General features: G+C 49.6%; 2 protein-coding genes and 6 long non-coding RNA genes across 18 annotated transcripts in view; 3 read left to right on the forward strand and 5 right to left on the reverse strand.

The window, feature by feature from the left end:
- Window positions 1–24,491: 24,491 nt before the first annotated feature.
- LOC105474244 (uncharacterized) lies at window positions 24,492–37,786 on the reverse strand. Its single transcript, XR_003016344.2, has 4 exons — window positions 37,322–37,786; window positions 36,767–36,893; window positions 28,836–29,928; window positions 24,492–25,832 (listed from the first exon to the last, which is right to left on the reverse strand). It is a non-coding gene; the product is annotated as an uncharacterized lncRNA (long non-coding RNA).
- A 1,703-nt stretch (window positions 37,787–39,489) lies between these two features.
- Window positions 39,490–46,466, reverse strand: LOC105474243 (uncharacterized). The gene is made up of 2 exons (XR_982720.2): window positions 45,977–46,466; window positions 39,490–40,403 (listed from the first exon to the last, which is right to left on the reverse strand). It is a non-coding gene; the product is annotated as an uncharacterized lncRNA (long non-coding RNA).
- A 121-nt stretch (window positions 46,467–46,587) lies between these two features.
- Window positions 46,588–55,288, forward strand: LOC105474242 (uncharacterized). The gene is made up of 5 exons (XR_011609127.1): window positions 46,588–46,828; window positions 51,142–51,296; window positions 52,267–52,387; window positions 54,621–54,688; window positions 54,846–55,288. It is a non-coding gene; the product is annotated as an uncharacterized lncRNA (long non-coding RNA).
- A 14,578-nt stretch (window positions 55,289–69,866) lies between these two features.
- On the reverse strand, window positions 69,867–77,758 carry LOC105474241 (uncharacterized). Its single transcript, XR_982714.2, has 2 exons — window positions 77,518–77,758; window positions 69,867–70,172 (listed from the first exon to the last, which is right to left on the reverse strand). It is a non-coding gene; the product is annotated as an uncharacterized lncRNA (long non-coding RNA).
- Window positions 77,759–90,784: 13,026 nt separating this feature from the next.
- Window positions 90,785–93,725, forward strand: LOC105474240 (uncharacterized). Of its 3 annotated transcripts, none has more exons than XR_011609124.1 (3): window positions 90,785–90,961; window positions 92,215–92,468; window positions 93,212–93,725. It is a non-coding gene; the product is annotated as an uncharacterized lncRNA (long non-coding RNA). The 3 variants fall into 3 exon arrangements; XR_011609125.1 differs by lacking the exon at window positions 90,785–90,961 and adding an exon at window positions 90,976–91,464; XR_982713.2 differs by lacking the exon at window positions 90,785–90,961 and having other exon boundaries at window positions 90,975–92,468.
- Window positions 93,726–96,604: 2,879 nt separating this feature from the next.
- Window positions 96,605–101,988, forward strand: LOC139356746 (uncharacterized). The gene is made up of 2 exons (XR_011609126.1): window positions 96,605–98,661; window positions 99,210–101,988. It is a non-coding gene; the product is annotated as an uncharacterized lncRNA (long non-coding RNA).
- Window positions 101,989–116,308: 14,320 nt separating this feature from the next.
- The window catches only part of LOC105474238 (homeobox C4), a 61,781-nt gene continuing 37,646 nt past the window's right edge, over window positions 116,309–140,443 (reverse strand). For 2 of the 9 annotated variants that reach the window (XM_071071638.1, XM_071071636.1), the window contains exons 2-4: window positions 119,060–119,176; window positions 117,979–118,914; window positions 116,309–117,484 (exon numbers count right to left, since the gene is read on the reverse strand). In XM_071071638.1, the coding sequence (XP_070927739.1) occupies window positions 117,129–117,484; window positions 117,979–118,417 (795 nt within the window). In that variant the 5' untranslated portion in view covers window positions 118,418–118,914; window positions 119,060–119,176 and the 3' untranslated portion in view covers window positions 116,309–117,128. Of the gene's footprint in view, window positions 117,485–117,812; window positions 117,862–117,978; window positions 118,945–119,059; window positions 119,177–119,598; window positions 119,647–119,676; window positions 120,042–140,443 lie in introns of those variants that run through there. The other 7 variants (XM_071071642.1, XM_011728742.2, XM_071071640.1 and 4 more) reach the window with 7 other exon arrangements.
- Window positions 136,267–140,443, reverse strand: part of LOC105474236 (homeobox C5) — a 5,598-nt gene continuing 1,421 nt past the window's right edge. The window contains exons 1-2 of the mRNA XM_011728741.3: window positions 139,401–140,443; window positions 136,267–138,688 (exon numbers count right to left, since the gene is read on the reverse strand). The exon at window positions 139,401–140,443 is cut by the window's right edge and continues 1,421 nt beyond it. Coding sequence (XP_011727043.1) covers window positions 138,474–138,688; window positions 139,401–139,854 — 669 coding nt within the window. The 5' untranslated portion in view covers window positions 139,855–140,443 and the 3' untranslated portion in view covers window positions 136,267–138,473. The remainder of the gene's footprint in view (window positions 138,689–139,400) is intronic.

The following is a 140,443-nucleotide window of genomic DNA, read 5'->3' on the forward strand; positions in this document are numbered from 1 at the left end:
GGGAGACCAGTCAGGAGCTGATTGCAGTATCAGGTAAGAGGGAATGAGGGCCAGGACCAGGGAGATGGCAGCAGAGGTGATGAGAAGTGGTCAAATTTTTGATACATTTTGCAGGGAAAGCCAAGGGATTAGACAGAGGGTATGAAAGAAAGAGGAGCAGAGGATAAGACCAAGATTTTTTGGCCTGAGTGACCAGGGCAATGGATTTGCTGTTAACTGATATGGGGTAATACCACAGGAGGAGCTGGTTTTGGGAGTAGTATCAGTTGTGGACGTTAGCTTTGAGATGCCTGTTAAGCATCCAATTAGAGGAGGCTAGCAGGTAAATAGATACACAAGTCTATAGTGTTTTTTTTTTTTTTTTTTTGAGACAGCGTCTAGCTCTGTTGCCAGGCTGGAGTGCAGTGGCACGATCTTGGTTCACTGCAACCTCCACTTCCCAGGTTCAAGCAATTCTGCCTTAGCCTCCCGAGTACCTGGGATTACAGGCATGTGCTGCCATGTCCAGCTAATTTTTGTATTTTTAGAGGAGACGGGGTTTCACCATGTTGGCCAGGATAGTCTCAATCTCCTGACCTCGTGATCTGCCCACCTTGGCCTCCCAAAGTGCTGGGATTACGGGTGTGAGCCACCATGCCCAACCACAAGTCTGTTGTTTGATGGTGAAGTCCAGGCTGGAGATAGAAATTTGGGAGTAATCAGTGACACTGGATGAGATCCCCTAAGGAGTGAATGCTGATAGAAAGTGAAGGTGGCCAGGCGTGGGGGCTCACACCTGTAATCCCAGCACTTTGGGAGGCTGAGGTGGGTTGATCACCTGAGGTCAGGAGTTCAAAACCATCCTGGCCAACATGCGAAACCCCATCTCTACTAAAAAATACAAAAATTAGCCAGATATGGTGGCAGGCGCCTGTGATCCCAGCTACTTGGGAGGTTGAGGCAGGAAGAAATATTTGAACCTGGGAGGCGAAGGTCGCAGCAGTGAGCCAAGATCACGACGCTGCACTCCAGCATGGGTGACAGAATGACACTTCGTCTCAAAAAAAAAAAAAAAAGGAAGTGAAGGGCATCTAGTGACAGAGTCTAGGCGCCACAATATTTAGAAGTAGTAGAGGTGCATTTATCTGTTATGGGATTAAGAAACAAAAGGGTCCAGGTACAGTGGCTCATACCTGTAATCCCAGCACTTTGGGAGGCTGAAGTGGGAGGATCACTTGAGCCCAGGACTTCGAGACCAGCCTGTGCAACATAGTGAGACCCCTGTCTCTACAAAAAATAAAAAGTTAGCCGAGTGTGGTGGCATGCACCTGTAGTCCCAGCTACTCAGGAGGCTGAGGTGGGAGGATTGCTTGTGCCTGGGAGGTTGAGGCTGCAGTGAACCATGATTGTGTCACTGCACACCAGCCTGAGTGACAGAATGAGACCCTGTCTCACAAAAAAAAAAAAAAAAGTTGTAGAGGTACAAAAAAAAAATGCTGAGACATCTCAGGGAGGAGGATTTAGGGAAGAGGTGTGGGGGCTCTTGGCTTGATGATTCTTTTTCATTCCCAGCTGCCCTTGTGGCCAGGCCCTCATTGGTCCATATCTAGATGGTCCCAGTCCACTCTCTGGGCCACTGCTTCATTCCCTTCCAAACACCACACAACAGCCACACTGACCACCTCATGCCACGCTTGCTCAAGAACCTACGGGGACTCCTGAAGCTCAGCATTATGGTCCTAGAGTCAGGGAAAGAGAGCTGGGGCTAGATGGGACCTGAAACTCTTAGTTCACCTTTACTGCTTTGCCACTAGGGAAACTGAGAAACAGTGAGCTTCTCTTTTTTTTTTGAGACAGAGTTTCGCTCTTGTTGCCCAGGCTGAAGTGCAATGGCGCGATATCGGCAGACCGCAACCTCCGCCTCCCGGGTTCAAGTGATTCTCTTGCCCCAGCCTCTCAAGTAGCTGGGATTACAGGCGTGCACCACCACGCCCGGCTAATTTTGTATTTTTAGTAGAGATGGGGTTTCTCCATGTTGGTCAGGCTGGTCTCGAACTCCGAACCTCAGGTTATCTTCCCACCTTCGCCTCCCAAAGTGCTGGGATTACAGACATGAGCCACTGCACCCAGCCCAACAGTGAGCTTCTCTAACGTCCCCCTGCCATTAGGTGGCTAGGGCTCCTAAACATAGCTGAGTGCTGTTTATACCAGCCCACCCTGCCTTTTGAATCACTTCTCAACAAGCCACAGATGTACTAGTACCTGATTTTACTCACTACATGCAGAATAGCAGTGGAGGACTCCAAGGTGCCCAGTGGAAACAGAAGATGCAACTTTTGCCCTCAAAAAAACTTGAACTAAGGATTCCTGAATGATTTTCTCATCATTTTCCTCTATCTCTGCTTTCCTTTCTTATGACTTCCCAACATGGACTCTCCTCTTTTCCATTCTCTGCCCTAGGTTTTTCCTTAACCTGACTCATTCTTCCACCACCCCTCCCCAGATCACTTTTTTTTAAAAGCCTGACTCACTGCTGACAGAGAGATCACCTTTTATTGCCCTAACCTACCAAGTAGCTCAGGCCCCAAACCCGAGAGTGAGTATGCTCTTTTCGTCTCTTCCCCATCCCCGATTCATATGCAAGTTCTGTAGGCCTTATCATCCAAATATATCTCCACTCTGACCACATCATCTCACAGTCTCCACTAGTACAGTCCTAGCCATGCACTGTTTATCTTGCCTCTGCTGCTGACCATGACAGCCCCCTAACTGGTCTCCCCTGCGTGTCCCCCTACAGTCCATTCTCCACACAGCAGTCATGTTCCCCTGAAGCCCTCAGCACCGTCTCTTGGGCTGTATGTTTTTTTGCTATTCCTGTGTCCTTCAAACCAATCTCCCTGCCTTTTGGTCATTTCCCCCCAGCTGTGACCTGTCTTCTCCCTTCTCAGACCCTGGGGTGGAGGGTGCTCCCCTCTCATGGGAGGCAATCTGACCGTTGTGCTAGCCTAGAGGAAGTCAGTGAGCTGAGCATGATTGAGTATGCTTCTGAAATGGTGGGGAGTATTTGCAGGGACTGTCTTAGACTCACTGTTTCTCATTTCCATCTTCCCTGGTTCCTTCTGTTCAGCATTCTTCCTTGCTCTCACTGTTCCTCCCCTTCTGTCTCTCACTGACTAATTCTCTGTCTTTTGGTTGGAGAGGGGAAAGGATCCCTCATCAGCTTCAGGGTCTTGAGAGATTCTTCAGTCAAATGTACCCCTGTTCCCAACTCAAGCCTCCCCCAACTCTGGGAGGTGGGCTGAAACAGGCCAGGGGGGGAACATTCATCTCATCTTCTGCAGTCTGTACACGTAATTTGAGTCATTCACCATTTTATCCCCAATGCCTAGCACAACTCTTTGCACCCAGTAGATGCTTATTAAGTATTTATTGAATGGGTAAATGAATGAATGAATGTCTTAGGCATTCAGTTTCCCTGTTGGACCCCTGGTCTGGCATTTCTGGTTCTTTAGACTATTGCTTTCAAACTTTAATGTGCATAAAAATCACCTTGGGACCTTGCTAAACTGGAGAGTTGGATTGAATAGGTCTGAGTTGAGGCCCAAGAATGCATTGGTAGCACGCTTCCAGGGATGCTGCTGCTGCTGGTTCTTAAGTCACATTTTGAGGAGCAAGACTCCAAGAGGAGGGGGCTCTCAGGCAGATGGTATTCTCAGCCTAAATCTGAAAAAGAGAATGATGAAGATTGAGGGAGACTGAGAAATAGGGAGAGAGGAACCAAAGAAAGAGGAGGTCCAAGGTCACTAGTTTAAAGGCCTTTAAAGCCCCTGAGAGATACCCAGGTCAGTGGTCTCCGGAAGCCTAGAAGCACCTGCAGCATCTCTCACAACAGCGTCTCTTTCAAAGACCTCACCCCTGACTTGGGGAGGTGGGGCTCTGGAGATGTCTGCCATCTCCATGTCCCTGATTGGTCTCCTTACTCCTGATGAACCCCATGGGTCACAGAAAAGAAAACTTGGCAGAGAACAGGTTTGGAGTTTTCATTCATTTCCGTGAACATTATCCAGACTATCTGTCAGCACACAGGTGAACAGGAGGCCTGTTTAGTGGAGGCAGACATCTTGCATGAATAAAAGAAGTTAGGATTTAAATCTGGCTTTGGAGGAGGATGGAGAGAGCTTTGATGAGCATGTGGGGGCCTTGGAAAGTGGTGGAGAGGTCATTCCAAGCAAAATGGGCTGGAAGCAGGATGGTTCAGGGATAATAAAGGGACCAGTAGCTGGGGTGAGGAGGAAGGATGTAGGAGGGAAAAACTGTCGGAGCTCAGTGTGGTTCTGCATTAAGGAGGGCTTTGCATGCCAATTTGAGGAATCAGTAGTTTGGTGTGAATGCAGTTTGTTCTGAATGCATTAGGGCGCCGTGGACGGGAGTTCCATGAGGAGAGACATGTATCTGGGAGAGGTGTTTCTGGGGAAGGCTTTGCCATCTACTGGTACCTGCTTATCGGGTGGGACCCCTCTTGTCAGTCTGTCTGTACTCCCTGGAGGCCTGGTCAGGCTTTGAAAGTGAAAGATGGCCCCTGGGTTGTGGGGGAGCTGGAGTGAGGTTTTTCTGTTTGCTTGTTTTTTGTTTTCCCTCTGGGAAAGAGCTAGAGTAATTTTGTTTAGTGGAAAATTTTATGAGCTTCTGCCCTAACTCCAGGGTTTTCTTTTGTTTTGTTTTAGCCTAGAAGCCCCTGATAACAAACTATGCCTCAGGCAAGGGAGAGGAAGGGGAAAATAAGGAGGTCATTTTTCATGGTTGGTGAGCTGGTAACATCATCACTGGTCCATGCTGGTGAACACTGGGACCCACCTGCCCAGCAATGCCCTTCAGTCTGATTTCTACCAACCACTCAATCCTCCACCCTCCAGCCAATTCAAGTGTCTCCTGACCTTGGAGTGGGGGCCCTAGGACATACTGCCAATGCCAGATGCTCAGAGGCTTTTCCTGCTTAGATATCTCCAGCGCTTGCCAGGCTGGGTGTCAGCCTTCCTAAGAACTAACTTAATACCTATGCATTTCACACGCAGGCATGTGAGGGTGGAGACTGTTTCTTTGCTGGCTGCTGGGAAGGGGCAGCATTTTGTGATTATTTGTGGGAGGAGCCTGGCTTGCAAGTCTGGGGTTTTCCCTGACAAGGATCCATCTCTTTCCTCCCTGTGTGTCCTGTCCCCCGTGCCTGAGGTCACTCTCTTGTACTCATTCCTCTAGCAGGCCAAAAATTGTGCCAACGGAGAAGGCAGATTTTGTTTCTGTGCGAGAGTGTGGGAGATTATTTTCATTTGATTTATTACAGTGCCTGATGATCCTCATGCTGATGTGCTAACGAGCAGGAGAAGCCAGTAGCAGCCCTCACAGCATCACATGGAGGGCTAGACCGACTGGCTGGCAGGGACTTAGTCCCAAATAGCAACTTAGGAGTGGGAAGAGGGCTTGGGGGCAGGGCTATCACTGACACCTCAGACTCCATTTCTCAATTCTGGGAGGGGAACTGGCATTGGGACAACTTTGTGTGGGCCGTTCTTCTTCCTGGGTCCTATGGCCTCTGACATTTATTTATTTATTTATGAGACAGTCTCACTCTGTTGCACAGGCTGGGGTGCAATGGTGCGATCTAGGCTCACTGCGACCTCTGCCTCCCAGGTTCAAGCAATTTTCCTGCCTTAGCCTCCTGAGTAGCTGGGATCACAGGCTCCCGCCACCACGTCCAGCTAATTTTTGTATTTTTAGTAGAGATGAGGTTTCACCATGTTGGCCAGGCTGGTCTCCTGACATCATGATCTGCCCACCTCAGCCTCCCAAAGGGCTGGGATTACAGGCGTGAGCCACTGCGCTCCGCCGGGCTCCAACTTTTATATTCCTCACTGCTCTTAAGCTCTTTTAGCCCAGAGTCCTTTCAAGTGTTCTGTGGCAAATGTGACCAGGACATTTCAGGCAAAATCTTCTCACACTTGTAGAGTGAATAGAAAATTCCAGGTCCTCAGTGTTGATCACATCTTTGATGTATGACACCTAGTAGGTGCTCAGTTTATTTCTGGTGTGGGTGAGGAGGCTTTTAAGTTACTACCTGGCTTCATCTAGGAAGTCGAGGGAGAAGTTTTGGGTTCCTCTGCAGTAACTGTCCATTCTTACGTTTCTTTTCCTGGGACATTTTAAAATCCTCACTTCTTTATCTGTTCTTGTTCTTTTACGGGTGTTTCAATGGTTCTGTTATATCTGTCTTTTAAATTTTATTTATTTATTTATTTACAGACAGTGTCTCACTCTGTTGCCCAGAGTGAGTAGTGGCATGATCATAACTCACTGCAGCCTCAAACTCCTGGGCTCAAGGGGTCTTCCCACTTTAGTTTCCCTGGTAGCTGTGACCACAGTCAAGCGCCAGCATGCCTGGCTAGTTTTTAAATTTTTTGTAATGATGGTGTCTCACTATATTCCCTAGGCTGGTCTGGAACTCCTGGACTGAAGCCATCCTCTTGCCTTGGCCTCCCAAAATGTTGGAATTACAGGCATGGGCCACTACACCTGGCGATCTGTGTCTTACATGGTAGGTCATCTCAGACTTTTTTGGAAGGAATGTGGGTAAAAGCAGCTCTGAAGACATTGTGGTATTTCACTTCAGCTGCGGTATGATTTTTTTGGGGGTTGCTACCTGACAACTGACCCCAAAACAAAGGGGCTGCTGATCATGTGCAGTCACACCAGGTCCTGCTGGTGGTTGGAGGGTTGCCTTGAGAGTGAACAGAAAGCCAACCTGAAGTTTAGTGAGGCAGCATGATTGGAAAGGGAATTAAGGGAGGACATGAGAAGATGAGAGAATAGAAAGAGCTTGACAAGGGAAGACAGGAGGAGAGATCAGAGGAGCAAAGAGGGAGGGGCGTAGGATGGAAGGTACTTACCATTCTAGGCCTCAGCTTGTCATCTGTAAAATGGGAATAATGGGGTTGTTGTCAGGAGTAAGACAGTTAATACATGTGACATTCTTAGCAGGTAGTAAGCATTATATAATTGTTTGATGATAATAAATAGGGTAATACTGCCTCTGTCACAAGGGTTGTTATGAGACTGGGGCATGTAAAGCACTTGGCAGGCTGCAAAATACTCATGTTTTCTCTGCTACTATTATTATTCCACTCTTGCGCTTCTTTCAGCCACTGTCCTGTCTTCATGCGGATGAAGAGGGAGCTGCCAGAAGGAGGTGTGGACCCCTGGGTTCTGTTCTGCTTTGGGGACTGTTTCCTTCCTCCCCTCCTCACCCCCTGGTGAACAGAGTCCAAGCCCCTCACCCTCCCCGCTGGCTTGTATGCCCTCAGGCTCAGTGGAGAGAAAGTAGAGGCTGGCAGGAGGGGCGCAGGAGGGAGGCCAGGGGAAGCCAAGCTGAAAATGAAAGCTGGGGAGGGGGCAGTGGAGCGCCTGGAATCATGTTTGCATAATGAGCTGCGCTGGCTCTGGCTTGCTGTTTTTCCAGACAGGGCTTTCCCTCCTTTGTCTCTCAGCCGGTGCTCCAGTCTCTTTCCTTCTTTTTTGTCTCCTGGCCACTGCCCCTCATTTCCTTTGCCCCTTAGTACTCCCTGCAGCCATCTGGACTCCAGTCTTCCCCTTCCATTTCCCTGACTTCTGCTCTGAGGCTCTGCTCATTTATACCCTTGTTTCCCTGATCCCCATCTCCCTCGTGTGCCCCCCTTCTCTGCCATCCATTTCTGCCCCAGTGAGTTCCTCTCTGTCTCTCTCCCTAGTTCTCCCTTCTCCATCTCTGTGCCATCCCCTTTACTCTCTTTCTGGCTGGAAGTCCCCCATCTTTTCTCTTCCTGCCTGCCTCTGTCTTGCTCTTGTATTCCTGGGTCTCCTTCTTCTTACTGACCCCCTCTGCCTCCCGGGTCAGGCTTCACCTCCTGCCTTCCTCCCCTTCTCTTGCCTTCCCTCTCTGGCAATAGCGGTTTCCTGTCAATTATACTGCTTGGATTCAGGGCACTTAGCACCTAGATTCAGGGCCCACTGTGAAGCCCTGCTTTGTTCACTTGATGAAATAATTGCAGTAACAAGACTAAAATTTAATGAGCACTTACTAAACGCCTTATCTGTGTGTGATCTCATGTAATTCTCTCAATAATGCTATGAGGTGAATATTACTATCCTCATTTTACAGATGAGGAAAGTCGAGAGATTAAATAACTTGCCGAAGGTCTCACAGTTAATCGGAATTGGGGCTTGAATGCAGGTCTACTTGCCTAAGGAGCCTGTGCTCTTAACCACAGGGGTTGATTCCAGCCCTGGAAGAAGCTGGTCTTACTTTCTCTCCCAGTGAGACTAACATAGCCCTCCTCCTTTCTTTAAACATCATCTTGGCGCCCCCAGCTTCCTCCAAAGGTCATTTGGTTCCTTCTCTTTTCTCTGCACAAGTCCAGATTCAACCTAGCCTCAAGACCTTATTTTATATGACAGTGCTACTAACCATACATTGCCTGGCACTGATCTAAGCACTTTATGCATATTATTTTATGTAATCATCTTAGTAACTATGGGAAGTAGCTACTATTCTCATCCTCATTTTACAGATGAAGAAACTGAGGCACAGGGAAGTCAAATAACTTGTCAGTGGTCACAGAGTTAATAAGTGGCAGAGCCAGGATTGAGCCCAGGCACTTTGGCTTCAGGGAACCTGGCCTAACAGCCACACCGCTTCACACAATTCCTGGGAAAACAGGTTTTGGTCCCTCACCTCTTGCTACTAGTCCAGGTGCTTTGAGCAGTTCTTGTGGTCCATCCTCAAGCCCATTTCTGTGGGCACTGCCTGCTGTGGTGTAAAGTCTGCCACCAGCACTGACAGCCCTCAAGATCTGGTCAGGCCACTTGCCCTAATCGGTGCCTGAGGGGATTTATTGGTGGCTGCCCCCAGGGAGCGGGGACAAGTGTTTTCCTCTCCAGCTCTGCTGTGCAGCCTCCTAGCCCGACAGCTCCCTCGTTCCGGCCCATCGCAGCAGCTGATTTACCTCTATGGCTGGGGATTTAGCTGCTAGCCTGGCTCCTACTATAAATCCCTGGGCAAATAACCAAGCTCTGCATCAAAGCTGCCAACAGGGGAGTGAGCAGGAGCAGATGGTCGCTTTGGCTGTGGGGTGTGGAGGGCAGGGGCAGTGGCTCCAGGGCTTTCTTGTCCACCCCGTCCACACAGAGCCAGGCTGCACCTTGTTCATGCCCATGGGGTTCCCCTAAACTTTCAGAGGATTTGATGGCCCCATCCTGGCATCTCCCTAAACTGAGCGCCGGCAGGTTCTGGTTGATGTTGAGTCTTATCCCTGCTACTCCATTTGAAGTCTCTTTGTCTGACATCACTAGAGAAGGAGAGAACTGACTACCATACTGGATTGTATCACCCTTCCAAGAGCTGAGCATCGGGTGGTTTTCTGGGAACCCATCCCACACATGTGGGATGTAGGTAGGTTCTGTCCTCCTGAGAGAGGCTCAGACTGAAGCAGGAATTAAGAACTTCTCAGTGGGAAGGAATGAAAGACCTAGAATGTAAGTGACCTAGAGTGGAGGCTGAGAGAAACCTCCAAAAAGTAGGCCAAAGTCAGGGTGGAAGAACCCGGAAGGATAAAGGTACTTCCTAAAAGTGAGACGTGTGGAAGCTGTGGTTGGAACCCTCAAACCTTCCATGTGTGGCCCTGGCTCAGGAACATGATATGACTGCAGGGGTCCACACTGGATCTGGGGGTACAGTGGGACTGGAGGGGTCATTGTTCTATCAGTGCTCCTTGCTTCTCTGACTTCCTCCCCTCTTTCTCTGACTCCTTCAGTGCCTTCTCCCCGCCACTCCCTGCCTGTCCCCTGCTCCCTTCTCTTTGCCATGTTCTCCCCTATGGTGCTCTCACTTGCTGGTAGCCAGAAAACTCTTCCTGCCCTCAACTGACCAGCCTGCCGTGGTGCGATTGGGCTGAATGAAGCTCAGGGCTCTGGTTCTGCTCCCCAGAACCTTGCTCAGTCTGGAGTCTATCCCCAGTGCCTGTGCCATTTTGTTCTTATGCTCATTTATCTTTCCTGTCCCCTCCCCCACCACTGCCGCCTCCGCCTGGGAGATTACAGTCACTGAATCAGCAGCCAGCTCCAGAGTTCTGCTGACAGGGGACTTTCTGCCTCCGAGGGCTCCTTGGTGGGATCAGGGTCCCTCCTGAGGCCCAGGGGTTTGGGGTAAGGGAAAAGAAGGGCTGGAAAGAAGAACAGGTGGATGCAGAGGGACAGATGAAGGCAAAAGGTAAAGGAGAGAGGCGGGAATACGGAGACAGAAAGGGAGAGATGAACAGAATTAGAAGAAAATATAGACAAAGATGGAAGAACAGTGGGAGAAGTGGAGAGAGAAGCAGAGGCTGGGGAGGTGGGAAAGAATACAAGAGGAGGGGTATGGGAACTAGGTGGGGCAAGCTCTGTTCGGCAGCCTGCCCAGGCCCAGGCAGTCCAGGCCCAGCCCTGCCCTCTCCCCTCCCCTGGTGCCTGGGGAAGGCCCCTTGGAGGCCCAAGTTCACTGGGACCCAGCTGAGGGGTGCAGGCTGGGGCCCGCTGGCCCTGGGTCTGGGGCTCTGCCTTGCACCTCCCTCTCTCCTCCTCACGTGGTGGTTTGTACTTCATCTTGTTTGCGGGGCGGCTGGGCCTGCTCTCGGGGTTTAATGATCTGTGCCATTATTTATAGCTTTGCGCGCCGAGAAACACACTGAATTTATCGCTTGCTTCTATAAATAACCCTGGCAAACGGGTGCCCAGGGAGGAGGGCGGGAGGGGGAGGGAGAAGCGAAGAAAGGAGAGGTTGGGGGTAGGGCAGGGGAGGACTCTGTGGACTCTGTCCCCAAAATGGGGTGATGATGTGCACAAGGACAGTGGAGGCCGGCCAGACTCTTTCAGCGTTGGTGTGTGTCTAAGGATGCATTAATATAACAGGACAGTGTGTGCCCTGTGAGGGGAGAGGGAGTGTCTGCATATTTCTGAGGGCATGCATGAGTTGACTATGTGTTACTGTTTGTGTTTGTCTCCGGTGCCACATTGGTGGCGGTGAGGTTGAAAAAGCACAAGGTAGCCTTCAGCAATGGCTGGTCTCGAAACGGATGTCCAGCAGGGCTGAGAGACAAGGGTTGGGGGTGGGGCTTGGCTAGAGTCGGGATTCTTTCTCTAAGGTTGGGATAACAGAAAAGGTCGCAGTGAGACTGCTTTTCTGGGTGTTCGATGGCAGAGGTGATAAAAGGAAGAAATGAGGCCTGAGGGGGCGGGGGCCAGCGCCACCTGCTCCAGGATCCAGAGAGACCTTCACTTTTGGGCTTCATGGAAGGAGAGGTGGTGGATGGAGAGAGGGGCGGGGTGTGTGGTTGGCCGCAGCCAGCACTCCTCCTAGGACCCTCCTGGCAAGTCCTGACCCAGAGTGGGAGTAGGGGCTCCGTGCAGGCCAGCCTGCCTAGGCAGAGCCAAGGGCCTGGTGCTGTGGCCAGCAGATTGCACCATGCCTGCCTATAGCAGGCCTTCCCCCTGGCCAGGGCTCTTCCCTACCCCTCCTCAGGACTGCCCAGGGTAGCCAAGTCTTGAGGAATGGAAACCCTGGCATGGTCCAGCCACAGGGCTGTGGTCCTGCCTCCGTTCTCTCCCTTAGCCCACCACACAGAACCCGCTGCAGCAGCAGCCATTAGCTCTGGGAAGTGCTGTGCATCTCTAATGAGGGCATTTGCATATATAACGAAGAACCTTCACAGGTGTTGGCAGAGCCACCACTCCTCTTTTCCCTTTCTTCTTTCCTGCCAGCTGCCATCTTTGACCTGTGGCTCTTGGGGTATGGGAGTCCCTGCCCATTCAGCTGGGAGATGTGCTGTGCTGAAGGACCCCAGGCACAGGTGAGTTTCAGGGACCCCCCTCTCTGGGTCAGACACAGTCAAGATGAAAGCCCGTTGTGTCATTGTGCGTGGACAGGCCCAGCAACCTGTGTACACGTGTGAACATGAGCCTGTGCACAAACAAAGAAGGCACAAGGTCAACACGCCCATCTGTGCCCAAGTGCACTGCAGCGTGGTAATGTACCCTGGTCAGTGCAAGTATGCAAAACACGTCCCAGGCTGCACCCTGGCTCATGCTCCGATGCGCAGTGCACACGGCTGCCAGCACATGCTCCTTCACACTCACATCCTGGCACTAGTGCAGACAATTAGAGAAAAATGCACCTGCACCGACGCTTCCTCCATCCACACGGGCCCCCTCCCTCCCTCCTTTCCTTTCTCCCTCATGGAGTCATCAGCTCTTATTCAGGCCAGAAAACTACCTCCCCATCCCACGTAGACCTATGAAGTACGCAAGAGACCATTTTCCTTTTTAAAAAAAGAATATGAGAGGCCCTTACACCTAGATAAATGACATTGAAGGGGAAGAGAAAATGCCAGGGCCAGGGTGGCAGGTAGGACCTCAGGTTGGGAACTGCGGGGAGGTGGAGAGATTTCTGGGGAGGAGCAGCGCCAGGGGTGCGGAAGTCCCCACAAGGTCATTCTCAGGTTATCCCCGACAGCCTGACTTTCCTGCTGCAGACCAGCCAATCCCCGGCCCGAGGCCTCCCCTGACTCTCCTGTTGGTCCTGCCGAACCACATGACCCTCCCGCTCTGTGGCATCTGTCTGGATGATGGATGCAGCTGCTCAGCTCTACCTGTTGGGGGACAGGGACTGCACAGCTCCTAATTACCTCCTTCTTCAGTGAGGGCTGAGGGCTGGGGGCTTGATGCTGGGCTGTATGAGACCCCTTCTCCTCCACTGGGGCTGGGGCTGACAACCTGAACTAGAGCCAGGCCTGGAGGCAGGCAGGCAGGCATTCCCTGAACTGCGCTAGGGTGAGGGGGTGTGGGAGCACTAACCTGGGGTGTGGAGTGTGGAGAGTGCTTCTGGAAGGTTGACAGAGGGGAGAAAGTGCATCATAAGTGACTTGGGAAGCTGGGATAGGATATTAAATGAATGACCTTTCTCCAAGGCCATCCCACCGAGGGCAAGATTCAGTTAAATATCAAGGCAAACTTCCTGGCAATCAGGGATAAATGTGCTTGAGCAAAAGACAGAAAGGTGGAGACAGAGGTTTGGAAAGATTTTTAGAAGACGAATCAGATCATCGTTTTCCTGTCTGATGGGTGGCTGGGTCAGAAATAGTCAAGGTGAAAGCCCATTGTGTCAGTGTGCATGGACAGGCCTAGCAACTTGTATACACGTGTGAGCATGTACAAATAGCTGCAGAAGTAGGCTGGAGTTAGAGTAGGAGGGCTGGAGGTAGAACTCGGAATGATTTGTTGGACCAGTGGGTTGGGTGACACTGAACTGGATGCTTGAGGAGGTTGCAACACATCAGTGTGGGAGGCTCTAGGTCTGGCCTGGCTTGGGGAGGGATGAGGAAGACCCCAGGATTGTAAAGATGGTGGAATTCCTCCAGACTTCTCCCCAGGGGCACCGAGGTCTTAGGGGGCAAAGGCATGTATTCAACAACACCCCAGTGCAATGGGATACCTGGTGGGTGTGAGTGCCCCTGGCTAGAGGCAGGCAAACAAGTGGTTTGGGAATGGGACCACTACAAGATTTCTTCTGATTCTGAGATCCTAGGAATCCCAAAATTACAATTCTTCAGGTTTCAAGAAGGGAAAGTGGGGAAGGGTTGGGCACAGAGCTGGTGAGTAGTACCAGGCATCTTGGCTGCCAGTCCCCTTCTCCTGGTGGCAGTGGCTATGATGATATGGCTATGATAATTGCTATCCTTAGTAAATGATACTGCAACTCACAGTAATGACAACTCCACCAGGATTCATCGCTCATAGTCCTCCCATTTTGGGGGATCTCTTGGCTGAGGAAGACGCGGAAGGGGACCTTGAGTCCCTTTGTACCCCTGGTCCCAAAAGGAGGACAAAATAAACCAGTTGTCCAGGTAAGCAGACCTTGAGGTCAGTGTGGATAGCAAGGAAGGGAGTTGGGGTGAAGGCGGCAGGTAGGCTCCTCATGTTCCAGTGAGTTCTCTTTTTTTTTTTTTTTTTTTTTTTGAGATGGACTCTTACTCTGTTGCCCAGGCTGGAGTGCGGTGACCTAATCTCGGCTCACTGCAACTTCTGCCTCCTGGGTTCAAGTGATTCTCCTGCCTCAGCTTCCTGAGTAGTTGAGATTACAGGTGCCTGCCACCATACCCGGCTAATTTTTGTATTTTTAGTAGAGACAGGATTTCACCATGTTGGGCAGGATGGTCTCAAAACCTGACCTCAGGTGATCCACTCACCTCGGCCTCCCAAAGTACTGGGATTACAGGCATGAACCACTGCACCCAGCCCCAGTGAGTCCTTTTCTGAGTGGTCCCCTGCCAATCTTTATTTGTCTCCCCAGGGCATTTTTCCCAATCAACCGCACCTCTGGGTTTACGTGGGTTGCAAATGTTTGGGCTGTCCTCAGCAGCGTGCCCCCCTCATTCCCCGCCACTTGACTCCTCACTGTCCTAAGCTCATCAGGCTGTGGGGTGGACCCTCCCTCGCCCTTGTCCTTTATGGTGCCTTGGGTGCCCTCCTCTATTGGCATGAGTCTTGAGGGAAAAGGTTAGGTAGGAGGTTGCTTACTGTGCTCCCCAGTGTGTGTGCGCATGTCTCTGCTTCTAGTACAGTTTCTTCATGTGTGTGCTGCGGTGCAGGGTACACAGAATGTCTGGAGAGGCGGCTCTGCTCTTGCCCATTCAGGGTGGTTATGAAAGGGAGACAGAAGGGGTGGGTATCTGGTGATCCATCATCTCCCCACCAGGGCAGACTGGAGCAGTTTTGTGAAACCAGGCTTTCCTGGTCTTAGCATGACACTTATGAGTGTGCGTGCACACACACACACTCACACCACAGTCACCCCAAGAGACAACACACAGACTCACCGACATGCTTGATGCCTCAGGTTTTTTCCCGGGAAGTCTGCCCTGTAAGCTGCTCTCTAATTTATTACCCTAATTTATTAGAGTAAAGTTCCTAATAAGTCCCTTTGCATGGATCCCCCATGGCACCCCAGACAGAAACCTTCCATAACTCCCCAGTGCCCATGGAGCGAAGCTCAGACCCTCTAGCCAGCACCCAGGTTCTTCTCTGGTCTATTCCCAACCTGCCTTTCCAGCTTTGTCTCCCATAATCCTCCAACAGGAGTGTCTTCCCCAAGAGGACTATTCCTGTGCACTTACATTTCCTCCCTCCTGGATCACCAGAGCGAGTGCCCTCCTCCCACTCACACTCTAATCATTTTTTAGGCCTCCCCACTCCAGGTGGCCGTTTTGACTTCCCCAGCTTAGAGCAACTTCTTTCTTAGCATGTATGTGGTCCTTGGCATTTGGAGGATGTCTTTCTACAGGTTGGGTCGGAGGAGCTCTGTCTCCTCACTTCTGAGCCTCTCAAAGCAGGGCCTGTACCCATTCATCATTATTTCCCTGGTGCTTAATGTGGTGTCTGGCATCTGTGTATGTAAATAGCTGAGAACCTGGCCCCAGGAAAGAGTGGCCTTCTGATCTGGATTAAGTCCCTGCCCTGGTTCTTCTGGGTCTGTGACCCTAAGCAAGCAGCTTCCCTTCTCTGGGCATCAGCTCCCTAATTGCACTGTGGGGAGGTGGGACCTCCTTACTCTAAGATTCTGTTTCTGTGGTGGTGAGAATGGAGACAAACAGCCAGATATAAATAGATGCATAGGTAGCCTGTTACAACACAGCAGGTGAGGAGGCTGGGGGGTAGTAACTAGATAAATGGCTAGGCAGATCCATGTGATCTGGGCTACTTCCTTTGCCTCTTGCACCCTCTATTTATTTATATGAAAAATGGGATTGACGTTACAGGATTCCTTTGGACTTTAGGTAGGCAGAAGCTTAGTTCACACACAGTACAATAGAAGGACTTATTTGGAGAATTGTATCTGGGGCCCCTCTCCCTTTTCATGTCTTCCCCTCATGGTCTCTGTTCTGTTTCTTTTCCTCTTGATAATTGCCTGGGAGAACCTGTACTCACCTCCCTTCACGTCAGCCCCAGTGGCTTGGTATCAGGCCTGAGTGCAGTCCCTGACTGGCAGCCCACGGTGGGGTCTGGGCTGAAGAATGCTTCAGTGAGTCTCCAGGCAGCTCCTCTGCTGGAGTCTCCTTTGCAAATGCTGTTGCTGCTGCAGGAACCACAGGATTTCCCACCACCCCAGATTCCCGTATTCCGACTCCTCTGCCTCCCACACATCCTGCCTTCTATCTGACCCTGACCTCGGGGGTCTCTCCCAGCCTGAGAAATGTCCCCCTTGCCTCGTTATCCTTCCCTGGGAATACTGAAGCTGGAGTTGTCTGTGGAGGCCAGGAAAGTTCCTCAGAAATTTGAGGAAGGGGGTGGGGTCTTGAGTGAGGGGAGACCCCTATTCTACATTATGACCTCTGGCTCACCCCCACTTCCCAAGTCACCCTTGGGATAGCATTGGATGGAGGCCCCAGAGTGCGGCCCCAAACCCATGTCCCTGTCTCCATAAGGCCTTAGAGGCGGGAAACTTTCTTTGCAGGGAGCCGAAGGGGAACTGGTGTGTGTTCAAGGTGCCCCGGGGGTCCCAGCTTCCCAGCCCTGCCCACTTTGTGATCTCCAAGGACCTTGGGTGCATCCAGCCTCAGGAAAGCCGCTCTGTTTACAGTGTGGGAGGTTTGTTCCCACTGATGCTGCTCAGTCTAGAGCTCTGGAGGGAAGAGGGGAAGGATTGTGGGAAAATCGAGGGGGGAAACCACGTGAACTTTGGAAGGAGGTGGAGTTGGTGACTTTTCCCCTCCTTGGAGCAGCTGGGAGGTCTAGCAAAATTTAGCCCTTTATCCTAGGGAAGAAGGACCCTAGAAAACAAGTGAAGAAACCAAGTGGGGGAAATTGAGGGCAGGGAAGGATCAGCAGTTTGCCGGGGGCTGTAGTTGGTGGGAGGGAAAAGCTGGAGAGATCCAAACCAGAGAGTACAAGTCAAGACTTATTGCATGTGATTTGGCTGCAAATACACAGCATTTGGGTCATTGCAAGGGTGAGGGCCCTAGAGGCTGGGGCTGAGTCACATGTTTCATTTTTACCATAGGGACTGGCCTTTGCTTGCAGGGGCCCAGAGAGGGAAAATATTTGGGCGAGGTCACACAGCACTTGCCTCAATCAGAGGCCAGCCTGGCTTTCTCTTGCTTTTATTTTCTCAGCCACTCTTGACCTAAAAAATACATGTATTCTCCAGTCTGTACAATCTCCCATGCTCCCTCTTCCCCCTAAATAGTTATGTGTGAACTTTGACCTGGGAATTCGCTTTGAGGGGAGCACTTTGGGAAAATATGATAAAGCCTCATAAAGAACTCCAACAGCTTGCAAATAGCCTGTGCTAAATTGCCTCTTCAAGTGAAAATTAAAGCAAATGTCTGTTTTATGGTCATGTTTTCTTGGGCGGCAACTATGGGGAGAGTGCAGGCAGTTCAGAAATGGGAAGCAGAGGGAAGGTGGAGGCATGTCAGGTGTGGGATCCCTGGACAGGTAGAACGAGCTGCTCCGCAGAGGCCCTCCAGACCGTTCTTCTGCATTCCTGCCTCTTCCACCCCTTTTCTATATAGAGAGGGTGTCAAGATAATCCTGTCCCCAGGAAGCCCTTCTTAAGGCCTCTCCTCTTCTCCCAGTGTGGCTTTGGAAAGTTCTTGGTCTTCTGGGGGCACCAACCTCCTAGAGTGCCAGTGGTGGAAGCCGTGACATCACCCCGGTCAAGGTCTTGACCTGGGGTCTGTGACCTCCCAGAGTTTCTCTGACAGGCCTCTGAGGTTGTTGCTGGGGTCGAGGGGCTCTAGACCACCCCACCCCCTGCTCTTGCAGTTTTCCCCAGATCTAGTCCACTTTTGCATAGCGGGATTCTAAGTGAGGATTGTTTGAAAAGAGGTTCTAAGGCAATAATAATAATACAATAACAATAATAATAGTAATAATAATGATGATGATGACAAAAGGAAACTCCTGATCTACTCTAATCCCTTCACTGCACAATTGAAGAAATTAAGGCCCAGAGAGGACCTCTTGGGGGAGGACCGTTGGTTGGATGAAAGGAAGTCTGGGAAAAGCAGCTCTGATTCTGACCCAAGTCGCTTCCCTTCTCTGGGCCTCAGTCTCCTCATGCGTAAAACAGATTTCCTGAACTTCAAAGGTCCTTTTCAGGTCTGTGAACCCTAAGTAAATAAGTGTGTAATAATGACAACAATAGCCCATGTTTTTTGACCCCAGGGATGTGCCACGTCCTAAGTGCTATGCATTTTCTTTTCTTTTTTTTTGAAATGGAGTCTTACTCTGTCGCCCAGACTGGAATGCAGTGGTGTGATCTCGCTCACTGCAACCTCCGCCTCCTGGATTCAAGTGATTCTCATGCCTCAGCCTCCCAAGTAGCAGGGATTACAGGCATGTCCCACCATGCCGGGCTAATTTTTATATTTTTAGTAGAGACAGGATTTCATCATGTTGACCAGACTGGTCTCGAACTCCTGGACTCAAGTGATCCACCCGCCTTGGCCTCCCAAAGTGTTGGGATTACAGGCATGAGCCACTGTGCCTGGCCGCTATGCATTTTCCATGGGCCATCCCATTTAAGACTCAATAACTTTATGAAATATCATTATTCCCATGAGGAAACTAAGGCACAGAGAGGTTAAATAACTTGGCTGAGGTCCTTAAATGGCAAAGGCAGAATTTGAACCCTGGCAGTCTCTCTCCAGGGCTTGGGCCCTCAGTCACTACTCATGTAAGGGGACTGGGACTCAGTCCTGCTGACCTTGGGCCAGTGCTCCTTCCACTGTACCAGGCCACCTGCCTAGCTAGGGTGGTGCTGGCCTCAGGCTCTCTGGAGGCTGCTGGGGTCTGCTGTACTCAGTGCTGGGAAGCGTAATGCTCAGTGCACACCTTGCAGAAGGGGCTTTGGGGAAGAACAGGATTTCTTTTTTTTTTTTTTTTTTTTTTTCAGTGAGTTTCCTGAGCTTCAAAGAACAGGGCTTCTTGAAGGAGGCCTCAAAGGCTGAGAAGAGCTTCTGTGGGACTCCAGGAAGCTGTGAAGGTTCTTGATCAGGGCAGCAATGATACAATAGTGTAAAAATTTCCCTCCCTGCCCCTCACCCAATGGCCTGCCCACCTAGGAAACCCTGCAACAGGCAGCCAGACTGGCCCAGTCTGCAAAACCTTTCAGTGACAACCCCCTCAAACACACACATACACACACACACACACACATGCACGCAGTGTCCCTTCTAACCTGGCTATCCCAGCCTTTTCTCTGAAGCTTCACTGCTAGAACTTGATGTTGGATCTGGCTTCCTCCTCAGAAGACAATTTATGGCAACATGTCGAAGACTCTGTTTTAATGAAGTTGCAAAAGTAGGTTAATGGGCTGTGGGTGTTTTTCATTCCCCTCCTCCTGCCCCATCTCCACCCCTGGGTGGATGAATGATGCCTCTCCCAGCAAGATGCAAAGTCAGGCTGAGGATCTCGGGCCTGGACTCAAGCTCGCATCCCTTCCTTGGCCCCCTGCTCAACTCCTCAGCACCACTCCTCTCAGCCATGGGAAGGTGCTCAGAATATCTAGCCCCAATCCCTCCTGCTGTAGCTGTGGTCCAGAAGGTGCTCCAGGTTCTGCCCAGAGGGGAGGAGCATGGCATATTTGAGTGGTGGGTCTGGGGTAAGGACTGAGGCAGGGGTGGGACTCTGAGGAATAAGTAAAATGCTGGGGAATGGATTCTTTTAGACTGGAGAGGCAGGGAGGTAGAAGCTCAGCTAGCATGGACCCAGAGAACTCTGAAGCTGGTGCTAGTATTCTGGAGGAGGACTGAGTTTCTGGGAGTCTCTCCAGTTGCTGTCCCTGCCTGTGTAATTCATCTCTGTGTTTCCTGGTACCATGCCGATGTAGAGCTGCTCTTGCGACTGTTTGCTAAGTGAATGATGGATACAAGAGTGAATGACTCTTCTTTCCCTATGCCAAGTCTCTGGGGCTAAACTACCCTCATCCTTGCTCACCTCTACACCTTCCCTCAGCTGTTACTACTTGGAACCCTCTCCCTTCTCAGACTGTGCCCAATGCTGGCTCTACACTTCTGTCTCTTGGGGAGTTTTTCATGATTAAACTGCAAGAAGGGTTCTCTATTCACTCGGGTCCAAGATTAGGGTCTGTCATCCCTGTAAGTTCAGGGTCCCTAGGGTCTATGTCATTTTCCTCCAGATTCTGCCCTGCCTCAGCAACACCCAGGGCAGGGCTCCAAGACTGAGGTGGGAGCTCTGGGCTCAGTTATTGCTGGGGACATACACCCAGGAGGACCATACTGCTGCCCAGGACCAGGCCTGGTCCTTCCTCCCTAGAGAAAGCCGGGAGCACGCACAGCATCTGGCCTGCCATCCCTCCCGGGGAGCAAGTAGCCTTCTTCATTCCCAGCCCCTCACTGCCAACAAAGGAGGCTGTTGGCCAGGGTTCGGGACTTGAATACCAAGATGGGGTAGAGCAGAGCCTTGCTGCCCTACAACTTCAAACTATCCCCTCCTCTAGGAAGCTGGGTCACCTCTGTCCTTCCCCCTCCAAACTCCCTAGCTTTCTTTTACAGCCTTAGCTCCCTCCCTTCCTCTGGGCCAGGTAGTAGCACAGGCCTGTGACCTTTTGGAGTCACCCTATAAAAACCCCCAAGCAAACCTAGTGTGAAGCCCAGAAAACCCCACCATAATCTCCAGGGCAACTCCACAGTTGTACTCCAAACTCTACAACAGCATCCACAATCTACAGTAACACCCCAAATCCCTATAGTAACATCCAGAACTACCCAGCCCAGGCAGTGCCACAGAGCCACCCCAAACATGGCACAGGAAGCTCAACACAGGCCCCTTCAGGAGCAGCTAAGCCTAAGCTGATCTAGCTGACCCGGACAGGGGGGTCCTCCTGTCCAAAGCCCCCATTGGACCTTGCTCCCCACTAAGCTTTGCTGTGGTAGAGGGACGGGTGCGTGCCCAGGGCATGGACGTGAAGGTTTCCGCTCACCTGAGGCACTGAGGGAAGAGGTCTTGGAGGACAAGCCAGATTGCCCCTGGAGGGCCAGGGAAACCCAGAAGCCATGGTAGTTTAATACCTGAAATGGGAATCCATGGGGTTTCTGTGGAAATTTCTGTGGATGAAGAGGAGACAGGACTCCCGGGTTCCCACGGTCACACGCACATGCTTTACAGATCTGTTTTGGGTCTGAGTCTCGGGGGCATGGGAGGTGGTGTGGAGACAGTGGGTATGGTGGGGGTTAGTAACTGGCAGTTCAGAGGGAGGAGACACAGGCCCATTCCCCTAGTCTGATGAGAGAGAAGAGAGTCACACTGGCACCTGATTTAGGAATTGCTGGAGGGGCTTGTTGAGTGCAGGGAGAAACCAAGAAAAGGGGAGCCAAGGGTTTCAAATCAGAAGGGCTTCAGGGAGGAGAAGAATGGGCAGGAGGTTGGAAAAGAAGGGGCTGGGTGTGGTGGCTCATGTCTGTAATCCCAGCACTTTGGGAGGCTGAGGTGGGTGGATACCCTGAGGTCGGGAGCTCGAGACCAGCCTGACCAACATGGAGAAACCCTAAAATACTTGGAAGGGAGGCTCCCACCCTCTCTGCCCCTGCCCCTGGCAGCCCTACCCCCAATTTCAGCAGGGCTAGGTCCCCAGAGCCTGGGGATGGGTTGGGAAGGTGGGTTACATCTACTAAAAATACAAAATTGGTGGGGCGTGGTGGTGCACACCTATTATCCCCGCTACTTGGGAGACTGAGGCAGGAGAATCGCTTGAACCCTGGAGGCAGAGGTTGCAGTTAGCCGACATCGTGCCATTGCACTCCAGCCTGGGCAACAAGAGTGCAACTCCATCTCAACAATAATAATACTATTAATAATAATTTAAAAAAAAGAAGAGAGGAACAGAGCTGGGAAGGTCCCTGGCGGGGAGGGGTCTCTGTAGCTTTCGAAGGGTTGAGAGCTGGTTCCAGGCCAGGCTGAGTTCAACCTGTGGAGTCACCAGACATTGGCATCTCTGGGTGTAAAACTCTGAGAAGGGAAGAAGATGAATATGGAGTCAGGAGGCCTAGGGACTGCAGGCTCCACCCTTGCCCCTTGACCTTGGGTAATTCCTGCACACTTCTAGTGTCATCTTTCTCCAGTCTGTAGAGAGGGAATAACAACATCCAGCATTCTTGATTATTTAGAAAGCTTCGCTAGCAGATGAGAAAGCTGTCTGGCCCACAATTTAGTAGATGTAAACGGTGCCAGCCCCTCTGTGGTGCATGAGATGTCAAGTTCTAAGTTCCCAGCTCTGCTACCAGACAGTCCTTTTTTCAGGCCTCAGTTTCCCCATCTGTAAGACAGGGGGAGTTGCACTTGTTCATTTCTTGGGGCCCCTCCCCCATCTGGTATCTGTTTAATAATTTTCAAGGTTCTTACAAAGGAGATAATAAATGCCAACAAGCTTTGTTCAAGTGTAAAGTGTGCTTTCGATGTGAGGGGCTGAAGGGCTCCCCGGGTGCAGAGAAAGGTGCTTTGAGCTGGGCCATGGCCCACAGTCTATCTTAGGCTTGGACCCCTGGAAGGAAAATGCAGGGAGCCCTGCTCAAGTTTATCCCACCTGCTTCCCAGAGCTGTGCCCACACCAGCAACATTCTGCTCCCCCTTCCCAGTCAACCCCCAGGCTCTGGGGACCAAGCCCTGCTCAAATTGGGGGTGGGGCTCCCAGGGGCAGGGGCAGAGAGGGTGGGAGCCTCCCTTCCAAGTGGCTCCGAGCTGGAGCACAGCAATTACGCGGGAGGATTTATGTCCCTTTGCCTTTAATCGGAAACTCCATGTCAAGAAGAAAAATCTGCACTGTCCTCCGGCCCGGCTTCCTGCTTTATCATTATTATTGGAGGAAGGTTGATTTGGAAACTTAAAGAAAAGTGGGGTTGGGGGTGGGAGCCACTGGGGAAGGGGAAGTGTGGGGCACAAGGATGGCCTTCCTACTGTTTGGTTTGTCACAAGAAGGGGACAAAGGGCAGGGCAGGGGCTGGGGTCCTGGAGGGCAGGTGAGAAGAGACCAGAGGAATGCTAGGGGGAGGTTGGGGGCTGCAGGGTCATGAAAGGAAGGGGCACCCAGGAGCTGGGGGATGCTCGGAGGGAGGGAAAGGGTGGGCAGGCAGAGGGGATAGCTGGGGGTTGAAGGGACCTGGGGAGAGAAGAGAACCAGCAGCCAAGGTGGAGGGATGGAGCAGCCAGGTGCTAGAGGGACTATGGGTGGGCAAAGGGGTCTGGAACAGCTAGAGAGGCAGCCAGGCTCTCAGGGGATACTGTTGGGGAGGGAGAATGTGGGGTAAGCAGAGGGGATGCAGGGTGGGGGAAGAAGAGGGTAGGGCCTCGTGGAGTGAAGAGGCATCGGGGCTGGCAGAGGGAGAGGGAGGGTAACCAGATGGGAGAGTCAGGGACTGGGGCTGGTGGGGGGTTGGACCAGGAACTCTGGGACTATCTCGGTCTATATGGCCTGCTCCCACAAAGGCCTCTCCTCACCTGGCCCACCTGTGTCTCCTGGTGTCCTGATTGCAGGGCTCTGGCCTCCCAGAAAGCCCAGGTTTTTGCCTTCCACCTTGGGAGCTGTTTCCTCCGGTGATCAGGTGTAGTGACTGGGAACAGGCTGAGGGGAACCACTTGACTGTCTTAGAGAGACAGGTCTGCACTCTAGGGAGGGGAGACCAGGGATAGAAGGCCTCCTTCAGCCATCTTCCTCCCCTGTTTGGAAGTCCCCCCAGTGTCTTACCTGTTATCCCTCCTGTTGCCAGGATTTCATTCGGATGCTTTGGAGTCAGGCCTGGGTTTGAATTCTGTCTCTGGCACTGGCTACTGGAGAACACCTCTCTGAACCTCAGGGTTTTTGTCTGCAACATGATGACAGTAATACCTACGTGGCAGGTGTTGTCAGGATTAGAGATAATTAAGTAAAGTATCCAGCACATAGTACGCCTTCAAGATGCACTGTGCCCATCTGGCGGTAGCACCTGATATATGCAACCTCTCTGCTTTACAAAGCATTGATGAATTATTTGTATGTTTTCTCATTTGATTGTCATGACAGCTTAATGAGGGAGCCTGGGTAGGTGTCATTATCCTCATGTTAGTGATGGAAACCATGGTACAGAGTGGCTGAGTGACTTGCCCAAGGCCACACAGTGCATGCCTGGAGCAGCCGGGTGACACAGGCCCATAATACCACATGAAAGGCTTGAAGATCTTCTTCTGGGTCTTCTTCCTCCACCCTTGCCAAGGCCCCACACCCAGCCACTGGTCCCTGGAATCTAGAGTTGAATTTGGGGTGCTCAGCGGAGTGGCTCAGCTTCCAATCCTCCTGCAGCCCGGGCCATGCCCACCTTCATGCGCCTCCTCCCCAGCTTGACTAAAAGATTTTATAGCCGTTTATGAGCAATTTATGTCCATATATCATCGGAGATATATAGCCAGGCAAATATTAGGGACCCAAACGGAGGATTTAAGAGTGAGTTTTATTGCTGCTGAAAGCAGGTGTGATAGGCAGCATGTGGAGACCCACCTTCCCTCTTGCTCGGCGGCCGGGTGGTGGCAGCAGGGACTGGGCTTCAGCTGAGAAAAGCCATCTGTGAAGCTTGTGTGTTATGCCAGCACCCAGGGGTGCGTTGGCGGAGGGTGGTGATGAAGGGTGGGGCTCTGTTCCTCAGAGAGCCATGCAAGTGGGTGTGGAGGGGTGAAAGGAGGCCAGAAGTCACAGGCTGGTGTGGACAGAACACCCTCTCCAAACCTGGGTGGGAAGACACTGAGTTCCAGTGGATTCAAAACCCAGAAGCATGGATTGAAGTGAGACAGACTTGGGAACCAGCTTCTCCCCAGGGGCCCCTGGGAGAGATTTTGGCATTGCCTTTTGCTGGAAGTCTTTAAAAACTGGATCTGAACAAGGAGACCCCTGCCCAGAGCTGGTAAGCTGGACAACGTGACCCCTACACTCTTGAGCCGTGGCCCCTGTTCTGCTGGAGAAAGCCCTGCAGAGGAGGTCATCCGTGGCCTCCTTTTGGGCTCTGTCCCAGGCCCCCGGCCCACGTGTCCTCTGCCCTCTGCGGGCTCCTGGGTATGGGTGAGTGGCAGAGGGGTAAGGAGAGCCTTCTTGGCTTGCGGCATATGGAGAGAAGACGTCCCAGGGAATCCTCGCTCCTGATTTAAGCAGCTCCGACAGCTTTATGGCGCCTCCTCGAGTGAGCCCCCAACGTTGGCTGTTTAACTTTTTAGCGTCGTTTAACGCTTAGACTCTGGCGGACAGGCAGGCCCCAAGGCCCCAGAGGCAGCGGCACTAAATCAGGACACTCTGAGGCCCCGATAAATAATTTTTACAGGGCACGCAGCCCATAGATCACCAGTGGGGGTAGGGGGAGAGTGGCTGTGATATTTCAACCAATTGTCATATGTGACTGCCCTGTGCTCCGACTCCAGGTCGCCCACATGGCAGCCAGCTTCATAACTGGGGCTTCATTCTGGGGCTTCATTCTGGGGCTCTTCACTTTGGGGCATGGGAGAGGAGTGGGAGACGGGGCCTTTGATAACCCCAGCCAGCAGATGACCCATTGCCTCCCCGGGAATGATGTTAAGGTCTGCTCAGCTCGCTGTTGTCCATAGAGCATGGGTGCTCAATCCAAGTCTCCTCTGGCACTGGGAGAAGGGACAGCTGAAGGCACAAGGGCAGGGTGGCAAAGAGGAACATAAATAACTTTCTGTAGCCAAAAAGTCACTTTTCTGACCAGCTTCCCTGTTATGTTGACCACTTCCAAACTTGAGGTCTGCGTGAGAGAACAGCACAGAGGGAGGGAGGCATTAGACCTGACCCCTGGAGAGGAGGGCAGAGCTAAGGCTGAAGTTCAGAGAAACTGGCAGCATCCCTGTACCATTTATACCTCTAGAGAAAGAGACGGAGAGATGTGGTGGGGGAGTGTGGAAGGAGAGAGACAGAAACACAGAGAAGACTAGAGAGTGAGAGGGACAGAAAAATGAAGATGAAAGACACATGAAGATGCAGAGAGAACAAGAGACAGAGGCAAGAGGAGACAGACCAAAACTGACTCAGAAAGGACACTCCAACAGATGGTTCGGTGTGGAGAAGGAGGCCTTTTCCTAAAGCTTGGTACCAAGCAAGAGGAACAGTGGTATCAACAGACCAAGGCAGGGGCTGCGTCTGTGCCAGGCTGACCTGCCCCATGCCCTCTGAGGGTACCCTTTCCCTGGCTCCAGGACCGTGTTTCTCTGCACCAGCTCCACGCTGCTTCCCCACTCTCTCCCCTCCCCTCAGTGCCCTTGCCCCGTCCCCTCATCTGTAAGATCCTGGGATTTGCGGGGACACTTAATCCATATGGAGCTGATTCATTCCCATCTAAATCATCTCCATGAGCTTCCCTAAGAGCCCTCTGATGTGCCAGCCACCATTCCTCTCGCGGGGGCGATGGCGGGCTGGGGGCTGCCAGTAAACAAACCTCAGCCGCCATCCATCTATCCTGGCCTCGCCCATCAGTCCAGCCAAGACCATTCATCTCTCCAGCACTGCTCCCTGCACTCCTCCATCCCTCCATCCATCTGTCCCTCCTCCTCATGCCCCTCTACTGGAACCTTTACCTCTGTGTCTTGTCCTGGGTAGCATCTTGACGGGTCATCTCAACCATCCCCCTGCCTTCAGACAGGAGCCTTACTTTACCCCTGGCCCAGCAAGACGGGGGCTCTCCCGGTTCATCACCTTCCAAGAATGAGGCCTTTGAGTCTGATGATTTTACTCTACAGCACTGACAACCTAGGGAAGTTCCTTCTTCTGTCTAGCTTGTGTGTTTGACATTCACATATGACCACACGTCTGAATGGGAGTGGGTATAAGATTATAGGATTATATTCAAGCATGAGAGTCTCCAGTATTTGTAATATGTACCTCTCTGGCTTACCATGGTATGGGGAGCATAAGACCAGTGAAATGAGCCTCCCCCCTAGTCTCCCCCAGCAGAGTCTGGCCCAGTGCCAAGCACACAGTGGGCACTCAGTGTTGATTGCTTCCTGGCCATCTTATTTGCCAGTGCCAATGAGCCCAGTGGTCTCACATACATCCTGGGGGGGTTTTGGTGGTATAACTCTGTGGATCTGATACAGGGCAGATTATGGCACCTCTAGCCTGGCAGGGTTTGCAGTAAACACTAAGGAAATGTCTCTTACATCTATTCTCCCACCCAGATTTCTTAATGCAGGCCTGGGGTAAAGCTTGCCTCAACAACTTGCTCTTGGTAATTGTGGGGCTGAAGAGAGGGAGGACAAACAGGAGGGGCAGCAGGTGTTGGTGGGGCCTTCTATGGCCCCGAAGCAGAACCCTCACATTTGGGAGAAACCCTTATATGTTTACCTGCACTGATGGGGAGAGGGCACGGAGGGTGCCGCTGTCCCCTGCCCCAGCCTTATCATTATGGCCCTTCCCTTCTCAGCTTCTTCAGCTCAGCCTGGGAGGGGTGACTCTGAGAAAGGGGCTTCTGCAAGCCCCTCAGGAGAGAAGACGGGAGCAGATCTTTGGGTCCCACCTCAGCATCTCAATGCGTAGCACCACTGGGAGTTGGGGAACAGGTCTGTCTGTCTCTGGAATAGAGAATTTGGGTCAGGCTCTAGTAACCCTGCAGAGGGATAAAGTGGGTATGGGGGGTGGAGGTGGAGTTACAGGGAAAGATGAGGGCAGTACCTGTGTCAGGTGTGTCCTTCTCGGGATCCACAGTCATGGAGAATGGGAGGGAGAGAAAACATGAACTTTCACATGCCCTGAGAGAGCTGGTGCCTCACCACTGCCAGTGGCTCCCCCAAGACCTGGGATGCCTTGTTGAGCATCTGCCCTGCTCCCAGACCAGACTAGACCAGGCAGGGAATCCCGTTGCAGGATTCTCCCCTGTCCCCACACTAATTCCCACTCCCTTTCCCCTCGTTGCTGGTCCCCTGCATGGAGTCACTGTGAGTGCACAGGATAGGTGAGGCTCTCTACAGCTGTTATTGAGTTGTGAGGATCCTTGACCTTGTCCCTCTCACTTCCCTACAGGGAGAGGAGGCTCTAATTGTAGTCAGAAAGATAAGAAGGGTGTCGTGTAGTGGAGAGGGACTGGAGGGGCCATGGGGAAACTAACCACTTGCCCCAGTCGTGTGAAGGTAAGTGTGGGAGGGGAGGGGCCTGCAGGTGGCAAGGCCCAACTTAAGAATGATGGAGTGCTTCTTAGTTTTCTGAGCTATAGACATGTGGGGTATGTAAGACCATGCAGAAGGATAAATTATTGCCTAAGAAGGAGAGGACATGGGGAAATAAGAAAAAATTCAAGCCAGGGAGACCCAATGCTACTACCCCCACCACCATTGTGACCTAACCCATCTGTGCTGGACTGGATTAAAGTCCACAGGGACGGGGAGGCCTGAGAACTGGCCCTGAGGTCTTCAGAGGAAAAGCTGATCCCACAACGTGCATTTGCTTGATGTTACACAGAGCAAGGGGGAGCTGGGAACAGCTGCTCAGATTCTTCAGGTGGGACAGCCACGGGGAGCTCCCCATCCTCCTTCCTTCCTTGCACCCACCTCTCTACAACCCCTCCTTCTACCTAGTCCACTGAGGAACAGTGCCCTCCTCTCCCACTGGCCCGCCTCTCGTGGTTGTCCCCAGCCTCTTGGGCTGGGCCCTCCTCACCCACTCAGTGGCTCCTAACCTCTCTTGTCTCCTCTGAAACTCCTCTTCCTGCAAGAAGCATCCCAGGCTGCTTCTCCCCTCCCCCTAAAAAAAGCCCACTTACCCAGACTTGCGGCTGATGAAAATCCTTTAGGATCCACTCGTGGGCTGCTGCCTTGGGTCCTGCAAGGTTTGGAGATTCCTTTGTTTGTCTGTCTTCTATTGCTCAACGTCCACATGTCCAATTTAGGCTGGGATTCCCACAATACAGGTGAGGAGCCAAGTCTTTTTTTTTTTTTTTTCTTTATTTGAGATGGAGTCTCGCTCTGTCGCCCAGGCTGGAGTGCAGTGGCACTATCTCTGCTCCCCGCAAGCTCCGCCTCCCAGGTTCACGCCATTCTCCTGCCTCAGCCTCCCAAGCAGCTGGGACTACAGGCGTCTGCCACCACGCCCGGTTAATTTTTTGTATTTTTATTAGAGACAGAGTTTCATCGTGTTAGCCAGGATGGTCTCAATCTCTTGCCCTTGTGATCCACCCGCCTCGGCCCTGCAAAGTGCTGGGATTACAGATGTGAGCCACCACGCCTGGCCGAGCCTGGGGTTTTTAAAATCTGTTTGACAGCCCTTCTTCTGACATCATGAGGCAGAAGTGTCTTGAGGAATGCCGGGGGGTCTTAGAGGACCAATGAGCGGGACTGGTACACTTTCCCCCAGGGAAGCCACCTATGCTACACAGCAAGTAGTGACTGAGGCTGGACAATGGGAAGAACTGGAATCTCTTAAAACTGAAGGAAAGATTTCCAGGGTTTCAGTGAAGACCTTGAGGAGGGATGACTTTAATCTTTTCAAGTTCTGAGGGAGCAGAGAGGCCTGGGAGTCTGGAAAAGTTTCTGTCCACTCTTGCAGAACTGACTCAAAAGAGGGATGGCCACTTTCTTTTTCAAGAGCCCTGACTCATCCGCTTTCAGTCCAGTTCCATTCACAATTTCTTAGATAATTGTTTCTTTCTTAGACAGAAATTTGGTTCCAGAATTCCCTCTCTTATTCTTCCCTTGACCTGGGTACCATCTTTGGGAACCAACTTCAGCTCGTGGTGCCAGAAGAACAGAGATGTAGAGACATTTTTGGACAGTCACATAGCAAACCATCAAGGAGCTGGGAATGCCCCCTTATGGGTCCTCTTCTCTTCTCTGGATGTGAAGGGAAATGATGTGATCCTAGGGGGAAGGGTGGGGTTAGTGAGAGCTGGAAGAGCCCCCCCGCCCAGCAGGCCCAGATCCAAATGTGCACATGATGGAAATGTGTTCACAGCCAAGGGCCCCTCCCTCCCAAAGAGAAAATCCCACAATTGGGGAACATCTGGATCAAACCATAGCCATGAAAGCGCAACATCAAACGAGGGTTTCTGAGCGACCCTCCCCACAGGCCCCCGTCCAAGAGAAATTGCAGACCTTCCTACTTGAAGCTTTTAAGTGTCACAGAACCCCTCAAATTTGGGATTGCCCCCTATTTGCTGGAGACAGATGTCCCCGAGTGTGGTTGGGCCTGATTGCCCCCAGCGGGAGAGAGTGTGTATGACCTGATCTTACCCCCAGCTGATCCAGGCAGGAAAGCTGTGATGATGGGCTCCAGCCTTTCAGGCTGGGGGCTGGGGAGAGAGGGGACAGGTGGGCCTTCTGAAACGTGCCTACATCAAAGGTTTGAGTACCCTCCCTTCCCAGCTTTGGCGCCTCCGGGGGGGAGGAAAGCGGTGATTTCACCACATAACTGCACGTAGGGCGGATCTCAGTCTGAGAACTTCTGGGGAATGTGGAGAGGGGAGGGACGGTGCTTCCCAGAGGGGAGGAAAGGGCAAGGGGGGTTCTTGCTTCCAAAATAGGCTACCCAGGCCAAGGAAAATGGGGCCATATGCAACCTCCCTCCTGCTCTGGCCTCTGTGGAGGGAAAGCTGAGGGGAGGGTGCATTCTTCCAAGGGGAGAGAAGGAGAAGCTGTAGCAGCAGGAGGGCAGGAGTCGGATCACAGATGGAGAACGGTGGGGAACAGGGGCATCTTACACACACGAGGGCGTGAAATAGGAAGGCTGTAGGGTATGTGAATTCCAGGAGACAGTAGGCGCTCCCCTCCCTGTTCCCCAGGCTCTGTCCTGTCTCAGGAATCAGAGAGTGTCTGGTCATGATGCTGGCAGGGTGGGATCGACTGTGGGGCACATGGGTTAGGGAGGTATCCCATATCTGGCTGGAATCCCAGTTCAGATTTGGATCATTTGAGGATGAGTGAGAGTTGGTTGGGGTGTTGACACCCCTTAAACCTTAGTTGAAGAAGCTAAGGATTTATTTTTGGGGTGGAAGGTCACCTTCAGTTGGGAAGAGTGTGGGGAGAAAAAAGGGGCACCATTTGCATATAATTTTGCTTCTCGCTTCCATCCTCCTCCCCTTCAGGGAGACTTTCATGACCCTTTCCTTTCCCTTCCCAGGGAGGTTTAGGTGTGTGCATGGTGCTCCCCTGGTGCCCTGGGCGTACCTATAGTCTTAGTTCTTTTCACCTTGCTTTGTAAAGATCCCTGGTTTCTTTCCCCATCTGGACTGTCAGTGCCTTGATGGCATGGACCTCCTTGCTCTTCTCTGTGTTCCTAGTGGCCAGCACAGTGCCTGGCAGAGAGCAGGTGCTCAGTGATGCTACCCTGCTGCTGCTGGAGCCCATTCCTCCCATGACCAGTGTTCTGGGGGAAACAAAGGACAACCCACAGGATGGTTCTTTAGCAGCCTGGAGGCCTCTGATGGGCTCTCAGTCTTTCTAAACCTGCAAGGATAGCTCCTATCTGACTGCCTCTGGGAGTCTCCTGGGAGGACCCTCAGTGACAGCACTTTCTTCTACCCCTGAAACTTATTGTCCATAAGGCTCACCTTCATGGTCAGATACTTATTTATTAGAGACAGGGTCTTGCTCTGTCACTCAGGCTGGAGTGCAGTGGTACAATCACAGCTCACTGCAGCCTCTAGTGGGCTCAAGTGATCCTCCTGCCTCAGCCTCCCATAGCTAGAACTACAGGCACTCACCATCACACCCAGCTAATTTTTTTTTTTTTCTTTTTGTTGAGACTGACTCTTGCTCTTCGTCCAGGCTGGGGTGCAGTGGCATGGTCTCGGCTCACTGCAACCTCTGCCTCCCGGATTCAAGCGATTCTCCTGCCTCAGTCTCCTGAGTAGCTGGGACTAGGATTACAGGTGCCCACCACCATGCCCAGCTAATTTTTGTATTTTTAGTAGAGATGGAGTTTCACCATGTTGGTCAGGCTGGTCTCAAATTCCTGACCTCAAGTGATCCACCCACCTCGCCCTCCCAAAATGCTGGGATTACAGGCGTGAGCTACCACACCTCACTAATTTTTAAAACTTATTTTGTAGAAACAGGGTCTCACTGTGTTGCCAAGGTTAGTCTCAAACTTCTGGCCTCAAGAGATCCTCCTACTTTGGCCTCGCAGCGTACTGGGATTGCAGGTATGAGCCACCAGGCATGGCCCCTATTCTTATTTTTAAATCTGGGATGGACGTGTCTCTTTTTTGTCACATGAGACCAAATACTCTTTGGGGCCAGACTACCCCTACTGTTTCTATGGCCCACAATGCCTAGCATGAAGGAAGACTTCAGTCAAGATAGGTTGGCTGTGGACCAGCTGACCCTCTCTGTGAGTGCTAGTGCCTCAGTCTTCCATGTGGCAGCTTTGTCTGGGGCTCTGAGGGCTGAGCTTCCATGAGCTGTTGAGTCAGGGATGTTCTGACATAAGGGGGCGAATAGGACACATTAGAAGCTCCTGTCCTGGTGACACAGGGCCTGAAGGACTCTGTCAGCTGAGAGAATCTGTGCTCAAGGGGAATGTTGTGGAGATTACAGCGGTCAGAGGGTTTTATTCAGAGTCTGTGGGAGAGGAAAATAGGAAAGGAGCTGAGAGAAGGGGAAGGAAGGGTTAGGCAGAGGATGAAGGAGGATGTCCATATGGGATGAACTTGACAGAGGGTGAGCAGGCAAAACATCTTTGCTTGCTAGGGAAGACCCAAGTGTGAGCCTGGCAGGCCTTATGTCTAGGAGGGGTCTGGGCGATTGTAAACAATATACTGTGCTCTGAAGATTGTACCCACCCCTCCTGTCCCCACTCCCATCCCTTCCCAAGATGGGGATTTCTAGGCCTAGCCTGAACTATGCTGGGGTGACACCACCCAACACCAAGGTCAGGTCAAACCAGCTTTGCTTCATACCCTTGGGGCCTCCTTGAGGCTGGAGGGGACTTTGAAGTTGATGGAGAGAAGACTGGTGAGCTGTGTGCTAAGCAGGGATCTCTCAGCCGTCAATGAGGTGGAGAGGATCTCCACTCCCTTTTTTGAGGGGCTGAGATATTGATACCTTAGTTGTCAAAACCTAGGTTTTTCATCCTTGAATGCTGCGTGAGGCCGACTTGATCACCAGGCGTCTCTGGGTAGTAGGGTGTGGCAGCATTGCTGAGCTCCAGAGAGCACCATTCACTGTATTCCTGGAGCACAACTCTAGGTGGTGCCCTTCACATAGAATTCAATGTGTAAGACGCCCCCTTCTCCCCCGGGAAGTTGTGCAACTGTGGGTCACCATGATGCCCTTTTTGGGTCAGAGTTCTGTTTAGAAGCCCAAGCTGGTCAACATGAGAACTAGCAATATTCAAGTAAGACTTTGCCCAGAGACAGAGAAAGATGGACAGAATGATTTCCGAAGTTTTTTTTTTGTTTGTTTGGTTTTTTTTGTTTTTTTTTGAGACGGAGTCTCGCTCTGTCGCCCAGACTGGAGTGCAGTGGCCGGATCTCAGCTCACTGCAAGCTCCGCCTCCCTGGTCTACGCCATTCTCCTGCCTCAGCCTCCCGAGCAGCTGGGACTACAGGCGCCGCCACCACGCCTGGCTAGTTTTTTGTATTTTTTTAGTTGAGAGGGGGTTTCACCGTGTTAGCCAGGATGGTCTCAATCTCCTGACCTCGTGATCTGCCCGTCTCAGCCTCCCAAAGTGCTGGGATTACAGGCTTGAGCCACTGCGCCCGGCCGATTTCCGAAGTTAAGTCCTCATGAAAGTGGCACAGGAATCGGAGCTGTCTCCCGGAACAACAGGACCGTGGAGCAGTGTGTGGTCTTGGGCTAGATTAGAAATGACAAAAGTCCATCATCAGGGAAGGAAAACAGTCTCAAAATCCCTGAATTGGAAAGGATAACCCATATGGAAGCACCTAGTGGGGCTGGGCATTTAATAGGTAGGCAGTTAATACGAGGTGAGGCAGTAACTCATGCCTGTAGTCCCAATACTTTGGGAGGCTGAGGTGGGAGGATTGCTTGAGGCCAGGAGTTTGAGACCAGCCTGGACAACATAGGGAGACTTCATCTCTACAAAAAATAAAAAATAAATTAGCCAGGCATGGTGGTGTGTGCCCGTAGTCCCAGCTACTTGGGAGGCTGAGGTGGAGGATTACTTGAAACCAGGAGGTCAAGTCTGAAGTGAACCATGATCATGCCACTGCACTCCAGCCTGGGTGGCAGAGCAAGACCCTGCCTCAAAGAAAACTCCCCCAAACAAACAAACAAACAAACAACGATAACAACAATGAGGGGAATCAGAACCAGAGTCTACATTCCAGTCTCTAGGTTTGCGGATCTTAGAGGCCGAATGGCCTAGCCACGATGGCTACAGTTGTGCGTGGGAACTCACTGAAATCAGAAATGGGAACCTGACCTAGATAGAGGTCAGGAATTTGTTTTCTTCTTTTTTCTCCTTCTTAGGGAAAGCTTAGTCCATTGTTTAGGATGAAAAATAACAACCAGATGAACGAAAGAAGGATCATCAGGAGTGATGAGTAATGCGCTCCAGATGTGGCTATGGAGAACTGGTTCTGATGGGCACCGCTGCCTGCGAGTAGTCACCTTGTGGGGAGACCCCCTTATTTCAACAAGGTTGCAGTGACACAATTTTTTGCAGCCTTCTTTTGGAATTGTCTTCAGGGCATGTGGCTCAGTTTTTTGATCGTCCTCATTGGTGGTAAATCTTTATGCTTTGCTTTTTTGGAATCAGTCAGCCCCCGCCACCCCCCGCCCCCAGCTAAAAAAAAAATCAGTTAATAATGGTTGCCTTGAATTCTTTGTAAACTGGCTCTGAAGTCAGTTTTGAAAGGAGACTGCACATATGTTTTAATCAATAGAGGCACATAAGGAATGAGTGTATGCTCTCTGCAGGTGACTGTTTTGAAGGGCAACCCTTGTTTGTTCTGCCATGTTTGTTTAAAGAAGCTAATCACAGATGTAGAGTTCGTATTGTATTCTGTATAATAAAATAATGTAATATGATGTTGAAGGCAGTATGCTAACTACCTCTTCCTGCTGCTATTATGAATTAATACCTCTGATGATGTATAATGCATTTGCTTTTGCCAAGAAAGGGAGGGAATAGAGGCATGGAGGCTGTGTCTACACAGGCAGACCCAAGTGAAGAAATGGTTCAGTGATTCAGGGAGAAGGTTCGGGCATCCCTCTGCCCGTGAGAGTTGCCTAACTATGCACTCCTTTCTGGACTAGCTCTGTGTTCATTCTTCCAGAGGATTTGGTCAACTGGGCAGGGTGCACAGCCCTCTTTTAGAGGGGAGATTAATTTCTTAGCTTGGTTCTCTGTCATTCACCTGCAAAAATCAGCACTAAGATCTAAGAGAGGGAATCATAAATCAGTTCATAAATTATACTTTTCACAAAAGTGGAAGAGGTGAGGTCAAAATGAACCTACACAGCAAACTTGTTCACACAGTTATTAGTTAACCTAAATGAAGAACTCTTTGGTTGAGGAAGTTTCCAGAACTTTCCTTTCCTGAGGAAAGACCAGGAAGGAATGGGTAAGCATCGAATCAGGAAGACTGAGGGTCCCCCCCTTTCTCTCCTTTTGGGGAAACCCAAAAGGATTTACCCACTATGGGCTTATGTGGGATTTTGGGTGTGATGGCCGGGTTGGGCAGAGAGAGGGTAGAATGACCTCCAGGAGGCCTAGCCAGTAGAACACTCAGTGCTCCTTTGCTGATAGAACAAGCTGCAAATCAGGAATTTATTAGGAGCTGAGACTCATTTTCCCACCCTTTATAGCCCTGACGACTCAGAGCCAAACTCTGGCAAGGGGCTTCCTCATGGTTTTAATTAGACAATTAATTTTTTATCGCATCGTTTGATTTCCAGAGCCGGTTCCACTCTCCCTCTTGTCCCCCACCTGCCTCCCAGCTGTGAACAGGAAAGGAGAGACAGGGGGATTCAGGGAGGGCGCAGAGAAAAAAACCCTGTCTGCCTTTGAGCTGATTTAGGAGTGGCGGGGAGGGGGCGGGAATCCTCTGCCACCCCAGCTTGTCTAGCACCAGAGACACTGTCCAGAGCCCAGACCTGGGCTTTCAGAGCCTGCACAAAGGCATTCTGAGCTGCTCCTCCCAAGCTTCTCCCTGCTGCTGGGCTAATTAGTAACACAGGGTGGGGGTAGGGGCAGGGAGCAGTGCCCCGAAATACATTAGCGGCATTTCTGTGGTTAATCCTGGCCATGCTTAGAGGCTGTTTACCCTCTACCCAGGGATTAGGAACCTGTTTGAGTTAGAAGGGCAGGGAGAGGCCAGTGCTTGGCTCTGTCCTCCACCTGCTTTCAGGCGCTGGGGTGGGGGCGCTGAGCCAGCGAGGGGTGGGGAAGTAGTGAGAGAAACCTGTCTCCAATCTGTCTCCCCTTATTGATCTGCCTTCCAGCAGCTTGGCCTCCTTTTGAATCTTGATCCTTCCCCCCACCACCCGCCCCAAGTTTCACCCCTCACCACTGCCCTTGTCAAATATCACCCTGGCTTGGAAAGGTGGGGAGCAAGGGAAGAGGGAGGGGATGCAGTGTTTAAGCAGTGGGCATGAGCCTGGCTGTGGAAGGGCCCCCTATATGTCACGTGTGTTCTCTTGGAGGAGTAGGGAGCCCCCCTCAAAATTTCTGACTGTGCTCATATTCCGCCCTGAAAGAAGAGGAGACGGCTAGACTCTAGGAAGAACTTACTTTCAGTAGCAGAAACAGGTAGCTCCTTCTTTAAAGTTTTATGATATGCCAAGTCCAATATTTCACTGAGAGCAACATTGCTCAGAGGCCTTAAAATGGAATCGAGAGGGCTGTTTCCTCAGGTGTCCTGTTGGTGGGGACATTGTCAGTCATTGTTTCAGCACAAGGGCTTTTTCTGGAAGTGTATGTTCATGCACACATACACACACACCCACATACACATCAGGGGCACTGGCATGCGTGTGCAGGCATGCACATCACCAGGCACGACCCGTCAGCATGCCAGGACTCCAGGTTATCCGCAGAAAGGTGTGCACGTGCTCACACACACACACCCCGACAAAGCCAGACTCAATCCCAGAACCAAGCTGACAAGCATCTGCAGACACAGAAGTAGCTCTGAGGAGCCTCCAGGGCGCTTGCAGGTAAAGCAAGCCATCCAAAAGAATAGGCCGGGATGCCATTCAAGCAGAGGGGCTCTGGCAACCTCCTTGCTCCTCACATTCCCCTCTGGGGTCAAAGCAATATCAGCATTGGTGAATATGTGCCTCCCACCTGCCATTGTGAGTCTGGAAGGGCATACATTTCTCATGGGGTCCAGGACTGCAAGAGAAAGTAGGATGTATTTATACTGGACTGTGAGAGACACAAAGATAAAAGGACCAAAACATCAAAGGGCCCCCCAGAAGCTCAGTATGCAGACCTCTGGATCTAGGACTTGTTCTGTCAACAGGGTTTCTTCTCCTTCTGGGAAAGCTCAGTCCCTCTGCTGGGGCTTCAGGTGGTTCCATGCTGGGAGTGAGGGATGGGCCTTCTTGAGACGAAGCCCTGCCTCAGTGGTTGGGGCACATCTCTGACAGCCTGGCCACTGCCTCCCAAGTTGTGCATAATGGTATTTAGAAATCCACGGAAGAAAGGGACAGAAAGGCCAGGTGCAGTGGCTCACGCTTGTAATCCCAGCACTTTGGGAGGCGGAGGTGGGCAGATCACCTGAGGTCAGGAGTTTGAGACCAGCCTGACCAACATGGAGAAACCCCATCTCTACTAAAAATACAAAAATTAGCCAGGGATGGTGGCACATGCCTGTAATCCCAGCTACTCAGGAGGCTGAGGCAGGAGAATTGCTTGAACCTGGGAGGCGGAGGTTGTGGTGAGCTGAGATCGTGCCATTGCACTCCAGCCTGGGCAGCAAGAGCAAAAATCTGTCTCAAAAAAAAAAAAAAAAAAAAAAAAAAAAAAAAAAAAGAAAGGGACAGAAAGGTTGTGTGCATGGGGTGTGGGGGCAGGCCCAGTATTATCGACTGACATGTGTGTTTCCATATGGCCCCACAGTGGACAGACGTGAATTCAGGCCTCCTAGCACTCGGAGCGCTGGGCTAAGTGTGGGGTGTGTATGCATGGGGATCCTGAGCTGGCACCTCTGGGACAGTGAGGACAAAGGGGCCAAGAGAGCAGGCAAAACTCCACCAGAAAGGCCATGTGTGGGGCTCAGTGTCCATCTGTGGGCAGAGGAGAGATGAAGAGAAATGGTGAAAAGAATAGGAGAAAGAGAAGAAATAAAAATGAGGGCACTGAAACAGAAAGAGCTAACAGCCACACAAAGAGAGGCCGGGAAACACCGGCTGAGCTTGAGGAGCGGGTGGTGGGCAGCGGGAGGCAGGCGAGGGACAGCCTCGGGAGCCCAGCAACCAAAACAATTGGCCAGGCTTGTGGCTGGAAAGGTGGGCAGGATGGCAGGGAGGGGAAGGGGCTGCAGAGAAAAACCCTGCTCTCTGGACAGGGGAGAGGCGGTAACTGAACCTGCTTCTTCCAGCTCACAAGCTCACAGCATTTCCCCCGCTCTTCTCTGTGAGCCCAGGGCTGAGATTGACGGGCCTGCAGCTTCTCTGGGTCCTGGGTGGATTTGAATAATTAAGTCATCTGGATTCTTATGATTTACCATTTTCAGTGATAAATAGACAGCGCCCAAGCCAGCCAGTTGGCAAAACTCTGGCTGCTAGTTATAATTTGTCAAGCTGCCAGCAGATTCATGTTTTATGCTAATGGAGGGGGACTCATTGACTAGGGGGAGGCAGTGACCGGGTCAACTCTTTCCTCAGGCACCCCAGAGGTCGAGAGGTCAGGGGAGAAAGGCCGAGGCTGGTATGGATTTTCTGTAAGGGTCGGTGTAATTTTATAATAATTCAGCGGGTACACACACTCTGACATACACTGAGGGTCATGTATGGAGAGATATGTTCAGATCTGCAGGCACCTCTATCCCCCTTCACACACACACACACACACACACCGGCAACTGTGCAGGCGTCTGGGCCTGGCACAGGCACACTTATCTGCCCCCCTTCAGCTCGCTCACACATGCACACCCTTGTTATCACCTTGAGGCACGTGATTACACCAAGGCAAACTCACAGACCTGCTCTGCAACCTGGAGAAACATATCATATCACCCCTAACCTTCTCACCTCTGACGAAGCAATGTTTTGGAGGGCCCCACTGCCGCCCATCCCAAACCCTTTATTTTGGGACTTTCGTGGTGGCTGATCCCAGCCCAGGCCTCTTGCTCCCATTCTAACATTTTTCCAGTGGGGAAAACAAATGGGCCCCAGGGAAGTCCTGCTTGTCAACCAGCTGGGGCTGGGTAGCTGAAGCTGGGAAGTCAGGAGCTCTGAGACCCAGCACATGGGAAGCTGCAATGAGAATCAGCTGACTCCGAACCACACTTTCTTTTCCATTGTTTTATTTGTATATTGGTCCACAACACACTGAAGTCTCACCGTTGCAAAAATTTTTTTTTCATATTTGTGGCAAACTGAGGTAGAGGCAATGCTTGGCACAGAGTAGGTACTAGATAAATATTAGTGGAATGAACAGCCAAAGCGACTGACTTCTAAATGGAGCAGATTGTTCATTTCACTTCTGTTCCTCCACCTCAACAAACCTTTACATCCTCACTGGTTTGTGAGGGCAGAGAACAGGTGTGGCCTTTGGTGTGATAAGAAATGCTAATTTTATACAAACCGAAGCAATCTGGTTTCAATTTTGACCCCCAAATGCCCTCAAAATGGATCAACGAGCCACGGAGGCTTGAGGAAGGAGGGAGCCTCTGCCCTTCCTCCTGGCCAGAAGAGAATTTGAATTTGCTTTGAGTAGCTTATGGGCAGAGCTGGAAGCTGCAGTTCATGACTGTCAGCAGCTCTGAGGCTGATGGAGGCATGGGGAAGGATTAAGGGCCTGGGAGAAAACATTTTATTTCCCTGTACCCCACCACCCCAACATGGGGGAGAAAAACACAACAGCAAACTGAACAGAGCAGAGGCCAAGGCAGCAAGAACCCAGAGACAGAAGCTGCTTCTAGCATCAGGCTCCAGGATGCAACTGCGGCTCTCAGCTCCGCGCACTGAGATTCCAGATCCTGCAAAGCAAGTCAGGTTCCTTCCTTCCCTGCCAGGCTGGAGTCAGGAGGCTGTTCTAGGCAGGCAGTCTGCAGCCGCTCACCAAGGTCTGGAACAAGCTACCTTCCTTCTTTGCCAAGCAGATGTGGATGGCGGTGGGCCTGGCTAATCAGGGGTGTTCTGTGGAAAGATAGCCACCAGCCAGAATCGCCAGCCTCTCCATTCCAAGGGATAGATGATCCCTAAATGCATCAGGAATAGGGAAATATGCTTTGCTTATTTAAGAGTTTGAGGCTCTGACCTGGCGTCATTGACCTCACTCTCACTCACCCTGGGAGAGTAACAGCCTTGGGGGCATCAGCAATTCCATTTTCGGGAGCAGGGACAGGCTGACTGTGGCTTGCAGATGGCTGGGAGTGGGGAAGAATTGTCTAGGGGTGAGCCAAGGGGATGTGAAGGTCATAATCATGATTAATACATAAAACTAATTTATTCATCCCACATCTGGTTAGCAAAGCTTACTCCCCATTTCCCGCCTCATCTTTTGTTTTTTTTTCTTTTTTTGAAACAGGGTTTTGTTCTGTCACCCAGGCTGGAGTGCAGTGGCATGATCTCAGCTCATTACAGCCTACATCTCCTGGGCTCAAGCCATCCTCCCGCCTCAGCCTCCTGAGTAGCTGGTACTACAGGTGCACACCACCATGCCTGGCTAATTTTTGTATTTTTCATAGAGACAGTTTTGCCATGTTGCCCAGGCTGGTCTTGAACTCCTGGGCTCAAGCATTCCTTCTGCCCTGGCCTCCCAAAGTGCTGGGATTACAGGAGTGAGCCACCGAGCCCAGCTGATCCCTCCCCATCTTCTAATCCTGCTATTTGCATCCACATAATGAACTCTTGAGGGCAGGGTGCATATTAACCAGCCTAAAGGGCTTAGAGCAGAGCGATCTGGCGTATAAAGATAGTACAAGATCCCCAACTTGGACTGGATGAAAAGGGAGACAGAGAAATCAGAAAGGTTGGAAGGAAGAGAGAGAGAAAGAGAAATAAAGGAAGGGAGAAGCTAGAGAAAAGAGGGGAGGAAAAGCTTAAAGAGCAATGCTGGCCGGGCGCGGTGGCTCAAGCCTGTAATCCCAGCACTTTGGGAGGCCGAGACGGGCGGATCACGAGGTCAGGAGATCGAGACCATCCTGGCTGACACGGTGAAACCCTGTCTCTACTAAAAAATACAAAAAACTAGCCGGGCGAGGTGGCGGGCGCCTGTAGTCCCAGCTACTCAGGAGGCTGAGGCAGGAGAATGGCGTGAACCCGGGAGGCAGAGCTTGCAGTGAGCCGAGATCTGGCCACTGCACTCCAGCCTGGGCGGCAGAGCGAGACTCCGTCTCAAAAAAAAAAAAAAAAAAAAAAAGAGCAATGCTAGACAGTGCTGGTCAGAGGCCTCCCTGAGAGCACGGCAAGGTTGACTGTGAACATGCCTTTCTAGCCAGTGGTTTGGGGGTGCCCCAGCCCATCCTCAAGGCATACACTGCCCTTGGAGAAACTGGATAACCTCAGTGACCTGCCCCATCCCACTTTTGGGAGACAAAGGAAATGGCTCTAAGAAACCTTGTGAATCAGCCAGAGCACATGAGCAGGGCATGGGGAGTGCAGGCCCAACAGGCTGAAGATACCCAGAAATCTCAAGTTGATCCTCTCCATAGCTGAATCTAAAGTCACCTTACCAATTAATCTCTTTGTGTGTGTGAATTCAGTGAAATCTACTGCAGACCTAAGGTCCACTTGCCCTGGTAGGGAATGTCTTCCTTCCCTTTCATGTATGAGATCCTTTCTCTGACTCTTCCAGGATTTGCAAACCTCCTCCCAAGCTCTTTGCAGATGAATCCAACCCCTCCTGGCATGGAGAAACTCCTTGACCTGAAAGGTGGTTTTCTGGGGCAGGGGTGGAGATAAGGATAGCAAAGGAGGAAGACTTTTCTTCTCACCAATGGAAGAAAATGAAGATCTCACTCCCAGCCCCCCATCCTCCCACCTCCTACACCCCCACACCCCCCTTCCACCCTCGAAAACTGAACTAGGTCTTATCTTCATCCCTGTCTCATTTGCACATACTCAGGCAGGCTAACCAAAACTACAGAAAAACCCTCCAGTGCAAAGGGCTCATTTAACAAATGATCACTGGGCACAGTGGCTTAACCTGTAATCCCAGCACTTTGGGAGGCTGAGGTGGGCGGATCACTTGAGGTCAGGGGTTCGAGACCAGCCTGGCCAATATGGTGAAACCCCATCTCTGCTTAAAATACAAAAATTAGCTGGGCGTGGTGGCGCATGCCTGTAATCCCAGCTACTCAGGAGGCTGAGGCAGGAGAATCACTTGAACCGCGAGGTGAAGGTTGCAGTGAGCTGAGATTGTGCCACTGCATTCCAGCCTGGGCGACAGAGCAAGACTCCGTCTAAAAAAACAAAAACAACAACAAATGATCAAACAGGCCCAAGGTCACAGAACCAGAGCACCTCCAAGCCCAGAACAAAGCTGCCCAGTCTTCAGACAGCCTCTTGCAGCAGGGTGGGAATGGAGGCGCTTGGGGCTGCGGGTGAGAGGATTGAGCCCAGGAGAAGGCGCCGCCAGGGTGGGAATCCACGACCAGTCCCTGCCTCACTGGCCTCTTCTACTTCATGTGCGGCTTTTGGAACCAGATCTGGACCTGCATGTCATACAGCCTCAAGGCCACACATCCAGCTTGGCAGGCTGTGCCGGGGGCAGGTAGGGCTGCAGGAAGAACTCCAGCTCGCTCAGCTTCTTCGAGAAGCCGGTATGCAGGCAGCTGGCCCCTGCCTCTACCTCCCCTGGTTCATAGGGCTGGGTCCTGGAGAGGCGGCGTGGTGGTGGTCAGGGCCTCCGCAGCCCAAGGTGAAGCAGGGAGGGGCCCCAACTGGGCTTTCTGCTCACCCTCCATCTCCTCTTCCCTCCCTGTGCTCCTCAGGAACCGGGATCCCCTTTCTGTTAACCGTTAACCCTAGTTGAGTTCATGTTTCTCTCTCTCTCTCTACCCTCCTTCCCCTCACTCCCCTTCTTCCTTCTTTATCTCACTGTATCTTCATTTCTCATTTTTTCCTTCCTTCTTTTACTTCATTTCTGCCCTACCTTCACTTTCTCTCTTTCTTCCATTCCTTCCCCTGTCCTCGCTTCTTTCCCTTGTCCCTGTCTTTCCTCCTTTTATACCTTTATGTCTCCCTTCCCTTTCTTTTTTCTCACTTTTACCTCCCTTTCTTTCCCTTCCTTTTTCTTATACTCTCTAGCTCTCTCCTTTCATTTGCTTTCTGTTTCTTTCCCTATTTTTCTCTTTTCTCTTCCTTTCTGCCTTTATCTCTAATCTTTTTAATTCTTTTTTCTATTTTAACAGGCCCCAGACTATCTCTAATCTTAAAAACCCAAACAAACCTAGTCTTGCTTCTTCCTTCTGCCTTTTATCAATATTCCTTTCATGTTATCTCTATCCCGGCCACCCTTCCAGAATACCTTTCTGTCTCCAGCATTAGGGCTTTTTCATATCTTTTCCTCTCTCCCAGTCTTTTCTCTTTGTTGTTCTGAATTTTTCCAGTCCTTTATGCTGTTTCTCTAGGCTGCCCTCTTATCTTCCTTTGTTTCTAAATTCCCTCTCATTCGCAGTAGGCACAGGCATAAAACTGGCCCCTCCCTAGTCGAGGTTTTTGTCCTGTGTCAGCCCAGCCATCCTTCATGCATTTCTTTCTCAACTCCTCTCAACTTGAGACTCAATCTCAAGGGCCCAGGAATAGAGCTATTTCCCCCAACCTGAGAAGTCAGGGTTGGGTCCACAGCTCCCCATTACAGGCTTAGGGGAGCCTTGCCAAACTGCTGTCACTCCATCAATCCTAAGAAGAAAAGGGAAGAGGAGCAAGGAAAGACAAAAAGAGAGTCCCATAGATCTGTGGGATTGGGTTGGGGGGTGGGGCCGGGGGGTAGTAGTGGAGAGGCAGGAGCAAAAAGGACCACATTCATCAAAGGGGGAGTGGGGTAGGCAGAGGACCAGACACCTTCTCTCAGAGCACACAAAGCCCCAGCAGCCTACAAGAAGACGCCCAAGCCATCTCCGATGTTTGCTTTGGGACTGGGGATGGATGAGGCCTTCCATCCAAATCCTCTGGACTGCAGAGGTGTGAAGGGCCCCGGTATATAAGGAAAGAAAAGGGTTTACATTCATTTTGAATATCAGTGGGTTTTGTGTCTGTCCCTGGACACGTCCCTCTCAAAGGCCCCTTTCTTAGGGGACCAAGCCACACTCCCTGTAGGCAGTGCCAGTGGAAGCCCTCCTAAACCTCTCAGCTAGGCCAGTCCAACTCTGTCCAGGGCTTGCCAATGAGCAGATGCCCAGCAGGTGCCAGGGCAGCTGCTGGGCCACAGCAGAAAAACTTCAGGAATAGCGAAAACAAAGGCCTGGGCAGATTTGCTGCTTCTGACCCAGCAGGGCCAAGTGGCCTCTGGAGGTGTCTACCCAGGAAGGGCCAAAACACCACGTGTTGCACGTGGGAATTTTCTCTCCTGGGATCCACATCCCTTCTTGGCCCTTTCCAAGGAGTCCGAAAGTGGCCTCTGCCACCTGCCTGGCTCCTCCAGCCCAGGGCTCCCCAGGAGGGACCCAACCTAAAAATTAAAGGCACAACATAGACCCTTGCCGCCTGGCCAGACCTCCCCGCCCCGGAACACCCCGGGCTCCAGGGTATCCCCCAACACCTGCAGCGGCCTCTGCCCTAGTCCACTTCCCCAGGCCACCCGGGCAGCTTCTACACCCGCCTGGGCCTGCTCTTCCCCCTTGTCCTGGGCCCCGAGTTCAGCTGTGCCCTCTGAACCCACTCTCTGCCCTAAACTGCCCTTGGAAGAGCCTCCCCATCCGTTCCTCCTGGGGCATCTCTTGGGTAGGGGAGGAAATCTCAGCCCTGGGAGGGGAGTAGGGGCCTTTTCCTTGCCCTCCTTTGGGAACTGGAGGAGCGGGAGGTTGTGCTGGAGGCGGGAGGGGGCACGCGCTTGGCTCCATCTTAGGGAGATGGGTCTCTGACTCAAACTGGCTTCAGAAAAAAAAAAAAAAAAAAAGATTCTGGGGAGTTGTTCCTTCTCTCGGATCACTCCTAACTTAGAATCAACGTAAGGTCCCAGGACAGCAGGGACCTGGGCAGTTTTGGACTAAGGCTCTGGGCGGATCTCCCGCCCTGTCCCGGCAGAGTCGGAAACTCGGGCTGGCGCTTCCTTCCCTTTCCGCGGGGCGTGTCTGGGGATCTCCAAGCGTCTCTAAGGGCCTGCTGGGGTGAGCGGGTTTGGGACGCGGCTGGGTTTTTCTAGGCTGGTAATGGATCCCGACTGGGGAACAAGCACGCACATCCTTCCTTCAGTACGGGAAGCGGAGCACCCTCTCTCCCACTTCAGCCCTGGAAATCCCAACTCCGCTCCCTTCTCCATCTCCCCTCAAAAAACTTTTCCGAAGTTCCCCCAAGTTGCATTTGAGGAAAGAAGTCGTCTCCCTCAGACTGTGGGTTTCTCGGCCCCTAACCCTCCCCTCAATCCCCAGTTTCGGAAGCAACCCTCCCCCTCCTCTGCCAGCTACCACCTTAGTCCCTAAGCTCGGGGAGGAAAGCTGGTCTGATCCCATGCATCTGACAGAAGCCCAACCCCAGCCAGAATTTCTCCGGGGGAAGGCAGATTAGTGTCAGCCTGCCGGGGAAACAGGGGTAAGGGGAGGGAGAGACCGGGACGGGGAGAGACAGATTGTTCTCGGGCTGAATCGCACCCGTCCCGGGCCCAGCTTACCTACTGCAGACCGGCTCCTCTAGATTTCCATCCTCTCAAAAGTTTGTCCTTCTCTCAAACGATTCCGGGAGGAGCGCAAACTTGGCCCTTGGGGAGGGCAGGCGGGCCGGGTACCCTTGAAGGCGCAGGCGCCTGATCCAGAGCAGGCCCCGGGGAAGCGGGACTCGGGGGCACGGTCGCCAAAGTGGGGACCCGAGCAGTGATCCGGAGGGAGAGCGTTCAGGCGCCCGGGCTGGGGGCTACACTGCTGGCGCGGGACAGCCCGGGACAGAGTGGGCGCTATAGCGGGAGTGGCGAGCAGGGCCGGGCGGGCCCGGGGAACTGGAGGGAGAGGTCCCTGGGTCCCTGGCGACGTCTCGCTTCCTCCAGTTTCTGCCCTGCCGGTGTGCCCCAGCCCACAACATTCCCTCGACCTCTTCTGGGGCGGTGCTCAGGGCCCCCACATGGCGAAAAGGGAGAGTGAAGTGATGAGGAGCCCCTCCCGCCTTAGCCCCTCCTCAGCCCCCACGCCACAGCCCCCCCTTTCTCCCCAGAGCCGAGGGACAGACAGAGAATTGCGACTAGAAATTCGATCGATTGGTACGAGGGACCACGTGGCCAGGGGCTGGCCAATGACCAGGCCGCCCGGGATGAGCTAATAATGGAAGCAATTTGTAACTTTCAGTAGCTCTCTAGGCCTGAGTACCGGAGGGAGGGAGGCGGGCAGAGGAGGGGAGATGGGCACCCCCAGTCTTTCCATCCTCCTCATTCTTCTAGGGGCACCCGAATTCCCCATTCCTTATTTCCCCTATCACGCAGGCACTGGCAGGGTTCTTTGCCCACTCCTGTTGGCCGCTGCGGCTCCAAAACAAGGTAAGCTTGTCCTCTACCCCTCAAACTCTTCACTACCCGCATCCCGTTTACTGGCACCTGCAAACCACAGCCTCCCTTCCTGTCCCGTTAGTCAACTTAAATCGGATTTTATTTTTCCTCTTAGTTGAAAGAAAAATATTTTTGTATTCTTTTGTGTAACTTATCTCGGATTTGGAGAAAATTTTAATTCAAACTAATACACTTTTATGGGGGGGGTGAGTAGTACTTTCCTCTTTTTCAATAAATTTGTATACTTGCTACTTTATGGAGAGTTTACTTTTCTCTGGGGATGAGTTATACCTTATGTTTTCACATGTGTTATTTCTTTAATGATAAGTTCAACTCCTTTCTCCATTCCAACCTCCAATTTTGCTATTTATAAATATCATCTAATAGATTTAGAGTTTATTCATTTTTCTCCTCCCTCACTAGTTTTTCAGCTGTTACAGAATCACCACAATTTATTTTTCTCTATGTGTGGATGAGGTTTTGTGTTGATTCCTCTTTTTGTTTTGTAAATGAATTTATTGTTTGGGAAACTCTGGGTGTGTGTGTGTGTGTGTAAAAAAGTCTTTTGATTAATTCCAACCTCTCCTCTTCTGAAGAACAATTTGCTTGAAACGTTTTGTGTATTTTCCTCCTTTTTATTGTGTTTAAATCTGAGGTATTTTCCCTTCTTTAAAACCTGACCTCTTTTTAAAAATTAGTATTTTGCATGTTAAACCATTTTTAAGGTTTTTATGTTATAAACTTCAATGGTTAGTAGATTTACTTGCCTTTCCCTGACCTCCTTCACACGCCTGCCTCCTCCATCTCAGAACTTCCATCCCCAGCTTCCACAATTCTCAGCTTCCAACGGCCTCATCCCCCGCTCTCCTCCCAGCCAAGGAGGGATGCCTGGGAAGTAGACAGTGTCCTTCTTGGGTCAGAGCCTATGCTCTGGTTCTAGTTCAGGACACCTCCAGTCTGACCTCCAAGCCGGCAAAACCAGTGAGAGCAGAATTTCTGTTCAACTTTTTCATTTGGGACTAAGTTCTTTCCACTCGGCTGTGTTCTGGAGAACTCTCTGATACATGAAATCGAATTTTTAACTTCTCATTTTTCCCCTAAATTCTAAGAAAAATGCAAGCAGATTGTTTTTCTTCCTTAAAGGTAAGCTGTTAGCTTAGGGGTCAGCCCTTTGGGTCTTTTACCTCCTGGGGGAGACTTCTCAGAGAGACCACACAGTGTTGATTCTTCCTGTTAGTTTTGGTTAAGGTAGAAGGGGCAGGGAATGGGGAAGCCAATATTGATCTCTGGCTCTAGCTCTGCACAAAGAAGGGTAGAGAGCTGACTTGGGGACTTGTCCCTTTGGTTAGTAAGGTTTGGCTTAGGAGAGAGTTTGGAGTAAATCCCAACTCTGAGGAAATTCTTCTTTTTAGCATTACTGTGAAAATAGTTTAATAAACTATTAAAATGGTGTGACATGGTTTCAAACTATTCAGATTTCTTGAAGTAACAAAAATAAAATTACAAGAGTAATTTGTGTTTCCCAAAGATCAACCTCCAGTGACTGTCCATTTCTCTCAGGGAAACAGAACTCAACTGGGCAGAAGTAAAACTGCCGCCCCTCCCCTCTCAGTTCACCAGTCACATTGACATTCTGGGCACATTTGGCCCAGCCCCCGTCCCTGCTTCTCCCAAGTATGAATCTAAATTACTATTAATAAGGGGCCGCTCCAAGTTAATTGGCATTAAAAGAATTCATTTCAATTTGTTAATATTAAATGAATGCTCTGCACTTTAGCTTCCTTCTTCGCCCTGGATTCCCAGATGAGTGATGGGAAGAGGGGGCAGGGAAGTAGAATGAGGATTTTATTTCTGGCTCTCCAGCTTAGCAACTGTGGTGCCTTCCCTAGGGGTGTGCGATCAGGCTCAGTGGGGGCCTGATTGGGGAAAGTCTGATGGTCTTTTTTGGTGAAATTCATCTGTTTCAGCAGGAGTCGTGGGGGAGGGTGGGAGGGGAGCAGAGGGAGAGGGACAGAATGGTTTGGGGGACTTTGTGGGGAGCGGAGGGACTAGGGAGAAAGTGGGAAGGGAAAGGAACGGAGGTCAACAGGAGTTTTGGAGAACAAGGGTTGTAGGCTGTGGGGTAAAGTAGATTTGTGAAGAACTGGTGCTAGGAACTAAACAACCCACCTAGAAGGGGAGGGGCTTTGGGCAGGGGTGGGGAGGTGGGATTTGAGGCAAAACAGCTAGGAGTTCTGAAACTATTAATATCTAGCTGTGTGACTTGGGGCAAATTGCTTAACTTTTCTCTCTGCCTTAGTTTCTTGACCTGTAAAACAGGGATAATAATAATAGAACTTATCTCAGGGGGTTATTCTGAATTAGAAGAAATACATGTCGTGTGTTTTCCACAGTGCTTGGCACATAGAAACTGCCAGTAAATGTTAGCTCTTTTTATGGCAGAGTGGTTAACAGGATGGATTCTGGAGCTAGATGGCCTGGTTTTGAATCTCGGTCATGCCTTATGTGAGTTGTATGACCTAGGCAAGTTACTTAACCCCTTGTGCTTTAGTTTCCTTGTCTGTAAAATGGGATTAATAGTACCTAGCTCAAAGGCTGCTGTCAGGATTAAATGAGTTGTATGTACGAAGAGCCTGGAACAATGCCTTCCCATAGGAAACATTACGTAAGCATTAGTTGTCATTGGTATTTTTGCTCTTCTGATCTAGAAAGGTCAGAAATAGATGCACAGGTGAGTTACTACTTATAGGCTAAGATTGGAATCAGTTCAACTCTTTCACTCCTATTCCTGAAGCTAGTCCTACAACTGGGGCTGCATATGAGGGCTTGGGGAGAGATCCTGTAACCCTGGAAGCTGGGATATCCAAATTCTTCCTCTGCTCTAGCTCTTGGGTTGGTGGTCCCTCCAAGACCCATAGACTCGAAGTCACTTCTTTTTCCCTGGGTGGGGTTGGGGTGGGGCTGGTAATGGTAGAATTACTTTCTTGGTGTAATAACTCCCATTGGTAGAGAGTTAGTCCTGGGAATGTGAGTTGGGGGAGGTTGGGTAGAGCAAAGGAGACTAAATATCCTCTATGTACCAGCTCACACACACTTGACCTCACCAGAGATTTGGGAAGACAGAGATTTGAAGAGAGGAAGTGATCTGACAAAGTCCTAAAGCTAGAACTTGGCAGAGTTGGCATCTGAACTCTGATCTGCCTGATGACAAACTTAAAGCCCTTCCATTGCTGCATGCTTTTTGAAGGGAGGGATGGGACACGTGTAAACTTGGGCCAGGACCATGGGGTAGATGGAAGATGGGCGAAGACAGAGTGTTGGAATGGGAAGTGGCCGAGCAGGAATTTTTCAGTCATGGAAGACTTCCTGAGAAAAGAGATTCCAGACCAGGGTTCAGATGGTAGGGGAGTGAGGATAGGAAGTAAAGAAGAGGGAAGGAGCCATGCATTGGCAAGGAAGGAGGAAAAAAAGGGTTTATGCAAAGGTTGGGTCAGAGTAATGGACATGAATTCGATTTGCCTTGGGTTTGCCTTGCTGGTACCATTTATTGAGGGCATACTATGTACTAGGTACATACGTGATCACATTTGATGCTCACAACAGCCCTGACAAGTGGGTTTCTTATCCCTATTTCCAAAAGAGTTCATTGAAGTTCTGAGAGCTTAATCCCTGCTTTAGGTTACATAGCAGTAGCTGGGTTTCCTGGCATCAGAACCCATGCCTAGGCTGCCCTGAGCATGGCTTCTGTGTCCCAGTCTCAACTTCCATGACTGGTTCAGGTCCTCCTGTTTCCCGGCATTTGTAGTCACTCTTGGTGACTGGGAACAAAGGGTTAGAGCATGAGCTGAAACTGAGAGAGGGAGTGGCAGGCAGGCAGTGGGGACAGAAACTTTTCTCACATCCACCCATGTGAAGAAGATGGAGAGAAGGGTGGTCTTTCTGGAGGGGGCTTCCAAGCCACTTTCCCGAGACTGCTGATCTTGGTATGAATGGCAGGGACCTGACTGGATAGGGGATGGGTGGTCACATTGTTTTCTGCGCTGTAGACTTTATTTCCCTTCCTTTGGGAAGAAAAGAGGAAGAGGATAGCTCAGATGTGGGTTTGAGCCCTAGATTAAGACTGCCCATGTCCACTAAAATCTCTTCTTTCCTTGCTGCACGAGGGTAGAGAGACGCCCAGCTGGACACCACATTTCCCAGCTGCTCTTGTTGCCAGGTGTAGACATAGGGGAATGTGAGGCGAGCATGTCCTCAAAGCCTGACGACATTGGGTAAATTCTCCTTTGTATTCTCTCTTTCATGAGCTGGGCAGATGTGCCTGAGACATGTGTGACCAGGCAACTGAAAAGACATCCCTAAGAGAAGACACAGCAAAGGTGTGAAAGGAACACACATCCCTGACTGACCAGGTGGAACTGTCCAGCTGCCTGCTGTCTGGAACTGCTTCCTCCCAGACTAAGTGAGAAATAAACTTCTGTTTTCTATATGCTACTGTGTTTTGGGGCCTTTATGTTATAGCAGTTTTGCTGTCATCCTTTCTGATTCACCTTCTCACACCAGATATTTCAAATTAAAAAGATTATATCAGGTCACGTGCAATGGCTCGTGCCTGTAATCCCAGCACTGTTGGGGGCTGAGGCAGGCGGATCACTTGAAGCCAGGAGTTCGAGACCAGTCTGGCTAACATGGTAAAACCCCATCTCTACTAAAAAATACAAAAATTAGCTGGACACAGTAGCACACTCCTGTAATCCCAGCTACTGGGGAGGCTGAGACAGGAGAATTTCTTGAACCCAGGAGGCGGAGGTTGCAGTGAGCCAAGATCATGCCACTGTACACCAGTCTGGGCTACAAAATGAGATTCTGTCTCAAAAAAAAAAAAAAAAAAAAAAAAAAAGAAAGAAGAAAAGAAAAGGATTACATCAGATCACAGAATAACTGTAATAATGTTGATTGAGCCAGATAGCATGTGAAGGACTCTATGCACATTATTTAATGTAATCTACGTGACAATCCTCTGAGATATGTGTTACTATTATTCCAATTTACACACGAGGAAACTGGGGTTTAAGGAAGGTAAGTTATGTGCTGAGGGACATGCAGGAGGGGCTGAAGCTGGATTTAAAGCGCACTGGGTGTGCAGAGCTGAGCCTCTTCACCGTGGGGGCAAATCCCTCCTGAGGACAGGGCTGGAAAAGCCATGGAGATCATCTTGTGCTTGGACAAGCCTCTCGCCAATCACCACAGGGTCCCTAGACTCCCATTCCTAAGAAGCTCAAGAAGCTTCTTCAAGAAGCTTCAAGAAGCTCAGCAGGCTACTCGTGTTTATGTTGGGTCACTATGTACGGTTTTATTTGAAGGAAGGACCCCAGAGTCAAAATCAATTTGAAATCCCCTGATTAAATTCAGTCCCCTCCCTCTTTTTACAGGTGAGACCCAGAGAGAAGATATGACTTGCTTAAGGTCACACACTTGGTTTCTCTGTCGATCTTTCTAAATCCAGGACGAGTTCTCTTCCCACAGTATCAGGCTGCCTCAACAAACAGGGAGGTACAAAAATAACCAAATCTGGGAAGGAGGGCAGTGGTCTGTGTCTCCTCCAATAATTCCATGGGACAGCCAAGCCCATTTCCTTGATTTCCCTTGTGCCCCTCCTGTCGGATATCTGCCTTGGGACCCATCTCTTTTGGGCTTGAAGAGAGAATGGGCTGCATCAGTTCTCTACCCTCCTCATCACCCAGATGGTCAAATATGCAAAGGGAAAGGAGAGCTGGGGCCAGAGCCAAGGCAGGCAAAGAGGCTCCTCGACCCCCTCCAGTCTTCCCACATTTTTATTTTTGGAATTTCAGGCTCCCTCCTCCCCTAGACCTTTCCTAGTAGCCCACCAGGGAGAAGAAGAGGAAAAACTGCCATAAATTTCTCCTATTTATATAAGAAGACAGAGTTTCTTGTGCCAGAAAAAACACAGAAAGGGATCTGTCAGGGGAGAAGGGACCCAGCCCTATACCTTCTGGGGGTCAATTTATCTTTCCGAGCCGTGGCTTGGGGGTCACCCTAACATTGCCTGTATGAAATGTAGGCTTTGACTTGAGGGCAGCCAGGACAGACAGCCCGTGAGCTTTGTTTCTGATCACAGTTTTTCTGCTTCATCTCAACCTCCCCCTACCCCTTACGGTGTCTTTTTAAAAAACAACCTTCTTGAGGTATAATTCATGTATCATACAATTCACCACTTGAAATGTACAATTCAATGGTTTTAGTATATTCACAGGTATGTCAAACCATCACCATAGTTAATTTTAGAACATTTTCATCACCTCAGAAAGAAATCTTGTAACCTTTAGCAATCACCTCCCTATCCACCCATATTCCTTCTTGCCCTTAACAACACTAATGTACTTTCTGTCTCTGTAGATTTCCCTATTCTGGACTTCCACATAAATGGCATCATATAATAAGAGGCCTTCTGTGACTAGCATCTTTGATTGAGCATAGTGTTTTCAAGGTTCATCCACGTTGTAGCATTTATCAGTACTTCATTCCTTTTCATGGCTGAGTAATACTCCTTTATATGGATATACCACGTTTTGTTTATCCATTCACCTACTGATGAACATTTGGGTTGTTTCCACCTTTTGGATATTATGATTCTCCCTTTCCTCTTATTCTCTAGACATCTTGGATAGTATCCAGTGAGGCCTGGGGGCAAGAATGGGTGTTTCTTATATTTGGGAACACCTAATATCCATGAAAGCAGGGTCTTGGCACATGTCTTCTTTAATATTAAGTACATGTACTAGCTGGAATTTTCCTTCGTCTATCGTTACTGAGGTGGGGCTGCTCCCTTCTTTATCAATTCTCACTTTTTATTATGATTACTATGTTGGACACTTGCTGACTCTTCAGACTAGGGGATTCAGACCCCTCTCTTGGGGCTTCAGAGACATGGAGTGCATGAATGAATGTCTTTCCATCAGGGAAGAGTTCCCTGAGTCTGGTCTCAAGTGATTCTCTGGTGCCTCACAGTGGAAGGAAGGTCTGTGAAGACTCCAGGGTCAAGGGAAAGTTATGTTCTTGAAGGTATGACTGAGCCCAGAATCCAGGCCTCCAGTTTCCATCTCCTTGCCTGACCCATTTCAGTCTGCAGACATGCTTTGAGCTCAATCCAGTCACTCACCTAGCAACAGACATTGCCTCTGCCCTCACGGACTGTGCAGTTCTAGTGGTGAGAGTAAGATGAATACAAGTGAACAAAATGATGGCAAGTTGTTCAAGCTTGTAAACACTGTTCAATGAATGAATGAATGAACCAACAAGTACTTACTATGTGCTCTGGAAAGAAAATGTGAAAAAAGTCAAAGTTGTAAATCACTTTCTGCTACCACTACCTTTCCTAGTCTGGAAGTCAGCATTACTTCTCCATCCCTTGGAGGAGATAGTGGGCAGATATTACAAAATGTTAGCTAATAAGAGCTACCATTTATTGGACCAGACATACACCAAGGGGTTTTTATAGCTCATTGATTTTCATTCACCCTTTGAATTAGGCATCAATATTTCCATTTTGAAGGTGAGAAAAACCGAGACTCAGGGTTGAGTAGCTATCTGAAATCACATCCATAGCAGTAAGTGGCAGAACATTTGCTCTGGACACTGGGATAAGTCTGTGTGTGTGTGTGTTTTGTTTGTTTGTTTGTTTGTTTTTGGGACGGAGTTTTGTTCTTGTTGCCCAGGCTGGAGTGCAATGGCAAGATCTCAGCTCACTGCAACCTTTGCCTCCCAGGTTCACGTGATTCTCCTGCCTCAGCCTCCTGAGTAGCTGGAATTACAGGCGCCTGCCAGCACGCCCGGGTAATTTTTGTATTTTTAGTAGAGATGGGGTTTCACCATGTTGGCCAGGCTGGTCCCAAACTCTTGACCTTGTGACCCACCCGCCCTGGCCTCCCAAAGTACTGGGACCACAGGAGTGAGCCACCGCGCCTGGCCATGTATGTGTTTTTATTCCTAGCACTTCATAACAAATGCCAACATCTCTTCCTGCGGCCCTACCACAGAGGAAGCTCATCAGTTTCCCCTCCTGCCCAAAGGCAAAGCTGCCACAGTGGAGGTGCCAGGGTCCTCTCTCACAGCCTGCTGTCTAGTGCTTATTCCTGCTTCAAGGCTAAGGAAGGGAAGGGCCCGTTTTGTTTTCAAAGGCTTTTTCCTTCCAGCCCTTGCTGTGCGGCCCGTTGTGTGTGGGAGAGATCATGAGAGGCCTGGATATTGTCAACAAAAGACTTGAACAAGCCGAAGAGCTGATGATGTTGACAAGAAGGGGACCTTAATAAGGCAGATAATCAAAGTTGATGACTGACAGCCCCTTTGGCATCCCTTCACCCTCTGCTAAATCAGGTCTCTTACATGATCTTGATGACAAATAATAAAAATTATAAACACATGACAATTTTCACACGTATTTGTTCACTTCTTACAGCAAATATGAGAGGTATCCAAGGCTGAGGTTATTATAGAAAAAACGTTTTTGGGACTAGAACCTTAATTTTATGTAACAAAATTTATGTAGAGCTTACCGTGGATCACGTACTCTCCTAAATAGTTCAAAACTTTCATTTTTAGAGAGATGGGGGTCTTGCAGCCAGGTGTGGTGGCTCACACCTGTAATCCCAGCACTTTGGGAGGCCGAGGCGGACAGATCACCTGAGGTCAGGAGTTCAAGACCAGCCTGACCAACATGGTGAAACCCCGTCTCTACTAAAAATACAAAATACAAAAATTAGCCAGGTGTGGTGGTGTATCCCTGGAATCCGGAAGCTGAGGCAAGAGAATCACTTGAACCCAGGAGGCGGAGGTTGCAGTGAGCTGAGATCATGCCATTGCACTCCAGCCTGGGCAACAAGAGTGAAACTCTGTTTCAAAAAAAAGGGGGGGACAGTCTTGCTATGTTACCCAGGCTGGTCTTGAACTTTTGGGTTCAAGCAATCCTTCCACCTCAGCCTTCTGAGTAGCTAGGACTATGGACCCATGCCACCAGGCCTGGCTGTATCTTATAACTATTAACTCATCTACTCTTTTTTACCACCATACGAAGTAGGCGTTACTGTTATTCACATTTTTTTTAAGATGAGGAAACTGAGGCATGATAATCAAGTATCTGGCCCAAGGTTGTACAGCCAGCAGGTGGTAGAACAGGGATCTTGAACCCAGCCCCAGCGTCTGTGTCTAACCGCTTCACCAGGTGGGCTTCGCATGGGAACTACACTTGAAACTCTAGTTTGTTAGTCTGGTGCCCCCCTTCTGCCTGCCTCCCTCAGTCTTTATGGCCCATTGGAAAAAGCAAGCCAGAGCTGTGGCTCCCAGGGTGACGATCCTTCAGCTGCCTCCTTGGCACTGTCATTCTCTCCTCCCATCTCCTGCCAAGGGCTACAGCCGGGAATACCACAGACGGTTTGCCATGGATCAAGATTTCTCCCAAGAAAGAGCTCACAGGAAGACTGCTGTGAGAAAGGAAGTCACTTGCTACTCCCCTTATTCCTCCATCAGGAGGAGCCAGATGAGGTCACTGCACATTTGAGTGGGTGCCATCAAAGCACAGCCTCTGGCCAGCCTGGAGACAAACGTGGGGTGTGTGGCCCATGACTGAGGGGCTGAAGGGAAACCTGAGGTGGTAGATGATTGAACTGATTGAAATAAAACTTCTGTAGGAGTGCTGCACGTCATTCATTCAACGATGCTCCCTGACCAGGGCCCAGGGCTGTGCGTATGAGCTGCAAATGGGTTTGTTCATTCGTTTACATATCTATTTGCTTATTTATTCAATAAATTCTGATTATGCCCCTAAGAGGCACTATGCTAGATGTCGAGGATGAACAAGACAAAATCCCTGCCCCACAGGGGCTCCCGATCTAGAGAGGGGAGGAGGAAGGAAGATCCACAGTGATTTGTATCATATGCTGAGGCAAGAGAGTCATTTGCTATCGCCGTTTGACATCCTCACCCCAGTGCGGTCCTTCTCTTTGTCTCTCCACGCTGGGAGTGAGCAGCCCCTGCCCAGCTGCTCTTCAGACACAACCCTCTTCCCTCAAGCTGCCCTCTGCCTGGATCCCACCTTCCTTGTGAGCTGGAGTATCTGTGTTGAAGAAGGAGTCTTGACTCTCCTTCCCTGTCAGTCACTGTTTGGCTGCAGGCGGTGATAGAAGTGGCAATAAAGCAGCAGAGAGAAGGCTTTGGTATCGGAGCAGGGACTCGTGGGTGGGATGGGATGGGGATGGTTTTCCGTTTGCCCCACTGTGTTCTCTGTGCTGCTCTGCCCGGGGAGGCTGACCTCTGCAGACTGTGTCACCTGGGCCCCCTGATCTCTCCACCAGTAGAGGTCCTGGCTGGGAAGAGGGAGAGACGAGTTAGGGTATTTGTTTCCCCCATTCCCTGCCAGCCTCCCTTTTTGCCTGTCTGAAGCTCTGGTGGTGGTTGTGGTTCCTCCATGGTCACAGCTTTGCTGAGTGGCCTCTCTCCTGTGTCCCGTGACCCCAGTTGGCATCGGGCTTTGGTAGAGCTATTTCTGTCCTGGTGCCACACTAGACCTTGTTAGTTTTCTTCATCCAGTCTATGCCTTTAGAAATTGTCACATCACTAAACCCTTCAGTGAAACCCTTTCGAATGTGTCATTTATTTTCTGTTGCCGCCCTGACTGGCTTACCTGGGTGCAGAGGAGGTGGGGACAGAGCAGGTCAGGGCTCCAGTTCAGCTTTATTATCCCTCTTTGTCAGGGTTTCCCAGAGCAAGAGAGAGAATTTGGACAAATGAATGAGGGACAACGCTCTCCTGAGGGTTTTCATTAAGGGGCGAGGATCACTGCCGCTAGCTCCTTTGAAAGCAGAATTAAGAGCCTGTGCAGGAAGGCACAGCAGGAAGGCTCATGGTTAGACCACAGGGAAGGAAGCAGCCACTGCTGGAGACCTACCCTGTGCTGGTCACTGACAAGCTGTCTCATTAAACCTTCCCGGACCCTCAACCCCTCCTAGTATCTTATCCCCATTTTACAGCTGAGAAGACTGTGGCCCAGAGAGGTAAAGATCTGGGGAGCAGGATGGGAGCTTCACTCTGTCTCAGTTTCTCTGGCAAAGAGAAGCCTCTGGCAAAGAGAAACCTTGTGATCAAGGGATTGGGAGGGTGACAGATAAATCTTGGCTTAAGTGTCAGCATAGCACTGGGAATCTGGAGTTAGACAGCACTGGCTTGACTCCTTGGATCTGCCTCTTTAGTAGTTGTGTGATACTGGGCGTGCCTCTGTTTCTTCATCTATAAAAATGGGGCTAATGATAATGGCACCTGCCTTATAGGTTATGGAGAAGGTTGAATTTGTAGTTATGAGGTGTCCAGGAACAGTGCTGGCACACAGTGAGCGCCATACACAAGTGTTAAAGAATGGAGTCTCCTGCTCTCTCCTTATTTTCCACCCCCTGCCCTCTTCTCATTGCCCACCTGCCCTGCCTTCTCCTCACCATCCTGAAAAAGGGTGAACAGCCACCCAGGAGCCCCTGAACAGGCATGTTGGTCCCAGGCCCTTTGTGAGCATGCTTTGCCCTGCCCTGCCCCCTGTCATCACCATTCTGGACGGAGCAGGAAGGATGGAGACACTTAGTTGGGCTATCCACTCCAGGTCCAATGCCAGTGGGATCAGCTTCAATGGGATGCGTGCAGACCGGCCTCTTCTCCCCAGCCCCCTCAACTTCCCAGAGCTGCAGGGGGCCCGGGAGTTCTTGGTAACAGCACATTAAACCTCTGTTTGTGGGAACTTTAATTTAAACACAAATTAGAGACGGCAAATGACTCTGGCAGCCCGATAAGCCATCCCGGGAGAACAAGGAGAAAGCCAAGAGAATCAGCCCAGATAAGGCCTGAATTTAAACTGCTGGTGATACCCAGAAGCCTGGGACAGATGAAATGTAGGGGTCCTGAATGAAGAACCCCAGAAGCTCCACACCCCAGTTGCCCTTGCTCTGGGCTCTATGCCACCGCCTTCTACTGTGTTCTCTCTATTTCTATCTTTTTGCAAAATTCTAACGTGATTCTTTGGCTCCATCCCTCCCCACTCCCACCCCACTGTTTTAGAGAATGCACTTTCTTTACTTTGCTTCTCATCTTCTTCTGTGACCTACTATTCTGAGAAAGTTCTACTTGTTATCTAACCTCCGTCTATGCTACTACGTTTAGAGTCTAATACGTCCTGCTTAGTGGTAGCTCTGGGGGTTTCTGTTCAGGTGGCAAACGTGGTGTAGTAAAAACAACCTGAAAAAGACCTGAGTGAACTTCTCTGCATCTCAGTTTCCTCATCTGTATGATGAGTGTGTGAGATAAGAATCTCTAAGGACTTGTAAGCTTTGACTTCTCACAGAAAATCTGGGGACAAGCACATCCCAGGAAATCTCTTTTGTTCTGGAACCCATGAATTTTCCACTGTTCTACTGTTTGGGAGTGAGGGTGGGGAGAGCAGTCAAGCCCGTCGATTGCTTTCTGGGGAGGGGTCTACAGGCTTTGCTTCCACCCCTCCACCCACAACCCAGGCACAGGCCAGGCCCAGGCCCAGGCCCAGGCCCAGGAGAGAGGCTGCCTTTCCAGTTCTGCTAAGGCCTGCTGAGCCCAGCTCTGTGGGGCTGTGGCTGCTAAGATGTTGTCTCTGTCCTCTGGGGTAGGAGCAACATATGTTCCCTCTGTCACAGCACCTGTGAGGGTGGCAGAGGGATGGCACCCCCCAAGAGGGCAGAGTTCCATCTCTCCAGCTGACCTTGAAGAATCTTTTTATCCTGCTTTTCTGGGAGGCTTAAAGTGAAGGCGAAGGGAGATATCACCACATCCCCAAAGCCCCCACTAAATGGGGAGCTATTGTCTTTCATCTTTCATGCAGGGTTAAAGAAGACACCTTGGCTACAGCAAGAGGAAAGAAGGTCAAACCACAGGCAGAACTTTCAGGTTGGGTGTTAGAGCAGACTGTGATCCCAAGAGGTCATCCAAGACCCTTGGTTTCAGAGGATGCCTATGAGACCCTGGTCCCTGGCTGGGGTGGGGACAATAATCCCAACAGCTCAGGCCAGACTGACTTGGGAGTCAGAAGGTCCCTGGGACTAGAATAGAAGGACTTTGGCATTTTCCCTGGCCTAGGGCCCTTAGACAGAGGTGGGCAGCTGCCATCAGGGGCCTGGGGCCCAGCTGTGTCCCTACCTTCCCTGCCTCCTCCCTCCTGAGTGCCTGGCTGTCCCTGGAGCCCCAGGCTTGCCCGCCATCTGGGCAGCTCAGAGGAGAGCCCACTGCCAAGGGAGTGCCAGCATTGATTTATAGCCCACAACCTTGGCAGGCTCAGGCTGTGTGCCCGATCCGCCTTTGCTCAGGGAAGAGATGCTCCTCTTAAAGGGACAGTGCAGAGAAATGCAGGAATGTCCAGGATGAAAGCTTGGCAGGGGGCTGGCAAGGCTGACCTCCACCCATCAGCACTCTGGGTGACTGCCACTCCCTAAGGAAACTTCTCCCTAGGGAACCACCCATCACGCCTGTTATACACTATCCTTTGTAGACTTGGCCCAACTGTGACATATTAATATGTTTACTGTCAGTCTCTCCCACTGGACCGTAATCTCTAGGAGGGCAAGAATCAGATCCATTGTGCTCATTCCTGAACACTCAGCACCCACCACAGTGCCTGGCGCCTAATAAGATCTCAGTAAGAATTTGTCAAGTGTAGGAAAGAATGAATAAATGAAGGTCCTTGTCCGTAAGGTGGAGGGAAGCCCATGTGTCTTCTTAGTGCCTGCCATGGTTTCCAAGACCCCGCAGCATCTGCTGCTACTCCCAGGATCTCTCCCTCCAGGACCCTTCTTCACCCCTGTCTTATCAACCCTGGACAAGTGGGGCCAATCTTATCTGGATACCCTTGCCTCCCCACTTTCCTTGAGTCACTTCTCTTAAATCCTTCACACAATGTTCTTTTCCTCCCATTTTCCTTCCTTCAAGATACTTTCTCAGATTACTTACTGCCTCTGTCCCTGATTCAGATACTCTTTAAGATAATCTTTTTTTTTTTTTTTTTTTTTTCTTGAGACAGAGGCTCCCTTTGTCACCCAGGTGGGGGTGCAGTGGCACAGTCTTGACTTACTGCAACCTCTGTCTCCCAGGTTCAAGTGATTCTCCTGCCTCAGCCTCCAGAGTAGCTGGGATTACAGGCATGCACCACCATGCCCAGCTCAGCTAATTTTTGTATTTTTAGTAGAGATGTTTCACCACATTGGCCAGGCTGGTCTCGAACTCCTGACCTCAAATGATCTGACTGCCTCAGCCTCCCAAAGTGCTGGGATTACAGGCATGAGCCACTGTGACTGGCCTCTCCAGCAATATTTACTGAGTATCTACTATGTGCTAGGCACTAGTGGCTAAGAATTCATGAATAAACAGGACAGGCATAATCTCTGAACTCAAGGCCCATACATTTCAGAGAGTGAAACGGACAAAAAAAATAAGTAAGCAAGTTAGCAAATACATACATGCCATTGTGAGACCTGTTGTGAAGAGGGTAATCACAGACAGGGTGGAGCAGGGACCCTTTAAATTGGGGAGTCAGCTAGGCATGGTGGCTCACGCCTGTAATCCCAGCACTTTGGGAGGCTGGGGCAGGTGGATCACCTGAGGTCAGGAGTTCAAGACCAGCCTGACCAACATGGAGAAACCCCGTCTCTACTAAAAATACAAAATTAGCCAGACGTGGTGGCGCATGTCTATAATACCAGCTACTTGGGAGGCTGAGGCAGGAGAATCGCTTGAACCCGGGAGGCAGAGGTTGTCGTGAGCCAAGATCGCGCCATTGCACTCCAGCCTGGGCAATAAGAGAGAAACTCTGTCTCAATAAAATAAAATAAATTGGGTGGTCAGAGAAAGTTTCTCTGAGAAAGTGACACTGGGCTGAGGTTTAAAGATTGAGAGGGAGCCGTGTAAAGAGTGAAGTAACAGCATTCTAGAAACAGTTCAGTTTGGGTGTGCACTGCAGTATTTGGGGTACGGGGTTAGGAAAGGAGCTTTCCCAAACTGCACACTCCCATCTCTTTTACACTGAAAACCCCTACCCTTCCAATGTGGGAGGACCATTGCTTAAAATCTTTGGAGAAGCAGCCCTGGCCTTACCTGGGAGCTGGTTAGAAAACAGAGCTCAGGTTCCACTCCAGATCTGCTGAGTCAGAAACTGTATTTTAACCAGGTCCCAGGTCATTTGTATGCACAGTGGTGTTTGAGAAGCAGTGTTTCAGGAAACACCTCAAAGGGGGAATGGAGTGTGAGGACATCAGAGGATGTGAGGTGGGTGGGGTTGGGGGGTTGGTTGCTGAAGAGTGGATTTGATCAGAGATGGGGGTCTGAGTGTGTATATGTGCCTCTGTGTGTGTGTTCCTCCAGCCCTAATGACTGTGGGCTGAGGATGTGCATCTCCAAGCGCTTTTCCTTCTATGGGTGTGGATACTGTACATCTTTATCCCACTGTGACAATGCCCCCACTTCCACCTACAGCTGTGAGTCAAACAGAATCTGCCAACCTCTGGGTGGTGGCAGCATCTCGGAAGCAAGGCAAGGCAAGGAGATCCCTTGTTCCTGACCTCCGGCAATCCATTTATTTGACCCGAGTCTCATAAAGGCGTCCTGATGAGCCCAATCGCTTGCTAATGGTTATGAGCTGAGACCTGGGGATTTATGGCTGAGGACAGGAGTAGGGCTGTGCACAGGAGGCCAGGCTGTGCGTGGCTTCAGTTCATGGAAGCCTGTACCCAGAACCACGGCGGGGACTACCACACCCCCACCTCCAAATCTGGGGCAAAGAACATTGCCTTGGGTGGGGGAAGGTGGGCTGAGGAGAAAAAAGACCTCTGGCTGGAGATGTCCAGGGACGAAGGGTGAGTGTCTGGGGAACTGGCCTGACTTGGCTAGGTGTAGTGTAGGGGGAGATACTGGATAAGTGAGTGGAAAGGGCATTGGAATTGGAACTGGTCAAACTGGGGTTCAAATCCTGGATCTGTTTTCCACCCATGTATGACACTCGACAAATCATGGCTCTCCCTGATCCTCATTTTTCTCATCTGTAGATGGGAATCGTGACGCTATCTCAGAGGTTTGTGAGAATTAAATGAGGCCAGGTGCAGTGGCTCATGCATGTAATCCCAGCACTCTGGGAGGCCAAGGTAGGAGGATTTCTTGAGCCCAGGAGTTCAAGACCAGCCTGGGCAACATGGTGAAACCCTGTCTCTACAAAAATACAAAAATTAGCCAGGTATGGTGGCATGTGCCTGCAGTCCCAGCTACTCAAGAGGCTGATGTGGGAGCATTGCTTGAGCCCAGGAGCTTGAGACTGCAGTGAGCCATGATCATGTCACTGCACTCCAGCCTGGGTGACAGAGTGAGATCCTATCGAGAGGGAGAGAGAATTAAATGAGATAATATTTGTGAAAAGCACTTAGAATATCAATTGTATATATTTAAGTGGGTCAAGAGATTGGGATTCTAATTCCAGCTCCACCACTAATTTGCTGGGATTCTAGCACTGGTTTTGTTACCAATGGCTTTTTTTTGTTTTCTGTTTTCCTGAGACAGGGTCGCACTCTGTCGCCCAGACTGGAGTGCAGTGGCATGATCTTGGCTTGCTGCAACCTCTGCCTCTCAGGCTCAAGCAATTCCCCTGCCTCAGCCTCCTGAGTAGCTGGGATTACAGGCACGCTCCACTACTGCCCACTAATTTTTGTATTTTTAGTAGAGACAGGGTTTTGCCATGTTGGCCAGGCTGGTCTTGAACTCCCGACCTCAAATGATCCACCCACCTTGGCCTCCCAAAGTGCTGGGATTTCAAGCATGAGCCACCCCACCCAGCCAGTTACCAATGGCTTTGTGACCTGGGGCACATCACAGACCCTTTCTAGGTCTCAGTTGCCCGGTAGATACCAAGAGGGGACACAATGCTTTTTTGGTTGCCTCCAGCTCTGATGTTTTGTGGTTCTAACGAGGAGTCCTTGTTTGGAAATGGAACTTTGGAATGGTTTGTATCTCATTTTGGCCATAGACAGGGCATCATTGCAACTGTGGCTTCAAGGCCGATGTGTGGTTAGCAGGGCTGAGTCAGAACAGCCCCTCTTCCTCGATAGTGCCATCCTGTGAATACAACCCCTGTATGGGTGTTGGACACAGTGTTGGGGAAGACTGGGGCAACAGGGGTAAGTAGGAAAGGCCCTGTGGTAGGGAGTTAGCTGGGTATCCATGGAAATGCCTGAAATACTCATGCCTTTTGCACAAGTAGGTCTTCAAATAATCTCTTCTGCTTCCCTCTTTCCCACTCTTTCCCTGTTTAAGGTGTGTGGTGGTGGTGGTGTGTGTGTGTGTCTGACCTGATTGGGAGAGTAAGCCAAATGGAGTGGAGTGGAGAAACATCCCCAAAAGACCCAGGTAGAGGCCTAAGGATTCCTAAATCACAGTGCAGAACAGGGTCCTCCACCCTTTTCCCGTTCTGGGAACATCCTGAAGCCAGTCACTGGGAGAGATGGACATGACCCCCAACCCAGCCTCACAGACCCCACCCCTCTTCCACGCTTTGCCCTACCCTCCTTCCCTGTGCTTGTATCCTAACCTTAAGCCCTAGAGACCTCTAGGTACCCAGAGAGCAGTCTATTCAGTGACGTTTGCTGAGCGCATGTTACGTGCCTGGCACTGGGCCTGGAGCAAGGGCTAAGGAGTGAAATTAGACCTGATTCTTATCGTGAAGATGTCACAGCTGAGTAGGCAGAAAGACTTTAAACAGATAATGGCAACATGATGTGCTAAGGAACATCAATGTACAAGATAACAGGTAGTCTGTATTTATGGGAGAGGGAGGCATAAAAGATGCTTCAGCTGCTTTCTAAACATGTTTGTTGTGGAACATTAAAAACATACGAAAACAGACAGAGCAGTATAGTGTCCTTATTATGCAGCTGCAGCAATGGTCACACCAGGGTCAGTTTGGGTGTGTCTATACTCCCACCCACGCTCCATACCCCACTGCACCATTACTTGGGGTGGAACTGGGTTGGTTTTGAAGGAGGAACAGCAATTCCCCAAGTAGAAAGTGCTGGAGGGAAAAGCTTGCAGGCAGAGGGGATGCCATGCTCAGAAGCTTGAGCAGTGCCTGATGCTGGTGCACCAAACTGAAGCTGAAGGAGTGGGACAAGATGTTTCGGCCCCTGTGCAGGCTGGCCCTAATCCATCTGTCACACAGCGTGCCCTGTGGCTCCTTTTGGAACTCGGGTCTCCAGGCAAGTCTTTGGCAGAGCCAGGTTAGCGCAGAGCCAGCCCTTTGAGTGCAGGGAGTGAGGAGGCACCACTAAGACGGCGGGCCTTGGCTGGGCGTCGGCGGGGCCTTGGTGGGCCTAGAGCACTAGGGACTGGCACGCACCGGCACTGACGGGCAAAGCGGGCGCAGTCGGGCCCTCCACCCCGCGCCGGCACGCGGTCTTAAATATTACCCTGGAGTTTTCAATTATCTCTCCTTAATGGATTTGCAGGGGCTTTTTCATCAAGCGCTGGGTGGCTGGGTGTGAGGGTGTGGGGAGCGCGCGGCGAGGGCTGGAGCTGGGAAAATGGCCCATATTTCAATATTAAAGCCCTTTACGATCGTCAGCAGCATGAAAGATGCTGCAAATAAAACGGAGCCGCCCGCGCCAGCCTCTCCATCTCGCAAGTTTTAATTAACGCTGAGGGGGAGGCGGCTGACGGGCGGGTCGGAGCCGGGCCAGCGGCGGATCTAGGAGACTGCGGTCCCACATTCCGAGCTGGAGCGTCAGGGAGCTCGCGGGCCGGGCCAGGCGGAGGCGGAGGGTGGTGGGCTCCGAGTCCCGGGCGAGGGCGCGGAAGATGCCGGTGGACATGGGTGAGGCTAAGGGGTGCGTGACAGGTTGGAAGGTCTCTGAGCATCTGACGAGGAAACAAAACTCGTGCAACTGAATGCAGGCAGCTTTGTTCTTAAAGGTGAGGGGGCTTGCGGTCAAATCACCGATCTCTTCATCCCCAGGCTCCTTCAGCGCCCGTCCTTCTACCTCTCTTCTTTCGACCAACAGTTCCCCCAGAAGCTCCCCCGCGTTGATTCCCGGTCCCCTCCCACCTCATCCTGTGGCCCCTTGTTTCGGGAGGCAGGCGTGCTTCTGTGACCCCGCTGCTCCTGTTCTGGGATGTCTGCTTTCTCCATCACTCCCTGGCTTCCCGGGCGGGCCCCATCCTCCGGAGCCGAGCTGAGCAGCGCGCACAGAAGCGCCACTGTTCTGCCTTGGCAGGGCCTGGCCCGACAGCTTGTGCCTGCGCAGCAGACCCATCCGTCAGGCGGGAAGGATGGAGCGACGTCCGGCTGCCCGCTCTGAGGACTCCCCAGGGAGACACCTCTGGCCTTGGCCCAGACTGCTCTCTTCCCTTCTTCCCACCCGCCAACCCTTCCCCCAACTACCAGCTCAGTATATACTTCTGTCTCTCCTCCTTTTCTTGCTTCTCTTCCTCCCTCTCATACACATGCAGCCTGGGGCCTGGGGCCCAGGAGAGTCACTCCTCTCATGGGTCACACTGAGAAGTCCTTCCTCCACCTGTATCCACATGGCAGGGCATAACTCTAAAGCTTAAAAAGATCTGGCGATCTCAGTGGACCACAATCCAAAGCTAAGTCAGCCAACCAACACTGAAGGGCTTAAATTCAGGACTTTGGGCAAACCCTATAGAGTGGAGGAATTAGAAAAATAATACAAATAAAAGACATGGTCATTATTCCTGGGTATTTACAGATACTTTGTGCTTCCTGAAACGTTTTGCAGAAATCAAATTCTCTTCTCATTGTGCTACACAGCTTGTAAGCACCAAGACAAGAAATTCTATGATAAAGCAAAAAGAAAAGAAAAGAAAAAAATCCTCTTCTACTTTCTTCTTGGTGTGTATTTTTTCTTGTCAATTTCTGATAATCTATCAAGCCTACTTAAAATAGTGCCTGTTTATGCAGTATGGTGAGGATGATGAACACACACTTAAACAGGATAGGTAATAAGTACAAACTACAAGTGCTGTGAGGATGCAGAGTAATAGGACAAATGGTGAAAATTAAAACATTTTTGGCTTAATCAAGGAGTACTTCCTGGAGGAGGGGAGACCTGATTTGGAAGGAGAGGTGATATAAACTTGAAAAGAAAGTTCCAGATGTGGAAACACTAGTTTTATTTTTTATTTTTATTTTGAGACAGGATCTTACTCTGTCACCCAGGTTGGAGTGCAGTGGCATGATCTTGGCTCACTGCAACTTCCACTTCCCAGGTTCAAATGATCCTCTGCCTCAGCCTCCTGAGTAGCTGGGACTACAGGCGTGAGCCACCATGCCCAGCTAATTTTTTGCATTTCTTGTAGAGATGGAGTTTTGCCATGTTGCTCCAGCTGGTCTTGAACTCCTGGACTCAGGTGAACCCCCTGCAGCCTTGGCCTCCTAAAGTGCTTGGATTATAGGCATGAGCCACCACCCCTGGCTAACACCGGTTCTAAAATTAGGCAGAATCTATATTTTACTTCAGGTTGAGGAGCAGACAATCTTGGCTATATTTTCCCTGACAATACAGTAAGATGAAAGAAGACTTGTGCAATAGCAGGAAGAATTCAGGGTAGACAGTGGGATTTTGGCTAATGCTAGAGACTAAAGTGAATGGTGAGAGACCCTGAAGCACCCTTCTCCCATACTTGGCTATGGGCTATGGGAGGATGCCTGGACTCTGAGACTTGGCCACCATGTTGTGTTTTGCCATTAGAAGATTTGGACGTGAAGTTGCATAAGGCAGAAAGGACCTCACAGCATCAACCACCAAGCCCCAATGTGGTTGGAGAAGCAGGGTGAGAGGGCAAAGAATATCTTCCTCTTACTCAGATTGTAAGTGGAGAAACAGGTCCATTCACTCAAATCGATAAGTGTCTACTGAGCACCTCCTATGTGGCAAGCACTATATAGGCCCTAAGGATCCAGAGATGATCAGGGCATGGTCCCTGTCAACATGGTGCTCACAGTCCAGTAGGAAATAGAGTTCCCTCATCATTCTATCATTCAATCAAAACCAAAAAGTGTTGAGCACTTACTCTGAGCCAGGCAGATTTGCAGGTGCTGGAGATGCAACTGTGAACAAGACAGACCCAATACCTGCCCCATCAGAGAGTACTGCCTGGTGCAGAAGATATATATATAAACAGGCAGCTATAATTCAGGGTGATGTATGCTATGAAGGGGAAAGGACAGTTGCCATGGGGTGGCGTATCCATAGATATGTCATACATCCACAGGTTCCCATGAGGGGATCTATCCGAGTCTGTGAAAGGGGATGCGAGGATGATGTGGAAGAAGCAACACCAAAGCTGATCTGCTCACAAGGTGCGCAGAAGTCAGGCGTGGGATGGCCTGGGCCTAGAGTTTGTGTTCCTTTTCAGCATCTTACTAAGAGCTTGTGGCCAAATCAGGCCCAGGCAGAGCTGCTTCCCTCTAGTCACAGGATAGCACTGGCCTGCACCAACACAGCTCTTCCAGCACCAGCAGGGGAAATCAGATGATAATCCTAACAGAGCCAGACTAAGGAATGAGGTTATCAGTTTTCCTTTTTCTGCTGGGAAGTTTCTGCCTCAGAGCTAGGCTATGTGGGGAGGCTGGGAGGTGGGAGGGCACTGTGGAGGGTCTTACTCTTTCCACCCTCCTCTCACTAGTTTTGAACAAGAAACAGGTGATCTGTTTCTCTAGTTGCAGCTGAATAGAAACCAGGACAAGAAAGTATTGTCCTCCCCAGACATGTTTCTGTCTCCTGGGTCCTAACCAGCTGCCTACTTGAGCCATCTGACTTCCATCCACAGGGCCTCCCAGGAGCTGAATCCAGAAGGTCAAGAACAAAGTAGCAAAGCAGGAAAGGGCATTCAGAAGAGAACAGCATGGGCAAAGGCCCCAAGGCCAGAGCACTTGGAAACTGCAAGTCCCTCAGTGTAGAGATGAGTCTGTAGAGGAGGTTGGCACAAGCTTGTGAAAGACCCAGTACACCAGGCTAAGTGGGTGGGAACAGTGAGGGACACAGAGGGTTTTATGGCTTAAATTTTGACAAGTGTATCTACAATATAGCCTTTTTTTTTTTTTTTTTTTTTTTTTTTTTTTTTTTTTGAGACGGAGTCTCACTCTGTCGCCTAGGCTAGAGTGCAGTGGTGAGATCTGGGCTCACTGCAACCTGCCCTTCCTGGGTTCAAGCGATTCTCCTGCCTCAACCTCCCAAGTAGCTGGGACTACAGACTGATCCCACCACACCTCGCTAACTTTTTGTATTTTTGATAGAGACAGGGTTTCGCCATGTTGGCCAGGCTGGTCTCGAACTCCTGCGCTCAAGCGATCTGCCTGCCTCAGCCTCCCAAAGTGCTGGGATTACAGGAGACACTTTTTAAAAAAAAAAAATTTTTTTTTTTTGAGACAGGGTCTCACTTTATCATCCAGGTTGGAGCGAAGTGGCTCAATCATAGCTCACTGCAGCCTTGACCTCCCGAACTCAAGCAATCCTCCTGCCTCAGCCTCCTGAGTTGCTGTTAATTTTTTTTTCTATTTTGTAGAGACAAGGTCTCACTATGTTGCCCAAGTTAGTCTCAAACTTCAAGAGACCAAGGCGGGAGGATGGCTGGGCTCAAGAGATCCTCCTGCCTTGGCTTCTTGAAGTGCTGGGATTGTAGGCATGAGTCACTGCCTGTCCGTATAATGTAACACTCTTGAATTCACTATCCAGACTTGAGGTTTTGTTAAGTTACTGTTAAAATTTTGTCAGTTTTGCTCTTGGGTTTTCAAAATAAACAAGTCATTACAGATAAAGTTCAAGTTCCCTTTGTCCCTTCCCCAGTACCATTCCCCTTCCTTTCAGAGGCACCACCATCATATATTTTTTCTATTTTTACCATAGATATATATTCATGAATAAGATTATAAGGCTTCAGTGCATTTTAAAAAGAGGTCCAATGGTTATGATATCATTTATAACTTTAATTTTCCATCCCACATTTTTAAAAAAGTCTTTATTTGAGGTTTTTGGCAAAGTGCTGACAAGGGTAGAACTAGGGTTACAAGATCCTGCTAGTTACCAAGTGGAGGATTCCAGGTGACAGAGGAGGACCAAGGATGATGACAGCAGGAAGGAGGAGACAGAGGTAACAGGAGAATCCACACCACAGGTCACCGCTGGCCACCATGTGAGGGGAGGGTTGTTCATACATGCTGTTCTTCAGCACCATGAGCAGGGCCTGGTTGTTGAAGATGCCCAATAAATATCTGTCGACAGAGAAAGGTTGACAGGGGCAGAGAGATCCAGGATGGCTCCCAAATTCCTGGCCCAGGGCAACAGCCTGGATGATGGTCCCAGTCTCCAGTATGAGGACCCCAGGAGGAGAAGTTGGATTGCAGGGAAAGATGAATCCAGAAGCCATCTCTCTGATCTAGAGGAAACGAGGCTGTGCAGTGTGGAAGGGATAGATGTTAGGAAGCGGACCGGACTTCCATTGTTAGGACAGAAAAAAATCTTGTTGCAGGTAGGTGTTGAAGGCTATAAAAGATCTGAAGGGACCCAGAAATGGTAAGAGGGGAAAGGTTCAGTCCTGCTGGGGGCAAAGGGATAGTTGAAAAACAAGCCAAAAACAGTAATCACTTTCCTCGGAAGGCCAGGAGGTCAGGGCTCAGCTTCTGCATCAGCCACAATGAGTGTCTTGTAGCCCCCTGTGCGGTGGGTACCCACAGCCCATTAGCCATGGCAGAGGAGGAGGAAAAGGGTGTAGTAAGTGCATCTAGGATCATAAAGACCTTGTCAGATGCCCATACTGAACTTTGTTCCCACTCCATATTCATCAACAGGATGGACAGGTGGAGTGCTCACAATTGCTTCTTAGGACTTATTCTTGACCAAATTCAATTTCTCTATTCAGGGAAGGATGTGAAATATAAACTGCTTTCCAATTCTTAAGACCCAGAGCTCTGGCTCCTCACCTTAAAAGGCTGCCCTCTGCAAGAGCTCCCTCAAAGGCACTGCCACCCCCAACTCCTCACCCCACCACCCCTGCCCCAGGCACAGCCACCAGCCACCCTCTGCTGCTAATTCACCTATAAGCAGTCTCCTGCCTTGCGTCTCCACTCAGTTTTGTTTTTTCTCTAACACGTTCCACTCCCTTGAAAGCCCACCTGATCCTTCCTGTCACCCTAGCACTGACTTCCTAAATGAAGGTGTCTGGTGGCTCACAGTTGTCCTTCTCTTTGTCACTCTTTCCAGCCCCTCACCTGAGCCTTTGGTAGCTTGGTCTCACAATTCTTTGAGTCCTGGCTATGGTTAAGTGGCATTTCTCTACTTCATCCCCCGGTTCAGGGGCAGAAACACTTTCACCATCCCCAGTGCCCCTCTCTGGGGGGAGCAGAGAGGTCACTTTAGTTTTGTTTGATCTGGTGGAGTAAGGCATGCCCTTCTCTCAGAGAGGGAGCTGTCATGGATCTAAGCCAGTCCCTGTCCTAGGAGTACTTGCAATTCAGACTTGCTCTTTAGTCAAGGAATTTTAAATATTGTAAAGCAATGCCGTAGCGGGAGGCGGAGAATCTTGGAATCCCCTTTCCATAAACCTGCTATTTGAAGGTGTGGTGGGATCCCTTGGAAGTGTGGGCCCCTTATCCTCTTGATCCAATCCCTAGAGTCACCAAAGGGCCAACATAATGATTCTCAAACCAATCTGTGATCAGTCCCCTCATAACCTTGAACTTGGGCAGGCTGCTAATTTTCATCAGAGCAATACACCCTTTAGATACCACCTCCCTGAACTCTGCACTGAGCAGAGCTCTAAACCGTCAAAGAATCAGGCTGTATAGACTTCCACCTTAAATGACTCTAGATTCAACACCATTCCCAAAGCCATATGACTTGCCCAGCTAACCAGCGTTCTTCCTCAGTGGGGAAACTACTGGGGCCTTTTTTCCTTCTCCTTTTCACCTACCTGAACTATTCCATTTATTTATAATTAACATATATTGCATGTACTATTAAAAAGAAAATAAAACTTAGAAAGACTTGGTGGTGGGTGCTGCTGAATTAGGTATCAGAGCCCCAGTTAGGTGGGTGTCCTGTGGAGTTTCTGATGAATCAAAGGCCATTGGTGGGCACTTTTAAAACATAGACGCCTTGAGCCCTGGGCAGCCTCAAGGCTGTGCCTACCGAGGGCACCCACAGAGGATTAGAACTGGGGCACTGGAATGAGAGGACCATCAGAAGCAAGGCCTGGATGCTCAAATTCCCGCCACAGTCATAAAACTTAAGAGCATCTAAGTCACAAGCAGCCTTTAGGTTCTTTCTTAAGAATCCAACTAATCTGGTGTTCCGCCTTGTAGCCTTCTATAAAGTCTGACCATTCACTTGGTTGATGATTAATGATTCAGCTAGTAATTATTAAACAGAAAGGAATCAGAAATAAGAATCATAAATTTAAACAAAATATTTCATGTTCTTAATGCTAACCTTGAAGGTAAAACAGTAGGAAGGAAGGAAAAACAGTGTTGCTATTTGTTTTGTTCTTTAAAAGAATGAAGAAGTCAGACTTCTGGTCCTTGTGTAAGCTCTGTCCCTGACAGGGTTTCTCAAACTTTTCTGCCAAGGTCCCTTTGATATTAGAGGCAGGAGGGTAAACTTGAACCCCAGCAGTCTGGCGGCTTGCCCTGAAGGGCAATTATTTCTTTTTTTAAAAAAAAGCCATTTTAAATTAAAGAATAGGTTACTTCATATTCATTATTTGCATTATATAAATATAGGATTTTTTATTAATAAGAAAATAAGAGCCGATTCTTTTGTGGCCTTAAGTTTCAGCTCTAAAATGATGCAAAGTGGATTTTATAATATAGTATATTTTATACATCTTAATATAAAAATGATGTTTTAAACCATTTGCCATCAAAAAACCTCTGTGGCCCTTGGAGAGGCTTTTTATACATCCTGGGACACCATCAGCGTGCAGCGACTGCAGCGTGGCCGGGGGTACTTGTACCCAGGTGAGAGTGTGCTACAGAGTGTGCTGGTTTGTTAAACTAGCTGCCACTGTCCCAGGTTATATCTTTAATGACTACCATTTAGTGAGTACTACTATGTACCTGACTGTATGCCAAATGCTTTTATATGCATATGCCATTTACATTCTCACAACCACCTGCCTAAGGCCACACAGCTGTAAGGTGGCAGAGTAAGGATTGAAACACTTGTCTGCTTGGTTCCAAAGCCAACTGTGGCCCCCTGCTGACTCTTAGAGGCCAAGGCTGAAGCCCCTGGCTGAGTGAGTGGTGGGACCTGGGGAAAGGACTGCTGTAGTGCATCTGGAAAGAGCGTGGGGGGCGGTCCGAAGGTAGTGCCTTATCTCAATTGATAGTGCACAGTCAGTTATAGATCAGACTCCTTGTTTTGCTCTTTCCCCCTTCTCACTACTGCACTTGACTAGTCTTTAAAAAAAAATACATACAATGCAGGTCTAATATGAGAAATGTCAGAAAACCTAGGCTTAGGTCTAGCTCTGCCTTTGACTAGCTATAGGTTCTTCAGGGAGGCCCTCAGCCCCATCTAGAAATGGGACTAAAAAGGTCTGTGAAGGGGACAATGGAAAAAAGATGAATGTTGAGCCACATCCCAGGCTCCTTTCTTGCTCCACTGCTTATTACCTGTGTCATCTTAGGCACATCACTATGACTCTAAGTCTGTTTCCTCACTTCTAAAATGTGAAGAACAAACCCACCTCACAGGGCTACCGTGGATGAAGAATAATACACATGAAACACCTGGAACAGAGTTTACATGTAGTAGTTGCTCAATAAATGCTTCCCAATAGTAGTTATCCTTGTAACAGCAGTATTAGCAATACTGAAGTATTATTATATAAAGTAGTATTAGCAATGCTACTAAAGTATTCATATTTTAAAATTGTGATTATTAAAGTGAGAGAAATGTATGAAAGAAATACGACAAATGAAGGTAATCCCTTAAAAATAAGGAGCTAGAGGCTGGCGCGGTGGCTCACGCCTGTAATGCCAGCACTTTGGGAGGCTGAGGTGGGTGGATCACCTGAGGTCAAGAGTTCGAGACCAGCTGACCAACATGGAGAAACCCCATCTCTACTAAAAACACAAAAAATTAGCTGGGTGTGGTGGCAGGCGCCTGTAGTCCCAGCTACTCGGGAGGCTGAGGCAGGAGAATGGCGTGAACCTGGGAGGCGGAGCTTGCAGTGAGCCAAGATTGTGTCACTGCACTCCAGCCTGGGCGATAGAGCAAGACTCCGTCTAAAAAAAAAAAGGAGCTGGAGAAGGCCCACCTTAATGTACACCAAAATAGTTCTGCTGGTTGAAGGCCTGCAATGAGTGGGGAAGGGGATTAGCCTGGGGAAATAATGCCTGGGGCAAGTTGAAGCAGAGTTTGGGAAGATCCAGGTCCCTCTGCTGAGCCAGTTTGGAGGACAGAGCCTGACCCTCCATGAAGAGAGACTCTCAAGGTCTCTTTTAGCTTTAATATTGGCTAAGTGTGATTCTATGACTCAACCAGTCTGTTCTAATTCCTCGGTGTGGGCAGGACATGAAAGACCACCCACCAGGATCTCAGTGAACTTATGTGGCCCCCACCTTGGCAGCCACACACAGGCACTTCCCAGAGTCTCAGTGATGACGATTCTCTCTAATGGGAGCCCAAGCCTTAACCAAAGACCACCTCTCCATCTTTCTGCTGAGGCCTTGCAGGTCAGCCTAGAGGGAGTTTTCCAGAGCAGGTGGCTTCCTGAGTGGCCAAGATCATGTGGGCAGGATAGTTTCTCTTCTCGCTGGGCCTTTCCCCTCTAAGCTGGTGTCCCAGGCACCTCTCTCAGTTTGGAAATCAGATTATTTATGGTTTATTTTTGACACCAGATCATCGCTGCCCAAGTTTCATCAATTTGTCACTGTTTTTATTGTCAGCAATTGCCCATAACTGGAGCACATTTAAAATGTCATTGATCTTGGTATTACAGTGTCATAATCTGACAGTAATAGGTGTAGCCAGCACAGGAAGCCCAGGCCCTGAGATTGATGGCGTTCAGCACACCAATTATATTCTGTCCATCTAAGTGATAAAAGAGTACGTAGGAGGCATTCAATAGATAAATTAGATATCGCTCCCAATTATGTCCCTTTATTTTATGGAGTCATATGCTCCCCTTAGAACTTTTTTTCTTCATTTGGCTTGTAAAGGGGAATTACTTGACCCCCCCTAAAGACTGGGGCTGCCTCCCCTGCCTGCCCCAACTTGGGTTCTACCTTGATCCCTTCTGACTGGCTCATAGTCTCTCACCTGGACTTTCTCTGGAACTCACCTAGGAGTTCCCCAGTGTGGTGGGTCCACAGGTGTAGAGGGAAGGAGGCAGAGGTGCTTCACCATCTGGGAAGGAGTTGGGTCAGGCCTTTGGGAAGGACTAGGAAGTCTGGCAATGCCTTTAATGTGACACCGCCCAAATAAATGAGACCGGGAGAGGGGCTGGAAAATGGGTAAAAATCCTCCAGTCCGGACAACAGAGCCTTCAAATTAGGACAATGAATAACTGGCTGTGGCTGGGGAGGAAGAGGATGGTAAAAAAGTTTTCGGTCCTTAGGAAGTGAATTCATCCATCCCTCTACCTCCACTCCAGACTGGGTGGGGCCAATTCGAGCCCTTCCTCGGAAGAAACTCCCAGAATCTTCCACATCCCCATTCTGATCCATATCAGATGACTTCCTCAGCTCAAGTCCTAGCTCTGCCACTGTGGTAGGGGCATAATGCCAGGTTTCCTGGTGGAGGCAGAGGGCTCCTGTTTGAGAAAATCCCCAAGAATGGTTCATTTCCAAGAAGAGAGCTCACCCGAGGCAGGGAAGGGCCTGGCCAAGGAATAGAGGTACAGTGAAGGCGTAACTTTATTGGGGGCCTGGTTTATAAGCATCTTAAACTCTGAGGACAGCCTTGACCTGGTCCAGATCCCTGTTCCCCCATCCCCCAAAGCCAGCAGGAAACACGGCAGAGGCCGAGACACCAAGTAGTAAACAGTGATCTAGGTCCATTGATCGAGCTTTCAAAGAGAAAGTGTCCATGGGCTGGGCTGCTCCCCATTGCCCCGTTGCCATCTCAATGTTATAAATAATTCTGGCACTAAGTGCCCTGTTACACCGAGGGGAAGTAGTTCTTACAGCGTGAAACCTGAGGAAGGGTCATGGGAGGAGGGGTGACTGGGGACAGGGGTAGAGATGGGGAGCGATCACCCTAAGGCTCCTCAACTACACCCCTAGGCTGGTGATAGATGAATTTCTGGAGCAGAGGATGGCATTTCAAGTGAAATGTTTACAGGAAATGCGTGTGATTTAAACGTCTTGGCTGATGAGCACCAGCCAGCTGGGGGGAGACGGCAGGCTAGGAGTGGAGGAATCAAAAGCCCAGAGGCCCCCAGTGTTAAGTAGCTGTCTGAAGCTCCGCTCAAACACACGCACCCGCTTTGGTCTTAACATGTTTTTAAGAGCAGGTTATGATTTCCTTGAGGGCGGCTCAGATTAAGACTAGAGTGGAGCCCCCAGCTGAGCACCTTCAATAACTGTCCATCACATCCTCTTTAGAAACAGCAGCCTCTTCCCCTTGGCTCAGGGACCCTGTAACTGGGGAGGGCTGTGAAGCTGCGTGGCTTGTCAGCCTGTTCCCAGGCAGCACGGGGCCTGTCTGCCTTTTGCCTGGGGTCCTGCCTCGGATCCCAGGAACAGAGATTGAGCCCCACCCTCGGAGAGCTCTCAGCCTTCAAGAAAAGAGAAAACATACAACCTAGAAAAGAAGAGAGGAAGTAATGAGAGAAAAAGGATGGAAGCCAAGGAAGGGGAAAGTGTCACCAAATCCAGAATTTGGGCCTTTCGCACCACATGCACTGCTGCCATCCTGGTCCAAGCCACTCATTTCTCACCTGGATTAGTGCAATGACCTTTCAACAAGTCTCCCTGCATCTTCCCTTGGCCCCCTGTAATCTATTCTCAAAATAAAAAACAGAAGGACTATTTAAAAACTGAAGTCCAGGCCAGGTGTGGTGGCTCACGACTAATCCCAGCACTTTGGGAGGCCAAGGTGGGTGAATCACGAGGTCAGGAGTTCAAGACCAGCCTGGCCAAGATGGTAAAACCCCATCTCTCTACTAAAACTACAAAAATTAGCTGCGCACGGTGGCAGGTGCCTGTAATCTCAGCTACTTGGGAGGCTGAGGCAGAAGAATCACTTGAACCTGGGTGGCAGAAGTTGCAGCGAGTTGAAATTGTGCCACTGCATTCCAGCCTGGGTGACAGAGTGAGACTCTGTCTCAAAACAAAACAAAACAAAACAAAACAAAACAAAACAAAAACCCTGAAGTCCAATCATATCTTTCCTCTCTACTTCACTCAGAGTAAAAAGCAAAGTCCTTAAATTGACTTATGAGGCCAAACATCGTATGTTCCCTCCTTACCTCTCTGATGCCATCTCCTCCCTCTCTTACTCGCTCCCACAGACTTGCCAGGTATGTTCCCGCCTCAGGGCCTTAGCACCAGCCATTCCCTCTACTTGGGATATTCTTGCCAAGATGTCTATGGGGCTTACTTCCTCTCTCACCTCTAAGTCTTTGTTCAAATACCATATTCTCAGCGAGATCTCCTTGACTACCATATTGAAAACCTCAGACTTCCCCTCCATGCCAATCCTTCTGTACTTGATCTATTCCTTTTCTGTAACAATTATCACTTTCTAATATATGATATAATTTACTCATTTAGTAAGAATATTGTTCATTATCTGTCTCTCTCTCCTAGAATGTAAACTCCACACAGGCGGGGGTCTTTCTCTGTTTTGATCACCAACGTATTCTAAGAACTTGGAATAGTGCTCAATAATAATTGCTTAGTGAGTAAATGCAAAGGATGAGGTTCACCGGTGGGGGGGGCGGTTTGGAGAAGAGAACAGAGGGGAGGCCATCCCAGGCTTGGGGTGAACTTGTGCCTTATCTCACAGCAGGCCATGTGTGAGGATCTGAGAGTCAGAGTGTTGGGCACAAGTTCAAGAGTCAGGCTAGGGCATCACCCAAAATGGAGAGATTCAGTTAACAAAGAGACTAGCCTGGATTTACCTCCAGAATATGGTGGATGACTTGGCTTTAGGTTGGGATCTTACCATCTTCACGACCAAAGCATACTTGGGGATAATAATACCAAAGGGATGTGCAGGGCAAGAATGAGGTGGTTGGGAATGGAGGCAGGCTGGGAATTCAGGTGGGGGAGCATAGCTGAAAGAACAGGCATGTGTCTTCTAAGTCTGGAAAAAAGATTGATGTGGAATTAGAGGGCCTGAAGGACAATTGTGTGTGCAAGTAGGAGGAAGAGCCTGGGTCACCAGAAGCTATCATCTCCAAGAGCAGGTTCCATCTCCACTGAGGGCAGAATCAAAAGCCATGGGCTGCACCTAAAGTCGAAGGAACTAGCATGAGACATCAAGAAAGGCCTCTCAACGATGTGACAGGTGGTGGATGGGAAGCAGCAGGCCTTGTTCTCTGGAAAACTTGAGCAGGACCTAACTGGGTGCACACCTGAGCCAGGCTAACCCAGAGGGCACTGTGAGGCCCGGAGTGGGGGGCAGTGTGGTACCAGAGCCCCGGAGAGGGCTCCTGCCTCTGCCTGGCTCCCAGCTCCATCCTCTCACCTGCAAGGCTTCTGAGCCTCTAAGCATGCAGATATGTCCCCTTTCCTGACCTCAAGTTTCTGCATCTGCTCAGAGTGGAAACTGAGAGTACTTAGCATTCCAAGGCCCCACCAGTCCAGGGGCAGGGACCAAAACATGTGTACCACCTCTCAGAATATTAGTGCTCAGCTCGGTTTTGTGGTGGCCTCAGGGTACAAGCCAGGAGAAGTAGAAAATACCTTTGGAGGTTATACAATTCAGGGGTTACTGCAGTTAAAATTGAGTGAGGACATGGGTGTACTGGGAGTTCTGAGGTTCCGGGGAGACTTACTTGTCACTGTATAACTTTTGGTGCCTTTTGAGTTTTGAACCATGTACATGTATTTCCTATTTAAAAAACATAAAACAATTAAAATCAGATGAAAGCAACAACAATAATAACAACAAAGAACAGGTCTAGGGAAGCGGGAACTTGATGCCTCCAATTGCTACCCTGGAGGCAATGACCTGCCTCTTCTTGCCCATGTGTACCCTCCTCCTCATCTGGCATCTCCATTCTCTGGAGGCTCAGAGAGGGGTGTGGCTGGCCTGATGTCACCCAGCATCTAAGACTAGCAAAATTCTGGGGCTTAGGTGTCCAGACTCTCAGTGTTGTCTTTCTTTTCTGATCCTCAATGGCCCCATCTACTCATTGACCTCTCTGTGTTTTTGGCAGAACTTCGCATATGCTACAAATCAACCTCCAATGGGTTATTTTTAAAACCATATGGTCTTAAATGCCATCTTTCCCAGGAAGTAATCTCTTTTCTTAAAGGGAAAGAGATGACAGCTCTCCTCTCCCCCTGGTGTGGTGTCTGATGGTTCATTCCCTCCCTTCCTGCCTCCCTCCTCCCTAACACCCTCTACCACTAAAGTGGCTCTCCACTGAAACTTGGCCCTGTCTCTGATGAGATATGTGACCTTGAGCAAGTCATTTAACCTTCCTGTGAGTCTGTTTCTTCATCTATAATTGAGGATCCTGACCTTCCTCCCATGGCTCTTCACTTATCCATTTGTACAGCAAGCATGTATTCTGTGCCTGGTGCTGAACTTGGCACTGAGGATCACACAAGACAATGTATGTGAAGTTAATACAGAGACACAGAGAGTTACTGCCAAGGCCTCCTTCCTTGGATGCTGTTCTGCGCTGGGTGCTCCAACCCCCTTATTTGGCATGCCCTTGGAGGAACTGCTTCACAGTCTACTCCAAACCTCTCAACTTCCAGCATTGCTCCTGGGCTGAAGCCGATGTCTTGCTCTGCATGAAGGGTCGGGGGTGCAGAAATGGCCTATTTCCCAGGCTTTTTCATTTGGTTAGATCCTTAGGCACCACTTTGCCTACAAGAAGGAATGCTGCTGAAATCTGTCTGCTGGTCTTCAGTGTGGAATTTTAGGAGCGTCCACCTCTCTCGCCCTCTGTGGGCCTTTTCCTGGGAGTTGGGCTGGAACAAGGGGTAGGAAATGGAATATATTCATGTCCTCACTCTGCTCATTTCTCTCCTTTCCTGAATCCCATGCATCCACGGAGATTGGTACAGTGGCTAAGATTCTGGGATCGGAAACTCACATTTGTCTCCCTCCAAATGTAAGCTGGGTTGTGTAGGAAAGATGGTCCCTTCTTTAAAATGAACACCACCATCTCAGAGTATACAGGAGCTTACTTCAGACAGAGGAGGCAGAGCTGCCTTCCAGAGCTCTTGGCAGGAGGCTGTCCCCACTCCCTGCCTGACCGCCGAGGATTGGGTGAGTATCACTGGGAGGGAAGGTTGTTTGTAGAAAAAATGTGCTGCTTCAGCCCTGGTCATTGCTGATGGAGCACGGCAGCAAGGAAGGTCAAGTCTAGACTAAGGAGGTACTTCTGGTTGTCAGGGACTGGGTTTAAGGTGAGAGGTTAGTTGAAACTACTCAGACATGGTCTTCCCAGAGCAAGGAGGAAGGATGAGATGATCTGGGAGTTGTGAAGGACTCAGGGACTCCACGATGTTGCAGAGCTGGCAGTGACTGGGAGGATGCCAGGGAGATATCAGTTCACTCATGTCTAGAGCAGAAACCCCATGGACAGAGACCAGGTATCTGGAACCCGAACATTCCCAGCACAATGCCTCCCACAAGGCCAACTGGAGACTGAGGAGGACAAGTCCTTCCCTGGAAGATGGTGCCAACACTGTGCTCCCAGAAGGACAGCTACTTTAAAGCCCCAGCAAGAAAATGGTCCCAGACTGTGGGACCTGGAAGTACTTCTTCATGTCCAGCCTCAATCCTACTTACCACAGCTCGACTGGATCTCAGTGCAACCTGTGGGATTTGTCCATGCCTAGAGGAGAAACCCAGCAAGGAATATGGGCTTTGCTTCTAGGCCTACCCTGTTGGCTGTGGGAGATAGAACAAGTTGGCCAGTTTGGCCAACTTGTCAAGTACCTGTCTCCACGCCTGGGGAGTCCCCTGGAAAGTGGAGAGGGGCGATCTTCCAGGGAACTGCCACCCTGCATGAGGAGATAAGTGGAACAGCAGAGGGCAAGGAGGGTTCAGTGGCCAGGACAGGTGGGGCTCAGGGAGTTCCTTCCGGCTGGGGGTGAGGGAGCTTCCTGGACGCTCAGCCCCTCCAACCCCCTGAGGAAAGACTGTAGCTTCTGGAGGGCAGGAGCTGATCCTGAGTCATCTTAGCAGCCCAGTGCCCAGGACACAGCAGATGCTCAAAACACATGGGTTGAATGAATGAGCCTGGCGTCAAGAGCCCGCCCAGCCAGCAGCTGGAGTGGGTCTTTGGATAAGGGATTCCCCTCTCTGGGCCTCCATTTCTTCATTTGTAGAATGAGGGGCTGCAGTAGATTGTCTCTAAGGTTTTGCCGGCCCCTGACGATCTGCGGTTTCCTATTTCCCTGCTCTCTCATCAATTCCTTTCCAATTCTCTTTCCCTTTACAGCTTCTCTTTTCCTTTCCCTTTAAGTCCTTTTCTTCCACTAACCCCCAATCTCTGCACCCCCGTTTTCAATCTCTCCCCTCCCCAATTTCTCTGGCTTTCCCCTTTACAGGTATTTCTTCCTCTGCTTCTGGTAACTCCCCACATCACTGCCCTTCCCTGCTGCCTTCTGTGTTCTGCACTCCCTGGCCCCCAAAAGCCGCCCATTCTAGTGCCCCTTTCATCCACCTTAGATCCCAGATGCGGGAGATTGGAAGAAAAGGAGGACGGTCCTAAAGCAGCCTCTCCCCTGCCCCTACAGTGGCCCCACCGCGATGTCCTCGTCCCCCCCGCCCTACCCCCTCCCCGCCACGCCTCTCCCTCAGCAGCCGGTGCCGCACTGCGCCCTCGCCCCAAGCTAATGCGATCTGGAGAGACCCGGGCGGGCGGCGGGCAGTCTGGCCCAGCGTCCCGGGCTGCGCTGATGGATGGTCCCCTGACAGTAATCGCAGAATGAGGACGCGCTGGCGACGCTCTCGCCCGAGGCCCCGCTGTTTGGCGAGCCCGGGAGTCCCTCCCTCCGCAGCATCTGCCTTCCGGGCCGGGCGCTCTCAACTCACTCGGCTTTGCGGGAGGCTCAAAGCCTCAGGTTAGGGCAGAGGTGGGGGCTTCCTCTGCTTTCTCTTTCCCAAGACACTGGTTTCTGTTTGGTAACAGAACCCTCCTTGGATCCACGCTGCTTCTGTGATTCTGAACAAGCCACCCAACTCCTGGAGGCTCAGTTCTCCCTTCTGTATAATGGCCTTTAAAGCCAGGTGGAGTGCTGGGGGCATGGGAGATACTACTGAGGAAAATGACGCTCTCTCTTAAGTAGAAATCGAATTTCACTTTTAGTTTACAATGCTCGGGATAATCTGGGCTACATGTGCGAAGCCGAGTAAGAGCTGAGTGGCTACTCACACACAGAATATATATATATATATATTTTTTTTTCTTTTCTTTTCTTTTTTAAATTTATTTATTATTATTATACTTTAAGTTGTAGGGTACATGTGCATAACATGCAGGTTTGTTACATATGTATACTGGTGCCTTGTTGGTGTGCTGCACCCATCAACTCGTCATTTACATCAGGTATAACTCCCAATGCAATCCCTCCCCCCTCCCCCCTCCCCATGATAGGCCCCGGTGTACATATACATAATGTTTTTAGCATACCAGTACTGCTTAGACGTCTTTAAAGAGAACACCAGCCCAGGTACTTCTCCAGGGAGGCGACTGTCTCCAGCAGGACTTTTTCTCCCCTCTGCTGAGGTCACCTACCTGTCTAAGCCCCCAGACCCCATCTGTTCTGGGGTTCCCCTGCAATCCAGGGCCAGGCTGAGGTGGTATGCGGGAAGACCTCCCTTTGGGAAATGTTTCTGGATAATTTCCAAACTCCTTGCCCATGTTCTCCCCACCTCACCCACATTCAGATAACACAGGGTTCTAAGGCTCCTTCACTTCTCCACCCCCACGGGATACTCCTTGGGCCTGGACCTGTGGAGGGGCTGGGAGGTGGGATCCAGAACCAATTACAATTCTGAACGCACACCCAGCTGCCTCCTCACTCCCTTCTAACCTTTCCCTCTCGTCAGAAGCCAAATTGAGTTAGTCTTGAGTTTTGATTTAATTCCCGAAATGGAGTCATAATCTGCTTAGTGTCCTTTTTCCCAAGTCCTAGATACTGAAGTGTGTGTGTCTGTCAGGGGGAGTTAAAAGAGCAGCTCTGTGACCTTTGGAGGACCCTCAGACTCATTCACCTCCCAAACACCACCAAAGAGCAGGAGACACCATGGCTCTGAGTTGCTGGGGAGTATGGTGATGGTACTGACAACTCACATTTACTAGGCACTTACCACATGCCAGGACTGAGACAGGTGCTATGCACGCATTTCTCACTTAATTCTCACAACTACCTTTCAGGTAGGTACCATTCATATCCCCAATTTACAGATGAAGAAACTGAGGCTTAGCGAGGTTAAGTCGTTTATGTTCCATCTTACAGTGATTACAGACAGTCCTCGACTTATGACAGTTTGACTTACAATTTCTCAGCTTTATGATGGTGCCGAAGTGATATGCATTCATTAGATACTGTACTTCTAATACTCATACAACCATTCTGTTTTTCACTTTCAGTATAGTATAACATGTTGAATCTCATGTTGAATACGTGAGATGAATAAATATCTCAAGTTGAATACATAAGATAGTCAACACTTTATTATAAAATAGGCTTTGTGCTAGATGATCTTGCCCAACTGTAGGCTGATGAAAGTGTTCTGAGCACTTTAAGGTAGGCAAGGCTGAGCTATGATATTTGGTGAGTTAGGTGTATGAAATGCATATCCACCTTACAATATTTTCAACTTACTACAGCTTTATCGGGACACAGCCTCATCATAAGTCAAGGAGAGTCTATTATTAAATGGCAGAGCCCAAATTTGAAACTACACAGTCAAGACTGCAGAGCCTGTGCCCTTAACCACTTAGTTGTGCGACTCCTGGCAAGGTATTTAACTTCTACACACCCTGTTCTCTCATTTACAAAACACAGATAAGTAGGGATAATAAGATATTCCCTTCAAAGAATTATATTGATTAATTGAGCTAAGGCATTCACCATACTCACAGTAAGCATTCAGCAGTTTAGGTGCCCTACACACTGGGACAGGGTTGAGGAAGGGAAGGGGTACAATCCAATGGGCTATTAATTATTCATTGTTACTGTTGATAATAATAGTTATCATGCATTGAGAACCAACTGAGCATAGGCCACCCTACAAGGTAAAAAATATGTCTGTTTTACAGATGAAGAAACTGAGTTTCACATAAATTAGGTAAATTACCTAAAGCCATCCAGTTAATAAGTGACAGAACAGAGCTTGTGTTCAAACACTGGGCCCCTGACTCCAAAGCCTGCGGCTCCCAGCAGCCCCAGGGTCACCAAAAACTGGCCTCTCCTGGGGGAGGTCAGAGCTGAGGCCAACAAGCCCAAGTCACACCCTTTACCACCTGGGACCTGATTTTCTCCAGGTGAGCAATGTTTTCTTAAAAGAACAGGAAGACAGTAAATAATTAACCAAGACAGTTTCTCCCTCCCTGAAGCCAAGGTAGAAGAACCTCCCCCCTACAGCCAACCCCCACTCTCCTCACTCCTCTTTCCTCTGTGCTCAAGTTTGTGGCCATTAAATAGAAGAGGAGAAAGTTTGAACCAGGCGTGAAATATTTATCAGTTAATTACAATATGCAGATTCTGTTCCTAGGGGTGATTTATCTTTTTGGAAATATAGGAAAAGATCCTGGAAACTTGTATCCTAATTGCTTGGCCTATTATTGTAGCAACCAGGTAGAAACTCTATTTACTATGTAGCTACAAATTTTCCCACTACTGGAGGTATCTGCCTCTGCTTCTATCACTGGTGGTCTGGGGACCATATGCTTTTCTGATAAGAGATGAGCCTCTTAGAGGTCAATTTGTCGATTCCTCTGTCTCCTCTTGGGGTGGCCCCTTTCTAAATTCTAATAGCTATAGGAAATGAAAAGGGTGAGAGTCTCTGAAATTCTGGGATCTCAAAAGAAGCTAATTCTAAGTGAAAACCTCCCTGACTGAAGCAGTGCCACTGGTGAGGGGATGTCCCAGTTTGAGAAGCAGCTCTCAGCTGAGTATCCCTCCCCTCCCTTGCTCTGGCAGAAGTGTCAGCCCTCCCCTTACCTCTTGTACCATTTCCTAGGGTCTGCATCTCAACCTCTGGCTACACATTAGCAACCTGTGGAGTTTTAAAAATCCAGATGCCCAGGCCCTACTACAGGTCAACCAAATTGGAATCTCTGGAGGTGGGACCCGGGCATCAGTATTTTTAAAAACTTGTGGCTGGGCATGGTGCCTCACACCTGTAATCCCAGCACGTTGGGAGGCCGAGGCAGGCGGATCACCTGAGGTCAGGAGTTCGAAACCAGCCTGGCCAACATGGTGAAACCCTGTCTCTATTAAAAATACAAAAATGAGCCAGGTATGGTGGCAGGCACCTGCAATCCCAGCTACTTGGGAGGCTGCGGCAGGGATAATTGCTTGAACCCAGGAGGCAGAGGTTGCAGTGAGCCGAGATGTGCCACTGCACTCCAGTCTGGGCAATAGAGCAAGACGCCATCTCAAAAACAAAATCAAACAATCAAAAAAACTCACCGGGGGTTCCAATGTGCAGCGGAAGTTGGTACCCTCTAGAGCTAATAGAAGAGTATCACTGCCCGGTAAATGGGCCCTGCTTATCTGCAAGACCATGTTATTTTTATCCCTCCCTCTCTGGTGCTGGAGGAGGCAATTCCTTCACTTATATTGGAATCTGAAGAACATCTCTTTCTTTCTTCACAAGAAGCTTGTAACACAATAACTACCATTTATCAAGCCCCTGCTGAATGCTTGGATCTATGCAAATAAAATTTAATCTGATCTACAGAACAACTCTATAAGGTCAGTGGGTATGTCTATTTTATGGATGGCTCAGAGACGTTAAGTAATTTGCCCAAGTTTGTACAACTAGCAAGTGTCAGATCAGGGACTTGAATCACAAACCCATGCTTTTAACCACTGTGGTACACCACCTCTCAGTTTCTCAAGGCCGGAAGGGAAGGGCTTCAGGTCCACCATCTGAAGTGCTTACTGAATGTCTTGGGGAGGGAAAGAAGAGAGAAGCGAGGAGAAGTATAGGGAAGCAGGCAGGGGTTACACATGCATAGGCCATGGAGGGCAGAATGGCGGCTGGGAAAGACTGAAGAGAGTCTGTGGGGCTAAAAGGAGGTACCCGAAAGAGGGTGTGGTAAGTTGACACGTGCATGGGAAGGGGGCAGTGGCTATGGAGACAGCTGGGGAGTGGGCGCCAGCAGTTGGAACATCCAGAACAGTGAGTAGTACCCATCATGGACTGGGTGGTTGGGGAGTGGGAGGGACCTTGTGTCAGAGGAGGGGTCTTTGTGAGCGTGCAGCAGTGAGGAATGCTCCCACATGAATACTAAGGGCAAGAAGAAGAGAAAGGGCCAGAGGGGGCTGGGTGATGTTTAGCTGCTGGGGTGATTAATGGGGGTGAACGGAGGGTGAAACTCAAACCCTTCAACAAAGATGGCGGGGAATGGTTGTCCAAGAACAACAGTGCACTGTTTCATGGAGAAAGCCAATGTCCAGGGGAGGGGTGGCTGAGGAGGACACCAGGCGCAGTTGCTCCTTCCCTTTTTTCCCAAGTTCTCTTTATTTACCATCAAACAGTAGAGTAAACTATATTAGCCAGTTCCAGGGGACCCTCTGGATGGACTTCTTACCTGCCTCCTGGCTTGGGAGAGACCAAGGAATGTTGGCGTGGCTTGGGGAAAGAGTGAGCGAGGTCTGGGCTGAAAGCTGAGATGACTCCATGGACCACCCCCTGGTGGGGCACAAAATGGTGATGTGCTGACAAAGTCACTGGCTCCCTCTGTACCAGACAGGCACTGAGAGACACATGGGGGTTGGGACTTCAGGTGTCCTGTAGAAAGTGGTAGTGTTCTTACAGTAGTTTTTAAAGCAGCCCTGGCCTCAGGGAGGGACGCAGGGCTCCTCTTCTGTGAGAGAGAGTTAGGGGAACAAGGAGAGAGGGCTTCCCATGGCCCTGGTTTCAAGGTGTTGACCTGGGTTTGAAGAATGGAGACAAAAGTTGTGAAGTAACAGGTTTAAGCCACTCTCCCCTCATTTCCTACTTCTGTCTCTTTCTCTAGGTACAGCTGTTGGGAGCTGCCTTTCCTGCCCTCAATCTCCCTGCCTGTAGTTTCAGAGGGAAGAAGAGGGAAAAAAAAGGATGAAGAGAATTGTTTCAGTGCTGGGGGAGGTGAGCTTATAGCAGGGATTTAGATGGGAATTACCTCATGGGAAAGGAGCAATTTTCTTCCTCTCCAGGCCTCTCACAGATGTGAAACAACTGGCAGATCCCACTTTCCCACCCCTAACCATCCGAGGGGATGATGTGTCTTGAAACCTGTGCCTCTCAATTGAGAGGCTGGTGGGGGAAAGAGAGGTCAGGAAAACGGGCCAGATGAGTGTTCCGGGGTCCCCAGAGAGTTGAGGGAGGCTAGCATCTCCTTAGGGTAAGGAAGGTAAAATGCCCATTCCTGATCCCAGATTGCTTAGCTACTGTGCCTGGGAGTCCTCCCATCTGGCCTTAATTCCTGTCTCCACACGCAGCTTGGCCAAGTTTCTTCCCCTACTGGAGTCTCACTCCTAATCTCCTACTCTCTCTCTCCAGGAACCTACAAAGCACTTTGAAATCTGAAATTAGCGGGAGGTGGCTGTATTGCACAAATACTCTGAGGTGCAACATGACTTGACTGGTAATGAGGCAACCATCCCACATAGGGCAGAGTTCAAGGACTGCCTTCAAGAGGGGCTGGCCTCAGTTTGCCTGTTACAGAAGCCACGGGCTAACAGAGGCTGCCCTCTGCCTCACAAAGAATGAGATAAATGGGTGCACTGGAAAGCAATGGTCACAATCAAGTCTTAATGATGAATTAATAATTCATAATTACTCCAGACTTGCAGATAAGCACAAGCCCACTGGAATTATTTCCCAGGGAGGAACACAGAAAGGGTGGGAAGGTGACTTCAGTACAGACATTACTTCCAGAGGCTGTTAAGTTCGTTCCTCTGCTTGCCAACCAGAACCTGGAAGAGATTCATTAGCTTCCTTGGCTAATTCCTCCTAACAGTTACCACTCCCTGAGCTTCTAAACTGTGCCATATTGCCCCTCTGTTCTTCCTAAGGCCAGAGGACCATTCCTGCCAAAGTGACCTCAGAGCCTGGACTCTGGATTTCTGGGGTCTCTCTGTTCTCTGCTCCCCATTCTGCTATTTACATACGAGGTCCCCCGTAGGAGGGCCTGGTGCTAGGTGTCCTGGCAAGATGTGGACATCTTTCTGGCTCTTCTCCCTCTCTTATCTAAGTCCTCACATTGTGGGAAAACACCTCCCTAACTCTATGTGGAAAGAGAAGCACGGAGTGCCCCTTCTAGCGTGGATGCCTTTGGTTCCCAGATCTGGATTTGAGGGGCTGGCTCTATCTCTTAGGAAAATATTTACCTAGCATCGATAATGGTAATGGGGCCTATTTAGGGCTAGGGAGGCACACCCAACTCCACACCCAGCTCTCTGCTGTTCCCCTTCCCAGTGCACACAATCCCAAATTCCCACTCCAGAAAAATTTTAAAACATGTATCTTAAAAAAAAAAAAACCTCAAAGAGCCAAGCAGACCCTCAGCTTCAAGGTATCTCCTCTCTCTCTCTCTCTCTCTCTCTATCTCTCTCTGAATCTACAAAGAAGGAGTGAGTTTTGTTTCTCCAAGTACTCAGAGCCTTAGACCACAAAGGAGCCTTATATCCTGGTCTTTAGGAGATCTTTGACCACCATCTCTGCTGTGGCACGACCTTTTTCAAAATGCTAGAAAGAAGAGAGACTGGCTCTTGGACCAAGGGGATTTGGGATTAGAAAGGACTTCCAGTTCTACAGATTTCCTTCCCATTAGCCTCTTCATGTGCATCAAATGTAAATGGCAGGCTAAACCTACAGAATGAAGAGAGTTGAAAGACTGGGGCCTAAAAATACCCTTGTCCAAATCTGTGGGTGCAGGAGCACATTGAAAAGCAGTTACCCAGCCTGGCGGTGTGGCACATGCCTGCAGTCTCACATACTTAGGAGGTTAAGGTGGAAGGACTACTTGAGCCCAGGAGTTTGAGGCTTCAGTGAACCATGATGGTGCCACGACACTCCGGCCTGGGCAACAGAACTGGACCCCATTTCCAAAAAAAAAAAAAAAAGTGGTTACCCAGGTAAGGTGGATGATCAACCAAGTATACCCAGTGAGAAGCACACAAACCTCACCTTTTACCCAAACTCTCTCCCTTTCCTGGCCCATTTCCGGTTTCTAGAGGAGGATCAGTTACGGGGTGTGACCCAAGTTACCCAGATAATTAACTGTGAAAGGACGAGTTTTATTTTTTTCCCACTCCTTTGGCCTCTAAATATGAGAGATCTTTAAATCTCTTCCCTAGCTCCCTCCTAGTCTCTACCCTCTCCCCAACACGCACTCAAATCCCAGCAACAAAAAATCCTAAATATAGGAAGACAAACCTTCCTGACCTACCATTTTGGCCCACCTGCAACCCCTGTCCCCCGCCCCCCCCCCAATTTTTTTTCTGTCCTGAGCGTCTGCTCTTCGCTTCAAAAAAAAAAAAGAAGAAGAAGGAATTTTCAATAGTCCCACTTGTCAAGCGAAGACCATCTTTTAACCTTCAACAGCAGCGAAAGCCGTGTGAACTCTCGGTGAACCAAGATTGAAGTCATAAATCACGCGTACAAAGGCGGCTGCGGAGGCTGGCGCGGGCTGCTGCACCTTTAACGCTTTCTGGGGCTGACAGGCGGCGGCCCAGCTAAAGTTCACAGCGCCCGGGGAGGGCCCGCCTCCGCCTCCCCTCCCGCCCCCGCCTCCCCTCCCCCAGCCCGGCCCCGGCCCCCGGTCCCGGACCGGCCCGCCGCGCGGCCGCCTGAGCTGCGAGCTGAGGAGGCCCCTTGGCTGTTCCCGCAAAGGGCGGGGGGCGCATTTTCTCTCCTGCCAGCCCGCTCCATCCTGGTCGTTTATTCCCGGCCTCCCCTCACCCCCAACCCCCACAGCCTGCTGTATGTAAATAGGCAAATAGATCTACACGGACACAATAATTTAGCTTGTTTGGTCTTTGGCATTTTCTACAAGACCCCAAGAGATGGACTTTCCTCTCCCCTTCCTCCTTTTAGAACTGGCATCCTTCATCTCTGTCTATGCAGGCCCAATTATACAGATCCTCGGGGCTCCAATAGGGTCTGAGTCATTGGAACCAGGAACACCTGGCTGAAACATTCCACATAATTAGATTTTCTTTTTCTTTACCTTTTCTTTCTTTCTTTCTTTCTTTTTTCTTTTTTTTTTTTTAAAATAAGAGGTCTAAAATTAGCCTTTTCGACTGGGGCGGAGTAGCTGGGGTGGGGGAAAGGAACACCTTCATGCAACTTCCAGCTTTCAGTCCCTTGGAAAGATCTCCAAGTTCCCCCGAGCCGCCGGGACTTCCTTTCCTCGATCTCTCGGCCGCCTCCTCCTCCTTCTCCGATCTTGTGTGTGTTTTTTTTTTTTTTCCCCCTCCCCTCACTGTCTTCTCTGCGGTTTAATTAAAGTTCAGCGACTCCACTTGCCTCTCCTCTCATTTCTTTCGGAAAGCGGAAACCAGACGACCCAGCGGCCACGGGCCGAGCCGCCCCAACTCAACCCCAGCAGGACGCTGGAGGGGCCTCCCTCACCTGCCTCCCTTCGCCGGCGCTGGCCTCCCGCACCCGGGTCTGCAGTCCCTCCGCCATCTCGCAGGTGTGCAGCCGCTAGGCCTGGGGGGCCCGAATGACTGGGGCTGGATAGGAATGCCTTCATGTTTCCCAAGACCCCCGGGCTTGCTCCACAAAGTTTGGAGGGTGGGTACACCCCGATCCAGGCAAGTTGCTCCCCCAAACCCATGACTGACTAATCTGATATGACAAAAGCCCATGATGGATTTGGTATATGTTAATTCACAATGCCCTTTCCTCCAGAATTTAACTATAAGTTAATACACACCGGAAACCACGCGCAAACACGCTCCTTAATGGGCTTAGGTATTAGCGAGTCCTAACGATGCATACAAATGTGCTCTGCGCTCTGTAGGCCCCTCAAGATTTATGGGCCTTGAGCTCTCTGAAGCTGTAAACAAGGAGGAAAAAAAAAAAAAAAAAGAGAAAGCGAAAGCGACTGGGGGGAAGAGACAGAGGCCTGACTCGCCCCTCCAGGTTGTGGGAGAGAAGGGATTCTTTACGTATTTTCCTTTCCTTGCAAGCTCGGTGCGTGTGGGTTTTGGCGTTGGTCTGGGGGTGGTGTTCTGCCTGAATACTGGCGTGCGTGGGCAGTGTGTTGTTTGCGTGCTGGGGTAGGATGCCTGCCTCTTTGGATTGCTGTGCAGGGGCCTGAACACAGCAGGCATTTGTGAGCATATATGTGTGAGTGTGTGTACTGCGTTTGTGTGTGTGTGTGTGTGTGTGTGAGAGAGAGAGAGAGAGAGACAGAGAGAGAGAGAGAGAGAGAGAGAGAGAGGCAGGCTTCCCCCTGGGCCAGGCTGCTGTCCCCTGAACGTGGTGAACAAATCTCTAACAACAATCATAATAACAATAAATAATGAATAATAATAATAAAACAGTAGTTAACAGTCCCTCCATAACAGGATAACAATAAAATGCAAGAGGAAATATTTTGAGGTGGAGACAGGAAGGAGTCAGGATCACAGCATCTGAGGTGGAGATAGGAAAAGAAGGGAGGAAGAAAGCTTCTCAATATGCCCTTGGGGGGCTGGGGTTGGGAACCCCTTTCCCAGACAAGGGACAGAAGAGGGGAAGGAGAGCCAGGAGACCACTCTTTATTGCTTTTTTTCTCAGGCTTCTGCTTTGTGCGATCAGGGAAGGGATCCCACATATGGGGATGGTTAATGGCTTTTGGGACTCTCTAGGAGCCCCTGTTTTAAGGAGGAGGCCAAATGTGCAGGGTCAGGCCAAGGGGCAGAGATGAATGAGGTGATGACCACAGCCTTGATCCGGCAGGAGCGCAGAGATGCCCGGGAGAACGGGCCCCGGACGGAAGCAGAAAAACACTTATGGCCGCCGGGGAGTGGGGAGAGCCAGGCTAGGGCTCCGGCAGGCCCAGGTCCCTTTCTAGGCTCTTTATTTAAAAATGTAAAAGGAGGAGTTGAGGCGCCTTGAATTTTCCTTCGCGAGCTTGGAGACTAGCCGATTTTTCATGAAGGAAGCAAAGACTTCGGTCCCGGATCCTGCAACATCCACCTCATTCTCTCCAGGTACAGTTTTCTGGTCATTTAATTAGTTTGTTTACTTGGGGGAGATGGCAGTCACAGGCGTAGAGATAGTAAGTTTGCTAGAGAGGGAGCCGCCCCACAGTTTCGGGTCTAACGAAATCCCTCCTTTCAAAACAATTGCACCCCCAATAAAAATAAAATTAAAGAGGAATATAGAAACACAAATTAGCCAACTTTTTTAAAAGAGAAAAAAGAAAAGAAAATCATCGTAACAAGTGAGCGTGAGAACTTCTAAAAGATTTGTCACAAACCCTTTCAGAGATCTGGATTCTTTTTCAGTAGCCGCTGACCCATTTGGTCTGAAAAGAGAAATACACTATCCACTGAGTCACTTATTTAAAGCCAGCCCTGGTGCTGAAAGCCCTGGGTGCCTTCGCATTTGAGAACAACAACGGGTGGAGGACGCTGCGATATCTAATCGGACAAAACAGCAATAAAATAAGACGGGCGGAAGCGCTGAGCGCAGGGCTAGGGCCCAGGTTTTGTGTTCCAGGCCGCCGGCAAGGCACCGGCCCCGGGCGATGGGGCGCCGGGCGGTCAGGCACGGGCTGGCGACTCCGCTCGGCCTCCGCAGCCCGACCTGCAGCCCCTTTCCCCAAGCCTCTGCGCCTGGTGGGCTCTCTCCGCTCCGACGCCAGCTCGGGGCTTCCATGTTGAGAGTGTTTTAGGCCGGAGAAGGGCCAAACGACTCAAGCCAGACTCTGCTTTTTCATTTTCTCCCTTAGGCCTCTCCACTTGCCCGAGCTCTCAGCCACCAGGAGACTGACGGAAGGGGCTTCTGGGCTGCGTTGGGAGCGGGCACTGTCCCCCACCCACTCCTGTTCTGTTTCCCAAAGTCCAGCGACCTCCGACTCTCCTTGGGGGGAAAAATACCAGTACCCAGATACCTCTGCACCCTGTTATATGACTCGGCTTGCTTCAGGAATATCTTACAAAGAAGAAGAAGAAGAAAGAACGGCTTGGAGTCATGTTTACATCTAGTTCTACTGATCCGTTCACATCTGGAGAGTTTATTTATAACTCCCTCTATAACTCTCTGTTTGGAGGCACTGGTGGCTCTATTGACAGACTGATGTCTAGGAAATATTGCTCTATGTCTAACCGTACCTAAATGTGCTGTGGTTGTATTTACAGATTTATGTTTGAGGGAAATATAATTATTTCCATTGTATTTGTGCATATACAGTAGTTGTAAGAGCAGATTTATATATGGGAAAATATACGACTCTCTTACAGCCATCCGGCTTTATGTACATTTGATATCCTGACAGATTTATATCTCTGAACAGCTATATAGATAAAAATGTATATTGTTAGAATTATGTATCAGGAGATATATACTTATTGATTGTGAAATAGAGTAGTTAGAGCATTCACTTAGAGCCATATATGGCTATGGAGACGTTTCTATATTATTATCGCTATATATAGGCATATCTGTTTATAACTACATAGTTATAAAAATAGACATAAATAATTATAGTCCTATATGTGCATGCTGCAATCTCTCTCTAGAGTTATAGACACTTACAAATATAACTCTATAGAGAGATCTGTATGTATATAAGGTGTAATTATCTTGTGATGTGTGTGCGTTAGGACTTAGGCCCGTCTATCTCAGAACAGACATATTTATATGTAGGAGCTGGGAAAGACTTGTTCACAGATATCTGCAGAGGGCCAACTGGAAACGCTGTATCTGCCCTCTAGGAAACCAGCTAGAAGAGTTGTGTACTTATGGAGGGATGGAGTTACAAAAGGGTAAATAGAGCTCAGGGAGCCTCAAGGAGGGAGGTGAATGGAGGGTGGGTGGGCTCCGTTTGAACAGATAGCGGGAGGAAAGGGGTAAACACCAGTACCCACCAGAAGGTGAGAACCGGTTTTGTGAGGGGCTGGAGCAGAAGGTGGACAAGGAGCTTGTAAAACGGGAAGCAGCGAACAGTCCTGCCATCTCACCCTGAGACACTCCACCGAGGAAGCAGCCTTCAGTTTGGCTTTTAGTGCACTGAAAGATAGGGACTGTCGTGTCCCTCCTGCAGTCCTAGCGCGTTTCTGTTGAACCCTAATTTTTAGATCTCAAAGAGTGGGCTTCAGAGATAAAGAGATTTAGGCAGGGACAGGGCGGGGAGTGTGGGGTGTACTTTCACTTTCTGATAAGTGAGGTAATCCAGGAAAGTGAGTTAATTTGGCCAAAATAAAGCTTGTTTTTATCTGGGCCTCCTGTGCCCTGGCGGGAATGTAGGATGGGACCAGAACCTGGTGGACTGAGGTGTGAATTTGCAAGAATTGGACCTGCTCTGATGGGGGCTTGGGGAGATTGTGCTCACCACCCGCCCTCCTTCTCTGAAGCCTGAGTGGCCTAATTCCCTCTGGGCACAGAGGGACTCCTTCAGCTCCCTAACAGTGCTGCCCTGGGTCTTTTCAGGGAGAATTTGACTTAAGGAGCAGGGAACATGGACTTACTCCACTAGATTTCACTTCTCCCACTCACAGCTACACCACTCTTACGTCAGTCTCCTTCCAGGCGCCACTGGGCCAGGGCTCCACAATTCTTCCCCTGCTACTAACCAACCCAGTGGGGAAATACCTCCCACCACTGCCAGTTTTTTTTTTTTTTTTTTTTTTTTTTAAACCAGGGAGTTACGGATAACTTCATTGAATGTGTGAAGGAGTTGTCCTGAACGCAGGCTTAGTGGCCAACCTGGCCTCCAGGATCTCTAGGATGCTAGGAAGGGAGTGTAGACCCTTGGACCAGGCTAACCACCGTGTGCCACCCTCCACACACCCCTGCCCACAGGACTAGGAATTCCTGCAGTGCAGGGACTCTGTCTGCTGCCTGGCACAGAATGGTTGCCCAAACATACTTGTTGAGGTAAACGGAACGGTAGTCAATACAAAAACTCACCCTCACTCTGCACACCACCATAGCCACTGCTGGCTAGCAGGCACCCTAGCCAGGCTGGGAGATAACATGGCAGCTTGTAGCAGCTTGGGTTTTGACCAGGTCAGTGGTTAGTAGGGTGGGAGAGCATCCTGAGCCTAGGATGGGGCAGGGACTGGAGCAAGGCACCTGAAGTCCGGAAATTTGGTGGTAAGCCAAGGCAGACCCACCTCCCCAGTGCACTTGTGCTTTCTATCTCCAGTCTCCTGGCTCCCTGGACCCCCAAATTATGAAAACTAAACCAGAGCTGAGACCTGGGCTAGGAAGGAATTGCCTGTCAACCCGAGGGGTGCAAAGAGGAACCACCACTGGCTCCGCTGAGAAATCCACAAATAAAACAAAAATAAATCAGGGCGAGACCGACAATCTGGCTGAAGGAAAGCTTTCTCTCTATGCCTCAGCCCTGCTCCAGGGCTGCCAAACAGATCAGGCTTAAATTTTTAATTTAATAGTTAAAAAATTTTAACAATTTAACTATAGAAAGAATTTTCTATAGTTAAATTGAATTTTCTGATCCAGTAATGCCCCAATCAGATTGTTTCATTTTTATTATTATTATTATCATCAGTGTCCCCTTTTTGGTCCCCTATAAAATGGTCCCTTTCGGGAGTTTGGAGCCAGGCCAGGCACCGTCGGTGCATGGGATGAGATAGGCAGGTTTGGAGCTCCTCTGTCTAGTGAGGATCCCGGTCTGCGGAGAAGGGTTGGCCTCCCCGTCTCCCGTCAAGGCTTAAAGCAAGAAGGACCCTCCCAAATTTGGTTCCTTTTCCCGTAACAATCCTTAGAGGCAATCCACCCTGTGACTAGGTGACTAGGTGAAGGACTGAGGTCCAGAAAGGAGCTCATTTCCTAGTCTGCAGCCTTTGGCATTTTCCCTCTCAGACAACTAGCCCTCTCCTTCTTCCCCATGAATACCTGTGGCTTACTGGGATGGTTGTTGCTTTCCCTAAAGAAATGCAGGGAGGGAGAACTGAGGGTCCAACATTTACATATATTTGCCTAAGAAGGGCTCAGGGCAGGTGCCTGGGCTCTGGCTAGAAGTAGGGAGGTGGGGGTGGGGGGGTTGCTGACAGTTGCTGTAAACAGCAGATTACAATAGTGGCCAGTGTCTATTGGTTTGTCCTCAGCCAAAAGTCAGGAAACCAATAGACACTGGCCACTATTATTAAGCCCAAAGAGTCCTGGGTCCCTTTTACCTGGGCTGGAATGACTCTTAGCTGTTTCTGGGTCCCAGACCCCTTTGAGAAGCTGACAAAAGCAATTGCCTCGCTTCCTAGCAAAATTCTGGAAATGCCCTTGACAGTTGCAGGAGTCCTAGAAGCCTATGATCTCTAGACTGAGTATCCCTGATTTGTATATTTCCCCTTCATTTCTGTGACCCACCCCCTCCCTAACTGCCTGCCTCAGGTTTTGCCCTCCCTGAGTTCTCTTGCTTGGAAATCAATAAGTTATTCCCGAAGTATAACCCCCACGATTCTCGGCAAGGTTCTTTTTCTTCTTTTCTTTGCTAGAGCAGGTACCTGGCAGAGGCCTTGTGTGCTTATGTTGAGCTCCCGTTTGGTTCTCCTTCTGCAGAAACCAGGAGAGTGGCTGTTAACTGAAGCCTAGTCTATATTGCCCAATTACTCCTGGGGACTGATTCCTGGGAAGGCGGAGGCTGGGAGTTATTGACAGCTGCGAGGCCTGGCAGTAAGGGGGTCAATTCCCATCTTTAGTGGAAATTCGAGCAGGAAGCAAGTTACAATTGCTATTATAGTCATAATAATAACACTAATAATTTATTTAGCATATCATTAGATGTGTATTTACTGTCTTCCCTCTGCTTTTTTACAAGTGTCTCCCAAGGAATTCTCACAACACCCAGGGGAAACAATAATAAGCTAATTACCGCCCTTCAGTTCCTTCTCCTCCTCCCATCCACAAAGCCCCCTCTCAGAGATGGAGCCCCTTCCTATGTTTTACACCTGCTTAACACATTCTCCCCCATTCCCAATTCTCCTCTCTCATTCCCAGTTCTTCCAACCTTCCTAAGGAAGTTTCCTCATAATTCAGAGGAGGAAAGTTTGGGGAGGGGAGTAGTTGAGGTCCTACAACTTGGTTGTAGTTGTTGTAAGTATTAATATTACTTCCCTGATATAATTTAGGGTAATGTAGGAGGAACCAAGTTCTCACTTCTTGGGCTGCTCTTTTTGCGGCAGAAACTGCCTACACAGGGTTTAGGTGCAGACCGGATTAGAGAGAGGATGTGTGCTGCCATGATGCCAAAACATCTGAGTTGAAAAACGTTGGTAGGAAAGCGGCCAGTCCTGCAGATGTAACACACACTCTGGTGGCCTTCAGACTGTTCCGGTCAGATTGCAGAGATGCCAGTTCTCGCATATCTTACTGGCCTCTTTTGGCAATGGAAAGGAAGGAAGGAAAGGAGGGAGCGAGGGAAGAATACATGTGTGTGTGAGTCTGTACACACATACATACATATTCAATATTCACACACACATTTTTCCTTAGTAAATAACCATGACAATAGTTATACTTTTTCAAATATTCATTTCTTTGCACTTTCAAATATATATTTTTATCTCCTAAGAGATTACAATTAAAACACAAACCAGGCCAGGTACGGTGGCTCACGCCTATAATCCCAGCACTTTGGGAGGCCGAGGCAGGTGGATCATGAGGTCAAGAGTTTGAGACCAGCCTGGCCAAGATGGTGAAACCCTGTCTCTACTAAAAATACAAAAATTAGCTGGGCGTGGTGGTGGGTGCCTGTAATCCCAGCTATTTGGGAGGCTGAGGTAGGAGAATTGCTTGAACCTGGGAGGTGGAGGTTGCAGTGAGCCGAGGTCGCACCACTGCACTCTAGCCTAGGCGACAGAGCAAGACTCCATCTCAAAAACAAAACAAAACAAAAAACAAAACACAAACCAGTCATGTGTGTTTGGATGATGGATTCCGGGTGGACTTTTGGACCAACTAAAAGACCCTCTAGAGTCCCAGTGATCTGCAGAGCACACTCTTAGTTACTCATTTCCTTGACCCCAACCCAGAGTGGAGACCTTTAGCTCCTGTCATGATAGTGTTGGTCAGAGACAGAGCTGCTTGGTCTCAATCACTGAGATCCTGGATGTTGCTGCTCAGACTACCCGGACACTAGTATCGCCTCTCTACCTCTTGCCCAAGTACATCATTGCTCTTGGGAGGAAGCAAGTCTGCGCTGGAAGGTACAAGAGCCAGGTAGAGTCAATATAAAAGTGAACTGAAAGTTAGAACTGACTCCATGTCTCAGCTCCCTAAATCACAGATGGCCCAACTGACATTCTTAGTAGGTCCCATGCCCATTTGGTGTCTTTCCACTGCCCGTACATTCTACTGTAGGAAGATGCTTGTGCTCTGGCCCTTTAAGTACCCCAGTCCTATCAAAACTTACTTGTCCTGAGTTCCAGACCATTCTTCTTTATTGAAGAAGCAGCTAGATTGCAGGTTAGGAAACTTTCACCAATGTGTTGACATGCACATTCTCCCAGGTAACTGTGTGTTTTTGGTAGGGGTCTTCAGAAGCCATTGCCCAGATGGAGGGAAATATCTATAATAATGGAATTTTAGACCCATATAGCAGGTGGCATAATACAAATTTGGGTGAGGGTGGCTTATGATTTTTCTTAAATACTGTCATGAAGTCAGCCACCCATCGTGTCTGTGGGTAAGGCCAACCTTGGCCCAAACCTAAAATTTTCAGGCTGCGTGGAGGGGTACAGGACTCTTTCTGCTTCTTTTATTGGCAGATCCTGAAAGACTAAGTTGGGAAGAAACAAGATTCACCCAGGTAAGAAAAAGATTATGCGCCAGGTGCGGTGGCTCACACCTGTAATCACAGCACTCTGGGAGGCCGAGGCGGGCAGATCACAAAGTGAGGATATGAGACCATCCTGGCTGACACCGTGAAACCCTGTCTCTACTAAAAATACAAAAAATTCACCGGGCGTGGTGGCAGGTGCCTGTAGTCCCAGGTACTTGGGAGGCTGAGGCAGGAGAATGGTGTGAACCTGGAAGGCGGAGCTTGCAGTGAGCCAAGATTGTGCCACTGCACTCCAGCCTGGGTGACAGAGCAAGACTCCATCTCAAAAAAAAAAAAAAAAAAAAAAAAAAAGAAAAAAAAAGAAAAAAAGAAAGAAAAAAAGAAAAAGATTATTCATGAATTTATCAAGGTCTGGACCTCTGATTTGCTCTGACCATGGTGACCATTCATCCCATGGCTTAGTGCCAATTCATGAATGGTGTCCTGAAGCTCCCTCGGTACTCATAACTATAATAGTTTCCATTTGTAGAAGATTACTACATGCCAGTTGCTTTATACTGAATTTGATGAGGAAATCTATTCTCAGAAATGTTAAGTCACCTGCCCAAGGTCACATAACTAGATTTGAACCCTGGCTATGTGTTTCCCTATCTGCTAGGTTTCAAATAATACTTTCAAATCATGCCTTATGGGTTAGATATACATTAGATAATCATAGAAATTGTATAGATTTTTCCCCCTCTGGGGAAAAATCTTTTTCCCCAGGATAAAAATCTTTTATATCCTCTGGACATGCAGGGGGCCCCATGAGGTACTTCTACACTGGTTTCTATAGTGGCTGATCCAAATGCACATATATTATCAGAATTTCCATCCCCCTGATTTAAGTTTTACTGGCAGCCTCTGTGATTTTTCAGTGTGATAACTACCCTCACCACTTAGAGTCCACCCATTTCCCAAGACTGGAAATATAATTGCAGGCATCTGGTTTCTAGGGGAGTCCTTGAGTTTCCACTTCCTCAGGCAGAATCTAGCTTTCCCACAAGGGTCAGGCAATGTGAAACTGAGAAGTATCTAGAGATTAATCTTCAGGGCCCCTCATCTCCCTGAGCATCCCCCCTTAGCACTACTTTTCTGGTTCTTTCTTTGTTTGATGAAGTATCCCAGTGGTGCTTTTGTATTTTAAAGGATGTGATCTGCAGAGGACTGTACTTAACACCATGTGCTTTAATGGTGGAACTTAAGGCATTTCTGTGGCAGGATAATTGGGGAGGGGGAAACAGATCCTTCCCAGGGGCTTTAAACTGAATCACTGCAAAAGGCTGATCCTGCATCTCATTATCCATTACATCAGATGAAAGCTACAAAATTGGATCCCTTTATTCTATTTGAAACTAAGCAGATAGTGGACTGATTTCTCTGTTTTCACCTTGCTATTGGCATCATGCAGACACCCTTTCCAACTTCCTGCCCCATCTTGTTTCTGCCTCTCTTCCCTCAGGGGCAGGGTCCTTAAGGGAAACAGCTCCCCATGGTGTGTCTGCAGGGGCTCTGTGGAAAAGGTTGAGTTGTCAAATAAGGAGACACCACAGCTAACACCCCCTGCTCCCCCACCCCCCACCAACTCTGGAATGAAGATGGAGAGTTTTCTGTGCCTGGTTTGGTTCACAGAGACACATAGTCCATCATCTGATTTGCTACAAAGAGTGTTCCTTCTCCCTGCCCCCCAGCATCCTTCGGTTTTTGCTTAGAGTCTCAGAGCTGGAAGGATCTTAGTGATAACCTAATCAAACCACTTCATTGTGAAGGAAGGGAAACTGAGGCTCAGACAGAGATCAGAACCCCAGTGGTCTGATCCCTGAACCAGTACTCTTCCCAGCACCATGCTGACTCTGGCTCTGTGTGTTTCAGCTGGATATTTTTGGAGTTGCTGCCTCCAAACCCCAGAATCCAAGCTTGCTCTCCATGGCAGGGAGAATCACCAACCATCATAAGAAGATGGACCCTTCTTCCTGTTTGTGGCCACTTTTTGGCACAAGCCTCATCATACACCACACCCCATAATCCCACTGGAGTCATCTGTGATCTCTGTGATATTAGAGGGCCTCTCCCTGTTTCTGTACCACATTACATATCAACTCACCTTAATCCATTTTCTAGAGCTGGCCAGGGCCCAGAGAAGGGGCTGAAGGTCTCAGGAGAGACAACAACGGGGTAAGCGAAGTTTTTGCCTCTAAATTCCTTACCTCCAGCTTCAGATAAGGAGAGAAAGAGGCTCTCTTGAATAAAAAACAAATTTCCAGGCCGGGCGCGGTGGCTCAAGCCTGTAATCCCAGTACTTTGGGAGGCCGAGGCGGGTGGATCACGAAGTCAGGAGATCGAGACCATCCTGGCTAACATGGTGAAACCCCGTCTCTACTAAAAATACAAAAAACTAGCCGGGCGTGGTGGCGGGCGCCTGTAGTCCCAGCTACTCGGAGGCTGAGGCAGGAGAATGGCGTAAACCCGGGAGGCGGAGCTTGCAGTGAGCCGAGATCGCGCCACTGCACTCCAGCCTGGGTGACACAGCGAGACTCCGTCTCAAAAAAAAAAACAAAACAAAAAAAAACAATTTCCTCAATATCTTGTCAAGCCTTCTTCAAGCTTCAAGGGAGAAAACCTCTCTTAATGGATGAGTTTTATCTTACTCTCCAACTCTGAGGACTGGAGGCAAGGGACAGGGGTTTGAGCTTGGCCTGAAGAATCTGAATACACGTAAGAAAGAATGTATCAGTCATGAGAGCTCTCAGACACTTGTGTTCTCTGACTATACCATGTAAGTTCTCCTCCATCTGAGATGGCCAAGTTAACTTCACTGAGTTCTTTTCAGTTCCAAGATTCTGGTGAGAAACTTCTGTTTCCCAGTGTTTGGTGGTCAGCCGAATCCCGGATTCCCTAGCCCATGCTCACTCAGTTTCCCAGTGGGCCTTGGCTCCAGGAAACAGTTTTCAATTTCACATTGGCTCTAAACAGCTTCCCTATCCCTAAGAAACAACACAAAATTGAGCCAACTCAAGAATAGGATCCATCAGATGACTTAGCCTGACATGAGCACAATGGCAGCGGACTAGGAATCCAGAGCCATGGTGTCAGTTAAGGGCTGAATTGTGTCTCTGCAAATTCCATTTCTTGAAGTCCTAATCCTCAGTAACTCAGAATGTGACTGTATTTGGAGACAGGCCCTTTAAAGAGGTAATTAAGTTAAAACAAGATTCTATGGGTAGGCTCTAATTAAATATAACTGGTGTCCTTATAAGAAGAGATTAGCAGGCCGGGCACGGTGGCTCATGCCTGTAATCCCAGCACTTTGGGAGGCTGAGGCAGGCGGATCACCTGAGGTCAGGAGTTCGAGACCAACCTGACCAACGTAGTGAAACCCTCTCTCTACTAAAAATACAAAAATTAGGCTGGGCACAGTGGCTCAAGCCTGTAATCCCAGCACTTTGGGAGGCCGAGACGGGCGGATCACAAGGTCAGGAGATCGAGACCATCCTGGCTAACCCGGTGAAACCCTGTCTCTATTTAAAAATACAAAAAACTAGCTGGGTGAGGTGGCGGGCGCCTGTAGTCCCAGCTACTCGGGAGGCTGAGGTAGGAGAATGGCATAAACCCGGGAGGCGGAGCTTGCAGTGAGCTGAGATCCGGCCACTGCACTCCAGCCTGGGCGACAGAGCGAGACTCCGTCTCAAAAAAAAAAAAAAAAAAAAAAACAAAAATTAGCCAGGCGTGGTGGCAGGCACCTGTAATCTCAGCTACTTGGGAGACTGAGGCAGGAGAATCGCTTGAACCTGGGAGGTGGAGGTTGCAGTGAGCTGAGATCGTGCCATTGCACTCCAGCCTGGGCAACCAGGGTGAAACTCCATCTCAAAAAAAAAAAAAAAAAAAGAAGAGATTAGGACAAGACAAGGCAGAGGGAGATGACAGCCATCTATAAGCCAATCTACAGGTCAAGGAGAGAGGCCTCACAAGAAACCAACCCTGCCAGCACCTTGATCTTGGACTTCTAGCCTCCAGAACTATGAGAAAATAAATTTCGGTTATTTAAGCCGTCCTTGCTGTGGTACTTGTTCGGCAGTCCAAGCAAACTAATATGGTGTCTAAATGTGTCTCAGCCATTTCCTTGCTGTATGACCTTGGACAAGTCATTTAAAACTCTCTAAGCCTCAGTTTCCCCATGAACTCTAAGGTCCCTTCAATATCTAGCATTCTGTGATTCCATATAAAGAAAAAGCCTCAATCCACTATACAGCTTTTTCTTTCTTGCCAATGATAATAGTTTTAAGTGCTTGATACATACTCACATTTTATCCTCCCAAATCTACAGTCATTTACACACCCTTCCCTTACCCTAAATGCCAGTGTAGATCCAGCTTTCAATGCAAACACACTTGGGTCCCTTGACTCTCAGATGCTGTTGCTTCTGCTGCATCTCACAAAAATTGGTTGAAATGAGAACATTTTAGTCAGTTGACTGATTTTCCTGAGCACAGTGTTAAATAGCCCCACTGGTTTATCTCCATCTATTGATGGATCTTGTTTTAAAACTGTCAGATTCTGCCCATCTTTTTTGACTCATTATCACTCCATGGCCATGTAATGCCTAGCCAACAACCTGATCCAGCCAGTTCTATCACCTTTATTCTTTTAATTAATTGGTAAGTTCACTCAGAAGAATCAACCCCAGACAATTGACACGGCCTCTCTCAGGCCCCAGAGAAAGCACCCCCAGGTCATGTCTAGAAGATGCCAAAACACTCATGTGGGTCAATCAATTTGGGGGAAAATCAGTTCAACCTAACAGCTGTAGCACAGGGTAAGCAAAGCAATGTTCCCTTGTCAGCCTGCAGGGACTTGAGGTCTGTGCATGGCTAGTGTTCTTTCCCCTTTTTACCAAGTTGACTTGGCAGAATGAAGACATGTGTCTCGTATGGACACATGCACACACATACACGGTACCACACCACACCACTCTTATTCCTGCCTTTTGGGGAGACAGAGCACTAATGATAGAGAACTTGTGCTGATAAGGGCAGGGGAAAGGCCTTGGGATGACTTATCCCAGGTACACATTTGTATGAATGCGACTCAGATTATAGTTTTGGTCAATATTTGGCCTCTTTCATGGTATGTGAGGGAAGGAGTCAGCCAGACTTGGAGCTTGGCCATGTTAACTGGTCAGTAGTAAAAATGTCTCAAAGTATATTTTCACACCTCTGGGCTTTTCTATTTGGTTCCAGAACCTGCATGTTTGTATCCCTGCAAGTTTATATATGTTTGAGTGTTTGGGTTTGTATCTCTGTTTTCCTGCATGCCTGAATTTGCTGATTTGTATGTGTATATTTGCATCTGCCTCTGAGTGTTTGCATATGTTTGTACATGGCTGGTATATGGGCAGGTGGGTTTACTTGTGTCTCTGTGCAATCTCCTTTTGGGTTTCTATATGCTATTACATGTATCTGCATGTCTTTGGAGATCAGTAACTCCAAAGAGACTTCAGACGTCTTTCAAATGCCTGGCGAGCCGAGGAAGAAATCTGATGCGGGAGAATGGCTTGGCAGGCCCTCAGCTCAGATTCCTTCTGGTTCACTCCGATTTTCATCCAAGATGAGGTCTGCAGTGTCTTCCGAGGATGCCTTCTGGCTGCCTTCACCACATTAGACCTCCAGGGTCCCCACTCAGCCCAATTGTAATGGACTTAATGAGTAGAGGGGAGGAGCTAGGGGTGGCCTGGTATTTTAAGATAAAAATAAAAAAGGAAAGTTCATCCTTTTCTTGCCATTCTCATTTTCTCTTATTGACATTCATCAGCCCTGAGCATGAGACACAGGGGAGTTAGCCACTTAACATTTCTTAGATCTTTTTTACTCTTTAAAAACTAGGGAGGCTGAGGCAGGAGAATCGCTTGAACCTGGGTAGTGGAGGTTGCAGCGAGCCAAGATCGTGCCACGGCACTCTAGCTTGGGCGACAGAGTGAGACTCATCTCCAAAAAAAAAAAAAAAAACTAAAGAGTTTTGCTAAGAAATTTTAGGTAGGTATTATAATCATATTGTGGTTATGTTATTAATAAACTTAACTTTTAAAGGTATTCACTGAAGTGTTTACTACATAAGAAATTCTATGTCTGGAATTTGCTCCAAAACGTAAGAGGTACGGTTGAGTAGGGAATAGATTAAATTAGACTGGCTGTGGGCTGATCATTGTTGAAGTGAAATGATGGTTATATTACTAGTGTTTGATTATATTATACTCTCTACTATTTTGTTTGGACTTTTCCATAAAAAAAAATAATCCTAGAGCTGGGCATACTGCCTGTAGTCCCAGCTACTCGGGAGGCTGAGGCGAGAGGATTGCTTGAGCCCAGGAGTTTAAGGCCAGCCTGGGCAATATAGTGAGATTCCACCCCCAAATCTAAAAAAAGAAAAGAAAGAAGGAAAGAAAAAGAAAGAAAGAAAGAAAAGAAAAGAAAAGAAAGAAAGAAAGAAGTAAAGAGAAAGAAAGAAAGGAAAGAAAGAAAAGAAAAGAAAGAAAGAAAGGAAAGAAAGAAAGAAAGAATCATACTCACTCAGACATCTCCTACTATTTCCCCACCAGACTCCTCATCCCGAGATGTAGCTGAGACTATCATTACTTCCCCCCGTTATGTGGATGAGGAAGTGGAGGCTCTCACTGGGTAAATGATTTGCTTGAGGCAAGTAGGAGCAGAAAGCTTGGCTAGAATTCAGACAGACTGACTTCCCACTGAGGCTTCTTCTCATAGGATCCTGCATAAACATGACCCTCATACAGCCATAAAATACAGAATTTGTTAATAAATACCTATCAAATTAATGAAAGAATTGAGACCCCAGTTGCTCATACATTTACTCAGGGCTTACCTAGACAGGTATATGGGCACCCAATGTTCTACATTTGCATCTGCAGAGACACATCTACACCTCAGCTCATACAACGATACTTTCCTTGGTTGTATACTTGTAGACCACTAATTTTTGAAAAGGTATGTTAGAAATGATGTACAGGAAAAAGAAAAAGAAGGGGACAAGACTGCTACCCTCAGGTGTGCCTGTTCTGTGTGCTCATGTGACAAGCTGGGCTATCTACCTGCTCTCAGTGGGAATGTACCAGCAGGAGACCTGGAAGGAAGGAATATCCCTAACAGTGGACATATCCAGCCCAGAACTACAGACACATGGATAATTTGATGAGGAAGGAGAAACACTGGCAGGCTGATGCCTTGTACCAAGCAAAGCTGTAACTTTGCATGCAGGAGTACAAGACATGTTTTCTCTCAGATGTAAATATGTTCAGATAAATACAAACATTATATATACTTCATAAATGGTTTGTGCCTGGCACACATCCACCCTCTACAAGCATGTTTTGCAGTCATGTCTGTATAGAGAGGGATTCTGAGAGGGGGAGCATAGGTCTAGGAGTCAAAGGACAGGAGTTCTGGCCTACTGCCCACCAGTTGCTGATTGTGTCATCCTCATCAAGTCACATCAACCCTCTTTGGCTCAGTTTCCCCTTCTGAAAAAAAAAGATTGATATTAATAGTCAAGCTGCCCACCTCAAACAATGCTAAACATGTGAAAGCTATTTTACCTATAAATTTATATTTTACTCTATACACTCAAGCTAAACAATAATGAATAATGCACCTATGACACACATAGCATGTCTATCTATATCTATCCATGAGATAGAAAAGTTGAGTAACTTACCTAAGATAATACAATTTAAATACAGCATGAAACAGTGAAATGATGGTGGGTTTTGTAGTCAGAAGCACCGCTAAAGAGCTAAAAGGGTGTCCAATCATATTATTATAGTGGCTTCTGCTGTTTATCATAGTTGGTTAGCTCAGTGGTTCTTAAACTGTAGTCTAAGAATCCCTGGGGATCCCAGAGACCCTTTGAGGAGCTCTGCAGGTCCTTCCTGCCTCAGTTATATGTCTGCATATGAGGCTATGTACTTCAGATACTTCAACCAAAACAGCATATCAAAATAAACTGAATGCAGAAACAGATATGAGAATCTTTCTTCTATCAAGCTAGACATTAAAGAGATTTGCAAAAATGTGAAATAATGACATTCTTTACACTAAATTGTTTTGTTTGGGAAAATATAGTTTTGTCATAAAAGTTATTTTAACATGTAATGTTTATTGTAAACAATTTAAAAATGGTAAGCAAAAGCTCCTTGAAACTCGTATAATTTTTTTTTTTTGAGATGGAGTTTCGCTCTTTTTGCCCAGGTTGGAGTGCAATGGCACGATCTCAGCTCACTGCAACCTCCGCCTGCCAAGTTCAAACCATTCTTCTGCCTCAGCCTTCCAAGCAGCTGGGATTACAGTCACCTGCCACCATGCCTAGTTAATTTTTTGTATTTTTAGTAGAGACAGGGTTTCACCATGTTGGCCAGGATGGTCTCAATCTCTTGACCTCGTGATCCACCCGCCTCGGCCTCCCAAAGTGCTGGGATTACAGGCATGAGCCGCTGCGCCGGGCCTGAAACTCTAATAATTTTTAAAAGTGTAAAGGGGTCCTGAGATCAAAAAGTTTGAGAACCACTGGGTTGGAGCCTGGTGTTGATGAGAACAAGAATCTGCCTAGGTGAGACCAAGCCAGGTAGCAAAGCCCAAGCTAATCTAGGTCCTGCTTGCCCTCGGCTGACATGAGCCCCATATTCTCACCAACGCTCCTTGCCTATCATAAGCAAAGAATTGGAGTGGTTCAGAACACCCACTCTGGGGCCAGGCAAATTTGACTGGAGTCTGGGCTCTGCCAGTGGAGTACATCCTTATCCTCCCGAGGCTCACTCAGTTTTCTTTTGTGTCGAACAGGAACGTAGTAACTTCCTTACAGTGCTATTATAAGGCTTGAATGAGACAATGAATCTAGTCCAGTGCCTGGTATATAGCAAGTACTTAAGAAAATGCCTGATGATGTTACTAATAATAACAGACTGCACTCACTGAAAGCTTATTCTATTCTAAGCAAGAATCTAAGTGCTAGTCATGCATTAATCCATTTAATCCTCTAATACCACTGTAAGGCAGTGAACAACCCTAGGAGATAGTTATTTTTCAGTTGCTGCTATTGTGGAGTGGTTATTTTCTAGGTCCTACCTATGGGCAAAATAGGATAGATTGGAGAGTTAAATAAATGTTCATGGTTTTGATTAACCTTGATACAGAAGTGAGAGGGTTAAGTGAGAGATCTGATCTTCTAGAGAGTCTTCTGACTCCTGCCTCATTCCTCTTTAGCCACCCCAGGCCTAAGGAGCCAAATTATGGGAGCAAGAGTGAGACCTTAGGCCACATGATCTCAGCAAAGAGGCAGGCCTTTTGGAGCAGTTTGAAGGGCAAAAGGGGACAGCAAAAACCTCTGGCACCAGTGACATCAGTGATAAGTCAAAGAACCCACTTCATAGATGCTCTGGTTGGGATGTCATTTCCTGTCACTCATTACCTCTATACACACACACACTCTCTCTCTCTCTCTCTCTCTCTCTCTCTCTCTCTCTCTCACCATCACCTTCAGCAAAGTCACCTACCCATGCACATGTGAACAGAACAAATAAAAATAAGTATGTTAAGGTCCTTGAATGTATATGTCACATATGTTTTGAGGATATGCCTCTAGGTAAATGTGTATAGAAAGGTCTGTGTGAAATTACAGACGAGAGAGAAGGATTCAATCCAGTTTCCTCTCCCACCTAATTAGCAAAGATGCTATCACAAAATTCAGGCTCCTACCTCCTGTATCCTCCTGAGGTAAGGTTCCCCCAGACAAGAACAACATCCTGGGCTGGTCCAGGTCTGCCCAACCTGTGTGTGTGTGTGTGTGTGTGTGTGTGTGTGTGTGTGTGTGTGTGTGTGTGACAGAGAGAGAGACAGAAAGAAAGAACTGGGAGTGGTAGGCAGTTAGTTTGCCTCTCATCATCATGGAAACTGGGTAGCAAAGCCACTGGGAGCATGAATCTGGGGCTCTTGGTCAACTGCTGCTCTTCCAGGATGGAAGAGGAGGTAGGATCCCAGGCAGTGGCTAGATCTCAGGATGGAGCTGGAGGGAAGGGAATGAGAAAGGTTTACTCTCTTCTACCAGTTTTCAACTGTGGGCACCAGGACAAGGATTATTCCAGTCTGGTGCCTTGGAGACATAAAGCGGGTTTTTGCTCGAGACAGGTCTACCAAGCAGAGTTCAAAGACCTTGGGCCTGAATTATCTGAACTTGGATGCAAGTGGATTGACTAAAAAGAGGAAAAGACAGGCTACTGTCTACCTCCATTGGGTATACAACACTCTCTATATATTCTGTGGGTATAAGTGGAGGGAAGGAGGATGTGAGGGAGTAATTTTTTGTTTCTTTTTTATTTTTTGAAAAACAGAGAAAAGAGGCACTCCAATGTTCACAGTATGGAAACTGCCTTGATCTTCCTAGTTTAGATTAGTGAATTCTGGGGGGGATTGGAGGGGCTTTTTTATTGCTCAGAAAATGACTTTGCAATTAAGAGAAGGGTCAGAAAGGGGTGATAAAAGAAATGGCCAGGTAGAGGTTAGAAAAGGACATTTCCTGTCTATGGTCAGAATATGGATATGTTCAAAATCTAGAGCCCCCAAAAGCCCAGCAGAGGACTGGGGTAGTTATCTAAATAGTTCCTCACCAAACCCTTCAACCTTGGACTCCTTACTTTTACCTGAAAAATGGATAATTGTCCCAGGCAGAGAAGAGACTGGTCCCTAGGGGCCAAGACTCAATTCAGTCACTTCCAGGACCCTCTCCAGCTGGTAGAATGAAAGAAAAGTAACTGGGGAGGGGCCTAAAGGTTTGGCATCAAAGGTATCTGGACGTTGGTGTATCAGAATAGGTCAGAGGCCACAGGCCTTCCATTTGGGGGCTTTTTGACTGCTTGAGGTGGAGGGAGGGAGAAAGAGGAGGGTGTTGGGGGAGGGTCGGACCGGAACAGATGCTTTCAGATCTAAAGAAACAATTTGGGAGGTGGGCAGGATCAAACAGAGGAAGAGAAGGGGGAGGAGGGGGAAAGGAAAGAGAACAAAGGTGTAGTGGAGATTGGAGCCTCTTCAGTGGAAGAGAGATGAAGGGGAATCCGGGTGAGATGGCTGAGCCAACATCTGCCCCGGGCTATAAAATTTTGTTCTATTTGCTGCTGGCCCAGGGGGCACTCTGGAGTGGTCAGATCAGCCCCTGAGGTGGCCCGGACTGGAGGCTCAGCCAGGAACTTTTGAACCTCAGCTGTCCCTCCCAGACTGCCACCTACCACCTTTTGGTTCTTCCTCTGCTTTTACGGTTGGAAGGGAGTCCAGGGATTGGAACCAGGGCCAGGACAGGAGGAAATATGGAACTTGGAAGGCAGCAGAAATGCTAGGCAGAGACTCTGAAATGGCGAATAAAAGACAGACAGAGCTGGAGGCAGTCACATTCCAGAAAGGTTTGACATTATCAGAGACTGAATCCTTGAGAGGAGGTTTCCAGCTGGGAGGCCCACATCTCCCCATCACACCTGAGCTGGGTCAGACAGGATAGGCATGAGGTGGGGAGGCCCAAGCAAGTGTGTATTCCGAATATTCTTTGCCTCCCTCCCCCATTTTTTCCTTTCTCTAAACTGGCTGCCTTTTTGTTCCTCCAGCTGAAACTCAAGCCCCATTCGGTAACCTTATTTTCCAAAATCTATTCCAGCTGAATGGAAAGACTCCACATGTACAAAGTTACAAACACAATGGTACCACCCAAAGGGGCAGAGCCTCAAATAAGAGCCAGGCTATCACTGCGGTGAGGTGAGATGGCCTCAACAAGAACAGACCAGCTTGGAGAACTTCTCCCAAATGACTCATGTCCAGCTCTGTCCCTGCCCATCGGATTTGAGAAGTGTTTCCCCTTTTACAAAAGCCCTAAGCCTAACCCCACATCCGGAGACAAAGGCCAGGGAACCAAAGAGGGCAATTCTCCCTATAACTGGGGGAGAAGGGGACACTCTTGGCCTGGAATTCCTCTGATGGAGGGGATTGTTGGTTTGATGGCCTGGGATTCTTCAGGGCCATCCTGAGTCCCAGGTCGAGAACGCTTCTACTGATAAGCACGCTTCTAATGATAACTAGATCTCCCCTCTCCATCCCCACAAAGATCCTGAGAGGGTCCCATTTCCTGCTTTTGTACCTCGGAGGAAACTATCTTTTCATTTCTAATGAAAATGAAATCTCATTATTGGGAGGTGGTAGCAGTAGGGCATCAGTCAATCAGAGATTGAGGGTCCTCTCAATTTTCCACGAAAAAAATGGAAGGTGAGATAGGAGGAAGAAAGGAGAGGCTGGGATCTAAAGGGCGAGACCCTCAGGCCGAGCGGAGTTCACCGCGCAGTGAACCCCACCGCGCAGTGAACCAACTCAGCCGGCCACGCAGCCCGCGCTCCCCGCCCCGCGCCCTATTGTCCGCCCAAGCCCGGGGTCGTGACCCAGCTGAAGGCGACACCGCACCCAGGGCGGACGCGGCGTGGAACCCGGAGGAGGAGCCTGGTGCCGCCGGCCCCTGAAACCTCGCCTTTGCCCGGGCTGGCCTCATTTGGTGACCCTCAAGACCCCGGCCTCTGCGAGAAGGGGAGCTGGGACACCCCCACCCTATGAAGACAGTCACATTTTGCCCCATTCTCTCGCGGCCAGGCTTCCCGGGAAGCCAGAGCTCCAGAGTGGAACCTAGGGTTTGGCTATCTGGCAGTGCCTCCTGCACACTCAGTTCCAGGGTTTTTTTTCTGCCTGGAAATTAAAATATTGTATACTTTCCTTTTCCGATCCTTGATGCTGGGAAGAGAGGGAGTCAGAAAGGAGGAGTGAGTAGAGGCGACACTCTTCTGGCTTCACTCATACCCCATTGAGGCAGGCAGAGCTGACCCTAGAGGATGCTGCCTATTCAAGAATCTGAAAATGTTGATGGGGCCTGGAAATTTAAAATAGTCCTTTCCTATTTATTAGGCTCTGTAACCGTATTCACCCTCAAACATACTCTGAGATTGCCTACCCATCCTTGTCTTTCCTTCCTCCCAATTTATCCTCTAGGCCTGGCAGAAAGGAAAAGCAGGAAGATGGGGTTGCAGAGGCCCTTATCCCGGCAGGCCTGGATGTGGGCTCTGCTGGATTGGCCCTGCGTTCAAAGAGCTACGGAACTGACACCAGAGAGAAGAGAAGAAAAACGCGGAGGACTGGAGGGAGACCCAAGGGCTCCTGACCTTGGAGGGCCGATGAGCAAACTCCAGATGGGCTTTAGTTTCTTTCTGCTCCCCAAGTTCCAAAGGGGTCTGAGCTTCTTGAGCTGTGCAGGTTTTAAAATGTTGGAGGGCTTCTCACAGGTCTGTGGTTCAGAGTTCACCACCCCCAGTTTAAATTATCAAGAGGCAGCTAAAACTCCAACACCCAAGCAGCCACAAGCTGAAGGAGAAAAATCAAAATGGGGCTGGGAATGCCGGATGCAGAAAAAGCAGGCTGAGAGGGGTGGTCGGCTCTATCAGAAAGATTGGTAAGAGGTAAAGACTTTTTTTTTTTCTTTCTTTTTTACCAAATCCCCCAAATGTTTGTTTTGGGCTCCTGCCCATCCAGATAAATCAAGCTAACAGATTAGGAAGTTCATAAAATTGTATTCTTAGGTAATGACATCCAGAGAGGTAATAAATATTCCCTCTGCTCTGGTGGCCGCTGGAGTTCTGGTGTTCAGGGATCTTCCATCTCCCGTTCCAAGCCTGAGAGGGGTCTCTTAGAAGGGGAACATTTAAATTAAAATTAGCTCTCCATAGGTGCGGTGCCAGATAGAAGCTGTGGAAAACCTGGAGCGGTGGTTTTGTGAGTGCAATAGCATGCTCCCCCAGGACTGGGCAAAAAGCAGAGAAAAAGATGGTACAGTTGCTCCAGCGCACGCTCCGTCCCGTCATAGCACCCTTGATCTTAAGGGCCCCTTTCAGAGTCAGTCTCCCCTAATCCTAGAAAAGCAGAGAAGGACACCCTGGCCCCAAGCTCCCAGCAAACCTTTCAATTGTTTTCACTTCCCTACCACTCCCCCAACACACACACACACACACACACACACACACACACACACACACACACACACACACCCCTAGCTGTGGGAAGCTGTCTCTGGATTTCAATCTGCCAAATCCAAGCAGAAAGAAAACTGAAGCACAGATTGCAGAGAAAACTTCGTAGGAAACTTTACACAAACAACAGCAAGAGACCCTCGGACAGGGAACGTGCCTCAGTCCTTTTCCCTCAGTCTAACTTTCTCAGACTCTCTCTCTCTTTTTTGAGCCAAATTTCTTTACTCCCCGGGTACACAGACTCGGCACAGAAACGTCTTTTTCTCCAAGCAGAACCCCTCCGCTCACAATTGGATTTCCCGCCTTCACTCCCTAAGACCGGGGATCGTGACAAAAATTGACTGGCAAATAGAGTTTAAACTTTTGTGCTCCTCACCCCCAGAGCAGACCGAGTGCTAACTACTTACATGTCAAAGGGATCTTTGGCCTATGGGGATCTCCTGGCGCTTGGAGAGAAGGAACCCTGGAAGATCGGTGTCGCCGTTTCACACGTCTTCTTTTTACTTAGCCATTGAAGAGAGAGGGATACAATGCACTTACAGGCATTCCTGCGCCTTGCCTCTCCCATTACTCTGGGCAAGAAATCCCCAGTCCTACAAAAGCAGCGGCATCCTATCTGGAGACCAGGGCTGAGCAAGGGCTGGCTTGGGAGGGTCAGAGATGGGGGTGGGGGAGAGGTCAGAGGCGCTGCAGAATATAAAGGCAATGGGAGAGAAAATGCTGTGTCCTCCCCGTGAACCTGGGCTGTGTCCTCCCCCCAGTCTTTCCCCACTGCTCAACCCAACTTAAATAAAAGCTCAGCCCTCAGCTTCCAGTGAGGCTGTAGCAGCATCAGGCAGAGAGCAGGGACCAAGACTGCTGGGGCTTGGGGCCCTTGGCCCAGACTGGCCCCCCACATCCCAACCCTGCCCTGCCATTCTGGGTGACGAAGTCCAAGGCAAAGGAGAACTTTGGGGAAAGGGGAGAAAATGGAGCCCACTGGAGGGAAGGCCAGAGGACAAAATCTTCAAACTCAAATGTAAGGGATTTTAGTTTGGGTTCATTTGTCAAGAATTATGGATTTCTGATGTTTCTCCTTTTCAGACCATAAAGGACAGAAGGAGACACACAGAGAATGACCATGTATGTGAGGGAAGAGGAAGGAGAAGAAATAGAAGACAATAAAGAAGGGGAAATAAAATAAGTGTCCCAACCCTTTTATGCTGCTTTTCCTGAACTAGAGTGTTCCTTCAGCAATTTCAGGGAAAAACTTAGGAAATAAAATGTAATAATTTTCCCCCTCCTCACTCTCATCTCTTCCACTTTTGGGAGGAGAGGGATAAACTCCCTGAAAGTCACACAGCAAACTTAGGAAAGAACCATGGATCTCAATTTACCCCTTCCCTGCTTTCCATCTTAGCTCCTTTACAGGCTTGAAAAGACACCCTGGTGCCCTTAGACCTTCCTTCCCTTTCCGCAAGCGCAGTTAGAACCCCCTTTTTCTGTTCCAAGGGCAATCGCCTCAAGACGATAGGGGCTACAGTCAGATTTGGCCCCTAATTCACTTGATCACATAAAAAACTCCAGATAATTGTTGGCCTGCCTCCTCGCACTGTAGGCAGCATGTTTTGTTGTCTCCAGGGTACCACTGAGGGAGGAAAAGTAGACCTAAAGGACTAAGAGATTCCCCCCAACACACACACTTGTGAGGGCATGCATACACACACACACACACACACACAGAGCAAGTAACATCCAGCAAGTGGTTCAAAAGGAAATAAATTCAAATCACACCAATGTGATTTGTACAACTTAGTCCTGCTGTTACCTTTCACTCCAGAATTTGGGGATGGGAGAAGGGATATCCCTGGCTTCCCTGCGTACTCTAGATCTCTTCTCCCTCTGTCTTCTACTTCTAATTGCCTTTCTTCCTGAAATATGGATAAATCATCTGAGAAGAAGCTCACCAACAGCCCTCCTCCCACTTTCTCCTAACAAGCAAAAAATTAAGCAGGCCTTGCTAGGGCCTGGTTCTCAGACCAGAATTATTTGGGAGCCTTTGGCTTGAATGTATTATTCAGGTAATCCAGGCAAGATTTTTTGTTTCTTTTTTAGCCCCAAGGAAACAATTTTATTTAATTAATTTATTTCTTTACAGCCAGAGAGGCTTGTTCAGGCTATCCCCATACACTGCCAGGACCTGGGAGGTTATAGAAAGAGAGGTTGGTCCTTGACTCTCCCTAAGTCTCTTCTCAACACCTGGCAGGTCCATAATAGAAGAGAATAAAAAGGTAAAAATATTTCATTATCTCCAGGCATCAACCTTTGAGGCCTATCCATAGCAAGGGAAACTCCCAGGCCTCTGGCCTCCACCTTACCCCTTTTTCCAAGCCTAAACAAACAGAGAAGGCATCCTGACAGGTCACTTTGCTCCTTCAGAATCACCAGCTCGAAACCTTTCTTCTTTTAAGAACTCAAATGTTGAGGGGATGTCTTCCTTAATCCCTCATCCCAAAAGAGCCCTAAAGATGAAAGAAAACTCTTCTCCTTCCCACTCCCTAAACGTGCCCTCTTGTCTACAAATTAGGCAGGCCTACTCAGCACAGAGGAGGGAGAAGGGAAGAGAGAGAACATACAGAAAGAAGAAACTGTACCTAACTATAGAAAAGTGAGACACCCCCCACCCTTAGCTCCACTGAAGTGCCCCCAGAGGAGTCTGGCCTCTCTGCAGACTCAGGGGGAAGCAAGGGGACTGGAGAAATTAGCCTTAATCTTCCACATCCCCTCTTCTGAAGATCCCATACCCCAACCCTTTTGCTGTTTCTTCTGAGGACATTGGAAGACTAATGGAGAGCTAAGATTTGTGTGTTTGTTTAAAGTAAACTTAGGCAACTATAGAGAAGATGGGATGTTACCAGGCCAGAGAAAGGAGGGGGATAAAAAGAAACCATCAGACATTGACGTAAAACTAATTCACATCCACTGGTTTATTATTGATCACGGGGCATTTCACATCAACACTAAAATTCTTTATTGCAAGTTTTACAATAATCAAGTAAATTCAGTCCAAAAACACAATAACCACGATGGGGGTGGGGAGAGATTCTACCTATAGACTGCCTCTCTGAACTGAAAGTTCATTTTGATTTTCTTTTGGCTCCTCAAACTGAACAGCTCTGAGAGGCTCTCCAGATGCATTTAGCTTTGTCTGCTGTCTTCGCCCCCTCTCCTCCCGCACCCCCCCCAACAATAATACAAAAGAACTTCATAGCTTTGTTCTCCTTAAAATGACTTCCCCCTCACTAACCTCCCCTGGTGCATTTTCAATGCAAAAGGCCTAAGGAAAGAGGGGGGAAGAAGGAGGAGGAGAAGGATGAGAATTGGCTTTAAAATCTCTTTCCTTTTTTCTTTTCCTCATTTCCCCTGAAATTCACCCAAACCAGACTATCACACCTTGCAATATATAATTTTTGCAGTTTTTTTCTTAAAAAATAAATAACCCCCCAAATGGCCTTAAAAAAAAAAAAAAAACACCCAGCAGGTACCATGCTAAGACAACATCACATGCTTAAAAGGGTCCTTAACAGTGGAAGGCAGAGGAGGGCAGGGGGCTTGTTTGTTTATCTGTTTTGTCTGTTTGGAACTGACAAGGGACAAGGTGAGAGGAAGAGAGAAAAGAACCGATATATATATATATATATATTAAATTCTATAAATAAGAGTCAATTTGTGTGTGAGGGCAGGGTGGGGGCATGGGGTGGGGGCAGGGGTGTGAGTTATGTTTTATAACCTGGTAATGTCCTCTGCCCGTTGCTGCTCCGGCGGCGTGGCGCTCTGGGAGTGGTCTTCAGAAGTACCCGGGGTAGCTGCCGAAAGGGTGCTGGGCGCAGCGCCGGCCGGGGGTGCTGACCTGACTTTGGTGTTGGGGAGTCGGTGGTCCTTCTTCCATTTCATGCGACGGTTTTGGAACCAGATTTTGATCTGCCTCTCAGAGAGGCACAGCGAGTGGGCGATCTCGATCCTTCTCCTTCGGGTCAGGTAGCGGTTGTAATGAAACTCTTTCTCTAATTCCAGGACTTGCTGCCGGGTGTAGGCTGTTCTCGAGCGCTTGGGTTCCCCTCCGTTATAATTGGGGTTCACTGGGGGAGGGGGAGGGGAAAAGCAAATAGTGGGGTTCAGAGGCAGCAGGCACCCCGCCCCCCACCCTCACCTCATCCTCAGCTCTGAGGAACAGGAGGAGGGAGTGGTGGAAATAAAGTCATCAAGCTTAAATGGGTTATAAAGAAGTTGAAGGAAGCTGAAGACTTTGTAGTGTAATAAGAGGGGAATCCTCATTGTAACGACACTGAATTATTTATGCGCCCTTAGAAAGCCAGCATAGTTTTCACACATACATAACAGATCGTAGCACATGGCTCGGACTGCCCAGAGTAGCTAAGCCATAAAATTTATGGGGGATGTAATTACCCATTCTCGCTCGTAAATCCAGTTCAATTGTGCTAACCCAGAGTCGCTCCTGGAGAGAGAGGGGGAAGGAGAGAAAGGAGGACGGGGGCCAGAGGGGGCCGAGGAGGGTGGGGAGCGCTAGGGAAGACGAGAGGGAGGGGGGGGAGCAAAAAGCAAAGTTGCCTACCCGTGCTAACGTGAATTTTTTTCATCCATGGGTAGACTATGGGTTGCTTGCTGGCGGCGCTGGAGGGATGGTCGGGGGCTGGCTGGCTGCAGGCTGGCGGGGCTGGGGACGGGGAGGCGGAGGCGCCTGAGAGAGGCGCCGGCTCGCAGAGCGACTGTGATTTCTCGGGGTGGTGGTGGCCCGCCTGGGCCGGCCCGTGGCCTCGCGAATTGCCCGGCCCCTGGAGACTGGTGCAGCTATACTGGCGCTCAGGGTAGCTAGGGCGCGGAGGCGGTGGTGGGTACAGCTCCTGGTGGTGATGCTGGAATCCCGATTCCCTGGTCCGGCCGTAATATTCCGGACTGTGTTCAGGGATGTAGCTATTTTGCGAATATTCTTCGCATGGAGGAAATTTCGGATCGATGTAGTTAGAGTCCATCAAATACGAGCTCATGATCATTAATTTCTGGAGTGGAAAATAATTTTTCTCGCTTTGTCGTTTTTCTGCTCCATAAAGCCCTCCTACTAGCTAGCGACCCTGTAAAGTTACTTTCACCATGTGACTCCGCCGGCCAATCACACGGAGCAACCCAGTCCCCGGATAAGGAACCGAATCGCTTTATTCAAAATGTATCCAATTTTTTTGTGTGTGTAGTGGTGGTGGTGCTGGGGGGTGGGTGGTGGTGATGTGGGGTTAGCTGGCAGGGGTTGGGGTGCCGCCAGTGCACATCCCGTCAGACTGACAACCCTCCCCTGCAAAAGGAGATGGGAAGCTCCCGGCTCCCCTCCAAAGCCCGGGCATTGGGGGGCTGTCGGGAGGCAGTGATTCAGCCCCCGCCCAGGGTCTCCCCTCAGGCCTCTGCTGGGCCCCGTGGGCCTCGGCTCTTGAGCTTTTCCAGAGGTCTCCATTCATGGCGATCGTGTCTCAGTCTGTGTAGGTCACCGGGCAGCGCCCCTCTTTTGCAGGAAGAGGAAGTTGAATGAGGACTGGAGTGGAGGTTGGATGGGGAGGGGCCCAGGCTGAGCCGAGGAGGCTGGAGAGCCTGGAGTGCCCCCCATCCAAGGATACCAGAGTCCAGCCCTCTTCCCCATACACACTCACCCAACCCTCTGGCCATGGGGCCGGTGAGGCAGGGTCCCAGCTGGACCAGGCAGGTAGAGGCAGCGGGATGCAAATGATTCTGACGTCATATCTGGAGGTCTGGGGGTTGAGCCCCCGCTGAAGAGAGACAGGAAGTGGTTGGCAAAAGCAGAGTTCAGAAGTCTCGCCTTCCCCTGCTACCCACTGACCCTCCCTGCCCCAGCCCCAGAGCAGAGGATCTCTTCTACTGCTGGCTCCTGTTTCCACTCCCCATTCAGCCCGGCCTGCTATTTTCTGACAATTATCTCCAAGGAGCTGGGGCACGGAGGAGAGCTTTCTGCCAGGAGTCAGTGCCCTCTGATGGTGCCCAGCCAAGACCCTGAGAGTTCTTTCTCTGTCCCCACAGAGGGCAGACCTAGCTAATAGGGAGGCCTGTGTGGGTAGAGCCTGCTTGCTTCTCGCTAGGAGCTGTATCCATGTAACACGTGTGTTTACATGTAAACACGAATTCCTAAGGGCCAGCTCCAGGCTGCTTTCCAAAAACGGAAGGCTAAGCTCACCAAGTTGGGGAGGCAGGGCCAGCCTTGGGGGTCTCCAGCCCATTCACACCCCCTCCCCTCTCTCTGCCACCCACTCACAGTAGTACTCTGATGGAGGAGGGTGGCAGGGCCATAGAGAAGGGAGGGGGCCAGGAAAAGCTGCTTTCCTAACCACCACCCCCCCCCCCCAGCTAGGGGTGGCCCTGTCAGGCCACCGATTCCAATTAACTGATCGCCCATAACTCAGAGTTGGGGGGGTAGCAGAGGGGAGAGCCCAGGGAGGGAGCCGGGTCCCCTTGTTGTACTTGATAACAATTATAGTTTAAAATCATAGCTTGCCGGGGCTCGGCTATATTTTACTTGATAACAATAAAAGTGACACATAAAGTTAACTGTTTATGTTTTATTTATTAGACTAAATCTGCCAGCGGTGGTAGGAGCGCTTGCCTCGTCGCTACAGCTTTTATAGGGCTGTAAAACGTCATAAATCAGTCTCGCGGAATCGCCCGCACTCTTTGTGTCGGCGGCGGCGCGGGGCTGGCGGCCGCTGGCTGCCTGCTCCCTCCTTTCCACGAAAAGTGGTAATGTGATTTTTTCCCCTCTGATTTTATTATTATGATCGCCGCCGTGATTAGTCAATCTACCTTTAATTCACCGCCCTACGCTGCCTCCTCCTAGCCCAGCCTGGTTGACACTTGAATAAGTACCTTTTAAAACGGCATAACAACTATTTGAGGGTTTAATTAGAACATCTGCAATTAAGGGAATGAGGAGGGGAAAGGGAAAAAAAATAAAGCCCTTGTGAGAGGGAGACTGAAAGCAAGAGATTCCCATCCTTTCTTCATCACCTTTGGGATGTTGGAGAGGGTTTGCACTTCCAAATTAGGGCTTCCCCAGAGGGCTGGAATGAGAGGGAAGCTGGACCACAGGCAGTGCCCAAAGGGTGCTGATTCCCGCCTGGGCCCTCGCTGCCTTCCCTCTTCTAATGTTTAGGCCCCCAACCTCACCCCAGGCTCAGCAGGGCCAGCGCTTAGCTTCCAAAGAGCTGGCACTTGGGGGTCCCTGAATACTCTCTCTCCAAGAGGACAGTGCCCTTCCCCACTGTCACCTGGCCAGGTGAAGGAACAGGAGTTCCCCAGAGGCTGACCACCTCTTATGGAGATTCCCAAATTCTCAGAGTTGGCTGAGAACCCTTGCCCACTCTTGTCTGGAACCCTCTGCATGTGAGGACAGGCTGGTTAGGTTGGAGAGGAACTTGAGACTGTGAGTGAGGGGCAGAGGAAGGCTACTGCTTGGCTAACAGTGGTTTGAGTTGTGTGAGGGTTGTCTTATTTTAATCATTGGTGATGGGGGTGGGTTCATTAAAAATTGCTGGAAGAGGGCAAAGGGAAACCAGTGCTGAATCCTAGTACCTAAGTCTGAACTGTAGTCCCAGATGACTCCATGGGGAAGTCCAAAGCTCAGCAAACTTTGGTACCCTGCGGAGAGGGTTGATGAAGAGGGAGGAAACAGGGCCCCACTCCCTGCCCCCTTCTAGGCCTGTACCTGGATAGGGCTGCCTCACCTGGAAAGGTGAGCTGTGAGCCTGACTCTCCTCCTCTCAGCCCTCACACTCACCTTCTACCATCCCTGCCCTGGCCCTAACCCTCTTTTCTTCAATCTTCACCCTCCTGGACTTGTTAAGAAGTCCTCCCCAATATGTTGCCTGTCACATCTCATCCCGGCCAGGTTTCTGAACTTCTGCAGGTGGGTCAAGGAGACTGACTTTGGGCCAGTGTAAGTAGTAGACACAGAGGGTTCAGATACCCCCAACTGAATGTCAAGTCTGTCTTTGGTTATTATGGTTAACATATATGCATGCACACTATTAATATTTATTAATATATTAAATGCCTCTTTATGCAGCTATAAATATGTAGAGTTCTCATTCCAGGTTTGTGCAGCTAATGCAACATGCACATCCAGAAAGTGAAATCTCCAAGGTTCCCCTAAACGTGCCCACACTCGTCTATATCATTTACAAAACAACAACAACAACTCCCTTTGGGCTCCTATAGCTTAATAGCAAGGAAGTCGCCTATCACATGGGTAAAATACCACACACATACACACAAACATTTTCACCTGGATATTATTACAAGCACAGAAATAAAATCCGTTCGAAGGGCTTTTGCACTTAGCAATGGCTTAATTGGGAGGGGGTGGGGGTACTAAAGCAGCTCTCATCTGTGATGAATCCTTGTATCTGGTCCTGTCTTCTTTTGTGTTTCACCCTCCTGCCTCCCGCCTTGCTGGCCCAGGGACCGCACCTCTGCCCTGTCCTCCACCTTACTTTGCCCCAGTTTTATTTGTTTTTATTTTTTCTGACTACCTTTTGCCAGCATCCAAATGCTCTCTGCAATTGCCCCTCCACCCCATCCCCTTTCTAAATCTCGATTTGGTTTCTCTTTCGGAAACACGTTTCAGTACAAAGCGCTTCCCTTCTGACATCGCTGAAGAAAAATATGTGTCCATTGTGTGTGAGGCCTTATTGTGCCTGGATTACCATACTGACCGTTGGATAACCCATATTCCTCCCCTCCCCAGTAACAAGCTGCCGGCTGAGAGAGCTCAGCGGCTCCACAGATTCTCTGCTGCATTAAAATCTCACCCCTCTCTGATTTTTCCAAGGGAGAAAAATAAATGGGTGAACCAATTCAGGATTTGGAGGGCAAAGGGAAGGAAAATGAGGGTCATTCCTTTCCCTACTCTTTAAAATGCAGGGTTTATGTGTGTGAATGTTGTTGTTGTTGTTGTTTTAGGGATTAAAAATTGCAACATGTCTGTTTCCTTTCACTCACATAAATTGACTTTTAGATGGTATGCAATCAGGCAATTCATTTCACTTAGATTTTTTTTCCTTTCGGCAACTTGAAAACCCCAAACTAAATCAAGGCTCATATCCCATTTTTTTCGTGTGTGTGTGTGTGTGTGTGTGTGTGCGCGCGCGTGTTTGTCCCTTTCTAATGCCCCAGCCAGGGCTAATGTATGCAAAAGAATATGTAAATGCTTAATTGATTTTTTCTTAAATCTCTTGTCAGTAAAAGTAATGAATTGGTCTAAAATGATTTTAATAACCTGGATATGTCACCAGAAAATACTCAACCTTTTTTCTTCTCCTGGAATAGCTTATAGTCTCAAAAAAAAAGCAATCATGGAATGTTAATTTGCCCCCCTTTAAAATATTGAAGATGAATTTCTCTTGTTTGTTTGGAGACCATAGGCGAGGTCCTCTCATGGATTTCCCCCGCCTTGCCTTGCCTTCCTTGGAATTCAATTTTCCTTAAATCTCGTTTAAAGTGGCTTTTTAAAAAGTGGCCGCATTTTAATATTGGTTAGACAGAGTGACCTGCATTTCACCTCGGGTGTTTGACTTGTTCCAATAGGTCACTGCCATGGGGTTATTGATGAGGAAACTCCATTGAAATTTGTCTCTTCGCAAATGGCCTTTAGATCTTCCAGCGAGTTCAATAACTAGTTATAATGTGGAAGGGGAAAAATGAAGGCCCTGGGCTAACGAATTTGATGTTTCATTTTTATGCTGGAGAAATTGTTAGTTAGAGATTGGGTTCCCCACCACCTTCCTCCCTCATCCCAGCCTCATTGACCCCCACCCCTCTTCAAGACTGCTTTTTAAAACTTGGTTTGGGGTGTCCCTTGCTAACTTTGATGCAAGCTTTAATTCTTCATATTATGAAAATTGTTGCTGAAACTTCTGATGTGTGGATGCAGGAACCTTGCTCTGCTGCAGGTTTGTAACCTGAATTTCTCGCTGGGGAGGGGGAGTTTTATTTTTCAAGGAACCTAAATTTGGCTTGAAAAGATCTAGAAACCAGGCTGGCCTTAGGTTAGTTTATGGAGGGCTCCCTGGCCTGGTCCTCCCAGTATTAAAGAGATGACAGGAAGCTGGAAACACTTTTAAGAGTTTATGAGGGTATCTCAAAGTGCCTTAATCTGTTCTTGGCCTCTGAACTGCCAGAGACCCAGGAGATTAGGCACCCAAGAGCAAAGAAGGCAGAGACTGGGAAAAGCTAAGGATAGAGAGAGAATTCTACAGTAGGCAAGGGAATCCTGGGTCCTCTCCAGGGTCAGCGTCAGAATTCATGGGGACTCAGTCGGGTCACCTCTGTTGCTTCACAAGAAGGGTGACCCAGAAAAGCTCAATTCCCAAAGACCATGCATTTTAGTAAACTGGAGAGAGTCGAGGAAAAAGTGGGGTGTTGGAGATTTTATAAGCTTTCCCTTTTTCTGGAGTTTTTAAGGGAGGGAGAGGAAAAGGCAGAGGAAGGGATTGGAGGTCTTTATTTTATTTACCCCAACCACAGTCAAGTTGGGGAACCCTTGACTCCTCGAGAAACCTCTGTGAGAAAGAACTTTGGAGAGCGCGGTCTCCTGGGCTGACCCAGCGATATCAGATCATTACCATGATTAACCTCAATAATAAGAACATCTTCCCCTCACAAAACACAGCTCCCGGGGTGCCTTTTTTCCCCTTCCAGGAGCTGTTCTTTCTCCTTTCCCGCCCAAAAGGATCCAGTTTGCTCAGCCCCAAGCTCCCCCTTTAATAACCCCGTCTGCCTCGCACACCCCTTCCAAGCCTCGGCCCATAGATCGGCATGCCTTGAATCCTGGGTTGGAGGAATCAAGGCCGAGAGAGATTTCTAAGTGCCTGAAACTGGGGTGTCACCTCCCTCCATCCCCTCAAACCCAGAGGCAGCATCTTGATGCCATTTGGGTTCGCAAACTTGCCTTGGCAAAATCGTGGCACCAGTGGGATCTGGGGAACGGCCTTCAACTGCAATTGCGCGTCTCAACCCCACAAAAATGGGAAAGTCGGAGAAAGGGCCATCGGCGGTTTCAGGGTCTGGCCTGGGAGAGGGCACCAGAGTCTGCTCTTCCCAGCCAAGTGGGAATCAATAGCGATGTGTTATAAACTTCCCCGAAGCCCCTCCGAGCGCTCTGTTCCTGGCGGGCGAGCCACGTCCCTAAGCCGCTCGCCAGCCTCTGCCTGCACCTTGGCCCCCTTCTCCGAACCCGGGACCCCCAGCTTCGGGCCTCGCCCCCTCCCTGTTTTAATTACGTGATTGATTTCCGCTTTGGCCGCCTCGGGACGCCTCTCCCTCCGACTGTTTAAATCTTTCGGCTCCCTTTTTGTATTTCCGAGTCTTCCCGGCGGGCTGTAATTTAGAGGCGGCCCCTCGGCTGCCGGCGCGCACCTCGCGGCCTGGGTCCGGGGCTGGCTGCGGCCTCGCCCTACATTCCAACGAAATGGTCCTGCCGCGGTGCTCGGGCGGCAACCGGCTCTGCGGCGCGGGACTCTCAGGCTGTGGTCCTGCCCACTCGCTTTCTGAATTATTTTGTGCTCCATTATTCTCTGATAGGAAAACGTTCCCTGTGTGGGTTATCCCTTCAGGCCTGGCCTCAGAGCTGGGCTCTCCGCGGTTCTGTGCTTTTCTCCTCCCCCGAATGAGGTGTGTGTTGGAAGGTCTGGATTGAGCCCGGAGGAAGCGCGACGCCTGGCTCCAGGCTTGCGGGGAGCTCGAGTCCCTTCGCCCCAAACACCTGGGCCCCGCGCTGGCGGGCTCTGAGAAGCACCAGAAGAGACGCGAATTCGGCCACAACTTTACGCCGGTCAGCGCAAGAGGGCCCACCCCGCTGCGGCCCCTACCCCGCAGTAGGCGGTGGATCTGACTTTCGCTCCACAGCCCAGAGGCCCCCTCGCCCTGGCAGCCTCAGCGGGCACCCTGCAGCAGCCTGGGGTGGCTGCGCCCACCTCCGCCCGGGAACACGCTGTTCAGCCCCTCCACCCGACGGATTGAAGGTGAGGCGAAGGAAGGGAAAGAGGGGAGAAATTGGTGAGAAGAGTAGACTTAGGGTGAGAGGAGAAAGGGGAAGACAAGAAATGAAGAAAAGGAGCCCCTTCTCCCACTGTGGCTGACTTCTTTCCATTTCTCTTTTTCCTCCCCAAACTGCTGGTTTTCCACTTAATCTCTCATTTATTTACAACAAATAAACATTGCTCTGCTTATTCTCCTACGTTGTGTTCATTCTTTGATCTTTTCTAACGAGGCAGCAATTAGTTACTATTAACAGTATATATATACACATATATATTTTTTCCTCAAGGTCAGAAGGGGATTGGGAATGTCTTTCTGACTGGGAAGAAGTTCAGTGACACTTGAGTTGGCCACAACTTTCTCCCCGTCCCCTGACCTACAACACCCCAATACTTGCCCCCCAGGCCCCCGCCCCCACAGCAATGTTGCCGGGTAAATAAGAGTCCGCCTGCCTGGCTATTAGGATTCTGGAGACGTTGGCATCTGTAGCAATCATTAGTCAAAGCCGCGGAAGCCAAAGGAGCCGAGGAGTTGGACAGAAAAAATCTTGGAAATGATATACAGGAGCCGCTGAGGCATCAATCCCAGCCGATAAGAGCGGGGTTGCTGGGAGCAAGGCGGCCGCTTAATTGGGCCCTGGGCACCAAGAACAACCGGGGAGGAGGAACCTATGGGTTGTGCAATAACCCTGGCATCATTTGGGCGCCCTACAAAAATTGTTGGGGACTTGATCCCCTTTTCCCCCACATTTCAAAGGCCCAGTTGGGGGTGTAGGGAGACCTACAAGCCCCTGTCAGCCTCTCGCCCTGGGGATCCAAGAGGAACTGGGCTGGAGGACTCTCCCCTTCCTTCTCTCCCCCTTCCTTTTAGTGGCTATCTTGAGAGGTAGGGAGCCTCAGCTTGGATCTTGGGTCACAGAGGCAGCCTGGAGGCAGGCTATGACCCTCAGAGTAGGTTTTTGGGGGCAGATAACTCAGTGGGACTAGCTTTGGAGATAGTCTTGGAAATAGAGACAGAATTACTTGCTTTAATAAGCTAAACATCAAAAATATATTTGTTCCCTACACCCACTCACCTAATATCTTTGTATATCACAGATGCAGAGATAGAGAGGGAGACAGAGAGATGCAGTAAGTTTAAGTCCTTCTAGAAGGGAGATCTATGCCCCTATACACAGATGCATGCATTATGAAACCATCTCTAAACATACGTCCAAACATGTAAGTTTTTCAGCAAAAATGCAAAGACTGTAAAGACCTCTAAATATGTAGCTTCAATATGTAGCTATTTTATGGGTTAGGATCCTTGCATAAATCTAGATAAAATTTTCAAAATGCACATTGAACACACACATAGCTCTTTCCAACCAAGAAAAAAATTCCCAACTATTCACTAGGTGTTTCAAGAGAGTTGTACCAATACATCCTAGCATATACATCCAACCACTATAGAAAGATTGGTAAAGTGCACACAGGAATTCGACCGAGGACCATTATGTTCACTATGGTTCTATAAATCTAAAGATCTATAAATCTGCATTTAAACATGGAGTAAAAAGGAGTATAAAACATACATCCTGATATAGACATAGAACGAACGATCTACAAATACATTTTCACATATATAACTATAGGAGTGCTGAGCTCTCTGTGAAGATTATTTGCATGGAGTCCTAGGAATGAAGAGGAATCTCTAGTGCTTGTGGGTTTGGGGTATCCCAGCCCAGGCTTCTCTGAGAAAGAAATGAGGGTGGACTAGAGCCTTCACAAGTACTAAAAGGGCCCAGGAACTCATAATCTATGACATATTTCTAGCATATAGGGGCATTTTACTGGCAATGAATATAAGCCCTGATGCCTGGGCCTGAAAGCTTCCTGACCTGATCTGGCTTGAACTAAGGCTGAGTTAGAGGGCTTTTAACTTCGTTTTCCTTCAGCTCCTTAGCCCCAGGCTCAAAGGAGGGACTTGCCAGGGAGGGGGTGGGGGATCCTTAGGAGGGGAACACTCATTATCTTTAGGAAATGGAGCTATTTAGGTAAAATATATTGTTTGTTTGGTAGATAGAGATGTGAGACGGCTGGGGGCTTACACACACACACACACACACACACACACACACACACACACACACTTGCACCCATCTCTTAATTACAAAAAACCCAGTGACAGACTGCAGAGCTCCCTTCATTCATGCGGTACATGATGGGGTTCCCCTATGCCCCCCTCCCATCTCCTCTTATTCCTAGCTCCCATGAACTCTTTCTCTTATACACCTGAAGTTCTACCTTGTCCAAGGGGGTTTGGGGCTTGGGGAAAGAGTGACCGGGAGAGATGAGCCCCAGAACAGAAGAGTCCTGATATCTACAGCCAGGCTCTGAAGCTATTTACCTTCAATGTTAGTTCCTTTGTGATTGAGGGGTTGGGGGACCAGGGACTGCATGGGCACGAAAGGAAATGAAAGGTTGCATTATTTTTTAGGGGAAAACTTTGAGGGGGAAAAAAAATCACCAACTAGCCTTTTAAAAAAGAAATTGGAGGCAGAGGATTTTGAAGACTCCAGATGCTCTGTTATAGTTCTCCTTTAGTTTACTGGGGAAGGGAGGCAAGGAGGGGCCTCAGGTGGGCTTGGGGAAGTGCAATCCAATCTACCAAGCCAGCTTTGGGGGAGAGTGATTTACAAAGCAAAACCTCAGATGCTACTTCCTGAGAAGTTACCAGATCAAAACACCCTCCTCTAGGTGTTTACGACCCTGTCTTTACTCCCAACAGGAAAAGCACCCTCAATAAAACCTCAGCCAATGTCCCCATCCTCCACCCAGGGGATGGGGAGAGACACAACATAAAATGAAAGACCTGACCCTTACTACTCCCTACACACTCACACACACACACGCGCACACACACACACACACACCCCCTGTATTTTCCAGCCAGAAAGTTGACTTTTATTTTATTTTATTTTTTTTATTTTTATTTTTATTTTTTTTTTTGAGATGGAGTCTCGCTTTGTCGCCCAGGCTGGAGTGCGGTGGCGCGATCTCGGCTCACTGCAAGCTCCGCCTCCCGGGTTCACACCATTCTCCTGCCTCAGCCTCCCAGTAGCTGGGACCACAGGCGCCGCCACCACGCCCGGCTAATTTTTTGTATTTTTAGTAGAGACGGGGTTTCACCGTGTTAGCCAGGATGGTCTCGATCTCCTGACCTCGTGATCCGCCCGCCTCGGCCTCCCAAAGTGCTGGGATTACAGGCGTGAAACACCGCGCCTGGCCAGAAAGTTGACTTTTAAAAGAAGTATTTACTAGACAAGATTTCTTTCTAATGTCTAAGCAAGGGAGCCCTGAGGAGTTTGGAGTTTGAGCTTGGAACAGCAGGAGAGGGGGATTAGATCAGATAAGATTCTGGCCTGCTTAGACCCTCCATGTCTGTCCAAATCCCAACAACTCAGTCTGGGACAACACGACACTGATCACAGAAAGCCTGGCTGCCACCATCCCTGGAGTCAGCTCTAGGGTTTGGGTTTTCCAGAAAGGCAGAAGGAAGGAAACTCAACAGCTGCTCAGGGCTTGAGGGGTGGGGGTGGGGTAGGGAGGACAAATGTTTCGAAGCTGGGCTGATGGGAAGAATGGAGTGGGAGGGAAGGAGTGGGAAGTTGGTTCCATACTGGTTACTGTATCCAGCCCAGGCTTCTGACCTCTACCATACCCTCCTTGGGCACATATATGTATTTCTGTGTGTTCAAGTATTCTGGTGTTCAGGGCCAGGAACGAGGGGAAATGAACCCTAGGGAAGAACCAAGCCTGAATTACCTCTCTCAGGCCTGTGGTACAGAACCGAAAGGATCCTAGGTGACCAGGCTACACATTTCAGCCAGCCCACATGGGGTTGCAGATCACTGTAGAATTTTTTTTGTACATGTGTGCAGGTGTAGAGAAGCAGCCTTCTCCCTGCACTGGCTCCCTAGCATGCCTGGAGCAGTGGACTGGCTCAGGGCCCAGCCCAAGTGTTCAACCTCTTCTCATAGCTGCTAAAATGTGGTCCTTAGAGGCTGAAGAAGGTCCTGCATAACCAAGTTCAATTTTCCCAAGTCCCACATTGCACACCCACACCGCCTCCTCTGAGGTATCTCTGTTCCCCTTTTGCCTCTCAGTGAACCTTCGGATTGGGAGAGGGAGATGATTACAAGGGTTGTGTAGGGCTCAAAAATAAAGAGATCTGTATCACCCAAGTTCCTCAGCCCAGACCTTGTCTGGCAATTCCTTGGGTTCCTGGGCCCCATCGAAGCAGCTAGCGGAGATATTATCAGAACAGACACACCAATATGGGTCACAAGGAGCCAATAAAAGTGGGGAGGGGTAGGAAAGGATGTGACTTTCTTGGCTCTCAAATAGCCTTGTCTTCTCCTTAAATTGAATCCCTCACCCCAAAACCCTAGTTTGGCATCCTGATTCCAGATTTTCTTTCTTTACCTCAAAGGGCTTCAGGGGCCCTAGTCCCACTAAAGAAGAGGCTCAGGGTGGTGGTACTTGCCTTCTCAGCAAAAAAGACCTAATTTAAATCCTAGAACAATGATGTTTCGGCATTCCCCCTCTCAAAAACTCAATCCAAAGCAGTTATGGAAGAAGAGCGATAGTCAAAAAGAGAAAGTTTACCTAGATATTAGGAGGGGTCGAGGCACTCATAAAATCTCTTTTCCCAGTGCCTGTGTGGATAGAACCAATCTCCCCCATCTTTGTTTCCTAACTCTTCATGAGAACTGGTACCCAGTGTGAGAAGTCCACACTGAGGGGAGAGTTGGTCTCCAACAACCTGCCACACCATTCACTGCGGAAGAATAAATGTGTCCTTTAATTCTAACTCATAAAAGAGGAAAATGGGGCCAGCCGCAGTGGCTCATGCCTGTAATCCTAGCACTTTGGGAGGCCAAGGCAGGCAAATCACCTGAGGTCAGGAGTTTGAGACCAGCCTGACCAACATGGAGAAACCCTGTCTCTATTAAAAATACAAAATTAGCCAGACGTGGTGGTACACACCTGTAATCCCAGCTACTTAGGAGGCTGAGGCAGGAGAATTGCTTGAACCCAGGAAGCAGAAGTTGCAGTGAGCTGAGATCCTGCCATTGCACTACAGTCTGGGCAACAAGAGTGAAACTCCGTCTCAAAAAAAAAAAAAAAAAAAAAAAATTGGACGCGGTGGCACACACCTGTAATCCCAGCACTTTGGGAGGCTGAGGCATGTGGATTACCTGAGGTCAGCCCGGGCAACATGATTAAACCTCGTCTCCGCCAAAAATACAAAAATTAGCTGGGTGTGGTGGTGGGCACCTATAATCCTAGCTACTTCGGAGGTTGAGGCAGGAGAATTGCTTGAACCCAGGAGACAGAGTTTGCGATGAGCCGAGATTGCACCATTGCACTCCAGCCAGGGCGACAAGAGCAAAACTTAGTCTCAAAAGAGGCAGATGGAGCAGTGTGGTTGAAGGTAACTTGGGAAGTGAGGGCTCAATGACTTCTGAGAAGAGCTGCTCTTTTTCTGGCTTGTCATCCTTATCCTTCCCAACTGGCCTGTGGCATTGTCCCCAAACCAGCTCCACCCAGAAGACAAACAAGGAGGTGGGGTGTTGAAAAACTCCAGCTCAGTCTAGACTATCCTTCCCATTCTTGTGCTCTTAATGCCCCCAGGTGAGGGCTTAGAGGTCCAGGTGGCACAGTCCATCAGAACTCCTGCCCCTTAGCTCAAAGAGGGCAAGAGATCAGGAAGAGAAGTGGAGGAGAACCCAACCAGAAAATTCACTCTGAAACAAAGCTCTGGAGAAGGAGTTGGGGGAGAACGCCCGGGTCTGGACCCAGCAGTGGACTGGCTCAGGGCCCAGCCCAAGTGTTCAGGAAACACAAGCATTTCTGTCATAGATGTGCACTCCCTGTGCCTCAGATGCTCTTACTCAGCAATAGTTTCTCGCCTATTGCTTGTTCTTGGTCTAGTCCATGTAAACTCAAACACTGAAATCCACACCTTCAGTAGCTGTACCTTTTGATGGCTATTGGCCAGGACATAGGATCATCACCTAGTCTATTATTATTATTATTACTATTATTATATCCTGTTAAAAGAATGGAAGAGGAAGGGGTTTAAACAAATCCATCGCCGGGCGCGGTGGCTCAAGCCTGTAATCCCAGTACTTTGGGAGGCCGAGACGGGTGGATCACGAGGTCAGGAGATTGAGACCATCCTGGCTAACACCGTGAAACCCCGTCTCTACTAAAAATACAAAAAACTAGCCGGGCGAGGTGGCGGGCGCCTGTAGTCCCAGCTACTTAGGAGGCTGAGGCAGGAGAATGGCCTAAACCCGGGAGGCAGAGCTTGCAGTGAGCTGAGATCCGGCCACTGCACTCCAGCCCGGGCTGCAGAGCAAGACTCCATCTCAAAAAAAACAAAAACAAAAACAAAACAAAACAAAAAAACAAATCCATCAACTATTTAATGTGGAGAGTGAGGAAAGTCGGAATTCTCTGTGCTCATTCCTTTCCAGAACCCTTAACTAGCTCAAAGTTATTTGACAAACGAGAGGTACCAAACACAACTTTCAAAAAAAACTCCACTTTTGCTCCCTTCCTAACTTTATCAGCCTGAGGCAGTCTGATACAGCTAATGGCTATTGGAGCATTTCCAGAAAGATAAATCAAAAGTCCTCTCCTCTAATCACCCCACCCGCCCTCATGAAAATCAGAAGAGTGAATACTTGTTTAAGTGTATGGGGAATAATCACAGCCAGAATTTGAATTTAGGGCTGGAGTTCATATCCGCATTTGCTCTATAGTCTAATTTAGAGTCTACAACTACAACACCCAGAAAACTGGGTAGAATCACGCTGGCGAATGTGGGAATAATCCAGAGGTTGCCCCCACAACTTCACATCCTTGTGCATTTGAGATTGACTCCCAGATACAACTTTGTAAGAAATTGAGGAGACAAGCCAAAGACTCCTGAGATGGTTCAGGGACTGAGAGAGGAGGCCAGAATATGCTGGGTATCACTCCAGGCTTCCAAATCTGGGATAAGGTAAACCCAGGAGCTAAGGCTGTGGTGGGAACGGAGGGAGGGAGGAAGGAACAGGGCCAGAGGGGAAAAGCGAGACAGAGACCCAAGTATTTTTTGCTGATTGGTTGATGGGGACCATGTGACCCTGCTTAGTGCATTTCTGATTGGTTGCTTGACCTCTCCTTGGGTTAAAGACCTAGGAACAAAATTAAAAGCTTTCCGGGTTGGCTGGAAAGCTTGGCACCTGATTGCCTGCCCTTCCTCCGATCCAGAGGGACTCCAAATTCGGGTTTGGGGTAGTGGGTGGGAAAACCAAGAATTTCAGGCCTCCTTTGTGCTTGCCTTGTTTCCAGGTGGAAATTGAAACTGTTTTTACAAAACAGTAAAAAGCTGAGGCAAACTATTTGAGGGGAAGGAGAATCAATTATCACAGGAAGAGGGGTGGTATTTAAATGGAACTTTTGAGCCTAAAGAACAGAAAAGGGGGTGAAGAAGTCATCAAAGGGCTCAAGGGACGCTGTGTAAATCTTTAAACACCCTCGAATGCCCGTCTACACAGAGAGGAAGGGAATGGGACTGAGATTTGGCCGGGAGTCAGGGCGAGTGTCAGGGTGGAGTCTTGCCTGGATGTGGGACTTCGGCCCTGGCTAAATTCCCCGTTAAAGACCACTGCACTCGCTCCCCAGAGCCCTGGGGGGGCTGGAGAGAGGGAAAGAGTCAAGTTACAGACCAAGAGAAACTCCCATCTCCCTGCTGCTTGGATAGGAAAGTTTCCAGAAACCCTCAAAATCACAGACTAGAGGGAAGGAGTGAGCCAAGAAGGACGGGTAATGAGGAAGGGAGAAACTGGTAATTAGTTTTTTCCAATGCGTTGCTGGAGAGAATTCCCTGTGATCCTAGGGAAATAAAGGTATCAGGGAGGAGGGTGGGGGAGGCTGAATCTTGGCCGAGACTGACGCCCTGAGGGATGGCGTCAAGGGAATCCTCCATGTCGGGTTCCCGAGCTCCTCATGCAAGTGAGAGACCCCTAGACTGAAGGATGGGGCTCAGCTAAGACTATCCATTTATTTGGGCCTCTGTACCCGCTTCATTCTCCCAGGGTCTGCCTGCTTCTTGGTTCTTCCTCAGTCCCTTGAGCAGCAGGGGTGAGGCTAACAACATTCCCTCCTCATCCCCCAACAGCACCTTTTCACAAAGCAGGCGCCCAGACACCCCTGCTCCCCAGGCATGCCCCACCTTCTGGAAGGTGCAGATCTAGCTCCATCCCTCTGCTCCCCACCCCTTTCTCCCAGCCTGGAGGAGTTGCCCTTATGGGTCCGCTGGCCTTCAGCCCTGCTTCCAAAGCCTTGGCTATTCATGGCTGGCCAGTACAGGAGCCTGAATTCACATGTTGTCTCTTTCCTGGCTTAGCTCCCAGTGACGCACAGGGAGGGATAGCACTCGCAGGTGTGGAAGACACATGCCTCTCATGCCCAATGCTCCTGCTGCTCCTTCCTAGAAACCTGAAGAGCGCCCTAGCATTAGGATTGACCCCAGGGTGCAGTGCTCAGATTGGGCCCTGCCAGCTCCATCCCTGAGGGGCTACTCTGTCCTTAAGGTTGGGGGACTTACTTTCCCAGCCTAGCAAAGACATTGCCTCTGTTCCCTCACCCATTCAACACACAATTACACTCCACTCACAGCAGGAACCTCTAGGGCTCTTAGGGCCTAGTTTTATCTGAGGCAAGGGCTGGGAATGCCAGGAAGACCCAAGCAGCTAGAGGGAGAGGAGGAAGCATGAAACCACACTGGCTCCAGACGGACTAAGATGCCAAACTACAGAGGATGAGACAGCTGCCCATCCAAACCTGGCGATGAGGGAGGGAGGGGGCACTCTGGGACCTCTGGGTTCAAACAGCTACCTTTGGGATGCTTTTGCCAGTTCAGGCAGCAGTAGCCTGTGGGCTTAGAAGCCACAAAACCCTCCTTCCCTGCCTTTCTCCCCAGCTTCCCACCCTGCGTGGACTCTGGGCCACTGGCCAAGGGCTGAACTCACCCCTCGCTGAAACAGGGGGCCCCAGAGGCATTTCGAACTTGTGTCTAGAGTTTACATACCCGTACAGACACCAAACACCCTTGTTGCTGCCGCTTGCTTTCTTCTCAACTGAAAGGGTCAGGAAGACCTGACAAAACTCTAAACAACCAAGGCCTCTCTACCCCAGTTGACTTGCAGTCAGAGAGAATAAGGAGTGGGAAGGGGAGGGCTGCTCTGGGTAGACAAGCTCCCCCATCTTCCTACTTCCAGCGGCTTCTTCGGCTTCTTTTCTTCTCCCACCCCAGCCTGAGAAGGCCTTTTCCCCTCCTCCTAATGAGTGGGAACTGCCTTCTATCAAGTGAGATGGGTGGCTAGGTAAATGGGAGAAAGGGTCTGAGAGAGAGAAAAAGAGAATTAACTCACAGCGTTCGCCTGGGATTCATTTGCGAAGATGTAACCTCTCTCACCATCGTCCCCAGCGCCGTAATCCCCTCTAACTGCCAGGCCCTCTGTCCTAGCATTAAACCTCACCAGCAGCTGCGTGGCTGGACAGTTAAGATTATATATGATGTAAATATATTGTGGGTTTGTCAGCTCTCCCTACACCATAAAACTTGGCTTAATGATATCACGTGGTCCCCCAAGAGCCACTCACGGGCTTGCCTTCAGGCTATTCACATAAATAACCTCCAAAAGTTTCAAACTCCTAAATTCACATAGAAGCCATGCCTATTTCTCTAATGCTCAGTTACACTAAAAAGCCCTGGTGCTGTTCCTTTGCCCCACCCCCACATCCCCCTTGCAGGGTGGAGAGCGGGGAGAGGGTAGATCCTTATTTATTTATTTACTTACTTATTTCCATAAGGACCTGTCGCCTTCGAGGTCGTGTTGATATTTTTGTCCTCTTATTTTTTCCTCCTCTCTCCTCTAATTGCTCAGAGTGGGCCGTGTCCCCCCTCTTCCCACTCCCCCGGGAAGGTAAGTCATGCTTCTTCCCCTTCTTTCTCGCTGCCAGAGGGGGTGGGTTCCAGGGCAAAGTGGATAGGCAGGCTCCATGGTCTCTGTTTGGAACCCAGAAGCCCCCTCCATGAACTCCCCCAGAGCAATGCCAGACCCTGGTACCTGGAAATATGTTCTAGGAGGCTGGCAGGTGGGGAAACTACCGCAGGTTCCAAAGCAGAAGCCCCTGTTCAGGGAGAAATCAGGGATCTGGGCCTTACACACCCCCAGTGTAGGGAAGTAGGTACGAGGCCTCTGGCTTGGTTGCCGCCCTTGATGCCGACGCCGCAGAAGCCGAGGCTGGGGCCTGGGCAGACCTGCAGATTGTGACAGGAAGGAGGAGAGCAGGCAGGCACTCTGTGTCCACCCAAGCCTGGCCAAAATGAGTCAGACCTTCAGCTCCTCCAGGGAAGGAAAGGCCCAAACCCTGCCGGGAGGAGGCAGTCAGTGCACGGTGGGGCTGGTGTGCCCTGCCTGGCAGCTCTAACCAACGTTGCCCCATCCATGGCAAAGCCCTTGGTTTTCCCCCGGGCTGTTACACCTGTCCCCTGGGGAGGAAGCACAGGGCCTGGGCAGCCTGGGAGGCTGGAGCGGGCGGATGCGGGCACCACAGCCTCTTTTTTAGTTAACTGTAACCCACCGGAGACGCCAGTGCTTCTCCACGCTTCACTGCTCGCCCAATAGTTTTACTCAGCATGGAGAAAAAATTAAAATAACTCCCTGAAGAAAATTACACATTTTATTTCAGAGAGAGAGAGAGAGAGAGAGAGAGAGAGAGAGAGAGAGAGAGAGAGCTGGTCTGGGTTGACTGCTGTGTGCAAGTTGAGGAGAGACAACAGGCGCCCTAACCTGGCCTGAGTGCAGTGCGAAGGGGAAGGGTGGCAGTTGTGCGCACTGTTCAATAAACATTTGTTGAGACTGCCTATGTGCCAAGCATGGGGTGAGGAAAGGCTCTTGGGTCTTTTAAAAAATGACTGATGGGTAGCTTAGGCAGTGGGATGCAGCGTACGTTAGTACTTATAATAAATCCAAGGACCATCAGCATTAATAATCATAAATATTCCCTTGCCCCTCCCCAGAGCCTCTCTGCTCCCCTTTCTTCTTGCTTGCTCCTGCAGCCCAGCTCCAGACCCTCACCCCACCAGTGTGGGGGGCCTAGTGTGGGGGGAAATCACCCCCTTGTGGGAGGTGGGAGAGGAAATGCAGTAAAGTTTTATGGACCCTTCCCACATTTGTTTCTACTGTAAAGTGCTTCCTCCCCCAGCCCATCCCAGGAACCTGGAGAAGGACCTGAGCCTCAGACACTACCTGAATTATCTGCCTCCTCCCACCCCCACCTTTAACCCATCCTCTCCTCCACACAAAATCCCAGAGACTGAGATAAATGATGGCAAACAGACGTGACTCCAGCATTGGTCTATGCAGCTCCTTTCCCAGTTAATTGTCCTGCATAGCCCTAGGCCCTAGAAGGTGGTGGAAACAGTCTGAACATTTCCTGCCAGGCTGATACATGCTGCAGATTGCCCTCCCTGCTCCCTCTTCCCCAGTATCTTAGATACTGAAGCACACCTCCTCCAACTCTCCCAACACCCCTTTACCAAGCAATGCCACCTCCCTCTAGAGGCCCTTCTGGGACCAAATGTGTCTCTAGAGTGAGGGCTTAGCCCTCCCTCTATGTCCAGCAAGGCCTCTCAGGGACCACCTAGGCCCAGGAAAGATCTTCAGAAGCCCAGAAGGGCCTGAGGCTGAGCACGGCAGAGCCACTGGTTCCTGCACCGGAGCTTTGGCATACAGTGGGGGATGCTGGCAGTCCAGAGGCCTCATGGAGTGCAGAAGTGTGAAGGCCTTGGACAGCCACAGCATGGGAAAAGCCAGTACCTGAGGCCTAGGTGCCCTTCTCTTCCCCCAGAGGCTCTTGTTGCAGCCAAGGATCAGGAAAGGAACTCAATTTCACCTTGCTCTACTCACTGCCCCTAGAAGCTAGAAAATGTTTTAAAGGGGAGGCTTAAAGTTTGTGGGTCTCCTTCTACACCTCACAGCCCATTTAGACAATTTTACCCAATACATGCCCCAGACAGACAGGAGCCACTGCATCTGTAGTCCTGTTCTCTCTTCGTCTTTATTTGATATGACAAAATATAGTTTCAGGAAGGACCCAGAGTCAATAAATAGTTGGACAACAGCAATGGGTCAGGAGGGCACAGAAAGTCGTGGCAGGGACTATGGGACAGCAAAGGGCCTCTAGGACCACTTGCTGGGGTCCAGTGTCAGGAAACCCCAATAGTTGAGCTAGCTAGCAGGCTGGGGCTGCCGGCCTGAGAGGGCATGCAGCAGGCGCAGGCTGGGGAGGTTCCCGGGTTTTGGGGGAAAGAGGTTGTGGAGATAAGGTTTGGAAAGCATAGAGCAACCGTGGGGGCCCTAGACCGAAGTTCTCCTTTCATATGCAAATCATTTATAAGTGAAAATCTAGTTTAGTCGCTACAAGGAAGCACCCCGAGTCTGGGGCCAGACTCTCGCCAGCCTGCGGCTGTCTAACCCGTCCAGCCGGGAACAAAGGAGAGGGCGAGGCTAGAGGGTTGGGCGAGGGTCCTGTGGCGCGGGCCGGGCCCACCTTAACTCGGGAGGGCCGCGCTGAGGCTAAGAGTCGGAGAGACGGCCCAGGCCAAGGTTCGTTCAGCGCCAGCCTGTACGCCGCAGCCCTCCGGGGAAGGCCTACGGAGCTTGCCCTGGGCCTCGGGTACCGAGTTGAGCCGAGCTGAGGGGAGATGGGGCAGCGCGGGCAGCCCCGCGGGAACCCTGGGTCAGTAGGGATGCGTAATGCCAAGGAAAAGCGCTTTTGTCTGTGAGGTCCGGGAGCCCAGTGCTCCAGCACCTGCCCCCGCCCCGAAATATAGAGAGAGGAAAGGCGAAAAGGAAAGGCGCAGGGACCAGAACCAGCTAGGGGCGCGCTCTGCGGGCCTGCCCCGCTGCGTCTAAAGAGCCTCTTTGCTTTTCATTTTGGAATCTTTCTTCCACTTCATCCTGCGGTTCTGGAACCAGATCTTGATCTGTCTCTCATTGAGACACAAGTTGTTGGCGATCTCTATGCGCCTGCGGCGAGTGAGGTAGCGGTTAAAGTGGAATTCTTTCTCGAGTTCCAGAGTCTGGTAGCGCGTGTAACTGGTTCGGGACCGCTTGCCGTCCGTCTCTGGAACATAAACCCCACCCCAAGCCAGGAAGGGGTGAATAGCGTGCAGCGTTCCCCCATCCCCACCCCAGCCCCAGACCCCCACCCGCGGCCGGAGGGAGAGGAGGCGAGAGCCGCAAGACAGGCCCCGCGGGCCGCAGGCAGGCCGGCCCGGCCCGGCCCAGCCCAGCCCCGGGAGAGGCGCCTCCACCCAGGCAGGAAACTTTCCACTGCAGCCTTCTCTCTGCAGCCGGAGGGGCTGAGGGGGGGTTGGGGGGAAGAGGGAGACCCAGGCTCGGACCGAACAATAAGCACCCTCGAGATCCGAGCACCGGGGACCCCCCTTCCGCCCCTCCCGAGTCGCTGGAATCCTCCGGAGCCGCGAGCGCCGGCGGAGCCGGCTCCGCAGGGGAGGGAGGGAGGGAGCAGCGGGGGGATCCCCGCTCTGGAGCCCCGCGCTCCTCACCCTACAGATCCCTCTATTTTTTTAACTCCCTCCCTCTCCCCCAAAAATTGAATATTGCCTTTTATACACGTTTTGTTCCTATGATCCAATTATGTCGTCGTAAATTTGGGCGCACACAGCCTCTAAGCCTTTTAGTGGACAGTTTTACGAGCCATTGATGCCTGGATCGTAAAATTTATGGCCGCAGGTTTTTTTTCTTTATTTGCCCCGCATGGCCTATAAAACCCAGGCGGACCCGAGCGCGCAAAATGAAGTCCTAAAGTTTACCGTGGCTCATGTGCAGTTTGGTCATCCACGGGTAAATCTGTGGCGGGGCCGGTGGCTGGCTCAGTCCGGCGGGCTGCCCTGTCTGCGCCTGCTCCTCTTTGATCTCCCCACTGCTCTTAGCTCGCTCCTCCAGCGCCGGGCGAGCCGCCTTCTGACTGTACATCCCGGGGTTCAGAGGAGCCGCTTCGTCTCTGCCCAGAGCGTGTCCCGGAGCGGCCGCGGCGCTGCAGGCGGGGCGGTCGGGGTGAGCCCGGGGGTTGGCAGCCATGTCTACCCCGTGGAGAGAGTTGGAAGGCGCAGGCGGTGGGAAAGTGATGCTTAAGTCCAATCCGCCGTAGCAGTACCTGGATGCCTGCACCTCTGAGGCCGATCCATAGTTCCCACAAGTTTGCATGTTATAGGCAGGGATATTGGGGCTCTGCTTATAGAATGAATTGGCTACGTAGGAGCTCATGGCGGGGAGGGCCCAAAAAATTTCTGCACCCTTTTTGATTAAGGGTGATTTGTGACTCTTTGAAGTTGAGGGGTTTTTTGTTCTCCAAAGTGCACAATTTATAGGTGGAGATATCTCTTTCTTTATCCTATGCGCTCTTCCCAAATAAGGGAGCCTTAAATAGAGTCACGTGACTCGAGCGGCCACTCATAAATTTGGCTTGATGACCTCCGGGAGGTTAGTGATGGAAGCCGGCGAAACGCATCTCGATATGTTGGCAAAGCCCAACCAAGGGGGAGAGGGAGTGAGAAAGAAGGAAGGGGGAGGAAAAAAATGGTTCTTGGAATTGGGGGTAGCCGGGACAACAAGCCCACAGCGACACCTGGTGCCTATATGGGGGAATTGCATCCTGGAGCACCAGCTTGCTTTCCGGTAGCTGAATTTCCTACACTGTGAAGGAGAAGCTGGTTGTTGGAACAACCTCTGAGCTAGCCTTTTAAATTCTATTTAAAATTGGGAAAAGATGAGGCCCCACCTATAATGCACAGAGTGCTTTTTGTAATGAATAGCCCCGTTCTCGCAACCGCCAGGGTCTTCCAATCTTCAAAAA

The sequence above is a fragment of the Macaca nemestrina genome, chromosome 10, assembly GCF_043159975.1.
Source record: "Macaca nemestrina isolate mMacNem1 chromosome 10, mMacNem.hap1, whole genome shotgun sequence".
Classification (NCBI taxonomy): Eukaryota; Metazoa; Chordata; class Mammalia; order Primates; family Cercopithecidae; genus Macaca; species Macaca nemestrina.